This window comes from Vulpes lagopus, chromosome 8 (assembly GCF_018345385.1).
Source record: "Vulpes lagopus strain Blue_001 chromosome 8, ASM1834538v1, whole genome shotgun sequence".
Lineage (NCBI taxonomy): Eukaryota > Metazoa > Chordata > Mammalia > Carnivora > Canidae > Vulpes > Vulpes lagopus.
In genome coordinates this window covers 89,505,040-89,621,030 of record NC_054831.1, presented here as the reverse complement: position 1 = coordinate 89,621,030, position 115,991 = coordinate 89,505,040, and the positions used below count along the sequence as shown (strand labels likewise).

General features: G+C 39.4%; 1 long non-coding RNA gene and 1 pseudogene across 1 annotated transcript; both read left to right on the top strand.

Annotated features, from left to right (window-relative positions):
* The first annotated feature begins 18,168 nt into the window (after nt 1-18,168).
* LOC121497520 lies at nt 18,169-42,649 on the top strand. Its single transcript, XR_005989493.1, has 4 exons — nt 18,169-18,673; nt 19,723-19,840; nt 25,198-25,240; nt 41,145-42,649. It is a non-coding gene; the product is annotated as an uncharacterized LOC121497520 (long non-coding RNA).
* Nucleotides 42,650-63,018: 20,369 nt separating this feature from the next.
* Nucleotides 63,019-103,670, top strand: LOC121497773 (annotated as a pseudogene).
* Nucleotides 103,671-115,991: the final 12,321 nt, after the last annotated feature.

Here is a 115,991-nt window from a genome sequence, read left to right as displayed (position 1 = left end):
TACTCACCCTAATTTCTCTAATATTTACTCTTCGATAGCTATGTATTATTGGAAGATAAACAGTATTGTTTTTGCATACTTGATATTTCATATCCAATTTTAGGTCAATTTGTGTGTCTTCTGAAAGCTATTCTTGGACACTAGGAGTCTGTGGGTCAGGAACCTTCTCTGTAATTTGCACTATACAACATGGTAGCCACTAGCCTTGTGTGACTATTTAAGTTCAGATTTAAATTAAGATTATATGAAATTGAAAAGTAGATTTGTCAGTCACACTAGCCACATTTCAAGTTCTCAATAGCCATCTGTGGCTATTGGTTGTTGACTGAGTAGCACAGCACAGATATAGGTCATGCCTATCATCATAGAAAGTTCTATTGGAGGGCACCTAGTGGCTCAGTGGCTAAGTGTCTGCCTTCAGTTCAGGTCGTGATCCCAGGGTCCTGGGGTTGAGTCCCACATTGGGCTCCCTGCATGGAGCCTGCTTTTCCCTCTGCCTAGATCTGATCTCTGCCTCTGTGTCTCTCATGAATAAATAAAATCTTAAAAAATTCTATTGGACAACACTTTCCCAAGTGATCCATAAGAATTCTCCCAGCTCTAAGGATTATTTTAGTTGGAAACATTTTCTCCAACTGGCATGCCTTTCTGCTTGTGTGGAATAACTCATTCCTCAAAACTGAAAGAGTCCCTGATAAAGCAGATGGGGAGGGGGTCAGGGCATTAAAACTGTAAGTAATGATTCTCAATCCAGCAAATTAAAGGACTTCAAATCTACCCCTACCCAGGTGCTCTCTAAGGAATTCTACACCTGACATACACTCTAATCCTTGAGGTGATAACTATAATCCCTCAATTTATAAATAACATTTTATAATTTGAAAACCTGTTGATTTCAGTTGCCTTTGGTGATAGTGTTATTATTGTAACCATTGGTTGTTCATGAAATGTCCAGACTGGCATTCAGGTATGAAAATACAGAGGGCGATGTAGGAGAGCTTTTTACTTTCCTCATTGAACCCGCTTTCAATCCACATTAAGAGATCATTCAGAGGCTTCTAGTTTCTTTGATTTCCTTCTCTCTTTGCTGTTTCTTAAGGTTCTGTTTCCTTTCTAGAATCAGGGCATGGAGTCCTCTCTTCCGGTTCCTGATGAAAGGTGAAAAGTAGATCCATATGGCCTGGTCTCCTTTTATAGGATAGTTGGGTGTTTAGATATTCTTCAGAATGGAGACAAAGAAACTTCTCTTTCCTAATGTGAAAGTTTCTTATAGTATGATTTTAATAGGAATGAGGAGTACAAGGAACAAAATGAGGTAAGAAAGAGGGAAATGATCCACTGGAGTATATAGCCTCATTTTCTGATAAAGACATTGAGGCTAAGAATGGGTCAGTGTCATTCCTAAGATTGTTCAGCTAGTGAGTCTGTGCTCTGAATTTGGAGCACTTTAGCATGTCACACTAAGAACTTGGGCTAAAGAAGTCCACAGTTCCCAGACCACTTTGATGTATGACTGTGTCTGATACATTGGACTCCTTGAATTCCAGTCAGGAAACATCTTAGTCACGCTAAGTCTTATAAATTGAGAGGTGTTGTGACTCAGAACAGTCATTGATATGAATATTTGCCATGATCAATCGATGAATCAATGAATGGACCCTGGTGTTCAAAACTCAATGTCCAAGAACTCTGATAGCCCTCAAATTTATTGGCAGATCATTTCCACTATGGAACTTAAGTTTACTTTATAAGCATGAGTGCATTTGTGACAATAGAACAATGAAGTTGCAATATGATAGGATATGATGTGGATGTTGGGCAGTTAAACTTGGTTCCTTCTTAGATAAGAAACTCCCGGGGATCCCTGGGTGGCGCAGCGGTTTGGCGCCTGCCTTTGGCCCAGGGCGCGATCTTGGAGACCCGGGATCGAATCCCACATCAGGCTCCCTGCATGGAGCCTGCTTCTCCCTCTGCCTGTGTCTCTGCCTCTCTCTCTCTCTCTCTCTCCTCTGTGTGTGTGACTTCCATGAATAAATAAAAAAATTAAAAAAAAAAAAAAAAAAAAAAGATAAGAAACTCCCTTTGGCTCTTTCTCCAACCATCTTCATTAACATGCAGGATTCAAATTCATGCCTCAGTAAGATCACAAAGGATTCCTTGCCATGGATCTTTAGGTCTCTCATGAATACTCAAAACCACCTTTAAGTCTGGCATTTTGATAGCATGCTAGAATTAATGCAGCTCATTAAATATTACCTGTACCTTTGTGCATATGGTAGGAGTGAATTTTCCTATCATTCGTTGCTTTTGGACATGACCAAATGAATTAGTTTGGTCAGTGGAATGCTACTAGAAGAGACCGGAGCCACTTGCCAACAGAAGCCATAAGAGCCAGTATACAATATGTGTGGGCGGAGCAAGTTCCCATTGTTTGGGACAAAGCCTAAATTTGAAAAGTTGATAGACATGTAGTAGGGTAGGAAGCTGTCAGGAGGAAAGGCTACAGCTGATGCAAAAATCAGGCCGAAGGGATATGGTGAGGAATAACTGATGCATCATCTGCACAATGTGTACCCACCATATTTGACCTAGCCATTCTTGGGCAACATGGAGGGCTCCAACTGGTCCTGAATACATTCTGCAGTGGACGTACTAGTACATATCTACTTGCCTGTCCCTCTCTCTCTCTCCCTCTTCTATCTCTCTCATCTTTTCATGTTTCCATCATCGGGAGTGGAGCTGCCGGTGGATGTTGACCAAGACTGCCTGATCATCCCCCTCAGCTTTACAAAATTTGGAGAAGTTTCTACCTGATTATAGGCCCCTGACTTTTCTCAGTATACTTACTTCAGAAAGCTTGCAGTTGTAATGTAAATATTCTATAACCCAGAAATGTACTTAAGAAACTTTGAAATGTCATCAAGGAAGGAGAGAGTTTCTATAACCCAGTCTCTGTGGGGAGGGTAGGAGCCTAACTCAGACGTCCTGATCACATGAACCTCCTGTAAATGTCCTCCAGTAGTTTTCTGTTAGCTCGTCTCAGCATTTAAACATTCTCCTGCCTTTTTGTTTCAGCAGAGCTGAGTTCAGTCTCTCTCCCCTACTGCAATAGTTTTAAAGCCTTCCTTAACATTTTTAAGGAGTGTCCAGTGAAGTTTTTCTTTAACAGTGTACATATATTTATTTTGATTAAGGAGTGCCAGATTGTTATATGGAATGGCTATACTGGTTTATATTTCCACATATATATCTGTTAGCAAGGCATCGGAATGCCTATATCCCCATATTTCTACCAACCCTTAGGCTTACTTGGAATTCTAATATTGGAATGCCTGGGTGGCTCAGCAGTTAAGTGCATCTGCCTTCAGCTCAGGGTGTGATCCTGGAGTTCTGGGATCGAGTCCCACATCCGGCTCCCTGGATGGAGCCTGCTTCTCCCTCTATGTCTCGGTCTCTCTCTTATATAAATAAAATCTTAAAAATAATTACTCAGAAATACATAGTATAGGTTAAGATTTTATTTATTTTAGAGATAGAACAAGCACAAGCATGGGGAGGGGCAGAGGGAGAAGATGACTCTTCACTGACCAGGGTGCCCGATGGGAGGCTCCATCTCAGGATTCTGGGTTTATGACCTGAACCCAAGGCAGACACTTAACTGACTGAGCCGCCCAGATGCCCCATAAAATAGGTTTAAAGTACCTAAGCCAAGTGGAGAAAAATGCAGATATAAAAATAAAAACATGAAAGAGATAGAATACTTATTTTAAAGTCACACATGGCTAAGGAAGACCACATAGTGTTTAACTCCATTCACACAAAATCAAAATGACGTAAACTATTAGTGATTGTCAGAGAGGAGGAAGGAGAAATGAAGAGGGACCACTACAGATATGGGGGTTCTTTTGAGAGTGATAAAAATGTTCTAGAAGTAGACACTGGTGAGGATTGTAAATTTATGAACACCCTTAAAACGACTGAATTTTACACTTGAAAACAGTGGGGATTTCTTGCTATAGGAGTTGTATTACAATGAAGAACATATTTAAAAAGTAACTGAATGAAAAAAAAAAAAAAAAAGTAACTGAATGAAGAAGTGGAACATATATGCATACATAATTTAAAAAATCAAGAAAAGGGATAAAAGGATGCACAGAACATGGTTCACAGTTGAGGAAGGAACTAGGGGCAAGGACAGGAAGAACTTCTTCCCCTCTAGTTCTATGTCATTTGAATCATCAGATGGGAATAATTCACAAATGTTTTAATTAGTTTTTTAATTTAATATAACCCACTGTGTAATAAAAAGTAAAATTTTTAAAATTCAAATCAAGTAACTAAAACATTTTCCTTAGTTAGCTCACTAGGGTATTAGGATCAACAGAAATTATACAAATAAAAGGATTTCAGGGTCATGTTTCTCCTCCTTACATCACTTGGCTTCAGAGGCTGAGTATTTTCTCTATGGCTTTAACATAATTACTACATTAGGGATGGCTGGGTGGCTCAGGGCATGATCCCGGGTCCTGGGATCGAGTCCCATGTCGGGTTCCCAGCATGGAGTCTGCTTCTCCCTCTGCCTAGGTCTCTGCCTCTCTCTGTTGCTCATGAATAAAAATCTTAAAAAAAAAACTTGCTACAATAAAAATATACACACATATAGGAACTGCCAGCTGTCTAATAATCACACTAAACAGTAAGTGTAAGGAATATTGAAGTTCATGGACAGCCAAGAACCAATCTAACACTGGTGTATTTTCCTCCTTTCATCTCACCCAAAAATTAAAAGTAAAATACTCAAAATGCATGAGTGAGAAAGTGGACAAAGGCTTTCTGTGTAAGTTATCTATGATCAGCTACTTAGGAAAACCAACATAATCTAGAGACGAACTATTAGAATAAGTGAGGGAGCTTAGCAGCACTGCTGATAGATGACGGACCTATAAAGATCCATCATATTTACTCAATATCAGCAATAACCAATTAGAAAATATGAGAACAAAAATAGAAGATATTTAGGAATTAGGTTGAGCAGTAAAACACAGTATCTCTTTAGAAAGTAATTTTAAAATCTAATGAAAGACAAAGATGGTCAGATTAGACAGAAATTTCAACAATATTTTACATGTAAACTTTGCCATCACTAACTTGTAGAGTCCAAATCTCAACTTGAATACGTGTAGTTCAGTCAACTTTAAAATAGAAAGCTAAAAAGCTGGCAACCAGATGCGAAGACACACCAGAAAGCCATAATAATAAAATAAACCAATAGAGCAGAATAAATACCTTAGAAACCCTTGTGTGTATATGAATACCTCCTATGTGACAAAATGCAAGTAAATGAAAGAAGGGTTGTTTAAGAGAAGGTATTGGGAAAATTTGTTCACTAGATGGAGAAAAATAAAACTATAAAAACATCATAACAATATATAAATAGGGAGTCTCTGGCTAGGCTTGAGATACAAAAGCAACAGAAGTATAGTGTTAGCTGAAAAAAAATGTGAGCTTCTTAGAATAAATAAAATAAAAATATACACAAGGAGTCAGGGTGGCTCAGTCGGTGGAGCAGGGGACACTGGATCTTGGGGTCACGAGTTTGAGCCCTAAGTTATGTGTAGAGATAAACTTAAAACAAAACAAAACAAAACAAAAAAAAACAAAAAAACAAACCAACTACCATGAGGGAAAGGAGAGATAAGGCGATTGATTTGGTTGCATCACCTCCCCGGGGAGGCTGAGAACAAAGATTGCACCTAAATCAGATTCAACGCCACAATTTTACCAAAGTACACAGATAACTGGAAGAACAAACAAAACCACAGACGACTCCAGGCTTCGGCTGTACTGCTAGGTCAACAACACTAGCTCCCCAGCAAGCAACTGCGGAAAGTGACAGAAACCCAGGAAAATCGGGGGAGAAGAGAGAAGGGAGTACTAGCCCTCTACACGAGGGCAGGCAGACTGAAGGGCAGGCACAGGCCCCTCTGCACAAGCAGGGGACACGTCTAACACACAGGAAAACTTACCCCGGAAGCTCCTCTTGGATGCTGCAAAACTAAAGACCTCTATGCCAACCTGCCCCAACTGAAGAGTTTATTATAAAGAGGCCCTCACCGGGTTCAGCTGTGGACATGCAACAGATGTTCTCAGTAGCACATAGCTCTCTCAAGCTGCTTGTTTAAAAACGGCTTCAGCTGTGGAAAGGGTGGGTGGGAGGGAGGGAGGAACTCTGACTGCCTGGGTTCTAGCCCCAGGGTCAACCAAAGGTCATGTCTGGATGCCCTTCTCCAACAGGGTGTAGTTGCCTACTATTGAATCAAAAGCACCCCCGGAGAGAGAAAGTGCATACTAACTGTGACAAAATTTAATAAGGAAAACTCTAGAAAAGAGAGTTAAAGGTATGCATGACCCAAGGTGGCAGCCTCCGAAAGGTAAACATTTGAAGGGAGAAGAAATATTTTATAGAGTCTGGGTTGGTGAAGAAAAAAGGAAGCATGTGAAGGAAATTTGATATCCTACAAGACAAATACACAACGTTTTTTAAAGATTTTATTTATTTATTCATTAGACACACACACACACACACAGAGAGAGAGAGAGAGAGGCAGAGACACAGGCAGAGGGAGAAGCAGGCTCCATGCAGGGAGCCTGATGTGGGACTTGATCCTGGGACTCCAGGATCATGCCCTGGGCTGAAGGCAAGCACTAAACCGCTGAGCCACCTAGGTATCCCCTAAAGACACATTTTTTAATTGAGGAGTATCTGGCAACTTTCCTGCTAGGACAGAGAGACGCTAGATAGATCAACAGACAGATGATAAATAGATAAATAGATACGTAGATAGATACCCTTTACAGACAGTGCATCTCCCTTCACAGACATAAGAGGAACTTTCTGAAATAAACACTTGCAGTCTTCCCAAACCTGATCCACAAAACAGACTCCAAGACAGTCTACCTCTATATGAACTTGGAAGTATAAAACTGAAACTTGAAATTGAAACATTTAAACTGGTGAAAATTCTCCCAAACCACCCCTAAGACAACAACAAAACAGAAGAAACTATATGGCACAGTCCTCTAAACCAAATCCAGTTTTTTCGAGCAAGCATGTGGGACTATGAAAAACACCTGAATCAGATTATCAACATCTAAGGAATCAGAATGAACATAAAACAGGAAGAAACACAGAAAAAGTGGATGAAACAAACTGGAAGAAAAAGAAAAAAGTCATCTTGGAAATGAAAAACTAAGTAGCAGTTTGCCCTACAAAGTTTAGAATCAAATGAACATTTGATAAGAGGAAAGAAAATAGAAAACCAACCAAGATAATAAATAAAAGATAAAAACATGAGAAAAGGTAAAAAAGAAAGTAGTTTAAATGGGAGATAAGCAAAGGATATCCAACTACACATAAAAACAAAATAATGGAGGGACATCTGGCTAGCTCAGTCAGAAGAGTGTGCAACTCTTGATTTTGGGATTGTGATTGGGAGCCCCATGTTTGGTGTAGAAATTACTTAAAAATAAAATCTAAAAAAAAGGCAAAAAAACACCCCAAAACAAAACCCAACAACAGTAGGGGCACCTAAGTGGCTCAATCAGTTAAGTGTCTGACTCTTGATTTGGGCTCAGGTCATGATCTCAGAGTTAGGAGATTTAGCCCGGCATTGGGCTCCCTGCATCAAATCACACAAACCACAGAACTGCTGTATGACATCCAAGGCTAAGTTATGAGAAACAATTGTAGTTTTCACCTTGTTCTCTCTTTTGGATCATTTGTCAGGTGAAAGCCACCTGCCATGTTTTGAGGGCACTCAAGCAGCCCCATGGAGAGGACCACATAGTGAAAAACTGTGGCCTCCCAACAGCTAGCACCAACTTGCCAGCCACACAAGTGAAACCGTCTTAGAAGCAGCAGCTTTGTCTCAGCCAACCACAGCCCCAGCCACCCCCAGCCTGACTAACCCACTCCACGAGACACCGGGAAGCCAGAATCACACAGCTAGGACACTGGATCCTGACCCATAGAAACTGTGTGAGGTAACAAATAGTTATTATCGCTTTAAGCCACCATGTTTAGAGGTAATTTGTTATGCAGCAAGAGATAACTAGTGCAACCTATACAAGAAAAACCTTAGAAACACTACTGAAAGACAAAATCAGATGTGAACAAATGGAAAGGCAGCCCTTGTTCTTGGACGGGACAGCTCAGCATCATAAAAAGATGACTCCTCCCTATGCTAATTTATACTTAAGGCAATAACCATAAAAATACCAATAAGGTTTTTTTGTTTTGTTTTTGTTTTTTTTACAAAGCTAGGTAAATTGCAACAAAAGCTCATAAGTAAAATTAACCGGCATGAATAGCTAGTTATTTCACAGCTATGAAAAGGGACGAGCCTGGTCAGGTCTATAGGGCAGCCTGGGTGGCTCAGCGGTTTGGTGCTGCCTTCAGCCCAGGGCGTGATCCTGGAGACCGGGGATCGAGTCCCACATTAGGGCTCCCTGCATGGAGCCTGCTTCTCCCTCTGCCTGTGTCTCTGCCTCTCTCTGTGTGTGTGTGTGTGTCTCTCACGAATAAATAAATAAAATCTTTAAAAATAATAAAAAATAAAAGTCTATAAATGCTTTATAATTAAAACAGTGTATTAGTACTGGCACATGAAAAAGCAGGCAGACTGTTGCAAAAGAATAGAGTAGAATGCCCAGATAAGGACCCAGGCACCTATAGAACTTTTACATATGATAAAGGTGTCTCTGAAACCCCTCGGCAAAGATGAACTTTTTTAGAAAATGGTACTTGGGGTGCGTTGGTGGCTCAGTCAGTTGGGCATCTGCCTTCAGCTCAAGTCATGATCCCAGTGTCCTAGGATTTACTTTGCTTCTCCCACCCCCAGGTCTCCCTATTTGTGCTCTCTCTCTCTCTGTTAAATATATAAATAAAATCTCAAAAAAAAAAAAAAAAAAAGAAACGAATAAAAAGAAAGTGGTACTGAGACAATTGGAGAGTCTTTTGGAAAAGATGCAATTAAATGCATTCCTCACATCATACGTAAAAATAAACTCCACATGGATCTAGAGATATAAAAGGTAAAATTTACTTATGCAAATGTACAGGTAAAAAAATAAAACCATACAAGTTCTAGAAGACAACATGGTTGAATTTATCTATTACATAAATATAAGAAAAGTTTCTAACTAAGATTTTAAATCCATTTAAAAGACTTCTTAAAAGATAAATCCAACTATATAAAAATCAAAAATTTTTCTCATGGAAAAACCACAGTTGAAGTAACATGACAAATGACAAGCTAGAGAAGAATATTTGCATCACAATACATCACAGATAAAAAGGTATTATCCTTAATATACTTGAAAATTCATAAAGGGGAAAAATGACCAAAGCCTCAATAGAACGATGAATTAAAGGCACAAACAAGTCATAAAAAAATGTACAATGGTCCTTAGTCACATGAAACTATTTTGATTTTACTCATAATAAGAGAAAAGAAAATACAATTACACTAAGATGCCATTTCTCTTCTCTCGGGTTGGCAAAAACTTTAAAAGCTTGGCACTACATTGTCCGGGCGAGACTGTGAGGCATTCTCATTGCTGGTGGGAGTGCAGATGATAGAATCCTTTTACTGGGAATTTGGCAATCTCTAACAAAGTTAGATATACCTTCCTTTTTCATTTAGAAATCCCAGTTCTAGGAATTTACCCTGAAGATACACCTCTAACAGTAAGAAAATGCATATGCATTTGGTTCCCCACTGGAACATTATTTGTAAGTCCAAATTAATGGCCATGACCTAAATGTCTCTACATAGGGGATTGGTAAAATTAATTATGATGCATATACACAATGGGGTGCTTTATAATAAAGAATAAAAAAGATCTCTATGAGCTAACATGAAGTGAGTTCAGCATATATTGATGTGACTAATGCAAAATGCAGGTATGTTTATATTCCCTTATTTTCCCATAGACACAAAGTGTCAATATAAAAGTACTAGTTACAAAGGAAAAAAAATGGTCATTGGCAGACCCATTTTAATTAAGTGACCAAGGTTAACACTGTCAGTAATGTTATAAATTGATATCATGTGCCTCCTGCCATGATGCCTTCCTGAAAATACAACATTGGCTTTGAAGTATTTCTGCAAAACAAAAAACAGAAAAACATAATCATTAAAAAAAATCACACAAACACATACTTAGGAACAATCTACAGAATAAGATGGTAAGCGTATGAAAAATAAAGAATCCGGAGAGACAGACAGAAAGAAAGGAAATAAAACGGACATGACAGGTAGAATCTTGAATGGGAGGGAGAAAATAACTATAAAACTCAGTATCAAGACAATTGGCAAAATTTAAACTTGCATAGTATAGTGGATAAGATAATAAAATTGAATCAATGATAAATTCCCTGATTCCATGCTTGTACTCTGGTTATAGCTTGTTCCTATTCTTAGGAAACAAACACTGAAATAATGAGGAGCAAAGAAATACGATGTTTGCAATTTACTAGCGAATGGCTCTTTAAAAATATATATTATGGACATATAGTGGAGGTAGAAAGAGAGGATGGCAAGTATAAGGGATAAAATATTGAAATTAGTGAGCCTGAATAAATAATATATTAGAATTCTTATGTATTAGTTTTGCAGCTCTTCTGCAAGTGTGAAGTTCAAAATCGTTTTAAACGGGCATTTCTGTTTAATAAGTCACAATATGGACAAAGTTCACAAGTGGTTGAAAGCATGGGAGAAGATGTTTGGAATGTCTAAAATTCACAAGGACTTGACTGAATGTAAAAGGAATTCATGCAAAAGAGCAAAAAACCCCCCAGTGATCTCAACAGAATAAAAGACAAAGGCTATGAACAATTTACAGTGGAAACCCCAAAAGCTACCAAACATATTTTTTTAAAAAAAGTGCTCAGAATCATTGGTAGTTTGAGAAATGCAAATTGAAAAAAACGAGATATCACTTAACTCTGTTTTATAAATATTAGAATTCTTTTGTTGTTTTTATAACGATTATTTATTTATTTATTCAGGAGAGACACAGAAAGAGAGAGGCAGAGACATAGGCAGAGGGAGAAGCAGGCTCCATGCAGGGAGCCTGATGTGGGACTCGATCCTGGAACTTCAGGATCATGCCCTGGGCTGAAGGCAGATGCTTAACCGCTGAGCCACCCAGGTGTCCCTCTGAATAATTATTTTTAAAGGCAGTATAATCTGTACAGACCAGATGCATCATTATTGATTCATGCATTCCATTGATGGATATGTCTTAGCCAGTTATTCTTTACAAGAATCTCCTACTGAGATCGGTTGGTAAGTACGGCGTGCATGTGTAAGGGCCTTATGTAGAAGGGGAATCTATAAAATGGAAATAATGCCACCTGCCTTTGAGTTATTGTGTAGATAAAACAAGATAATACCAGGGCTTTGAACAATGCCTGGCAAACTATGAAATGTTAGCTATCATTAATATTATAAAAAACTCAGTAGCCTAGAACATGTTTATAACAGTAAGTATAAAAAGTAACACAGTAAAATAGTGTACATTCCTTGGCTATAATTTTGTGAAAACTGTATCTGCTTATGAATAAAAACTGAAAGGAAATAATATATGTGTGAACAGAAGTGCTTTGCTACGATGATGGTATGATGGGTTGCCTTTTCATGTTTTCAAAATATCTTTAATGTTACAGCAGTATAATATAACATTAAAAAGAAATGTAGAGAAAGATGAAGTAGTCCTGACTTGCCCTTGAAGATGAGAAAGATTCCTAAGCATCCTGAGACTGGGGCCCCCAACATGGCTTTGCAAAGAGTGAGTCAAGACCATCCATTCATTCAGTACCTATTGATTGAGAGCTCACTGTGTATGAGGTAGTATTCGATGTAAACAATGGGGGAAGTTTTTGAATTTTACATCATTCTGAGACTTAAAGCAACAAATAAATAAGAAAGAAAAACTCAAGGACAAATGCCATGCAGATAATTAAAGTACAACGCTTCTATGGCCGGACTTGGTGCTGGTACCCGATTGGTGTCTACTTTAGATTGGTGGTCAGGACTAGCCATCGGTCCAAGCAGCACTAACCACTCAAACTCATGATGGGTGGGTTGGGGGTGGGAAAGGCATTCATTGGTGGGCCAAGAAAAGACACAAAAATGGCAACTGGAGGTCTAATATCAGACCTCTCTTACACAAGGTTTGCTCTGTATGATCATGGAATCAGCTCAAAAAGTGTCACCCATGTTTACTCCATGGGATCAAGGGATGGAGCAGCTTTTCTTTCACCGCAGCAGGACTCATGGCATCTCACAACTCGTGTATGGTTTTCTGGCCATACATGGAGGCAGCTGTAGACCGTGTCCTTGATGCCAGTTTGGGGAATTTTCCACAAAAGCACACAAGGATTTGTCCCACCCGACTGAGAACACTGTTTTTCTGGATGGATCTCTATTTATGCATGAGGAAACTTGGCACTGGTGAAGCGGTAGCTTATTTCTCTTTTTTGTTTGGTTTTATTTTGTGCTTCAGGAATAGAACAGATTAAGCATTACTTGCTTTTGAAGGCTCCAGCTCTCCCTACAGCTTGACTTTAAATTCTGTTCTCCCCAGGCGAGAACGTGGAAAACATCTCTGCTAGCTTTTGTTAAAAGCAATGCAAATTCAGGGAATGCTTGGGAGGGCTTTTTTAGTTTAATTTAATTTATATGTCTTTGAAAATAAGTCTTCCTGCAAAAAAATAAAAGCTTGTTGTAAAGAAAATAAAGCAAAAGAGAAAAGAAGAAAGAAAAAATGAAATTGGATGGTAATTAAAATGATGAACTAAAACTACATTAAAACTGGAAGGACCTCGAAAATAACGTTACCAGACTCCAAATACCTTATGAAGGAAGAAGCTGGAGCCCAGGGGAATGAAGCCACTTGTTCAGTGTTCTACAGCTAATAGAGTTAGGGTCCTTTTCTTTCTTGATTCATCTTGTTTTCTTGTACCGGGATTTCCACATTTTATTCACTTTGTACTGAGGAGACTTTTCAAGGTATCTCTTAATTACGAACCAGGTATATAGAGCAGGTGTCATTCAAGTGGATGGAAGCATGTGGGGAGGAGCTGCTGCCCGCCTTTTTTACCCACCTAGGATCCCCAGCACGAGAGGACCCCCCTGTGGAGCACCCCGCATTTCCTAGGGTGATGTTGGATGTATTAGGTAACCCATGCCTGATACTACTTACTCATTTACTTGTCAACAAGGGACTGAATGTTTACCATGTCCCAGGCATATTTTTGAGGTGAAAGGACAAAAGCCTTGAAGAGAACAAAGGTGTGCAGTGTACAAGCAGTCTGTCTTCTGCTTGCCTGTAATAGCTTTTCCTATTCCTTCCATGCAGTTTGTGATGCCCCTTATGACTTGAGTCAGGGACAACACATGATATAAACCATCCTGCAAGTCTTTTATTTATTTATTTTTCTTGATGTTATTTGAAAAAGTTCAGTCTTGTTTTGAAAAGATCCAACATTTCTCAGTGGTCATTCAGAGTGATTTCTCTTTAGCTGACCAAGGAAGTGTTTAACGGTTGCCCTGAGACTAATTTCTGTTTCCACTTTTATTACTGACGAGGAGCTTGTCCATTCCAAAGGCTGCCATTTCAGCATCTTTTGAACAAACCTCCTAAGGATACTATGCATCCTTAATTAAAAGAGATTAAAAAAATTTCTGATGGACAAATTCAGTAAACTATACCTCTTGTGCTCTAATGTTGCCTATTAAAAATGTGAATGTATAAAATAGAAATGACTCTCTTTCCAACATGAGTTATAAACTCAACTCCCAAGATCACCTGAGCCATCTTCCAAGTTGGCTGTGTTATTCACCTCACTTGAGCCCCTGACATGAAAGCAGGAAGGGTAGATGGAGAGGTGTTGGGGTCAAATCCTGGCCCTGCTCCTCACAGGCTCTTCACATGGGTAAGGTACTTCCTTGAGCCTCTGGTTCTTCACCTATATATTAACATAATAGGTATGAAATTGGGGTCTTTTTGTCAAAAAGAAAAATCTATCCAAGTAGTACAATGCTTCACCCACAGGCACTTAGTACAGCCTATTTCTTTCCTTGTAATTTGAAGAAGATTTTTAGGGCAGTGACTTTACTAGGCACATAAAACCTAGAGATTGTCAAAATGCAGATTCAGAATCAGGTCTGAGCATGGGGCTTGGAATTCTGCATTTGTCATAGGCCCCAGGACATGGATGGTTAATGACTTGAAGATCTGTGTTTGAATCCTGACCTGACCATGTGCTGGGGGCGGGGGTGGGGGGGGTGGGGTGGTAAATCACTTTGCCTTTCTGAGCCTCTTCTTCCCAACTGGGGTGAAGATGTTCAAGCACAAGACAAGACTGTATGTACCCTACACATCTTTGTTCTGTTCAAGGTTTTATTTCTTTCAGCTCAATACATTAAAGGTAAAGTGAAGGCTTAAAATGAGAACCTGGGTTCCAAGAGTATTGCACCATTATTGTTAGTGCAATTTTTACCTTCATGTATATTAAACTGAGCCCCAACAAGAGGGATGTGGAGAACATGATGTGCTGCTATAGTTAGAGGGAGCACATTTTTTGAATAGCCCCTAGCATAGTGCCTGGCACACAGGCGGTAAACACAGATGTTGTCTCGGAGTACACACCAGTTCATACTGGTCCTGGCTGGTGGAGAATTGGGAAGGGTTACTATGGGGAGGCCTTCTGGTCCTGGTTAGTTTGGGTGGATCCTCCCTTGAACCACCTTCTAAAAAGAAAAGCAGCTACTCCCTGTTCATCTGAATACAAAACAATTGGAAACAGTAGGATTCTAGGCTGTGGGTTTTTTAATAGGACATCTGGAACTGGAGGGTAGGATAGTTGAAGTTGTGCACTTGGTAAGGTATCTCTGTGTTGATGTAGGAACCTCATTTCAGACCGATTTCCTGCATTCCCAAGTGGTATAGTCCTGCTTTTCAGTGACTTTTTTTTTTAAGGATTTTATTTATTCATGAAAGACACAAAGAAAGAGGCAGAGGGAGAAGCAGGCTCCATGCAGGGAGCCCGATGTGGGACTTGATCCCAGGACACCAGGATCACACCCTGAGCTGAAGGCAAACACTCAACTGCTGAGCCACCCAGGCATCCCTTCAGTGACTCTTAAATCTGGCCTAACCCCCAGAAAGGCGCTAGCACCTTGGGGAGCTCAGGAGGGCTTGCACATTCCAATCCTGACATTTTCCTTCCTCCTCATCTTTGAATAGCATTTCATGACTTCACTTTCATTTTTTTTAATATAACTACAACTAATTTAAGTAATACATGCCTATGCTAGGAAAATAGAAAATATAAGTATTCCTGAAAGCTAACACTTTAAACTAACATTGTGAAGTGGTGTTTTTATTGTTTTTGTTTTTGCTTTTGTTTAAAGAGCAGTAGAGGGGTGCCTGGGTGGCTCAGTGGTTGAGCATCTGCCTTCAGCTCAGGGTGTTATCCCAGGTTTCTGGGATTAAGTCCCCCTGCATGGAGCCTGCTTCTCCCTCTGCCTGTGTCTCTGCCTCTCTCTCAATCTCTCTCTCTCTCTCTCTCTCACACACACACACAAATAGATAAAATTTTAAAGCAATAACGAGAGTGTGTGTACATGCACACACACACGTGTGCAAGTAGTAGGGGGGGGGGAAGGAAGGGAGAGAGAGAGAGAGAGAGAGAGAGAGAGAGAGAGAGAGAATGAATCTCAAGAAGGCTCCACACCCAGCTCTTGATTTCACAACCCTAAGACCATGACCTGAGCTGAAATCAACAGTTGGATACTTACTAACTGAGCCACCCAGGTGCCCTGTGAAGTAGTATTTTCAAAGATGTATATATTAGTATGTGTGTACAGCTCACAGCCAAGAATATATTTTTATATTTTTTAACGGCTGGAAAAAAGTCAGGAGAATACAATTTTGTGACCTGTAAGATTTATATAAAATTCATATTTTGTTGTCCATAAATAGTGTTTCTGGAATATACCACATTTATTTGTTGGCATATTACCTATAGCTGCTTTCTTGATTCAACAGAGTAGGTAGGACAGAGATCGTGTGGCCCAAAAAGCTTCAAATATTCATTCATTATTTAGCCCTTTACAGAAAAAGTTTTACTCCTGGTACAAAATTCTATTTTTGGTAACTTGATGATCAGTTTAATGACAAGTCTTTTTTTTTTAAGATTGATTTATTTATTCATGAGAGAGAGAGAAAGAGAGAGAGAGAGAGAGAGAGAGAGAGAGGCAGAGACACAAGCAGAGGGAAAAGCAGGCTCCTTGCAGGAAGTCGGTGCTGGACCCGATCCCAGATCCCAGGATCACGCTCTGAGCTGCAGGCAGATGCTCAACCACTGAGCCACCAAGGCATCCCTTAATGACAAGTCTTAAACATCTTTACATGTTAACAAATTCCTTTTGCCAAATAATTTTTCATTAAACTACATTTTTGTCGGATACTTTGTTTTTGTCAGTCATGAAATAGATCATCCTTACCAATTTTTATAGTAGTTTGCATATTAGAAAGCATTATTATCTCACTTAATTCTCAGAGCTGCCTAGTGAGTGAGACACAAGGAAATCTTAAAAATCCTCTGCTTGAAAGTAGCAGAAACCAACTTAAATGTCTTAAACAAGAGCAGAGAATTGAGGAGGATTGATAAAAGATTAAGGGATTTGCCATGGAACACTTTGGCAGGGCTACAGCTGGGCTTTTGCAAAGGCCTGGAAAGCGTAAGGGAATCTCATGATTCCCTTTCAGCTAGCTCTTCAGCGTGTCTTTTAAAATCTTTTTGCATAGACTGTCTTTCTCTGTTGTTAGTACAACTGGTGAACATGATGACAGCATGAAATTCTGTGTTCCTGGTCCCACCACTCTCAAGGAGCCTAATTGTTCTCTTTCAGGCCTAATTCTAAATACTATGTGGGAGAGAAATATAATTGGCCCAGAATTGGCCAGATTTTACTCCTGATCCAATCATCTGCAGTGATTATGAAACAATATGGCTCCTCTATACACGGGGGATAATTAAGAGGGTAATTGTGAATTACACAGATGCTTTAAAAGTAACCTATTTCATTATTGCTCCCATTTCACAGAGGAGGAAATGGAGTCTTATAGATACCAAATGAATACCCAAGTAGGCGAGTAATTTGCCAAATAAGTCTTTAGACTCCAATTCCAAGTGTGTTTAGAGTGCAACCTGCTACTGCTTGTTGACTGTTGTGCGCTGGAGATGTTGAAATTGTAACCTTAACCTCCTGTTTGGGCTGCAGGTCATGGTTGGCTAATTTTTCATCTCCTTGCTTGATAGATCCTTGGAAGCTGAGAATTCCCTCTGTGTTTCTAGCTGTCTAGGCTGCAGCTGGGATCTGGATGGATAGATACAGGTTTTGGAATCCTCTCCTGGTTGACCACAGTGCTCAGAGTGCTAGGTGTGACAGTGATCAGTGTGCTGATCTGGGCTGGCCCGTCATCCCTTAGTCCAATTTTGGTTTCACGTCTTTGTCTAATGCCAGCACCTCAATTTCCAAGTTTGATTAGGGATGGTTACGTTCACAGGAAGCGTGAATCCAGAAACCACTTTGACATGATGTTTCGTCTGTGAGAGCTGTAGCCACAAAACGTCAAGAACCATCCGAGGAAGATACCTCCAGTATCTTGACTTTGATTCTGGGGTACTTGTTGAATAAAACATGGCATGATTTTATGAATTATTTTTGTCTACGTTTGAGTAAATTAAATGAGTCATGTGGTTGGTACAGTGTAGCTCTGATATTGTTCTAGGAATTGGAGGCTTGCTGGAAAAATTTCTTGAAGGAGATAGGAATTCAGATGTGAAGAGAAGGTGCAGCAGGACTTTGTTGGATCAGTAACTATGGCTTTCTTCTCCCTCTCTCCCTTGGACTGTGTTCTGAACAGACCCACTTAATGTGTGGCAGAGAAGAAGTTATTCTTTTTTTTTTTTTTTTTTTTTTTTTTAGAAGAAGTTATTCTATGACTAACCCAAATTCCTCCCCCTGGTTGCAGTTACTAATTTAGGTTTAGCCAAATAAGTCAGTTCTGGACAATGCACAGTCCCAAGCCCTGGGTATGTGATAGGAACTGATGTTCTGTTTTCCAAAGATCACTTACGATAAGAATGGGGCACCTAAATGTGAGGCAGCCATTTTGGCAGAAGAGTGAAGTTTGAGCTGTTGCATATGTGGAGGACCTGTGTACCCTCTGGCACCTGCTGATGAAGCTCTCCCCATTGGAGGAAAAGCCAAGAAAAGGTGTGATGCGAAGAGTCCTTGGTGAAGATGAATCTGCAAGTTTCCTTAAATGCCCACCCTGCATGGATGGTTGAAGTCATTTAGCCTGTATTGTAACAATCTGCATTTAAAAAATGCTTCATCAGTTGCAGGTCGTATCTGTAATTATTTGCTCTGAATAAATTGTTTGCTTGATGATCTGATGTCTTCCAGAGGCTTAACACATTCGGCCAAAAGGTACTGCATGGAAAGTAAAGGAAGGATAATAAATCTTGTCCACAATTTGGACACCACTTCACGTTTGCACAGTTACTGTACATTTTTGTCAGGGTTGAAAGGTGAGTGGTTGGTTTATTTTACAGTATTTTCTGTCTTTTGATAGAAACAAATACATATTAATCTATGAAATGATTTGCATTCTTAAGCTCTACCTCAATGAATTTGTGTAAGGAAGGTGGAATTCCAGTCTGAGAAGGTTTCTCTGATTTTTTTTTTTTTTTTTGGCTAAAGTTGCCTTAGAGGTGCTCTGGAATGTGAGGAATATCCTGAATGGCATCACTGAGACCCTCTCTTCACTCTTGTGAGAGTGTGGCTTAGTAGAGGTCTGTAGCTCAGTTCTGGCCAATGAGACATGAATGAAAACTTGCTGGAGGAGGGATTGCCATGGAAGGGTTTCTTAGGTCTTTCAAGAATGGGATACCTTGATGGTATTGAACTGTTTTCCCTTTTGGCTTCTTAGAATGTGAGGCTCATATTTCCAAATTCTCACTGTTGTACTAGGTATGAGGCTTCTTTTAAAATTTTTTCATTTTTTTTTGCTGTTTAACTCAGGCCACAGGCCACAGAAAGCATCATGAAGTAAGGGAGAGTTGATCCCCCTGAGGAGGGATGGTGGGAGTATCCCCTCTCATACCCCAAATGGCAAAAAAAAAAAAAACAACAATAAAAAAACTAGGTTAGTCATAGCATCTCTTCTTCTCTGCTGCACATTAAGTGGATCTCTTCCTTGACCATTATCTGGATGTCCTGATTGGGCCCAGCTCTACCCTCAACCATAGACAAGGAGTGGTCTGTGGGACTACCAGATTTGGAGGCCTGAAGTGTGCAAAGTGGTGGTGCTTGAGTAACTACTCAGATGATGATAATTCTGTTAGCTCAACTCACCTACACACTTTTTTTGTAAGTAAATGCAATTGTGGTATGTAAAAATACTTATGAAGCATTACAGTAAGAGGAGTTAATGTATAAATCATGCTATATGTAAAAAAATTAACTGTATTCTTTTTAAATTCCTGAACTCAAGGAACTCCTTATCAAGAAAGAAATTGTACCGCACATAGTCCATTAAAATAAAAATTTACTGATCTTGTGATTTTTAATTTCTTAGGCATTGGTGTGCTCTTTCTGTTGGCATGGCGGTCACCTACTAAATGACACCTTGCGGTTTGACAGGGTATTACATCCAAGTCTTGTATCCACCATTTTGTTCAACTGATAGTCTTTAGGTGAGTTGCAGTCTTCAACTACAGAACTTCTTCTAAAATTACTAATACTGCTTAAGGTCTTCTTTGGGTTTCTGCTGAACTAAGCAATTACACTAAAATTATTTTCTAGATTTTAAAGTGTTTCCTAAGATTTTTTTATATGGCCAAATTCTGTCCTGTTAACTAAGCCATGAAAATCGTTTACTGGAATGTCATGTTTAATTAAATTGAAAATATACTTAAGGCCAAATGAGAGGTGGTGCAGTGTGAAGGTTAAGCATTCTCTGCCTCTGTCATTGAGTAACCAGGTTTATATTTGGACTTTGCTATCCTCTCTGGGGAGTGTCAGCCATAGAGTTGGAACTTCTTGCCATTGATCTGAGCCTGCAGTGGCTCCTAACTCCTGGCCTGAGGATCTGTTATACCAAACTTTTTCCGGTTTTCTCAGAACCTGACAGTGGTTAAAATTTCCACAAGTGGCCATGCAGATAACATCCCAAAGTGGAGAGTGAAAGCCTTTAGGGACCAGATGGGCATGGAGGGCTTGCTTACCTGGCTGTTAGCAGTGCCTCCAAAGGCATACCCACCCCACTGTGCCAATCAGAACACATTCTGGCAGTGGAACAAATAATGGCCTATGGGAGCAGAGTGGTTTGGTTGCTCCCATATGTGTGTGTCAGGATGGTCAGGGATCCCCAGGACCTGGAGGAGTGCATAGGTGAAGCATTGTTAGCCTTTGAGTATCCCTGGGAGCAAGTACAGTCACTTTGGGGCACTTTGAATGTCTTGGGCATCCTTGAATCAGAAGGGATACCAGCTGTGAGATCTTAGAAGTCTCAGATGTGTGAGTTACCCTTTTGTTGCTAGATTATGAAGAAATTCTGGGGATACTGGGAGGGATGTTCCTTGGAAAGCTCAAGGCAGTTGCTCTTGACTAAAATGACAGATAAATTTAACATTTTTAAATCCCTATTGCCCTGCTTATGAAAGCCAGAATATCAATCAAAGGGGTTACAGGAAAGTAAATTAATATTTTTTGAGCATGTAGTATACATAAACTGAGGCTCAGCTGTGTCACTTGAGTTGCCCAAGGTCACACAGTCAATGTGTGCAAGACTGGGGATTTAAATCTAGCTCTGTTGGTTCCAGAATCATTATAGATTAATGTTCAGGAAAGAGGGAAATCTGGTGATAGCTAGAAAACCCTCTAGATTACCATTGATGCTTAGGAAACCACCTTTAACTAACCATTAGAGTTGGGGAGTTCACATCACTCCTCTCTAATCATTTTTTTCCCTCCACTGTCAAGTGGGAATTAAATGACCACAAATAGATGTGTGGCTATGTCTGTCCACATATGTGTTTGCTCTAAAGTGAAAATGGCTTTCTACTTAGGTAGAAAACCTACAGCTTGTGAGTTGCAGAGGTTGCATATCCTACACTCTGCTTCCTGAGCTCCATATTGCATCTCCATCAAGTGAGAAACCACGTCAGGACCAATAAAGCGGGTAAAGGGGAGATAGCACTTTATAAAGCACCAATGTCTGCTTTCAGAATGTCTCAAGAGTCCAAAGAATTGATGGCTAGGTTTCCTTTGCAGAAAAGAAATTCATGAAGCAGCTGTGTTAATGAGGGCAGGGCGAGTGGGCTGCCAGAGTTGTGGACAATATGGGGCTGAGCTTAAATGACAGCTTTTGACATTTCCTGTCTTTGCATTTGGAAATCTTATAGTAAAATCCTATAGCTCTGAAATTGGTTTCTCCTTAGAAACAGTCCAGTGTCCTATGAACTGAAATGGGAGCTAAGAAGTATTTCCAAGGCTGGCCAGTTTCTTTAGGGTCGAGGAGCTGGTAACGAGTGTGCATGAGGGGGCAATGAAAAGCTTTGGTCATTGAGCTAAGCTACGTTTGATTTAGGATTTGCCATTTCTTGGGCCACTGGATGTATTGGCTGTTCTTTCAGTCTCAGTTGAGCTATTGGTAAGTTCATGACTGTATGTAGAAGGGTAATAATATAATACCCAACTTGAGTATGCTAAATATTCTGTCGTGCTCCCCATTTAGCCAAATCCCTAGCATTTCAGAGTGTAAATACTGGAACAAGGGACAAGGGTGCTGTTCCCCATATAATTTACTTGGCTTGGCCCTGCTCCTCTTGTTCCCAACACAAATGCCACTTCCTCTAAGAAGTTTTCTCAGTTTTCAGGTAATATTGAGAATTCCTATTATTCTCTAAAAACCTTCTTCACACATTCTGTACAATTTTAGTGAAAGAATTATTTATATCTGTTTTAAATCCCTATTATTCAGTGCACTGTGAGACTCCCAGAAAAGAGGGACATACTTGTTTCATCTCACTTAAAAGTGAAAGTATCAGGGTGCCTGGCTGGCTCACTCCGAGACTGTGTGACTCTTCATCTTAAGGTTGTGAGTTCAAGCTCCATGTTGGATCTAGAGATTACTGAAAAATAAAAATAAGTTTTTTTTTTTAAAAGGTGAAAATAGCATTAGTGAGGGGGAGACTCCTGATGCCAGAAGTGTAACGGTTCTGAAAGCAATGGCAATCCTGGGCACCTAGTAGGTTTGGAGTAAAATACTTTGAATGAGTGAATACTTGAGATTTCGTGGAATGTAATGGAAACCTAAATTTCGTTCAGACTTAAAATGGAGATTTCGGTGTTTGAGCTTGCAAAGGGGGCATGGATGCTATTTTTAGTTAATAATACCCGAAGTCCTGAATTTAGAGTTTTCTAATGCCTTGTAAACCACAACATCTCCATAAAGGATCTTTGCATCAGGAGAATCATGGGTCTCATATGTGAACTTAGAAGTAAAGTAAGGCTACAGATTTTTAGTGATTTTTTTTTAAATTTTGGAGTGTCAGATAACTGGCAGCTGAAATCGAAACAGCTTCAAATGTCACAAAATGTCTTCTTGTAATTCCTCTCAAGCATTAAATGTATTAAACCTTAAAGGCACAGTCTGTATTTCCCAACTCACTGTGACCGCTCTTATTCAAACGGCCTGCCATTAGGATGATTTTCCTCAAACCCTCAAATTAGTTTTTTAGATTAGATAATGGCTAAGAGCAGAGAGTCAAGAACATTCTGTAAGGGGTCAGCTGGTACCGTGACCATAAGATTTTTAGACTTTGTTGAGACTGGCAGGCCCACGACTGCTTGGACACTATGGTATCCTTTGCCTCTGGCCCAGGGCCTGGCATATACTCCGTGCTCAGTAACTCTTGGTGGAGTGATGGAATGAGTATCTGTGCTCACCAGAAATGTTTTAATCAGTTCTGGTGTATAACAAATTCTTGGTGAGGCTTTAATAAGTCCCCCCTTTTAAAAACTGTTGCTCTCTCCCTGGTTCCTTCCACTTGGCTCTACCCTTGAAGCTCTGCTTCCTTGTTTGCAGACTCAATTATCCTCTACTAACCTGCTGCAAATTTTACTTTGGTACTTTGTTTTGTTCCCTCCTTCTCCCCATCACAAGAACATAAAATACATGAAGGCAAAGGGTTTTTATGTGTTCTATTCACAGCATAGCTACTTAAAATATTTAAGTGAATAAATGAGTGACATTTCTGAATACCACAGAGGGATAATTGATGCCAGGGTATAAGACCTTAAATAAAACCACAGTTTATACGACTCCAAATTCTTTAACTTGTACAATGGATTTGTGCTATATTTCAAGTAAAATGTATTACATTGTAATATGCTAGTTTTGAAAACAGCGTCTTGTTAATAGCAAAAGCATAGATGGAAAGGTGATTTTAATTAAAAATGAAAAATGTTTAAAGTAAAAAGAATGGGATGTCTTTATTCTAGAAGAGTGAAAAAAAACAACTAATAATTGCCCTTACCACCATTGACTGAATTATTGCTAATATTTGGGGGCATACTCGGTCAAGTTTTTCTCTTGTGTGTAATATTTTCATTGTATTTAAAAACAAACCTACTTTAAACGTTAGGAAGAGCCAGTGTCAATGTTGCCCTTACTAGGTTAAAAGCTCTGTACTAAATGCCTTATTTATACTTATTTATATTGTACAACATCTGATGATGTAAGTGCTAGTATTACCTCATTTTACAGAGGAGGAAACTGAGGCACCCGGAAATTAAATAACTTGGCTGAAGCTTGTGAGTCTAGAACTGGGCCTTGAGCCAAGGCAATCGGGCTCCAGAATCCATGCTTTTAATCACAAATTTCACTCCCTCTATATACTGCTTATGACTGGATTTTTTTTTCTTCTCTCCTATCCCTGAATCAAGAACATCTTCCTAATAGTTCTGTATTCTCTTGCAATGCTACTTGTAAAGGCTAAATAGTGTTTGAGTACTTGAATTATCCAGTTCTTCTATGTAAAAAAAAAAAAGTTAGGAATTGTTTGGTTCTTTTTTTTTTTTTTTTTTTTTTGCTACTATGAATAATGTTACAAAAAAGCAACTTGAAGGTAAATGCACACCTGTATGATGGCTTACTTAGGTTTAATTTCTCCAACTGGTATACAAAGCTCAACATGAGTACATACAGTAATTTAAGGGATTTATAGGGAACAATTTTGAAAAGTATGTTTTTTTTTAATACATCTGGAGTATTAGGCAGCTGCCTCATGGGTCTCTTCAAGTGATGTGCACCTGCATTTCCTCTTACCAAATGGTTGTTTCTCCTGAAAATGGTACTTGAACCATGTACAAGTGAAAAGGTATTCCTTTTTTTTTTGTTTAAAGATTTTATTTATTCATGAGAGACACAGAGAGAGAGGCAGAGACAGAGGCAGAGGGAGAAGCAGGCTCTATGGTTTAATTAGGAGAGGCTAAGGGAGAGGCAGGCTCCATGGTTTAATTATGTCGGCAGGGAGCCCGACGTGGGACTCGATCCCAAATCCCAGGATCATGCTCTAGGCCAAAGGCAGACACTCAACTGCAGCCATCCAGGTTTCCCTGAAAAGGTGTTCCTTAATGGAGGTATTATGTGACTGTGAGAAGAGCTCTGAGTGATAATGGAGAATTCAGAATGAAAATTGGTAATTCAGGTAAAGACTGAATGAGTAAAGTAAACCATATTTGTATACTTAATGCTCCACGCAGACTAGAGTGTTATTTCAAGCCAAATGGGAAGAATTTGCTTTATGGAGACACAGAGCTAATTAATCTATGTCAAATTATTTTTTAAATACTTGTCTTCTGGATAATTCAAACTCACTGTTGCAGGAATTAATCTATCTCTCCTTATCCATTTGTAACTGTTGACCTGACAAGCGTTTCCTTTTTTTCCCCTTGGTAGTATAAAGTGTTTATGGTGCAAAATTAACATCATTAGACAAAATGTCATGCTTTGGGTGAAAACACTGAACATTTTTACCTCTTACAGTGTCAACCCAAACTCCTGTGATTGATGCATGGTGCAGTTCGGGGTAAGTCTCCAGCTGGTCCAGCACTCCCTTTGCTGATAAACACATAGAGCATGGTTACACCTGAGGCCTGGGGGTCTGTGCACATATGTCCCTATCTGTGTGTATGTGTATATACAAACTTGCAGAATTGGCTGGACAAGAGTGTGCATAAACATTTTTACCTCAACAGCTAGAACTTTCAAAAACATTTCCAATCACTGTAAAATTTATTTGCTACTTAAGCATTTATTGAGCACACCGTGTGTCCATACTATAGTAAATGCTGGAATACAAGGATAAAAGACAAAGTCAGAGTTCATGGTATTCTGGAAACATTAGCCAGGTAAAGAAGGAATTGGAGACCATGTTACGTTGTCACGAATAATAATAATATAGCATTATCATGCATCTGGGAAGGAGAGATTTAGAGCAAATAGCACAGAGCAGGCCTCACTGATATCAGGCCTTGATGAATGCTCATCGGGTAGCCAGGGTGGGAAAGGGTATTTTGGACAGAGAAGAAAATATTTAAAGACACAGTTACAAAATAGCGTGAGGTATCAGGAAATTTCAGTCCCCAAGAACTCCTGCAGTCCCAGGAACCTGAGCTCCTGTAGCAGCCGTCCATATTCTGCTTATCCTTGGTCTCCAGAAAGGGACCACTGAATATGTGCAGCCATTGGTCATCTTTGTGTTAAGATTTTAGTACAATGGGAGAAAACTCTGAGTTGGAGATCAATTCTGAGGCTGCTTGGAATTCTATTAGGATTGCTTCATTTGGGGTTAGTCTTGGCTCTGTTTCCCACTTTTCTGAGTGCAGATATTCCCAGAAAGACCTTTATATAGCCTCTGGATCCATCACCAACTGTGCCTGGATCTGTGCCAGCTACTGTGCGGTTTGCACTACATAGTAGTTATGTGCTACATGTTTGTTGCTTGGAGTATTGGATGGTTATAAACAGGAGAGCTAGTACTTGAAGGAACTTTCAAGTCTTCTTGGAGAAATGAGTTAGGAACATGCAAAGGACTCTACTTACAATAAAGAATATGAGTAACTGTTACATGTAAAAGAGATTTAACAAGGTTAGTATAAATTCCAAAAGAAAAGTTAACCCATGCTTCATTAGGATAGACAGGAATACCATGGAGCATCCTTAAATGGGTAGGAATGCTGGATTCTATATGTAGAAAATGGTATACAGTTTAAGTGGGAAGTCTTCAGACGAGGGGCAAGACGGCGGAAGAGTAGGGTCCCCAAATCACCTGTCCCCATCAAATTACCTAGATAACCTTCAAATCATCCTGAAAATCTACGAATTCGGCGTGAGATTTAAAGAGAGAACAGCTGGAATGCTACAGTGAGAAGAGTTCGCACTTCTATCAAGGTAGGAAGACGGGGAAAAAGAAATAAAGAAACAAAAGGCCTCCAAGGGGGAGGGGCCCCGCAAGTAGCCGGGATGAGGCCGGGGCGAGTGTCCCCAGGACAGGAGAGCCCCGTCCCGGAGAAGCAGGAGCTGCACCAACCTTCCCGGGTGGAAAGGCCTCCCAGGGAGTTAGAGCAGGACCCAGGAGGGCGGGGATGCCCTCGGGCTCCCTGGGACACTAACAGGCACCTGCGCCCCAGGAGAGTGCGCCGAGCTCCCTAAGGGCTGCAGCGCGCACGGCGGGACCCGGAGCAGCTCGGAGGGGCTCGGGCGGCGGCTCCGCGGAGGGGGCTGCGGGCCGGGAGCACGAATCCAACAGCGCAGGCCCCAGAGCACTGGGCTACAGGGACACAGCCCAGGATCCGGCCTCCCCCGGGACAGGCAGAGGCCGGGAGGGCCCAGGACAGCAAGGACGCTCCTGTCCCGAGTTGAGCAGATCAGCGGCCCCGCCCCGGAGCCTCCAGGCCCTGCAGATGGAGAGCCCCGGAGTTACTGCAGGAGCTGACTCCAGGGCTCCAGAGCTGCCCCCGCCACTGCTTGTTCCTCCTGGGGCCTCAAGGGGTAAACAACCCCCACTGAGCCCTGCACCAGGCAGGGGCAGAGCAGCTCCCCCAAGTGCTAACACCTGAAAATCAGCACAACAGGCCCCTCCCCCAGAAGACCAGCTAGAGGCACCAGTTCCAGGGGAAGTCAAGGGACTTAAAGTATACAGAATCAGAAGATACTCCCACGTGGGGTTTTTTTTTTCTTTTGGATTTGTTGCTTCCCCCACCCCCTTTTTCCCCTTTCTTTCGTTTTCTTTCTTTTTTCTTCTCTTTTTTCCTTTTTATTTCTTCCTTTTTTCTTTTTTCTTTCTCTCTTTTCTTTCCTTCCCTCTCTCCTCTCTTTTTCTCCTTTTCACAATACAACTTGTTTTTGGCCACTCTGCACTGAGCAAAATGACTAGAAGGAAAACCTCACCTCAAAAGAAAGAATCAGAAACAGTCCTCTCTCCCACAGAGTTACAAAATCTGAATTACAATTCAATGTCAGAAAGCCAATTCAGAAGCACTATTATACAGCTACTGGTGGCTCTAGAAAAAAACATAAAGAACTCAAGAGACTTCATGACTGCAGAATTTAGATCCAATCAGGCAGCAGTTAAAAATCAATTGAATGAGATGCAATCCAAACTACAAGTCCTAAGGACAAAGGTTAACGAGGTGGAAGAACGAGTGAGTGACATAGAAGACAAGTTGATGGCAAAGAGAGAAACTGAGGAAAAAAGAGACAAAGACCATGAAGATAGTTTAAGGGAAATAAAGGACAGCCTGAGGAAGAAAAACCTACGTTTAATTGGGGTTCCCGAGGGCGCCAAAAGGGACAGAGGGCCAGAATAAGTATTTGAACAAATCCTAGCTGAAAACTTTCCTAATCTGGGAAGGGAAACAGGCATTCAGATCCAGGAAATAGAGAGAGCCCCCCTTAAAATCAATACAAACCGTTCAACACCTCGACATTTAATAGTTAAGTTTGCAAATTCCAAAGATAAAGTGAAGATCCTTAAAGCAGCAAGAGAAAAAAAGTCCCTGACTTTTATGGGGAGGAGTATTAGGGTAACAGCAGACCTCTCCACAGAGACCTGGCAGGCCAGAAAGGGCTGGCAGGACATATTCAGGGTTCTAAATCAGAAGAACATGCAACCAAGAATACTTTATCCAGCAAGGCTCTCATTCAAAATGGAAGGAGAGATAAAGAGCTTCCAAGACAGGCAGGAACTGAAAGGATATGTGACCTCCAAACCAGCTCTGCAAGAAATTTTAAGGGGGACTCTTAAAATTCCCCTTTAAGAAGAAGTTCAGTGGAACAATCCACAAAAACAAGGACTGAATAGATATCATGGTGACACTAAACTCATACCTTTCAATAGTAACTCTGAATGTGAATGGCCTTAATGACCCCATCAAAAGGTGCAGGGTTTCAGACTGGATAAAAAAGCAGGACCCATCTATTTGCTGTCTACAAGAGACTCATTTTAGACAGAAGGAAACATAGCCTGAAAATAAAAGGTTGGAGAACCATTTACCATTCAAATGGTCCTCAAAAGAAAGCAGGGGTAGCCATCCTTATATCAGATAAACTAAACTTTACCCCGAAGACGGTAGTGAGAGATGAAGAGGGACACTATATCATATTAAGTATGATATCCTCATACTCATACTCCTCATTAAAGAGATCCTTTAAGAGGATCTATCCAACAAGAGGACTTAACAATCCTCAATATATATGCCCCGTGTGGGGGCTGCAAAATATATCAATCAATTAATAACTAAAGTGAAGAAATACTTAGATAATAATACACTTATACTTGATGACTTCAATCTAGCTCTTTCTACTCGATAGGTCTTCTAAGCACAACATCTCCAAAGAAACGAGAGCTTTAAATGATACACTGGATCAGATGGATTTCACAGATATTTACAGAACTTTACATCCAAACTCAACTGAATACACATTCTTCTCAAGTGCACATGGAACTTTCTCCAGAATAGACCACATACTGGGTCACAAATCGGGTCTGAACTGATACCAAAAGACTGGGATTGTCCCCTGCATATTCTCAGACCATAATGCCTTGAAATTACAACTAAATCTCAACAGGAAGTTTGGAAGGACCTCAAACATGTGTAAGTTAAGGACCAACCTGCTCAAAGATGAAAGGGTCAAGCAGGAAATTAAGGAAGAATTAAAAAGATTCATGGAAACTAATGAGAATGAAGATACAACTGTTCAAAATCTTTGGGATGCAGCAAAAGCAGTCCTAAGGGGGAAATACATCGCAATACAATCATCCATTCAAAAACTGGAAAGAACTCAAATACAAAACCTAACCTTACACATACAGGAGCTAGAGAAAAAACAGCAAATAGATCCTACACCCAGCAGAAGAAGAAGAGAGTTAATAAAGATTCAAGCAGAACTCAATGAAATCAAGACCAGAAGAACTGTGGAACAGATCAACAGAACCAGGAGTTGGTTCTTTGAAAGAATTAATAAGATAGATAAACCATTAGCCAACCTTATTAAAAAGAAGTGAGAGAAGACTCAAATTAATAAAATCATGAATGAGAAAGGAGAGATCACTACCAACACCGAGGAAATACAAATGATTTTAAAAACATATTATGAGCAGCTATATGCCAATAAATTAGGCAATCTAGAAGAAATGGACGCATTCCTGGAAAGCCACAAACTACCAAAACTGGAACAGGAAGAAATAGAAAACCTGAACAGGCCAATAACCAGGGAGGAAATTGAAGCAGTCATCAAAAACCTCCCAAGACACAAGAGTCCAGGGCCAGATGGCTTCCCAGGGGAATTCTATCAAATGTTTAAAGAAGAAACCATACCTATTCTACTAAAGCTGTTTGGAAAGATAGAAAGAGATGGAGTACTTCCAAATTCGTTCTATGAGGCCAGCATCACCTTAATTCCAAAACCAGACAAAGACCCCACCAAAAAGGAGAATTACAGACCAATATCCCTGATGAACATGGATGCAAAAATTTTCAACAAGATACTAGCCAATAGGATACAACAACACATTAAGAAAATTATTCACCACGACCAAGTAGGATTTATCCCCGGGACACAAGGCTGGTTCATCATGCGTAAAACAATCAATGTGATTCATCATATCAGCAAGAGAAAAACCAAGAACCATATGATCCTCTCATTAGATGCAGAGAAAGCATTTGACAAAATACAGCATCCATTCCTGATCAAAACTCTTCAGAGTGTAGGGATAGAGGGAACATTCCTCGACATCTTAAAAGCCATCTATGAAAAGCCCACAGCAAATATCATTCTCACTGGGGAAGCACTGGGAGCCTTTCCCCTAAGATCAGGAACAAGACAGGGATGTCCACTCTCACCACTGCTATTCAACATAGTACTGGAAGTCCTCGCCTCAGCAATCAGACAACAAAAAGACATTAAAGGCATTCAAATTGGCAAAGAAGAAGTCAAACTCTCCCTCTTCGCCGATGACATGATACTCTACATAGAAAACCCAAAAGCCTCCACCCCAAGATTGCTAGAACTCATACAGCAATTTGGTAGTGTGGCAGGATACAAAATCAATGCCCAGAAATCAGTGGCATTTCTATACACTAACAATGAGACTGAAGAAAGAGAAATTAAGGAGTCAATCCCATTTACAATTGCACCCAAAAGCATAAGATACCTAGGAATAAACCTAACCAACGAGGTAAAGGATCTATAACCTAAAAACTATAGAACACTTCTGAAAGAAATTGAGGAAGACTCAAAGAGATGGAAAAATATTCCATGCTCATGGATTGGCAGAATTAATATTGTGAAAATGTCAATGTTACCCAGGGCAATTTACACGTTTAATGCAATCCCTATCAAAATACCATGGACTTTCTTCAGAGAGTTAGAACATATTACTTTAAGATTTGTATGGAATCAGAAAAGACCCCGAATAGCCAGGGGAATTTTAAAAAAGAAAACCATAGCTGGGGGCATCACAATGCCAGATTTCAGGTTGTACTACAAAGCTGTGGTCATCAAGACAGTGTGGTACTGGCACAAGAACAGACACATAGATCAATGGAACAGAATAGAGAATCCAGAAGTGGACCCTGAACTTTATGGTCAACTAATATTCGATAAAGGAGGAAAGACTATCCACTGGAAGAAAGCCAGTCTCTTGAATAAATGGTGCTGGAAAAATTGGACATCCACATGCAGAAGAATGAAACTGGACCACTCTCTTTCACCATACACAAAGATAAACTCAAAATGGAAGAGAGATCTAAATGTGAGACAAGATTCCATCAAAATCCTAGAGGAGAACACAGGCAACACCCTTTTTGAATTTGGCCACAGTAACTTCTTGCAAGATACATCCAAGAAGGCAAAAGAAACAAAAGCAAAAATGAACTTTTGGGACTTCATCAAGATAAGAAGCTTTTGCTTCTTAGCTTTTGCTTCAAGATAAGAAGCTTTTGCTTCTTAGCTTTTGCTTTAAGATAAGAAGCTTTTTGCACAGCAAAGGACAACAAAACTAAAAGACAACCTACAGAATGGGAGAAGATATTTGCAAATGATGTATCAGATAAAGGGCTAGTTTCCAAGATCTATAAAGAACTTCTTAGACTCAACACCAAGGAAACAAACAATCCAATCATGAAATGGGCAAAAGACATGAAGAGAAATCTCACAGATTTCTTCACAGATCTCACAGATTTTTTTTTTTTTTTTTTTTAGGTTCCTGTTAACTACTGATCTTTACTCTTTACTTTTATCAACAGTTACCTTGTTTTTTAAGTCAAAGTGTTTTGACCTCTGCCCCTTAGCAAGGCAAAAGCCTTCTTGAGGAGGAAAGGGTGGCATTTTAAAGGGGCTTCCAGAGCATGGTAGAGGAGACTCCTACAGTGACATTCTGAGCTGATGTTCGACACAACTGTGCCAGAGTTTCATCAACAAGATTTGTTTTGGTTTCAACACCTCCAACGAGACAGATTCCAGATCCTTCACACCCCAGGCTGCAGCTGACCAACGTTCCACAGGATGCCAACATGCTGGAAATAGGTTTTACCTGTATTTGATGTCAAATACTGTGGAATCCTCATCCTCATCATCCTCCTCATTCAATGGGGCCATTTCCACTCGCTCAGCTGGAGTAGTGATGATGTCATACTTACGGGTCTTCTTCAACCTCTTTCCCGACCTGAAGACGCGCAGCAGCAGGCAGGCGATGAGCAGCGCGGTGAAGGCGCACGCCACGACCACATGGCCAACATGCACATGAGAAAATGCTCTGCATCACCTGCCATCAGGGAAATACAAATCAAAACCACAATGAAATACCACCTCACACCAGGGAGAATGGGGAAAATTAACAAGGCAGGAAACAACAAATGTTGGAGAGGATGTGGAGAAAAGGGAACCCTGTTGCACTGTTGGTGGGAATGTGAACTGGTGCAGCCACTCTGGAAAACTGTGTGGAGGTTCCTCAAAGAGTTAAAAATAGACCTGCCCTATGACCCAGCAATTGCACTGTTGGGGATTTACCCCAAAGATTCAGATGCAATGAATTGCCGGGACACCTGCACCCCGATGTTTCTAGCAGCAATGTCCACAATAGCCAAACTGTGGAAGGAGCCTCGGTGTCCACTGAAAGATGAATAGATAAAGAAGATGTGGTCTATGTATACAATGGAATATTACTCAGCCATTAGAAATGACTAATACCCACCATCTGCTTTGACGTGGATGGAACTGGAGGGTATTATGCTGAGTGAAGTAAGTCAATCGGAGAGGGACAAACATTATATGTTCTCATTCATTTGGGGAATATAAATAATAGTGAAAGGGAATAGAGGGGAAGGGAGAAGAAATGTGTGGGAAATATCAGAAAGGGAGACAGAACAAAAAGACTCCTAACTCTGGGAAATGAACTAGGGGTGGTAGAAGGGGAGGAGGGCGGGGGGTGGGGGTGAATGGGTGACGGGCACTGAGGGGGGCACTTGATAGGATGAGCACTGGGTGTTATTCTGTATGTTGAATACCAATTTATTCTGTAAATTGAATACCAATAAAAAATAAATTTATTAAAAAAAAAGTAGTAAGTTTTCAAATAGGACATTGATGAACTACAATTATGTCAGGAGGGTCAAGCCAGATAGAGCACTGTCTCTTTGACTACTTTCTTAGGATAAATGTATGAGCATCTGATTACTGGGGCAAAGATACTGAGCCCTTTTATACCATTAATACATAGTGGAATGCGCTTTCCAAATAGCTATGCCAATATACTCAGTTGCAGTACATAAATGCATGTGGTTTATCATAATTTTGCTAGAGTTGTTACCATCATTTTTAAAGGTTTTTTTTTTTTAAGATTATTTATTTATTTGAGAGAGAGAGGGGGAGAAGCAGACTGACAACTGAGGAGGGAGCCCAATGCACAACCCCATCCTAGGACCCTGGGATCCTGAGCTGAGCCAAAGGCAGATGCTCAACTGACCAAGCCACCCAGGTGCCCCAAAAGTTGTTTTTTAAGGGAGCAATTTAAGAAGGTCTCATTCTCCTTGTAATTTGTGTTTCTTTGTTTACTAGTGAAGTTAAACAATTCTCACTTTGTTTAATAGTATTGTTTTGTATTGTATGAAGACATTTTCCTGCTGGTACTGTGATCCAGAAGGAGGACAGGAAAAGATTATTTTGCAAATGGAGAAAGAGTGGAGAGACAGATGGAAAACACTGGGTCACATTAGTTATGTTGCGTTTTATTTTATTTTTGGTAGCAAGTGAGAGGAAACCTCACTTGAAAAAGCTTAAATAAAAAAAAGGACATTTAGTGGTTTACCTAATTGAAAATTCCAGACAGTATATTTGGCTTCAGTTGTAGCTCAGGACTCCATTAAGGTCACCAGGATCCATTTCTGGGTTCTGGGCTTTGCGTTTTGATGTTGTAGTCCTATATTCAAATAGGCTTTCCACCAGTGGTGGTTATGTGGCTGCCGCAGATCCCAGCTTCAGATGGCAGGGCGTGTTTCTCCATTTCCCTGAGCTAGACTGGATCCCCTGAACCTCCTGAAGCACTCACACCAGGAGAATGTGGTATTCTGATGGGCTCAGGCCTGTGGCAAGTGCTCCTCTGTTAGGCCGAATTGGTATTTCATGCTAAGTGATGTCAGAGAAGATGTGGATTCCCAGAGGTGAATGGAAGTTAAAGGATTCCACCTGTATGACAGAGCCATTGTTGGGGAAAGATGGAGTTTCAGGAGAGCATCTGCAGTGGGGGTTATAGGTGAAATTCAAGGGCCCCAGGATAAACTTCTGTGGCAGTGTGTGGCCTCCAGCTGAGCCTGATGAACCTGAACCCTTCCAGTGCGTGAGAGTAGGGCCGCCATGATTCTCCCAATGCCCAGACTCTTCCCTAGTATTTTAGCTCTCCAGGATGTGTTTAATTTCCTTCTTTTGCTCCCCTTTCCTTGGAAACAGAAGCCTACAGAACTTGGAGGTGGCAGTCTATAAGCTATGGTCCCTTAGCAGTGGGTGTGCCTATATTCTCAGCTTGGTGATAGTGGGGCTGGGACTCTACTGACCACATTTCTCACATGGCTACTTGGGAGACTCCTCTAGTGGGGGAGAGGGGCCAAGAAGGTATGAAGCTGGAGGGAGAAGAAGACCCTCGCTCTTACCTATTGGTGTAATACAGCAGCGTTTCTTCACTTTGCCAGTAACAGTTCTAGGGAGCAGCAGTTGGTTCCAGTCTGTTGGCCTAACACTGCCTCTGCCTGTGTCATGGTGGCCTCTTGGAAACCTCTTCTCCTGTCAGCCAGCTTTTCTTTGGAAGTCTAAATAAATCCCTCCTCTGCTGAATCTTCTCACCTTGTGACTTCGCAGCATCCTCTCCTCAGAGAGTTGGATTGGAACTCTACAGTGCCCCTCCACTCAGCTCACACATTTTGGTAGTGCCAACTTCCCTTTGCTTCTGCGCCCTTGAAATGGTAACTGCTTCTGGCAGTTACTACATTGATAACTCCATGTCTCCTTTTGGTCTTTGTTTTTCCAACATTTTACTAATAATTGTTTCATGAAGTTTCATGGAAAGATGTTAAAATAACTGGTGCTGTTTGTTTCCTGAGTAGACCCTGGACAGAAGTAGTCCCAGTCTACCTGCATAGTCTAACCATCGTTCATAGTAAGCCTGAAGAAAATCATGCTGATGGAGAATTAATACTGGCTTCCCATTGCTCTTAAGATAACGTCTGAGTGCTCAGGCTCTGCCTGAATTTATAGATGCTTCTCTTGCTGTGCCTGGCTTGCCCCTCCAGTTCTTGGCACATAGAACTCTTTTAGGTTCTTCTGGTGTTCCCTTGCCTATCACCTTCAGACCATTGAATGGACCATTCTTTCTGCCAAGGACACTGAGAACTTCCTTCTTTCTTCTGGATAACTCTCTCCTGTCTTTCAGATGCCAGCAGAGGTGTCATTTTCCTTGCAAAGGCTTTTTATTGACTTCTCCCCCATTTCCATATATCCTGTACTTTATCCCTGCAGGCATTCCTTTAACTGTTAAATTGCCCATCTTCCCCACTGGGTTGTAGGCTTCTTACAAGCAGTACCTGGAATTTCATATGTAGCATAATGAATATTTGTCCAGGACTTCCTTAGAAAAATCTCAGTGCTTGCTTTTTACTTTCTTGGAGCAAGGACAAAAATACAGCTACCATTGCTGCTGACGCAAGTCGTGCCCTACGTGATTACCAAGGGTTTCATCTCCTAGTCAAAGGACAAGCTAATGTTGTGAAAATTGCCAAAGTGGGACTCAAGGGCAACAAACAAGATGCCTTAAAGACCCGAGATGTCTCTGAGGCTGCCATGTGTCACTCTAGTGATGGAGGTGAACAGGGATCAGCTATTGATTCACCAGGTTAAAAGCCTTCCCATCACCCTCAGCCGCTGAAGGCGTTGTGTCAAAGATAAGCAGCAGAGGAAAATGAAGCCTTGTCAAGTCTTCACACATACGGTTTCCGGATGCTGCTGAGAGGCATTGGATCAGAGGGGAAGACTGAATGTGCCTGCTTTCCTGGGGCTGCGCCATGTGATGAAGAAACAGAACCTGTGGAGCTGAAACTTTGTTCTAATCTCAGTTTTGTCAGTGGCATTAGGGACCTGGGTGAGATGGGGTGATGATTAATTTGTAAAATGGAGCTGATAGCCTCTCTTTGACTTGATTTATTGCATTGAGGAGAACTAAAAGAAATAACTGATTGCAAAGTCCTGTGCACAGAATCAGGAAATCTTGGTAGTATGTGGGAAATGGTTGGATTGGCAGAGCTGATCCCATTCATTCATCTGTTCAAAGACATCACTGAAGGTTTCTTGAATGCTAGTGATACATAAGAAGATACATTTAATAGTCTTTATTTCCTGGAGTTTTCACTAGGAGGAAAAGATGTAAAAAGATAACAAATGAACAGAAGAAATGACATTATTGTCAGTTGCCTTGACATTGTTCTTTATAGCAGGTTTTTCCCCCCCTGATCGAGGATTCTAGTCCAGGATCACGCTTTGAGTTTGGTTGTCATGTCTCTTTAGTTGTCTTTTCTTTAGAATAGTTTCTTGGCCTTTCCTTGACTTACATGGCATTGACATTTTGAAGAGTCTGGGCCAATTGTTTTGTAGGAGGTCTCCCAGTTCAGGTTTGTCTGATTATTTTCTGACAATGTGCTTTTTAGGACCATGCAGCCAGCAAATGGCACAGTTAAGACTGACCTCATGTCTTGTACACATGCCTTTTAAATCTGCTGGGAGGCCCAGAGATCACAGGACCCTGTGGCCCCAACCCCAGAAGAGCCGTCCTGGTGACACAGCCAGCTTATGAAATAACAGCAGCTCTGAAATGGTAATAACCAGTGAGGATACCGCCTTCCCAGTTAAACCTGGCTATTTGCTTGGTTGTCATTTAGTACCTCCAGGTCTGAGTGACAATTTAAAAAAAAAAATTCAGTTATTTTATTACTTCATTTTGTCTTCATCTCAAGGTGACAATTTGTCCTGTTTTAATAGAGCAGACGGGAAAAACATTAGGAAAATTAGACCAAATGTGGTTAAAATGCCATGAGACAATTTCAGTTCTATTATGATGTTTTTCAAAACTGTAGGACATTGAACAAAATGCACTAAAATTAAAAAAAAACTTTTATTTGGAAAATTCTTTTTAAAAGCTGAACAATTGATGCAGCTAATCTATAATTTACCCAAATATTGGGTACTTTATTATATTGGCATGCTAGGAGTTAGCTCACTAAATTTTCTCAAAGAAATGAGGGAGACAAAGAAGCAAGTAATTGGTGTTCTGAGCCCATGTTCTACTTTCCATTTCATGAATTGGACCTCAAGTACATTTAAAAATTTGTCTAGATGTTATTAAAAAAAATGTCCAAACCAGCCCTAAATGAACTCTGCCATTTCTCAGCCTTTTCACTTCTAGTTGAGCCTTATTTATTTATTTTTCTTTTGTCCTTAGAGCAGATGAAGAGGATATCTCTAGGCATGTCTGGAGGAAGACCCTCCCCACATTTAGCTCTTGTTGCCACAGCATCAGCGTGTGGTAAGGAGTGAGCCATGAGGGAAAATATTCCAGGTATTTCTGTCCCACTGGTGAACAGTGATGAGGATGTGTGGGCTGTTTATACCATAAACATTTATTCAAAACCACCTATGGAACACACCATTAAATGCAGACGCCATGCTGGGTACTGGATTTAACAAATGAATAACTCAGTCATGGCTCCCACCCTCAGAGAAATTAGTCCTAACTAGGTATGTGGGGCATTCGTGATGTGACTGTGTAGGCTAACCACAGGATGCTAGAGGGTGCAAAATCAGGCTTGGAGGGAGGTAGACTGGGCAGGCTTAAATGTGTATTTGGCTCGTTGACTGCTACGTTTATCTCATGGAAAAAAACAGAGGCAGATAAGAGTTAGTTTGGCTTGCTCAAAAGTTAGGTGTCTTCATGCTGTCCATTCACTTTGAACTTGGAAAATTAATGACCAAGGTCATTAATTCAAAGAATGGTGATAACAGGGACATGGGTGATGAGAGAAATCAAATAGTTTTTCTGGATTCTTCCTCAGAAAAGTCCAGAGGAGATTGCTCAGAATTCTGAGACAGAAGTTGTCGGGGAGAGGGGTGCGGGTGTGCAGGATTCCTTCCCCTTATGAGCAAGTGGCTTTCCATCTTTCTCCATATGCTGAGTCTCTTGCCTTTTCTAGTGATGATTATGTGTATTTATTATAGATAATTGTTGTCTGGTCTCTGTCTTTCTTTATTGTTTGGTTAATATATATATAACTTCCATCTGTACGCTCAGTTTTTCACAACTTGTGAAATGGATCTGAGATCGTAAGGATTGTAGTTGCTTTGTAGTAACTGGTGATGGTAGAAAGAAATGGTGAGGCAGCTTCCAGTGTGATGTTTATCTTCCCAATTCTTACTGTTGCTGAGAAGGCTTCTGAGAAGTGCTGTCCAAGTGGAGACTTGAGGCATGATGACAGGAAATGTGTTCTAGATAGCAGGCAGAACTTGGAAAGACCTGGAGACCAGAGAGCACATTCTGGATGACTTCAGAGACACTGAAGGAACAGGGCACAAGTGAGAGATGGGGTTGGAAAGGGCTGTAAAGCTTTGGAAGCATTCCATCTAACACTTCCATCTCTTAGGGACCATGGGGAGTTATGGAAGGCATATGGGGATGTAAAGTGCTAGAATCAGATTTACATGACAGAAAGAACACTCTGGCAGCTGGAGGGTGAAAGTACTAGTGGGGCAAAACTGGGAGCAGAGAGACCAATTGGGACACCTGGACGAGGCGGCCAAAGGATGACAACTATGTGGGAAGGGAGACCAATATTTTGGGATGAATTGGATGTGGAGAATGAGGGGGAGGAGGAATCAAAGATGAACAGCCCAACCTTGTACCTCAGGCTTGCTCTTAGACTTTGAAGCTTCCCTGTGTCCTCAGTTCTTGCTAATATGATGACCTCAAAGATTGGCACTGACCTCAGGCCCCATGAGTACCTGTTTGTGCCCTGGTGGCACCGACAGTCCTCATGGCTACGGTCTGTCCTCTACATGTTGTTGCTGCTTACCACCTGGGCCCAGGCTTGGTCCTCCAGCACTTGCTCTGTCCTGGGTGTACAGTCACCAGGTATCACGGTGCTTCAGAGCACAGGCTCTGTGATCTGGTTTCACATCCTGGCTCTGCAGTTACTTTTTTAGAGTGACCTTTGGTTACTCACTGAATCCTACTTGTTAAAATAGCAGAGCTCTTGAGGCCAGGAGGATGAGCTGAAGGCTTACACGAGAGACACAATATGGCGCACAGACAGCACAGAATAAAGGCTGACCAAAGAGAAGGAGACAAGTAAGAACTATTACTAGGGAAGGTGATGTGGTTTATTTAGTTCTACAGTCTTCACTCTGACACCACACAGTTGGAAAGCAAAATGGCCATTTGGGTTCAGAGGAAAAGGAAGAATGTGAATGAGGCATGCTGAGAGTCCTCCTTGACCACGTGAAAGTTCTGACTCTAGAACCCTGGACTGGAACCAGAGCCAGACATGGGCCTCCTGCAGGGAGGCTTAGCCCTTTTCACAGTGGTTTCCTTCTCTCTGCTTAATTTTCTTCTTCTTGTCTGTGTCTTCCAATACCAGTCTTGTTAGCTCTCCTCCCTCCCATGCAACTGTTGTCTCTCTGCCTCTTTTCACTAGGTAGCTTCTCAAAGCTTTAGAAGCCTTCAAAAGGCTCACTAGAAGTTTCTAAAAGCTTCTAAAGAGCAGAAGAAGCTTCTATAGGCTGGCTGTAGAAGTTGACATTGGCTGAGGAGTGTTTTGCTTCTGGGAATGAAACCTCTAAGAAACGTTGGATCATTCTGCCTGAAAAACTGGCATATCCCTGAGTAAAATTCACCCATCATTGTAATCATAACAGTAACAATACCTGTTGGCATCAGTTCTCTCTATTGGTTCTATACAGTCAGCATTTATTGTGACCGCTAGTGGCTAAGCAGCATCTTTTCTGATCCATTAGCTTCCATGGTTAGCCGGTGGTTACGAGTTGACTTGTCTACCATTCAAATTAATACCTTGTAGCCCTAACCCCTAGTACCTCTGAATGTAACTGTGTTTGGAAATAGGACCTGTAAAGAGGTGATTAAGTTAAAGCAAGGCCTCTAGAATGGGCTCTAATCCAATATGACTGGTGTCCGTCTAGGAAGAGGAAATGTGGATACAAAGACTCCAGGGATATGTGTGTACACAGAAGCGACCACCATTTTCTCACTGTGGTCATCTGCAGGTCAAGGAGCAAAGCCTCGGCAGAAACCAGCCCTGCCAATGCCTTGGTGTTGGACTTTACAAGCTCCAGAGCTGTGAGGAAATAAATTTCTGTTGTTGAAGCCACCTAGTCTGTGGTATTTCCATGACAGCCTTAGCAAACTCCTATACTAGTGTGATCTATTTTAGACTCTCATGTCTGAAAATAACAATTGTACTGTAGAAGTGCTGTACACTCTAGAGGTAATGTGATAACACCGTGATATCTTTAGGTTTTATCTAGCTTTATTGTTCCCATTTTTGCAAATGAGGGAACTGAAACTTGGAGAGGGAAATGACCCTCCTAAAGTCTAAGTCACAGAACTAGAAGGGGAACAGGATTGGATCTAAATAGAAGTCTTTGGACACCTGTGCCTGGGTTCCTAAACACTGTCCTATACCGCCAAAAAAAAAATGCTGGTCCAAAAAAAAAAAAAATAAATAAAAATGCTGCTCTTCTCTGTTCTCCTTCCCCCCAAAATAAATAATGCCCCTTATTTTTCTCTGTGGCTCTCTGTTTCTTTATTCCAGAGCACTAGCTATGGTTAGTAATTATAAATTTAATTCTCTGATCATTTTTTCAATTTCTACCTTCTCTTCTAGGCTCATAATGTAGCTCTGTTCTTATAATCACAGAAGATGGCATTGGTATTGGAACGAACCTCTTGCTTTCTCTGCCAGATGACAGGCAGCCAGCTCTTTGCATATGGTGAAATGATCAACCTCCGTGGGCATTGGCAAGTAACCGGAACTACTGCTGGGCTCTTCAATTTATACCTTAATACTGTCCACATGTGGCTTCAGGAGTGGCATGCATCCCTTAACCTTCCCACATGGTGAACACCAGCGTCTACACTGCTTGCCTCTGCTATCATGAAGGGCCCTGCCTAAGCCCATGTTCTGGGACTTGTTTTTCCATTTTGTAATGTGCTTTAAGGCAGGAAGCTGTGAGCCACCTGATGCCACATGGTAGCTTTGCTTTTCCTGACTTTCCACTCTTTTAACACATTGTGGGTGAAGTGGTAGCTGCCTATTTTAGGAATAATGGAGTCTAAAAAAATGTAGCCCAGTCTATTATACCAGATTGTGGCTCTTCAATGAACAAGATCACAGCAGACACTTTTTTAGGGGTCAGACTGTGTTAATCACCTACTTCAGCCAATGTAATGTTATGATGAGAGTCGGTGTTATTTTCACAGTGATATTTCCCATCAGAGGTGACAATACCGTGTGCGTTCTCCCATAATCCAAACTGATAGAAAAATTCTATATACTTCCAAGGTCCGAATTTCATAAAGAGGGATTTTTTTTCTTGATGGGGCTTTTTATTTTTAGTTTCCCTTCTCTGTCCTCTACTTGCTTTTTTTTTTTTTTTAGCATCATTTAATACTTTCAAAAAGAATGAATAGTAGTCTACTTTTTTGTATTCTAGACACAACCCCTGCATAATTCTATTGAATTCTTTGTTGGTCTTTTTTCCCCCCCAAGTTATGGTTTTAAAAATAATCTAGAACTAATTTGCCTAATGAATATGCAATTATTTCGAGAGTCTTTTGAAGTTTTTGAAAACCTTCAGTCAGCATCTTTCTGGGACATGGTGATGAATGTAGCATCAGGCACTTAGAAGCCGTCTCTAATTTGGCATGAGCAGGTATAATTTTTGCACATTTCAAAGCTGGGCACAACACAGTCACTTAGTCTGTACTTACTACCGTGGTTAGCTCATATTTTCTACGTAGCCTAGTTCCCTCTGCTGGTAGACTGGACGAATCCTTGCTGCTGGGGCGCTTGTGGGGTTAAAATAGAAATCAGGTGGGACAGTGATGACAATATGCAGGAGGGAAGGTGGAGCCATTGGGTACAGTCACTGCTTGGGCCAGGACTCGCTAGTAATGCCTCCTATTGGTAGTGTGCTTATCTCTCATACTATGCCCTCCCTACATCTTAGTGGTCACTCAGCCATAGTCCAAGAGCAAGGGGATCTTAGCTCTGTTACAGAGGTAAGGAAAATCAAGGTTGGAGAGGTTAAGAAAACTTTCCAGGATCACGCAGGAAGTAGGTGCAGAGCCTGTGTTTGTTTGTTTGTTTGTTTGTTTTTAAGATTTTATTTATTTATTCATGAGAGACACAGAGAGAGGCAGAGACACAGGCAGAGGGAGAAACAGGCTCCACACAGGGAGCCCGATGTGGGACTCGATCCTGGGAGTTGGGGATCACGCCCGGAGCCTAAGGCAGATGCTCAACCGCTGAGCCACGCGGGCGTCCCCAGAGGCGTCCCCTGTGTTCTTCAACATGTTTTCTGGGTGAGGCACTATGCCATGCAATTTGGGAAATAAGGACATGAGCTTGATCCAGATCCAACTCAATGTTTATTATCTTCTGGTAGAAAGAGGACAAAACAGCATGATAGGTAGCCAAGAAGATTCAGAAAAGAGACAAGATAGAGGGCTGTGTCATGGAAGCAGGAGCAAAGGAAAGGGAGAAAAATTTTAGCCCAGTAGAGATAAAATCTGTCCTCTGAGGGGGACTCATGTGCAGAAGTGTTTGCTCATACCTCCCTCTTTGCTGCCTACCGTGCGCATTGTGTTTTGGAAAATGGCTCCTGGACAGAATTTTTCAGTAATTGTTTTTGACCTGGGAAACCAGTTTCCTCCTGTGTACTTTTTCTTTTTTTCAGTACCTCAGTAAAGAAGCCAGCTGGGCTTTCTCCAGTGCTGAAGGAGGCAAAAGCTTCCCAACCCCAACTGTGGGATTCATTAGCCTCTGCTGTCAAATTGCTGTGATCATGAGCGTGTGAAAGACACAGTGCCTTCCCAGTCCTAGCCAGGGCACAGGCCGTCCTAGTCCCCCACAAAAGTGCACAGGCCTTACTGTCGAGTGCCGGAACATGACATCTTGTGAACTGTTGCCTTCTGATGGAATTGCTTTTGTTTGCTTCATCAAATGGAACAAAGTGATTTCTCCCATGTTCAGTCTGTGTTATACACTTTTTTTTCTTGCCCCCTGTGAATATCAGTGCTTTTCCAGTTGCCGGTAACAGAAACGGTCTAACTAGCTTAAGCAGACCAATGAGAATTTATATTAACAATCTAAGGGACTAGACCCAGGAACAGAAAAATCAACAGAAGCCAAGGCAGTTACCCTCTTGGTAATTCTGTCTCTTGTAGGTTACATGGAGTTGTGTTTCTGGTTGTTTCTTCATATATGTTTACCTTTCCCCCCTCCCAGCCAGTTGGTTGTTATCATCTATTCGTGGCGGAAGAAGGCATTTCGTAATTCCCAAGTGTCCATCTTCTCAGTTTGAGATACCAAAAGAAGCTACCAGGTTGGGTCTTATCACCCGTGGTGGTGGGGTCATGTGATATGGACATTATTTCAGGCCTTCACTTTCCCCAGCCCCAATGGGTGGGGTGGATTTGGCAGAAAAAGAATTAGTCAAGGAACAGGCAGTCACAAGGTAATTGCATATTTATATGTAAGTAATGTTACCTAATTTTATATTTGCTGAGGAGTCAATATGGCATAAAAACTGTCCGTAGTAGGGCAATGCCTATGTATGTTCATTACTTCCTTTTTGGGGGAACAGTGGAGTTCCCTTGAGCTGTACAAAGACTAGAATTGATGAAGATATTCCTAGAAATCAGGCAGAAATGCACTGCTGAGAGAGAAGGCGGAGATGTTTTGAATTAATTAGGTTAGTTTATAATATTCATATGTACAAGATAATTGCTTAGGCATTCCCATCAAAGTTTGAAGATTTGAGTAGTTCTAACTGGCATTGGGGACCTAAAATTACTTTTTTGTCTCATGCCTCTTCTGCAGGGAATTCTCTGTGATGTCCCAAGGCAAAGGTGATCTTTCCTTCCTCCAAATTTCTGAGAGACTTTGTCTTTCTTGATTCCCTGTACTTGTGTGTCTGCTCTTAACTGCCTGATAGATTGTTGCTCGCTGAGAACAGTATCTGTCTTATTTTATGGTCTCTAAGGTTATAGTGCCTCATACATAGTGGATTCCTAAATCCTACATCCTAAATATGTCAGTGACTCATAGCAAACCAGACCAACTGATAATTCAAAACTCCTCGAGTCAGATTCTTCAACTGGCCAATTAATTAATTAATGAAATAAAAATACTAGTACCAACAATGTGCCTAGTACTGTGCCTACTAGTATGTAAGTGGCTTTATACTGTATTCGCTAAGACCTTAGGAAAGGTCTTAATGTGAGTCTCAGGGGCTCATCCTCAAACGGTAAGAGAAGAGGAGTAATGACACTTTGCTTGTGGGATGACTATCAAGGCAGGAAATATACTTAGGATTCACCAAGCACACAGTAATCTTGTTTTGTGGTGAGTTTAATTGTAGTTACTACTTACTGTGGTTGGTATGAATTGTCTTGCATAATTCTCAAGTGCCAGAAAAGTCACCTTTTATTATTTCTCTGAGTGATACTGCTTTTTCTGATCTATGCATTTTTCTAGGGAGATCATCCATTTCAGTTGTATTCTAGAGGGTTCTTACCCTTCTAAGGGTGTGAAAAAGTCTCTGTAGATTCTCTGCATTTGGGAAAAGCTCTCTAGGCCTCTACCTATTTTGCTCACCACTGCTGAACTTGCTCAAGCCCTTCTTGGTCCATGAAGGTGAGAACTTCTGCATCTTTTTGGCTTATTTTAGGTTTGAAGATGTCTGGCCATGGTTCCCAGGGCTACAACTTAGGTTCTCTATTTCCCTTGGCTGAGAAGTCTTCCAGTTTGTTGGTTTGACCATTCTCTCTGCCCATCCCCAAGTATAAAAGCCTAAGGCAAGGCAGGAAAGTGTTTTTGAGGAATTTGGCAACTTTTGCTTTAGTTTCTGAAGACAAAAATTGTAGTCATCCTTTAATGCAAAAAAAAAAATCTAAGCTCTTTCCTTCTTGATGTTTGTGAGAGAAAATGGCATTCACTCTTCACATCTTCCTACAGCAATCAAATAAAAATTAATGCCTCAAAAGATTATCCAGTGCCATTCTTCCCAATTCTCATCATGCTGAAGTCTGACCAGTCATCCTTTTATTCTTGAATATAGAACTTGCCTCAGAATGTTGTGTTTGCAGTTTCCTTTACTTGGAACATTGTCTCCACCGGTTCATAATTGAGTTCTTTCTCATTATGTAGAATCTTAGATGAAATGTTAATATCTTCACAGGAATCTTCCAGAATACCCTTTCTGAAGTAGAGATCACTGCAAATAACAGCCAATTACATCACTGTATCATGTTATCTTCAAAGAAGTCATCATCACTTTGACTTATGTTACTAGCTGTCTCTTTTGTGCTAGGGTGTAGTTTCTCCAAGGGCAAGGAGAATGTACCATGTCTTATGTACCATGGTTTCTTCAGCACAATGCCTGGCCAATATCAGGTACTTAGGAAATAGTTGTTGAATGAAAGAATTATCCTCCCAATGGTGAAGCTAATGGCAGTGAAGAAGTTGATGAAAGAGATATGACATAGTTTAAATCATCTACAAACAAGTACTTTCTTAATATTGAAGAAATAATTTGAGAATAAACCCAAGGGTTGAGAGGAGAATCTTGGAGAGGTGGGGTGGCATGTATATACACACACACACACATACACATATACACCTAAATAAAAGTTCTTAAGTTCTCTAAGTTTTCAGGCTTATATTAATAACATTAAAGGTAGATATAAGATCTTCATGTTTATCAAAAGGGGATATGGATGTTAAAAACTTGGAATATTGGTTTAAATTTTAGTGCCAGAGTAAGTTTTGTGCTAACTCCATGAGAATTACTGGCAACTTGATAAAAATAGAGGTTGAAGAACACCACCCACAGAGTTTCTGATTCAGTAGAGCTTCCGGGATGGGGCTCCAAAATCTGTATTTTGGAGGAAAAAAATAAGACCATTTAGGTGATTTTGCTTCTTAACCAAATCTGTGGGATGTAAGGCATAGTGACTTTAGAAAGGGGGATCTTTGTGGATGATGTCAAACTTGAGCTCCAAGGACAGAATTTTCAGAGCACTTCTCATGCTTGGTGCTTAACTGTTAATGAAACCACAGGTGGTTACCAATTTGAAAATTCATGATTCACACTTCATCCCCAGTGTCTGAAGGGAGTGGCAGTGATACTCCAGTTTTTCCTTTTTTATGGTTTCATTTTTCTATGAAAAAATTTTATTTTAAATAGAAAGGGATTCATCATGCTATTTTATATGTATTTATTATCCAGACTCAATAGTGATCAATTCACGGTTATTTTATTTCATCTGTACCTTGACTCACTACTACCCAACATGTGAATTGTTTTGAAGAAAATGAAATACAAGACTTCATTTCTGCCATAAATATTTCAATCTGTAAAAAAAGAACACTTTAAAAATCATACTTTCACTACCATCATCACATCATGATACTAACACAATTTCTTAATTTGTTTTTTGGGGGTTAGAAAATAACATTTTTAATAAAAAATTAACAAAAAACATTTTAAACTATTAGCAAAAAATTAAACATTTTTAATCAAAAGTACTAAGCAATAGCTAATAGTTTTTTTATTTGGTGATTGGTCATTTACATACAACACCTAGTGCTCCTCCTACCAAGTTACCTCCTTAATATCCATCACTCGTCAAGTGCATCCTCCTGCCTACCTCCCTCTATCAACCCTCTGTCCTTAAGAGTGTCTTATGGTTTTTTTTCTCTTTCTCTCTCTTCTCCCTCTCCCTTTTTTCCTTCACATAGGTTCATCTGTTTTGTTTCTTAAATTCCACATCTGAGTAAAATCATGTGTTATTTGTCTTTCTCTGACTTATTTTGGTTAACATAATACTCTAGCTCCATCCATGATGTTGCAAATGGCAAAATTTTACTCTTTTTGATGGCCAAGTAATATTCCACCATGTATATATGCATATACCATATTTTCTTTATCCATTCATTAAGTTGGTGGGCATTTGGGCTCTTTCCATAGTTTTGCTATTGTTGGTGATGCTGCTGTAAACATTGGCATGCATGTATCCCCTTGAAATCATACTTTTGTAGCCTTTCAGTAAATTCCTAGTAGTACAATTGCTGGATGGTAGGGTAGTTCTATTTTTAACTTCTTGAGGAACCCCCATACTGTTTTCCAGCTTGTATTTGCACCAGCAGTGCAAGAGTGTTCACCTACCTCTGCTTTCTCACCAACACCTGTTGTTTCCTTTGTTGTTAGTTTTAGCCATTCTGATAGGTGTGAGTTGGTATCTCATTGTGTTTTATTGATTTCATAATCTAAAATGTTAAGTTTCCTCTGTTGCTTCAGATATGGTTTTCACAATTGGATTGACTTCAGATCTAGATAAGGCCCATGTCTTTTCATCGATTGAGAAGTCTTTTAAGTCCGTTTTGATCTATAGTTTTCTCTGCATCTCCTTTGCAGTTCATTTGTTGAAAAATCTGGTCACTATATTTAGTAGAATTTCCCATGGTCTGAGTTTTGCTGAGTTTTTTCTGTAGTGTGATTAAAAGCATTTTTTCTGTCCCCTGTACTTTCTACAAATTGACAACCACATTTAAAGGCTTAATCAGAGTAAGACTTTTTAAAAGAGATTATCTCATAAATGATGATTTTTTTAAAAATCTGGAGGCATATGATGTCTTGTCCCACTTTGCAATGGTAGCAGCCACTAATGATAATGGCCTAGAGACAGCATTTTATTAGGGATGACAGAAATGGTGATACTCAATTTTATCATCTTCATTTACTAGTTGGGATGTTTCTATAACAAATTATTTGATTACTCAAGAAAATCAGGTTAAATGTTTTGATTTTTTTTCCTTTAATTTTTCTGTTAGAAAATAAGTTGGATCTTTGGCATCAATATTAGTCCTCCTGGGCTGCTGTAGCACAATACCATAAACTGGGTGGTTTAAATAACAGAAACTATTTTCTCAGAGTTGTTGAGGTCAAGATTCATTCCAAGATAAAGTTCCAGCAGAGTTCAGATTTTGGTGAGTCGATCCTGTTCTGCTATATGCAGGTGGTGCCTTTGGGCAGTGTACTCGCACAGCCTTTCCTTGATATTTGGAAAAGGTGTGGGGAGAGACAGAGAAAGAGAGAGAGGAAGAGAGAGAGCTCTCTGCTGTCTCTTCTTAGAAAAACATTGATCCTACCGGATCAGGACTATACCTTTATGACCTCAAAGACCCCATTTCCAAAATACAGTAACACTAAAAATTCTTCCTCAAAGACCCCATTTCCAAATACAGTAACACTGAAGGCTAGGATTTCAACGTGTGAATCTTGGGAAGACACAAATGGTATCCTCAAGAAGAGACTGATGCATTGTTTTCTTTTTGGTTTCCTTAATGTTATTATCATCCTATGTAATGAAATAGATTCTTTATGTTTTAATCTATTGCAGTTATTGCATTTAGTCCTCATTGTTCTTTTTGAGTGTAGAACTTCACTGTGTGGATGTAGCATGTTGATTTATCTTCTCAGGGTTTCAGCAAAGTTTTTCTGTAAGGACAAGATAGAAATTTACTTGTCCATTGGTTCCCTTGTCCCCCACCCCACCCCCCAGCCCCAAACCCTTCAAAAATATAAAACCACTCTTAACTTACAGGCTGTACAAAAACAGACTCGTGGATTTGACCTGATGGCTGTAGTTTGCTCACCCCTAAGTCATTTACTGATCGATAGCTATTTGGTCTGTTTGTAGACTTACACTGTAATAAATGATGCTGCAACATAATTGTGTACATCTTTGCTATTTTTGTAATTGGGATAGAGTTCTAAAGTGGTTGAAGGGTAAAGGCATATGAATTTTGCTAGATATTGCCAATTTCTTCTCCGTGAATTCATTCTACTTTAGCAATGCATGAGAATTCCTGTTTCTGGGCAACCTGGGTGGCTCAGCGGTTTAGTGCTGCCTTCAGCTCAGGTTGTGATCCTGGAGTCCTGGGATGGAGTCCCATGTCGGGCTCCCTGCATGGAGCCTGCTTCTGCCTCTGTCTCTCATGAATAAATAAATAAAATAAAATCTTTAAAAGAAAAGAGAGAGAATGCTTGTTTCTTCCAGTCTTGCAGGAATAGATTGTTGAACTTTTAAATTTTTGTCACTTTGCATGAGTGATTAAAGATAGTTTAATTTGCTTTACTCTTATTATGAGCAAAATTGAGCTTCTTTACTTTACTTTGTGAGCTGTCCATATATCTTGTTCATTTTTCTATAATTTATTGATATATTTCTTCTTTATTTTTAAAATGTGGAGCCGTTATCCTGGCAGAAAGTGACAAATGTTTTCTCCAGGTTGCCATTTTTTATTTTTAATTATGGAGTTCATGCTATACAGTTTTTTTTTTAAAGATAATGTTTTTTATATGCTATAAAGTTTTTATTTTAAAATTTTTCTGGGTCCAATTTATCTAACTTTATCAGTATTATATCTGGATTTTAAATCCTATGAAAGTGTTTTCTGCTTCCAGGTTTAGAGGAAATTCATCTCTATTTTTTCCTTTATTACTTAAATAGTATTCTTACCTTTAAATCTCTGACTCATTGTAATTTGTACTGGCATAGGGAGTGAAGAATGGATCCAGTTTCACCTTTTTCCATATTATTCACAAGTTATCCTGGGAACACTTACTAAGACATTTGTACCTTGCCAGCTCATTTGATATGCTGAATTAACTCAAATGAAAAAGTTCAATTATATAAATTAAGATATTAAATGCTAAATTTCCATATGTGATTAGGTCTATCTCTGAATTTTTTATTTGTCCCATTTGTCTTTTTGTCTATTCATAAACCAATAAAACATCCAACTTTCTTTTACAGGTTATATAAATGTTGTATCAAACTCATCTCTCCTTATTCTCCTATTTCTCATGTTTTTCATAGTTTTCCCAAATGAGCTTTATAATCAACATTACCTCCAGGAAAATAAAAACCTGATGGCATTTAATTTGAGCTCATTAAGTATAAAAATTAAATTTAGGAGGATTGACAACTTTATGATGTTGACTCTCCCTAGCCAAGAATATGGAAAGTCTTCCTATTTGCTTAACTCGACTTCTGTGTCTTTCAGAAATATTTAAATTTTTCTCCTGTGGATTTTGCTGAAGTATTATTGTTACTATGGTGATGATATTGTTATTGCTCTTAAAATGAGCTTTTCCCTTCCATTGTGTCTTCTAATAGGAATTTCGCTTATATGTACATCATTTTACTTATAACATTTCCTAATATGTTTCCTTTGAGTATGTCTCAGAGATATGTTGAATTTGCTTTGTTAGCCCACCTGAAAATATTGTATGTGTATGGTAAGCCCATTTACATTCACTGAAGTGCTTCCCCTCAGTGTCACAATTCATATGATGTGATATGATGTGATGTGTGGATACATATATACAGTATTGAACAGTGGACCTGGATTGCTTTTTCTCATTCTGTTCTTTCTTTGCTCCCCACCTCCTATCTTTTGGCATTTAGGAAGGCCTAGAATTCTGGTTTAATGGCTATTCTTAGGTGAACGCCTTTATATAATACACTTAAAGTCTTCTGTTCTGGGTAGTGTCTAATGCTTCCCTTCTAGGAACACTAATGAAATTAGCTACAGGCAGTCTTTTCCTCTCCTTCCCATCCTTTTGCCATAGGATCTATTATAATTTGATGCTCAAATGATGTCATTTTCCTTCAGCTCATATCTAGAGGGCAGTTGCATAACTTCATTTCCTTTATATTATGCTCTTTCTTTCTCTTTACATGTTGATTGGGTTTTCCTGAAAATGCAGACAGGGAAAATGACAGCATCTTTACTCCTACCTCATTCTACCTCTTCTCCCCCAGAGCCTGGAGAACTGGGTAGGTTGGAAAATGAAACTATATTTTGATAGATGAAAGGGAACCATTTTGGTCATCTTTTTAGTAACTTCTTTACCTTTATAGCAATGGAATATTCTGAAGGCATTTTCGACACTTTGAGTGTTTTAAAGCTGGAGAGATAATTAACCACTGTGGAGAGCAGTAGCCTGCTGTCGCTCCCTAGGGGAAAACAGAGAGGAGATTGTTTTTAGTTTACCCATGGGTCTGATCACCAGGACCCTGGGGTCCATCTCTTCAGAAATATCCTGTACTCAAGTTTTGCAGCAGAGTTGCCCTGACATCTATGCTCAAGAGATCCTGAAAATACACCTGATGGGATTAATATTGCAAATTAGTGCAGACTTGAAGAGTCCTTCTCCAAAGAGAGCCCTTCCCCAAATAATTCTGAACTATGTCTGTGTCATCAAGCATATGAGAGAGGGAAGGGACTCCCTTAAGCTTTACTAAATAGAATTTCCCATTACTCACATAGCCAACTGATAAAGAGCTATAAAAAACGGACTTTGGTTGTGGAGTAAAATTTGTACCTCGTCTCATGGAGTAAACTTAAAACACATGAGATAATGGGATAGAAACTTAAGTTAGCAAAACAGAAAGCTGGCTCAGGATGGAGGATACAGGAGAAATGAGAGCTATCCTCTGAAGTGCTGGAGTGCACCCACTGGTCTTTTCTTGCACGCCTACAACTTTGGGTGGGGAGACATCTTTTGAGCACATTGTTGATTTGAATGTCTCCTCTTTCCAAGTAAGTCTTCAGACTTCAGAATCTCTGCACATTCTTCCCAACTCAAAGGTGTCTGGCCTTGTGTGAGTTTTTCTGGTACCACATTTATTCTAGATTTTTGTCTTACTCTTTGCTCATAGAATCAGAGTATGGTGCTTTGTGTCCTGAACTAGAGAAAAAGCCATCCTGGAGGATGTGTTTTCCTGGGGTTTGAAGCTGTGTAGGGTACATATCCTAGAAAGGTTTCAGAATTTTAAAAAAATGGGACGTCAGTATAAAAGTTTTTATTTTCCAAAATTGGAAGAAAAATTCTGTATATCAGTTGATACATCAGATCATCTTGGAAGGATTAAAATTAGGGAAATAATGGCTGTGGGTTATATTTTCTACCAGTCCTTTTTCTTGTTTTTTTTTTTTTTTTTAATGGAATTTTCCATTACTCAGAGCCTGTTTTGAAATGAAGTAAAAGCCAATGGAATTTTTATTTGTTCTGAATTTTTGTTGCCTTTAATGAGTGAAATCAAGGCTATCTCTCTCAAGTAGTCTCTGTCCTTCTCTCCCTTCACATTTTCTATTATGTGAAGAAGAAATGAGAGAGAGACAGAGGGAGAGAGAGAGAGAGAGAGGAAGAGAGAAGTAGCTATACAGGCAGAAATGAACTCTCATCATTTGAAGTAGCTGTTTTTTTCACAGCCTTTGCAGGGAATTCTAAGCATTAGCTTCAAAAAAGCCATTCCTTATGCCAAAGCTGCTTTTAGAGTTGGCTTGTTGGGACCCTTTTGTAAACTCCAGCACTGATACTGGGAAATAATGATTTTCAAAATGGAGGAATGGTGAAATAATGGTCCAAAATTGTAGGCAGGGGCTATCCAAAATCTTACAAAGTATGAGAATTTACATTTCTTCTCTCCCTTGCTTTTAAAGATGATTTTCATCCTTTGCATTGCTTCCCCTTGCATGTCGTTCCAGACTGGCTTTTTGCATTTTGGTAATACAAAATTGGAGAAAATTGGGAGGACAAGATAGGTGAGAAGGGCCTGTTACAGGTCTGGGTGACAAATATTTTGAAGAGTAGAACAAATAGGCCAAGGAAGAAGTTAAATATGAAGGAAGTGGAGGGAAAAGAAAGTGGAAATTTAAATTATTCTTGAGCTCAGTATTTTCCACTCAAGGTATTTTAGAATGCAAGTTAATAGCTTGAGTTATTTTAAAATTAATACTTTGGTTTTTGGACTGTAGATCTTTGGTTGCAATAATATGCTAAGACTAGTCCTTATGGGTGGTGCCCCAAGGTTTACACTTGTTTCTAGTTATGATAACTTGTTTTCTGGTCTCTTACAGAACATTTCCTTAGACTCAGCCTGACATATAGGTTATATTTCACACATCTACTCTGATCTAGGGGTATAACTTCTGGAGCTCTGTGTTGAGGATTAAAAAAACTCGTGTGGTTTTCCGTGGAAGAGGACACTCTGATTAGTAAAGTCTGCATGAATGTGAGATGCCATGGACTTGTGCACAGACATTGGAAAATGTTTTGATTTGTGATGTAAAGCTAATGTGAGAGATCTGTAGAATTCTATTTACATTGCTTTTTGTTTTCAAAGTAAGTGTAATACCAAGTTTTAATAAAGGGGGGTGAATTAATTAACATAGCAAAGCCCCCCCCCAGCTTTATTGAGGTCTGATTGATGTATAATGTTGCAGAGGTTAAGGTGTATAATGTATTGATTAGATACACTTATATATAGCAAAATGATTACCAACATAGCTTCACCATTTGCTAACATGGGTATCAAATAACTTACTAACCATTTCTTTTGTGTGGTGAGAACATTTAGGATCCACTCTCTTAGCAACTTTGAAGTGTATAATATAGTATAATTAACTATTACCACTGTGCTGTCCATTGGATCCCCAGAACTTACTCCTCTTGTAACAGGAAGTTTGTACTCTGGTTCCTATCTCCCCACTTCCACATCCCTTAGTCCCTGGCAATCAACATCTTACTGTCTTATTCTGAGGCCAGCTTTTCAAGATTTCACATATAAGGGAGATAATACAGTATCTGTCTTTATCTATCAGACTTATTTCACTAACAGAAAAGTTTTAATGGAAGGGATCTGATCTAGGACTGGGCTCTGTGAAACAGAAAAACTGACCTCATTTTCACTACTCTTTTGGACCTAAAAGTTCTGTTGGAACTCTGAGCACAATATAGACTAACTGGGTTCAAAAAGCCAAGTACTTTGCCATATGAATTATTCATATTAACTACGTCCTTTGCCTGGAATCTGTACAGCAGTAGTTCTAAACCCCTTTACCTTAAGTCATCCCATCATTTTATTAGACTTTGGCTTCTTATAAAGACAGCTTTAAGAACATTTCTGTAGTTACAGGAATTTGGTTTGTTAATGCCTCTCATTTCTGGGCTAAATGTTTTGCATATATTAGCTTATTGAAAACCTATAAAAATTGTAGGTGGTCAATATCATTATCCTCATTTTCTGGGGGGGGGGGGGGCGGAAACCCAAAACTGATGCTTGGAGAGGTTATGTAACCAACCCGGGTACATATTTTAATAATAGGAAAATCATACTATCTCTATGTTGCAGAACTTGAGCTCTTAATCATATCCTGTACTGCCAATTAGTTTACTTGTTTGTTTGTTCATTATTTACAATACAGAATTAAGGATTTGAAAAAACTGTAGTTGTTTTCTAGATTCAGCCCAGGTGATACCATGCATGGATTGCAAAGATCCTGGGGCTGAGTTCAACTCCATGGAGTTCTTGCAGCCAAAGGAGACAGAGACCGGCAATCAGAAGGAAGTTGGGCCAGATGTGAATTTCAGTAGTGTAGAGGTTAAGAGAAAGAAGAATGGAACCCTTGCAATCTCTAATTTGTTTTTAAATTCAACCATTTTTTCCCCTAAGCACCTGCCATGTGCCATAGAGTGTGCCAGATACCAGAGCTATAAATCTGTAAGCACAGTATCATAAATCCCTATCATCATGGAGCTTATAGCTTCTAGGGACTGAATGTTTATGTCCTTCCCCAAATTCATATACTTGAAACTTAATCCCCAGAGTATTAGGAGGTGTGGCCCGAGGGAGGTGAATAAGTCATGAGAGTGGAGCCCTCATGAATGTGATTAGTGCTGTTATAAAAGAAACCCTAGAGAGGTCCTTTGTGCCTTTGGCCATGTGAAAACACAGTGAAAAGATGGCTGCCTCTGAAGAAGGAAGCAGGCAGGACTCACTGAACATCGATGTGCCGGTGCCTTGACCTTGGACTTGCTACCTTCCAGAACTGTGAGAACTAAATGTTTAAACTATCTTATTATAGCATCCCAAGTTGACTATGACACAGGCTAATGAGCAAGATGCAATTAATCACTTACCTCTCAGATAAATGCAAAATAAACTGGTGAGTGTTTTGAAAACAAGGTACATGGCACTCTGAGAAAGTCTCAGTGGGGTTTGGCAACATTGAGTGTCAGGGAAGGCTTCTCTGATAAAGAGACAATATACCTAGACAGGAATAATGAGTTAATTTGGTTAAAACGAGGGGGAAAAGAATTCCAAAGAGAAGAAATCAGCATACAAAATCCTATGGGAAGAGGGTATGAAAGAAACCAGTGTTACCAGAGCAGAGAAGGAAGGGAATGCTGGCTGGAGAGGCAGGCAGGGGGCAAACTATGCATGGTCTTGGGCCATATTCAGGGTTTTGGTCTTGATCCTGTGAGGTATGGATAGCCACTGCAGGATTTTAACTAGAAGAGTGGCTTGACTAGGCTAAAATTTCAATGAGATCATCTAGGCTGTCATGAGAAAGAGACTGGAGAGAAACAGAATAGAAACAACTAGTTAACTTTGGGCAATTGCAACAGGGTCTGTGTCCAAAAATGCTATCTTCCAAGATGACTAGTCAATAGGAGTTTAGTCCTTTCTGGTCTGGTAGCACTGGGATGAAGGCATCAAAACAGTAGGCTCTAAAACTATGTAAACTAGTGGCTAATGAAGAGCACTAGCTTTGGACAACACCTGTGGTCGTCTTTTATTGACATTAATCAGTTGCATGGATTATTACTGTTCATTTTTAGCCAACATCCAATCTGCTCTTTGTTTTCCTGTCCAGTATTCAAAATCCAATATTTTTCAGTGCCAATCTGCCTTTATGTGCCCAATGAAGGGCCCTCCATTCCTTTACCTAGTAATTTCCTAAGTAATTTGTTCATGACTTGTATGTGATAAATTTCCAGCCAGTGAGAAATGTAGGAAGGTTGGGGAGCATGAGGATGTGTTTCTGAGGAAAATGTCTATCTTATAAAAGAAATCTATGAAAGCGACTCTGGATAGGACACTTAGAATTGCTGTAGACTATGGGTAGTGGAACTGGGAGTAATGAAGGAGGTTTAGACTCTAATAGCACTGTTGGGCTGTTAGTCAACTGAATCCATCATCCTCAGAGCTCACACTGCCTCTGATCTTCCTGTTATGTGGGATTATAAAGTCTTTAATTTGTTTTTTTTTTTTTAATTTTTTTTTTTTAATTTTTATTTATTTATGATAGTCACAGAGAGAGAGAGAGAGGCAGAGACAAAGGCAGAGGGAGAAGCAGGCTCCATGCACCGGGAGCCTGATGTGGGATTCGATCCCGGGTCTCCAGGATCGCGCCCTGGGCCAAAGGCAAGCGCCAAACCACTGCGCCACCCAGGGATCCCAAAGTCTTTAATTTGAATATAGGCTTAAGTTTCTTCTATTTGTAGATGAAAATATCCAATTAAGCAACTTGTGGTTTGGGAAAGCTAATTTTTGTATTTGAGCCACTTTCTTAACCTGTAATGTGGATAACAGTTACACATGGTGTATTGAAATATAGTTGTGAAGATTTTGATTATTGAGTGCACCTTACGTGCTTAGGTGAGTGCCTTGCAAGTAGTTGCTCAATAAGTTGTTGCTAAGGAGATAAATAACCTTTATATTCAGGTCAGCTAGGATGAACTTGGATTATATATGGCCACATGTTTATAGGTCCTATACCAGCCAATTGTTTGGAAATAAGCAAAAAGTTATACTTTATTTTTTCCTGTTCTGACTTACCTTGACTATTAGAGTTTTGTAAGGTTATATAAGTATACCCTAGATCACCTGGATTGCTTGTTTGTTTTATTTTTCTTCCTTGATGCTTCATTTCAATACATACAAGTAGATTGGCTGTGCAGATGATTCATTTTGGTCAATAGGTTGTCAGAAAACACTAGCTGAGTGGTTACTAGAGCCAAAATCTTTGGCTATGGCTTCCCTATCTTTTGTTGAAGGATTTCACATGTATGACTGCAATGTGGGGATCACTTTGGCAGTGGGATTTTACTTACTCTGATGCTGGGAACACTAAATCAACTTTGATATTTCTTGAATGTGAAGATCAAAAGCCTAGTTCTTTCCTGAAATCCTAATAAGATTTTGGACCACTGGCAGCCCTTTACAAGCTATCTTGACACTTCCAAAATAAATCAGATGATTTAATGTCAAAACTTGATTTTGAGCATAAAACCTGAAATACTGTCCCCCTGCCCTTCCCTTTCTGTCTCTATCTGAATTCACTAGGTGATTTCTAGCCTTGTACCTTCCTTTAACTATGTTATTAAAGACCTTACCCACTGAGTGACTACGATTAGGCACTAAAGCCTGTCTGCAATTAGCATGCTTGTGACTTCAGAAAGAAAGCTAACATTTGAGTGCAAGGGATTGTGCTAAGGGATTTACATTGTGATATTACTACTGTCCTGTAACAGATGAAGATCTAGGGTCAGATCATAACTTGACGAAGTCACTAACTAGTTAGTAGGTGATAGAAGTGGAGTTTGACCCTAGGCTTTCCTCCCTCCAAAGCCACTTTACTGGAGATAAAGGATACAGCATAGAGTATTAAGAAGCATTTCCCACATGGTCAAAACATGGACTGCGACATCAGGTGTCCATGTCCAATTGATAGCTCTGCCACTTACTGACTCTGAAAACCTAGGCAGGCTACTTAGGTGCTTTGTGTCTCAGTTTCCTCACCTATATAATGGGAATAATATGAGTACTTATATCGAAGGTTTGTTGTGAGTATTAAATGAATAAATAAATATTTGAAGTACCTATAACCATTCCTGGCACAAAGCAAGTGCTAGTATATGATTGTAAATATAATGTGCTCCATGACATTAGATAGATGTGTCTGAGTTGCAATATTGCCACTTAGGAATTAATGTCATTGTGCATTTTATAATTGAAGGGGTAATACTTTTGAGCAAGTTATTTTTTCTTGATAATAAAGCCAGTATTTGGCAGGCTAGAATTTAAATGCTAGTCTTAAAAACTGGAAAACCAGTGTGTTTCCTCTATCAGGCACAGAATGGGACACTTTGGGGAGTTAGGAAAAAACCCTCACTAAAGATAATAACTGTAAGGCTAATATTCTTGCAAGCTTTTTAGACTTTGCAGGGATTACCCTTGAGTGATCAGGGATTTTCTTTGTGTAGTGAGACTTAAAAAGCAAATATGATTTCCAAAAAAAGGTCCAGGTACAATGCATACATATCTATATTCACTAGAGATTTCTCATTTCCTATTCAGTCTTTTGTCATTAACAAAAGCTTCTCTTACTCATTTTACCTCCTTTATCTTTTGTTGGTAAAATAAGAGGTTTTAAATAATTTAAGTTGGTCACATATAAGCCATTTTTAATGACTGCATCATTTTTGAATCAGTGTGCTATAAATAAATACAAAAACTGGAATAAATTTCATTAGCAAGTAAACATAATACATATCACAGAACACTTCACATAAATTCCCTTCTGTGCTTGTCAAGCAAAGACTCGAGAAATGCTTGTCTCTGCAAGCTGCACCAAGACTTCTAAATTGCTTCACAGAAGAGATATACAATAAACACAGACAATTAATAATCATGTTCCCGAGAGACTGAAATGGAGCCTCCCATATAGTCCCAAATAGTTAAGGAAAAGTGCTTGTCCTTATACTGTCCTTGAAGCTCTGCCAATGGGTACTATGAATGGGTGAGATAGACATCCCTCTTTGGGGAAGAGGGACATATAAACTCAAAGTTTATCATTGTGAGTGTACAGCTGTTAAATTTTCTCTTCCTATAATAGATGCCTCCTTTTTCTGGAAATAATACTGCCATCTTCTTTCAATGAATCCATTCTTTGCCATCATCAATCCATATAGTTCAGGTGGAATTGATTTACTCCTCCTGCTTCAGGGATGGAATGTAACCCAGACTTGAACAGTCAGCAAATTCTATCCTTTGGACCACAAGAGTTGGTCTAGGGGTAGGTATATGACCTAAGACAGGAAAATAAGACTGAATTCTGGGCCTACATACAGGGAAAACTCCCTGTATATAGACTTCGAGCTGGAGCAGCCCCCAGGTGGGAACCAACTGTTTGGAGTTAGGTCAACACAAGAATGCCTAGAAATGGAGGAATCAGCTGTAAAGATTAACTTGAGCACCTTGATCTAGTCATGTCTCAAGACCTTACCTTTGAATTTTCTGTTAACATGAGGCAATAGTGTATTCCTTTTCGAAAATAATTGGTATTTTTCCTAAGTCTTATGCCACTTTGCTTTCTACCACTTGGAATGAGAGTCCTCATTAGTAAGACAATGTAAAAAATAACATCATAGTTACAGGGACAAAAGTTCTCAGGGCATCCTGGATGGAGAGGAAGCACCTTTTTTTAAAAAATAAATATTTTATTTATTTATTTGAGATAGAACAGAAGCAGAGGAGAGACAGAAGGAGGGGGAGAAGTAGACTTCTCGCTGAGCAGGGAGTCCAATGCAGGGCTCGATCCCAAGACCCTGGGATCATGACCTGAGGTGAAGGCAGACGCTTAACCAACTGAGCCATCCAGGTGTCCCAACAAGGGACATTTGAATTATTTGGAAGTATGGGTAAAATTTCACAAGGAACATAGGGTAGGTAAAGTCATTTTGGAGAAAAGGAACAACATATGCGAAGAGGAGGGATATTTCAGGGAAAATGAGAAATTGGAGGTGATGCAGCACTGTGTTGTGGTGAGGAGAGATGAGAGATGGGCTGGAGCTGTAGTATGTAGGACATGAAACAGCACACTAAGCACTGTGGGCAATGTGAACCATGGGAGAAATGATGTGGCTAACGCGCCTGGTTGATGGTTGATGACTGTGTATGGTGGCAAAATGGAGAAATGCAGTGGAGTGTAGAGAAAGGCAGGTGGGAAAGCTGATGTGGAGGCAGTGACAACAGCTCAGAAAAGAAATAAAAAATTCACAGACTGGACTCAGGAAATATATTGCACCATTGCTATCTTTTTCCAGTCCTGCATCTGTAATAGAGATTGCTACTTGACCAGCCCCTTCCTCGGTGGTGGTTTCACAGTATTGTTCTACATGGCCTTCCTGGTGACTTGTTGGACTGCCTGTCTGGTTGAAACCTATGCACTATTTCAGACCATCTGATATAGTCCATACAGATTCTATAATGAAAATTGAATTATCTTGGGTTGATGGTGGGTTTACGTTTGGGGGTTGTGTTAGAGAGTGAAAACTCTAATTTTTTGACTCCCAGAGGTAAATGGACAAATTCTTTGCTGGGAGTGGGGAATATTGGAAGTGAAATCTCAACTTTTAAGAAAGGCTACAACTTTTCTTCTCTCAATGCAAGCAATAGCTATGGCTCAATGACCAAAACAAAGTTGATGGACTCCGTGGGGGCCACTGTGAAGCTCAAGCTACTTTAATAGGATGTGAAGCACGTGTACTTCTTTGAGGTCACAGCTTTCAGTCTGACCTGTGGCCATAAGAACCACCATCTGACAGCTCCTTGGCAGCTGCTGTGGAATGAATTATGGGTCTCTGGACCATTTCGAGTAGCATGAGTCCACTTCAGCAAAGCCGCTCTGTAGTTACTGCTGAAGAGGGAGTGCTAAACTGAAAGGCAAAGGAATAAATGCCTACAGAGCTGATCCATCTGCCTGTCAAAGAGGTTTTCCCACAGCCACCTGTGAAGCCCTTTGGGTTAAAGGCTACAGTGAGCACTTCCATTGGAGACAGGGGACTCAGGCAGTGGTGTGTGCCTTCTTTTCTTGGCTCGAAGACACAGGTTTACAAAGTAGGAACCTGAATGGCTTTGAGAGTTGGTTTAAGAGAGTTGGCCTGTCCCCCAGTTATCAGAGAGGAGCTTTTTCACCCAGATCCATCAGCCAAAGGACTTTAGAGTTACATCAAATTTACATTTTAATGAAAGAAAAGAAATTCCTCATTTGGACAGAACCAAAGGCCATATACAAAGGATTCTGGGTCTTGGATGTAGAGGTCTGAAGCTTTTTGAGAGTTTCCCTCATTTTGCTGCCTTAGTGGTCTTGTTTTTGCTTGCTCATACGGGAAGGAGAAGACACCATTATTTTAGAGAATCCAGCATTTTACGATAAAGGACAGCAGATCTATAGCAGACGAACAATTGGGGATTTCAAAAGCCTGTACAGTACCAGTGTTTTCAGAAATTCAAAGCAAACCTACTCCCAATACTGTGCAGAAAAAGAATTACCATTTATCAAGCAGTGACAGTATGCCAGCATTCTCTCTATATGATCTCATTTACATTCCTCAGTCATGTGAGATACATACCATTATTTCGTTGATTTTTTTTCAAATAAAGTAAGAGTTTAAAGAAGTAACTTACCCATGATCCACCTAGAGAAGGGATGAAACCTAGATTTAATCACACACATGGTTTCTAAGCCTGTGTTGGTTTCACTCCACTGTCATACTTTATGGTATAGCAAATGGCTTGAGTTGGAACAGATGTTCCCAACCAGGACAAAATAGAAAGACTTATAAGTCCCTAAAAACAGTGGGTATGAGTGTTCTGCTCAGCACATTACAGTCATTTCCTTAATTCATTCTGACAATAACACTATGCATTGCTTACCCATTTTACAGATGAGGAAATTTAGAGATTCCATTTAGTTGTCCAAGTCTTCAGCCAATGAATGACAGAACTGGGGTTAGGATCAATCTCTGCCATGCAGAGATTCAAAACACATCCTCTGAACCACTAAAGCAGATGTGGTACATAGAACTATGAACAGAGGTATATGAGATTATTTTAGGGGACATAGAAACAGATACTTTTAATTTATTTTTTTAGAGGCAGGGAGGGAGGGAGAGGATGTGAAGCAGGCTCCATGTACGGGACTCGATCTCATGGCCTTGAGAACTGAAAATCAAGAGTCAGATACTTAACTGACTGAGCCACCCAGTGCCCCTAAGCAAGTACCACTTGAAAGTAGTTCTTACTTAAATTAATGTAGGTGAGATTACTTTTTCTAATGGTGATTATTTCTATTTTAAGATGAATTTATTTAAATGAGAAGTGAGTTGATTTAAATAAAATATTAAGCGAATAATAACGTGACACATGGGCACAGCAAAATGTTCAAGGTGGTTCATGAAAGACTGAAATCCGGGGACCGGGAGTCACTGTGGTGTGATATGCTGCTTTTGAGCAGTAACTTGGACTCTAAGCTGGGGAGTAGTAGGGAGACACAGTGAAGTGATATGCATAGCACTGCAGAGAGTTAGGAATAGCTCAGCTTCCTGGGAGGCCTTGAAAGAACATGTATATCTTAATAGCTCCTTGCCTTGGTTTCTCAAAAGTTACATCCTGTGAGTGAGTGAGCACGTTTAGTCTGTTTCACTTTTTGCATTTTATCCAAATGTCCACAGTCAGTTTATGTCCCTATTCTTCCACAAAGCTTTCCTCTGAATCCCTACTGCCTTACTGTCTATACCACGAAACCTAGCTTTTCATGGTAATATCTGGTCATGGGCTGTTTTTCTCTGTCCCTTTTGACCAAAGATGGCAAATACATTTCAGATCATGACTTAACTCTGAAAGATGGCTTTTGGCTTTTGGAATGCTACATTGATGAAGATTCTGAGGTTGCATGTGAGATCAGTAGGAAAGGATACCATGATCTGTTAGTAATGCCTGTCATGGAGCAGGTTAGGAGAGAAGACACATGTGCGCTACATGTTGGTCACCTCTGATTCTTGGCTCTCCAACTAGATGGTGGGTCTCTGAGAAAATCATCTATGGCTTCTTCATACATTGCACTTCTCTCAACATGTAGCATGTTTACAGATCCTCCAATTCTCTTATTTCCCATGAAGACAGATTTTGGAATTCCAAGAGAATCTGAAGTGCTTATATCAAATTCCACTGTAGACTACATACGGGTATAGAACCTGCACTTAAGTTTTGAAGATAAGGTAGTTGCTTACCAAAGAACAACTGATCTTCTCTTTCTCCCTATGCTGTAATGCAGCAAGTACTAAATATAGCATTTAAGGATGGGGGTAGGGAGAACCAGGAAAGGAATGGATCAGAAAAGTAATGCCTTATGGCCAAAATGAGCTTGCACAGAACACCTGGAAGACACTTTTCCTCCATATGTGAATCTAATCCTAGCCAATCATTTTTTTCCTTGGATCTGACATCTCCTTGGTTTTTCTCTATGATTCTATTACTTGTTTCCAAAGAGCAGATGGGCAGCAGGTAGGAATGATTGGTTCATTGGTTGTCTTTGCTTGAAATTTCATCAGTACCACAGTAGGGTAAAAAGCAGTAGCTTCCAGGATTCATTCACAGTGGGATATTGATCTAGACAAGTGCCTGCGTTATACCCAGAGGTATCAAATCATAACTGAGAAAAATGATCTGCAAACAGAATCCTGTATATGCATCTAGTTTAGGCACTACTTGACAAAACTGAAGGTTCTGCTCACCTCTCCTTTGACTCTCCTCTATTTTCTTAGCTATTTTGCCATATTCACTCCACTTAGAGCAGAGCCCTCTTTCCTTGGGAACATACAATCTGTTCCTCCATAATTCTTCTTTTTAAAGTCATTTGGCATCCTGGGTCACAGTATTTTGGAGTCCTTGTTTTTGCATTGTTGACTATATACCATTTAAAATAAGTTATTCTTACCTATATAGGCTTTGTATTTTTTCTTCCAAAGAGTACTTCCCAGTATAATGAATGCTTTGTCTTTTGTTGGCTTTTTGTTTTGTTTTGTTTTGTTTTCAGGTCATTGAATCTTATTCCTGTATGGATTACAGGCAATGTTAATAGACCAGTGGAGAAGATACTTAGGGTTACAGAGATTTCACTGAATCATATGTGAAGGCATTCCTTGTTCTGTCGGATTACCTGTAGTCAGTGGCTCTCAGCCAGCCATCCTAGCATGAGCAGGTTGTTAAATGATTAATAATCATGCATGAGCTCCTTTTTCCATATAGTTAATACCATGTCTGTCAGAATGTTAAGCAGATCATATAATGCTGCACAAAGTTGGGTATGGTTTGGTGCAAAGAAAAGACAAATACCAGTATACCATGAAGCTGGTAGACTGTGTGTTGACGGAAACATGGAGAAAAACAGGTTTCGTCTGCATCTGTGAAAGGCAGAGTTAAGGAAGTAAATATTTTCACTTAAACACCTGTTGAAAGGCACTGTTCTAGAGCATTTTGTAATTATATTTCCAGAGCCTAGCTTAATACCTGGCATAGGGAAGACCCCCCGGGAACTGCTTTCTAATGTAAGGAATAAGATCAAGGTTAGCTCCTGCCATTTGCCTACAGATGAAATATAAGGCAGTCTGGAATGTTTGGTGATCCTGCATTTATTTTCTCCAAAAAGAATAAGATTTATAAAAACTTTTTTTGGTTCAGTGGTACATACACATTTGAAGGGCTATAGATGAAGGAGTTACACATCTACAAATAATAGTTTAGTTCATCACCTGTGTGTATTTCAGGAGATAATAGATTGATTTATAAGTATTTTTTCCCACTTGTATATACTTTAGGACAACTTTATTCAAATTCTTGAGCTATAGTTTTGATATTAGCATCTTTGACATTGTTCACTCTTTTGCTAATATGCCTTCTGATGATTCATGTTGTTCAAAAGAAACTTAGGCTATTGCCCAAAGATATTTCTTAGTTGAGAGTGTAACACTAAATTATGCAGAGCTCCATTGGCACCAGTCTCCCTGATGCTGGTTCTAGAATCCATTAATTCTTTATTTCAAGAGCCCTTTTGGTGTTTAGCAAGCGCTGCTGTTAGTATTGAAGCTGTTGAATGAGTACATTTTTCCCCCCTCAGGCTTCTTCCCTCAATGGTGGAATGTAACAAGAAGCTTTCTCTTGGGATTCACTTTTGGCCTCCATTTAGTCTAGAGGAACTAGAAGAAGAGCTTGGAAGCTGGTGCAGGAAGATCTGAACAGGGAAGAAAGATTTGGGAAGTGGTCCCGTCTCATACTCGATTGTGAAGACTGGAGCATGGAGCTAGAAGAGGTGAAGATGATAGACTCCAACATTTAATAATTTAAAAAATGAAACAAGTCTAGGGGAGGTTTGTGTCCCAGGATGCTTCTCTTCCTTTGGCTCTAAAGCCCACGTTCTTAACTGCATCATCTGTCCTCCATAGAAATGCATATGATTCCTGGTGTTGCTCATTATTAACTAGGAACCCTTAGGCAAGAGTCTTAGCTTCTATCAACCTAAGCTTCATTATCTTCAAAATGGAGTAATGATCCCCATGGTGATTTTGTGAGCAGAGATGAAATAATCTATGTAAAGCATTCATCACTATCTATGACACAGCAGCTCAGTATCCAGGAGCTACTACTATTATTACTGCTAGAGTTACTGCTTCATATTTTATAGGTGTTTTTCTAGGCATTAAGTGCCTTCCTGCTACGCTTCTCCAATCCCTTCCCACGTAGGCCTACTTTGATACTCAATATTTACTGAAAAATAGAAATGACTGAGAATTCAGTTAGTGTTAAATGAAGCTGTGTCAGGTCATTCACAACGACTCCCCTTCCTTTACCTTTGGAACTCTCACTCACCTTTGCAACTGTGATCAAATAACACTTGTTCCAGGAAGCTGAGCTATCTCTGCCGAACTGAGACAGTGATGGTCTGAATGCTGCAGATACTGGGTCAGGGTGAAATGGTGTGTGAGTATGTGTGTGTGTGCGTGCGTGTGTGTGTGTGGTACTTCAAACATAGAGAATAGCAGAAAGTATGAACCAAACACTGAGATTTAGTCACATGACAGTTGGACTTGAAACAAAAGAAAAATGGGGTATTTTCTTTCCTACCCTAAGTCTTTTATTTATCCTCCTCATTTGAGGAAATAACCCAGCTCCTGACAGGAGCACTAAATTAGATATTGGTAAAGGCTGGTCATTAGAGTTCCAATTAACAAATGTCTCCTTGCTGCTCTCTCAGTACATGTAATTGATAGAGGTGCTTGCAGAGTCCTGGAGACGTCAGCTTGGCATTCTCTAAAGATATGGCAACTATTATTTTCTCTTCCTAGTTGAAAAGCATAATTTAAAAACCTCTTTCTCTTTTTCTTTGAATTGCTCTATCTAGAAAAATTGATGGTACATTTACATGAGGCTGGAGACCCAGAGGTCACAGTCTAAAGTCTGCATGGGGACTTTATCTACCCAAAGTTTCAGGGGAAAGTCCAAGTGGCTGAAAAAGCAGTTTTAAAAATTAATTAATTAATTAATTATTGAAGTTTGATTTGCCAACATGTAGTATAACACCCACTGCTCATCCCATCAAGTACCCCACTCAGGGCCCGTCACCCATCACCTCCACTCCCTCCCACCTGCCTCCCCTTCCACTATCCCTTGTTTGTTTCCCAGAGTTAGGAGTCTCTCATGGTTTGTCTTCCTCTCTAATTTTTCCCACTCAGTTTCCTTCCTTTCCCTTATAATCTCTTTCACTATTTTTTAAACTCCCCGTATGAGTGAAACCATATAATGATTATCCTTCTCCGATTGGCTTACTTCACTCAGCATAATACCCTCCAGTTCCATCCACCTCGAAGCAAATGGTGGGTGTTCATCCTTTCTGATGGCTGAGTAACATCCCATTGTCTCTATAAACCACTTTTCTTTATCCATTCATCTGTCGAAGGACATTGTGGCTCCTTCCACAGTTTGGCTATTGTGGACATTGCTGCTGTGAACATTAGGGTGCAGGTGTCCTGCCGTTTCACTGCATCTGTATCTTTGGGGTAAATCCCCAGCAGTGCAATTGCTGGGTCGTAGGGCAGGTCTATTTTTAACTCTTTGAGGAACCTCCACACAGTTTTCCAGAGTGGCTGCACCAGTTCACATTCTCACCAACATTGCAAGAAGGTTCCCCTTTCTCCACATCTTCTCCAACATTTGTTGCTTACTGCCTTGTTAATTTTCACCTCCTCACTGGTGTGAGGACAAGAAAGGCTTCCTTGTGCCTCCCCTTCCTGCCATGCAGCTTCTCCCTAGACTCTTGCTCTGAGCAGGAACAATCCTTGCATCTCTTACCAGTCTACAGTTACGAATGTTCAGATTTTCCAGCAGTTAGGCCCATGCCTGCATCTGATACCCAAATGCTTAGCTTACACTTGTTGAGCACTTACTATGGGCAAAGCACCATGGTAGTTTGTGTGGGCCTTGGCTTAAAACAAAATTGTCTTTCTAGTGCAGTGAGAAAAATGGATGCAAAAGGTCCAAAAGGATGAAATGGGAATGAGGAGGTTTCTTTCTTCTTTCCATCCTCTCTTTCTTTCTTTCTTTCTTTCTTTCTTTCTTTCTTTCTTTCTTTCTTTCTTTTTCTTTCTTTCTTCTTTTTTTCTTTCTTTCTTTCTTTCTTTCTTTTCTTTCTTCTTTCTTTCCTTTCCTCCTCCTTATTTTTATTTTATTTTATTTTATTTTTTTTTAAAGATTTATTTATTTATTTATTTATCATAGACAGAGAGAGAGAGAGAGAGAGAGAGAGGCAGAGACAAAGGAGGAGGGAGAAGCAGGCTCCATGCCGGGAGCCTGACATGGGATTCGATCCCGGGACTCCAGGATCGCGCCCTGGGCCAAAGGCAGGCGCCAAACCGCTGAGCCACCCAGGGATCCCCCCTCCTCCTTATTTTTAATGGATAAATTTGACCCATATATCTTGCATTTATACAATACTGCACTGTAATACTTGGATACATTTGCATACTACAGGATGACTGCTACTGTAATGATGTTTATCATAATACATACTTAGAGTGCGATGTTATGGCCTATATGTTGCTGTGGTTTCAGTATCTATGTTACTGAGGTTTCTTTTTTTTTTTTTATGATAGTCACAGAGAGAGAGAGAGAGAGGCAGAGACACAGGCTGAGGGAGAAGCAGGCTCCATGCACCGGGAGCCAGACGTGGGACTCGATCCCGGGTCTCCAGGATCGCGCCCTGGGCCAAAGGCAGGCACCAAACCACTGCGCCACCCAGGGATCCCCTGAGGTTTCTAACTGTGGACCAATGTTAAGAGGAACCAGCTGCAAAGTTCCAGATGGCACTGAGGTATTGGCACTGTCGGTGAGCACCCCATGTAGTCCAGGGAATAACAATATGTTACTACCAGTTGGAAAGTGCACAGGCCCTGAGCCCCCCACCTCCTCCGTGGTGAGGCCCTTTCCCTAACACCAGCCTATCTCCTATCTGACTCCAATTTTCTTCCTCCTCTCTGGGCACGGTTCAACGTGCAGAGCTCTTCCTGCCTCAAAACCTGATGTGTCTGCTTCCAACTGCGCATCTTTACAATCTCAGCTTATGTACCACATCTTCATGGAGACTTTTCTGGAACACACCGTGAAAGTAACTCCTCGTAGTCTTTTTATTCCTGTACCGAGTTTTATTTCCTCTTTAGTACTTAATTAGGGGCTGGATCTGTGCAGGGACTGGGTGGTGGTGTGAGGCCACCCCTGGATCACTTTATCTGTCTGCCCGGGGTTTTGTTTTCACTCTCCTTTATTTTAGCATTTTTTCTGCACAGTCCTTAAAATTGTCCCATCAGTATCTTACAATCAATGGAGCCTCTTTAGAGCTTGTACTCAGGAGTGTTTTCTTTCGATTTCTTTCCATAGCTCGTGGTCTTTGCTAGGGATGTTGTTTTGTATACTCTGGCTTGTGGCCTTAGTGCTAGCACATTGGCACATGGCGGGTACTCAATAAATGTTAACTGAATTTTCTGGTGCCTTTGGCATGTGGTAGGACTTCTTTAAGCATCAGTTGATCAACCTGTTGCATATGAGAGAGAGAATAACGGTGCCTCTTTTACTTGGATGTTGTGAGGAGGTGGAAGGAAAAACGATGTAGGGTATGTGGCATAACATAGGTGTTAGGGTGGAAATTTCATGAACAAAAAGGGCATTCTTTGAGCCTTTGCTTCTTTTTTTGGATAAGCAACTTTCAGTGCTCTGTTCCTGAGAGTTAACATTCAAGGAGTCAAGAGTTAGTGCTTGATGTATCTGGCAGCACTTAAGGGCTCTTTTTTTTTTTTTTTTTTTTTTTTTTTTTTAGCTAATGTACCTTTGATGAGGTCAGAGGGTAGAATCCTTGACTAGTTGTCAGGTCTGAGTTTGTCCTCTTATTTAATTCAATTAAGTAAGAAAGAAAGCTATCTCTATACCCAACGTGATGCTCGAACTCACGATTCCAAGATCAAGAATTGCGGAGTCTACTGACTGAGCCAGCTAGGCACCTCTGTCATTTTATTTTAATTTGAAAACTTCGCTCTTCCATACTAATTTTTTTCCTTTTTTAACAAAATTTACATCAGCTCCATTTTAAGGGGAAGAATAACATAGTTATGCACCAGAATCCCTAAGCTAAGACTGAATCCTTATACACATGCTGGGAATTCTCTTGGGTTAGCTATTGAAACTATTGGAACTCTTTGCTTTGGACAGATCCAGCAGTAAACTTCTGAATAGCAAGGGAAAGACTAATCTTTTATTCCTACAAATGATTGAACTAGTATTTATCGAATACCTACTATGGGTCAGGCCCTGTACTAGGTGCTTATGTCTGTGTTCTAATGAATCCTCAAACTTGTGAGGCAGTTAGAGTAGTGCTATTACCTTGTATTATACATGAGGAGACTAACAACAGAGAGTTTGTGTCATTTTCCTGGGCTATCACAACAAATAAGTTAAAATCAAGGCATGATAGATTTAGAGTTCTGTACTTCTTCCTGTGAAGACCCTCTGTGTCAATGTAAAAGTTTCTTTCTGTTGGCTGTTGTTATATCATGTAAAGTGGCAGAATAAATTTTAAGAATGTGTCTGAGTCAGTCATGATACATATACAGGCGTGGAGATGCTCAAAATTGACCTTGGAGGCATTCTGCTTATGACTTTAGGTCATGATATTTGTGACTAAAACTCTGGATAAAGGCAATTCAAAGGGCTGGGTATTAAATTTAAAAATTCTAGTTGAAGGCATAAGAGAACTACCAAGGAAGTGAAGACTTGAAGGACAATGATCTGAGAGAGGAGAGAATTTCACAGTGTTCAGTGCTGCTTCTGTCCTCTGGGTGATTATTGATTTAGAAAAAAAGGAAAGTGGCTAAGAGCCTGAAGAACTGAAAGTAACATTCAGAATACTAATCAGGGTAAGGGATAAAAATTGGATTTCAGGGCTTGTGAAGGAAGATGGTCCCTGGTAAAATCCTAAGGATCCTATGAGTAAAAGTGGATTCGAAATAGATAAGTTTTCATGGTAACTCATGTCCAGCTTTGAATTATCCTGTGCTCTAATTGGATCAATATTATTAGGGACACTGTAGACAGATAACATCATTCAGGATATCATATATTCTCTATACTTTTCATGTACAAAATGTAATATTGAATAAAAATTTCAGGCTAAAAGTTACAAGGGGAGATTTGACCAAAACTATGGTAAACAAGAGCTAAAAACAGATAATGAAAACCAATCCATAAGAGATGCAGATATTTTATATAAAAGAACTAAAATTAGTACATCCAAGGAATTAAGAGATAACAAGGGAAATTTTGACAGCAAACTGGAAACAACAAAAAATCTAATAGAACAAATAAACAGAATAAATTAAATGAAGAATTATGTGGATAGGTTAAATAGCAGCTTAAACACAGCTGATGAGAGAATTAGTGAACAGGAGGATTGCAAAGAGGCAATGCCCAGACCTAGGCATGGAGAAAGAGAAAGAGAAAAAAAAGAGTTAAACCAAGGCCAAGGAGAAAATACTAAAAACAGAAAAGCAAAATTATCTTCAAAGAATCAACAATAAAATTAACAACTTTTTTTTTAAAAGATTTATTTATTTATTCATGAGCAAGATAGGCAGAGAGAGAGAGACAGAGACATAGGCAGAGGGAGAATCAGGCTCTCCATAAGGAGCCTGATGTGGGACTTGATCCCAGACCCCGGGATCATGCCCTGACCTGAAGGTAGACGCTCAACTGCTGAGCCACCCAGGCATCCCAACAACTGTGTTTTTGACATAAACAATGGAAATTCAATTGTAGTCACCTTCCCTTACCAAAGATAACCATTATCCTGAAGATGAAGTTTTATTATTTTCATGATTGAAAACTTTTGTCATATATCCATAGGTCTACTAACAAAATAAAGCATTGTTTGAGTACTTAAAAACATTACTTAGTGTTTAATTCTATAGATTCTATTTAAGTGCACTTAAAAAAATCTAACATATTTTGGGATGCATTCATGTTGATATAGTGCCATGCAAGAGTTTCAGGATATACTTGTAAGTGGACTTACTGAACTAAAAGGTATTCACATATTCTTTGCAACACTAGTTAAAAAAAATGCACTCTACTAGTTATACCCAATTTCTTATCAAAATGGGTGGTGAAACAATTTTTACTTTCCTCAGTAGTATATGAAAGTCCTCATTTCACTACATCATAACCAACACTTGGTATTGTTGAGTTTACATTTTTTTGGTTATTAATATATGTGACATGGCATTCATTATTTTAATTTATATTTCTCTTATTACTTAATGAATTTTATATTTAACTTATTTGTGGTGGCTTATTTTTTTTAGAAGAACTGTTGCATTTTAAATAGTCAAATTTATGTCTTATGACTTGTACTTATAGACATTACTGAAGCAATTTTGTACTAACCCAATATCATAAAGATATTCTATATTTCTTCACATTTAAAAATTTTTCATCTTTTACATTTTTGGGCTTACACACATCAGGAACTGGCATAAAATATGATTATAGTTTATTTTATAATATTGATATCCACCATTTGAACAAGCCATCTTTCCTTCTTGATTAGTAATGCCATATGTCATGTTGTCATATATCTAATTACCTTTTGTCTGTTTCTTGAATCCATTCTATTCTACTGATTATTTTTCATGTGCACTTACCACTCTGCCTTAATTACTATAGTTATGTTGTCTGGATGATGAATCCCCCAATTTGTACTTGAAAGTTGTTTTGAGCACTCTGGCCTTTTCCTATCCAAGTGAATTTTGATGAATCTTGAAAAATGTACCCCTTTTTATCCTGTGATTTCCAATTTTTGATATAGATATGAATTCAAAAAACATTTGTGTACTAATAAAACCAAACCAAACCAAAACAAAAAAACCCCAAAAAACAAAAAGAAACCTCAATGTGAGTGCAGTGATAAAGGCCAACACAGACCTTGAGGTTAAGAGATAGTAGAGGGTGGTGGACACCATGTAAAGTCATATAGCACATGCCCTATCCAAAGAGGGCAGGTTGTTTTCAGCTTCAGCTCAGTTTTGCCCTCTGGGAATATAGACTCTGGGCCAGAGAGAAAATGAAATTCAAGAGAATCTGGAAAGCTGATTTTGTTAATATGGAATTTTCAATTAATGAATGAATGTTGATTGAATTTTTAATGAAACATTGGATGGACCAAAGAAAATATCTTTGGTCTAAAGGAAAATATCTCTGACCTTCTTGACATCAAACTCAGATAATTTTCATAATTACATTGAGTAGGAAAAAGGATAGAACACTAAGATTTGAGGTGAGGAATCTTGGAGTCATGATGAAACTTTGAAGTACCAAGTTTATGATCTTACCAGTGGATCCAGAGAACAGTCCCCTGACTCCAAAGTGATTATCCCAATGCCAGATCTCAGGATACCTGCTACAGTTCTCAGGGAGTTTGGCATGGGACATTTTAACAATAGGCCTCCATTGCATTCTACCTATGTTCATACCTCTACATCCCTATCCCCATCTTGTCCTCCTCTTTCTGTTTTTCAAGCTGTGTTCTGTTCTGTTGTTATAGGAATTAACTCATTCTCACCTAACTCTCTAGCACACTGAGTCTGTAATTTTTATACTTATGAGTCTGCATCTTAACAAAGTAACATGACCCAATGTTGTCTTCTTAGAATTTTATGTAGGTGATAATAGGTCTCTTTCCCTGAAGTGCAATTTTAAAACTATGTAAGGGACCTTTATAACTGGTCTTTCAAAGTTAGAGTTACGTGTTTTTAAAAAGACCAATCTATTTCTTGCTCATTCTGATATCTATTTGATTACTCATTGCCTTAAAGTATAGACTCTTAAATCTAAAGCACCACTTAATCCAGATTAAGACCATCATCTAAGATTTCATATACTCTCTTAGCTTGAACTGGTTTCAGTGCAACCTGGCATGAATTCCTGCACCGAGAATTGCCAGGTATTGACCAATGGCTACACACTTACTCTGATTACAGAAAAAAAAAAAAAACAAGTGAGGACAATAGATGAGGACTTTCTCTGATTTCTGAGTGCTATAAAGGATGTATGCTATTTACAACCTTACCTGATAAAAATATGATGCCAGGGATCACATCATCATAAGATACAAAGCTAGAGAAATGTTCTGTGTTCCCCTCACCTTTTTGTTGTTGTTCATAGATTCCTTCTTGTTCCAAGCAGACCTGGATAAAAGGGAATATTTACGCATTGTACTGACTCATGTCAATGGTATCTTCCTTAACTGAATAATTTATTCATGGCTCTGGGGATATAGTAACATTCCAGAAAGACAGAATTCATGTTCTCCAGGAGCTTACATTATATAGCAAGGGAAAGGGACTGAGAGTAAACATACAAATAAGATCTTTGTGGATATTGGTAAGTACTTGGAAGATTGTTCAATGAAAGAATGGCATAGAGGGGGTGTATTTGTGTGTGTGTGTGTGTGTGTGTGTGTGTGTGTGTGTGTGTATGTGACACTCAGAACAGGACTGTTAGGGTAACAGGCCTGGTTTAAATATTCCTGTAGTGTGCCCCATCATTGCATCCATAAAGCACAAGTGTCACAGTACTTCATAGAGCCCATTAGAACCAGATTTCTAATACAGTAGGCACTGTGATAATAGTGGTAATATTAATAGTCACAGTAATACCAGCAGTGGTAATACTGACAATAGTGAAGTAGATACAGAGTGCTTTCACATTTGTACCACTGCAGTGGTGCTGAGACTTTGAAAAAGTTACTTCTTGTCTCATCTGATCAAAGAGGCAGTTGGAGCCGATGACCTCTGTGGTTCCTTCCACTCTGTTTTCAAAATGAAAGAGTGTCAAATCCTCTAGTTTCTTATGTTCTGTCTCCTTATCCTGGGTTTCTCTTCTAGTTGGTTTTTCATTATTCATTTCATCTTCATAAAGTTTTCTTCTACCTGAGAAGTGTGTGATTCAGTTCAGAGAATGGCTTTCTTTGGCAGAGAGAAGTGCCAATTCTGAGGCAAGTCCTTGGGACTATTCCAAGGGGGAAAAAACCCAGTATTGAAAATATACAGACGTAATGTATGATGAGGAGGTTAGGTTCTAGAGTCTGACGGACTTGAATTTGAGTTTTGGTTCCGCATTTGCCAGATATGTGGCCCTGGACATATAGCTTGACCTTTTTTTTTCTTTTTTTTTTTTTAAAAAAAAAAAAGATCTTATTTTTTTATTTGAGAGAGAGAGAAAGAGAGAGAAAATCTGAAGCAGACTTTAAAAATTTTAACTGAGCACAGAGCCCAGCGTGGGGCTTGATGCCACAGCCTTGAGATCATGACCTGAGCTGAAACCAAGAGTTGGACACTCAACCGACTGAGCCACCCAGGGCTGCTAGCTTGATCCTTTTGAAATTTCATTCATTCACCTGTAAAAAGGAGGCAATGATGGTATCTACCTCATTAGATTTTTATGTGTATGTGAAATAATGCTTGTAAAATGTCTGTTTATGTGGTACGCACTAAAAGTTAGTTGCTATGATCATCATCTCAGTATATCTTTAGGACTGATTATCTTTTAAAGATCAGTTTTTGATCTAAACTGTATGTGAAATAATTGTACTTGGAAGGGTCTTGGATCTAGCCTCTTGTCTGAGGTTTAGTGGCCTTGATTTATACCCTATAAATGATGGGGGTTTATTCTCTCTTTGATTGTCTTCATGCCTTCAGCAGTTCACTTCCTCCTCCCATTAATGGCATAGTTTTGACAAGAAGATAGAATATTAAAATAGTGGAAATAGCCTAGGAAGGGAAAAAGAGTGATCATCTCACCTCCAAAGGAATCACTTGAATTTTAAAAAATGCAGTAGTTCAGTAATACTTCTCCAAAGGCCACTGTTTGATCACTAGCTTAATCCTTTAAGAGTATATGCCTTTAAAGTGTGAAATCTTTGCCCTCAAAAGAACCCTCAGGCAATTTTTAGTTGTTTTAACTCTGGAAGAAGATTTCTATTTCCTTTAGATATGTATCTCTGTCTTCTGGTATGTAGAGAGAGCTGTTGAATGGGTGCCTAGCAACACGGCTGGGTGGCTGAGGACAGGCTGGGCTTTGGGTTCACCCAGCAAAACACCCAAGGGTGCCTAGAAAGACAATGTAATTAAACAAGTCGGAAATAGGTCAGGACTTGAGACAAACACCCAGATGCTTGGGAAACTAGCTTTGGGATTTGAACGCCCCTGGAGTGAGAAGTTATTTGGGTTCCTGTGCCTGGGAGTTTTCCCTGTTTGGTTCAAATCACTTAGGCAGAAACAATGCAATTCTGAGCATGCATTTTAGGTGTAAGCTTGGGTAATGCTGGTTGTCGGAGTAAGATGTGAATAGAGATACATGGTAGGAGCACTAGATCAGAATGGTCACGAGTGGGGCTGCAGGATGAGGCCAACCTGTGTTCAGTCACTTCTCTACTTCTCAGGTGGGCAACCTGGATGATATTATTTCACTACTCTCAGTGTCTTTTTTCATTTCTGTATTGGGGGTAGTAATAACATATTGGGTTGTATGGATTAAACAAGATAGTGACTATTAAGTATTGAGTGCTGTGCAAGCTACTTGGAAAATAACTTGAAGGATATGATGAAATACCAGGCCCCAGCCCGTGGCTGACATCATGTTGCATTCTATGACCCTCTTTGAATTTCCCTCCGAGAGTCCCCACTCGTGGCTCAGTTGCCACTTTGTGAGGAGGCAATTATTTTATCCCAGTTATGTAGATTTGGACATACATAAGCCAGATACTAGTTTCTTGACCAGATAGAGACTAGTGTTGTTTAGTTAATGGATATCACTGATAGGGGAGGACATCTCTTCCTTGCAGACCACTGATAACCTGTGGACCATGAGCCACAGTAGATGTGTCCCTGACTCCAGGAGAAGTTTTGTGCAACTATGGGCCTGGTTCATCTTAAGTACAATGAGACTTTGGAAAGGGTAAAAACCAGGCTTGACTTGGAGGCTTATGCTGTTGAAATGCTGCAAACTTCTGGAGTCATACTACATACTCAGAATGAGCAAATACAGTGCTAGTGGAAAAAAGTCAGCTGTGGGGGCCAGACAAGCTTGAGTTCAATCTTGGATCTGCCAAGTATTCACTATGTGATCTCATAACAACTATGGAATTATAGTAGATCATAAGAAATGAATATAAAATGTTCAGGGGGCGCCTGGCTGACTCATTTCGTTAAGCATCCAGCTCTTGATTTCACCTCCGGTCATGATGTCAGAGTTGTGAGATCTAGACCTATGTCAGGCTCTGTGCTGGGCGTGGAAATTGCTTGAGATTCACTCTCTCCATCTCCCTCTCCCTCCTGCCCCTCGCTTGCATGTTCTCTCTCTCTCTAATAAAAATTAATTCAGAGCTGTATATAGGTTAGTATCTAGTAGATTTATATTACTATTATTAAAAATTATTGCAATTTCTTTTAACCCTTAAACTACATCACAGCATGCAATTATCTTGCATTAAGTGGACTAAACATTACATAACATTATAAATATTTATTGAGGACCATCTTAAGCTCTGGGATGATGACTAATCACTGTTGCTGTCCTTAGAGAATTTGTATTTCATTTGAAAAAATAGGCGTATGAATAAGGCAAAAACTCCAAAGTGCTCATCACAAGGCACAAGCATCTTGACATAAGGATAAAGAGGAGACAAATTAATTATGCCTGGGGGGTACCAAGTAAGTGTTCATGGCAGAAATGTCTTGACAGTGGGACTGTGGCTTTTGCCTTTTTTATTGAGGGGGCTGTGTGAACAAAGGCTCCAAGGTAGAACTTTGTGGGGTGTGGATGGGACAAAACAAATGGTTCAGTCTGACTGGATGCTCTAGAGTGTGTGGAGGGATATTGTAGAAGAGGTTGAGAAGAGGTTGGGTTGACTTTTTACCCTAGAAGGGTTTGAATATGCAAATATTATTTACACAGAAACGTCTTTAAAAAAATGACTTCATTCACTTGTTCTTTCCTTCCTTCACCAGCGTTTATTAATTGCTTACTCTGCTAGATACTGTTAGGGAGAAAAAGCAGTGAACTGGACAAAGCCAGTGAGTTTCCAGTTTCGTGAATAAGCAATTTCATTAGGGTGTGCTGAGTGGCCTGATAGTCAGGGAGGTCACCTCACAAGGTGACCTCGTTTGCTATTGGGGGAAAAGAGAGGGCTTTTCAGGGAAAAGGATTCTAAGCTAAGATTTGAGGGACTAGGGCATCCTGGATGGCTCAGTGGTTTAATGCCTGCCTTTGGCCGAGGGCGTGATCCTGGAGACCCCGGGGTCGAGTCCCACGTGAGGCTCCCTGCGTGGAGCCTGCTTCTCTCTCTGCCTGTGTCTCTGCCTCTCTCTGTGTCTCTCATGAGTAAGTAAATAAAATCTTAAAAAAAAAAAAAAAGGATTTGAGGGACTGAATCAAGTTAATCAGGTGAAGGGGTAGAGTAAGGATATTTTGAGTGGAAGAAACAATATGTTCTATAGCATAGAGGGGAAGCAGATTATGGTGGTTTTTGAGAATTGCAAGTTAATTTAAGATTGGTGGAGCATTGGGAAAAAGTTAAAAGTTTGGTGGTGGTAGGGTGGTGGTGTCCTAAAGAACCTTGTAAATCATGCAAGAGAAACTGTATTTTATCTATGGGGCCTAGAAAACTTTTAAACAACATTTGCTTTGCATATGGAGGCCAGAGAATGTGCACAACCCGATTACATTTGTATCTCAGCATATTAGAAAATAGGGATTGGAGGAAGCAAGGCTGGAGGCAAGAAGACCACCTTAGAGGATACTGTGGTCTTGCAGATGTATCTGTATTTATCTTTCCCAACAGTTTACCAGAATGTGGGAGGAAGGATCTTACTCTCACCTTGTGTACATGATGTATTTAGTCGCCTGAGGTGGGGTGGGGTCCTGTGGTTTATATCATGCTAGGCAATAGTTCCAGCGATTGCTGATCTCCTAGGGGAAGGAGGAACCGGATCCTATCCTCTGCTCTGGGGATGCTGGGAAGATACCTTTACAAACTTGGGGCAGTGTTTGCTGGAAGTCTCTCAAAAAATAAGTCTAGAAGTGGATGCATCACTTTGCAAGAGACCCCCATCCCCCATTTGCCTGTAGAAGTGACAAGCAGGGGAAACAGTGCCCATTTACTCTAATGAGACCCAGAGCCAGCAGCATCTGCTCCAGGGAGACACAAATAGGGCGGCTGATTTGACAGCAATTGAGTGCACTTGTGAACTTGTTCTTTGTCCCCTAGGAAATCGCAATAGCAAACGGCACAGGGTTGGAGTGTGTTGAGGCAAAGTGTGCCATCTCATAGCCTGTCTGATACCCTTGTCAAATGGAGCAGTCCTGTAGACTCATTAGAGATGGTTGGAGCTGCTTTTCTTGATCCTGTTGGCATGCAGTTTATCCTCTCTGTTGCTGGCTATTGGCTTCTGCTATGCTTGAAGACAGAAAGAGTAAAATGTGAATCAGCGTTTGCTGTTCCTGCTGAGACTCACTCAGATCTTAGAACTGGGAACTGGGGAGGGCATAAAGCACACAGGACCCAAAAAATCAGCCACTAGTCAGAGAGTGACTTCATTCTAGAACCTTTCAATACTGTACTGTGTTTTTTTTTTAATTGCTGTATAATGGATTACTACACACTTGATTTAAAACAGTCCACATTTATGATCTCAAAGTGTCTGTGGGTCAGGAGTCCAGGCAGGAGTTAACTGGACATCTGCTCAGGATCTCCCAGGGCTGAAATCCAGGTCTTTATCAGCTGTATCCTCTGTTGGGGGATCCACTAGTAAAAACCCTGCTTCCAAACTCCCTCAGGTTCTTGACAGAGTTTATTTTATTGTGCTAAAGGAATGAGTTCCCTGCTTTCTTGATGGCTGCCAAGTGGGAGCTGATCTGAGCTGTTAGAGGCCACCAGTCCTATCTTGCCACATGGCTCTCATCTCAGAGTGGCAGTTTGCCATTTCTTGGCCAGCAGCCGAATTGCTCTCTGACTTGGAGTTTCTCAGACTGCTTTATAGATCTCACCTGCTTAGGTCAGGCCCACCCAGATTAGCATCCTTTTTGATTGACTCAAAGTCAACTGATTATGTATCTTAACTCCATATGAAAAAAAAAATCCCTTCTTCCACATAAGAAAAATATAATCATGTGGTGATATCCTGTCTTATTCATGAACTTCCTCATGGGGAGGGGGGATTATATAGGATGTATATGCCAGACAGTGGAAACCCCAGGTGGGGGAGGGGTGGAGCATCTAAGAATTTTTGCTTGCCACAACTGCCTATCAACTTTTGTCCACAGGCAGGCCCCTAAACCTACGGAGACTATTTCCTAATTTGCAAAATGGGTATATCCTGTATAACCATTCACAAAATAAGTATATTCAGTCTTGTTTATCCCTGAGCAGGTATAGTCTCAAAGGATGAGGTACTTGTGGTTTGTGAATTATCAAGTGCTGCGTATACATGAAAGATTGTGTCCATGGAGACCACGTAGCTTTTTGGATGTGATTTTTAAAAATTGGTCTTGCCAGTTCTTCTTGTCCTTTTTACATAACCAACTTGAAACGTAGAAGTTTTGGAATACATAAAGCATCCACAATGGCTGAAAATGTGGAAGGTACAAAAGAGTAGGCAGTAAAATGGGAAACTTTTCTTTCTCTTTTAGTGGAAAATTGATTTTGGATCTTTAAAAAAATTGAGTGACGTGCAACATGTATTAGTTTTAGGTGTGCAGTATCTCTATATGTTATGCTGTGCTCACCACGAGTATAGGTACATCTGCTACCATACAGGGCTATATCACTGACTGTATTCCCCATGCTGTGTCTTTTATTCCTGTAAGTTTCTCCTTATGTAACTGGAAGCCTGTATCTCCCACTCCTCTTCACCCATTTTTGCCCACCCCCTTCCCTCTGGCAACCATCAGCTTCCTCTCTGTAATTAGAGGTCTGGTTCTGCTTTTTATATATTTATTCATTTATTGTTAAGATTCTGCACACAAGGGAAATAATAGGGTGTTTTTCTCAGTCTGACTTACTGCAAATACCATAATACTCCCTGCGTCCGTCCATGTGGATGCAAGTGCAGGACCTTGTCCTTTTTATGGCTATATAATATTCCATCACATACATACACGTGTATACACACCCTATCTTTTTTTCTCCACTGGTCTATTGGTGACTTGTAGGCTGCTTCTGTATCTTGATGGTTGTAAATAGTCCAGCAATAAACATAGATGTGCATATATCTTTCCAAATTAGTGTTTGCATTTTCTTTGCATAAATACCCAGTAGTGGAATTCCTGGATCACAAGGTATTTCTATTGTTAATTTTTTGAGGGATCGCCAAACTGTTTTCCAGAGACTGCACCAGTTTGCATTCCCACTAGCAGAGTGTGAGATTTCTTTTTTCTTAAAATGGGAGGATTTTTCTTAGCCCTTTTCCTAGCCGTCAATTTCCCTTGGCCTAGGCATTATGTGCCATTTCTCCCCAATTTGGGGATCGCCCTTGCTGCTACATTGCCTTTAGTTTGCTCACTGACTGTTCATTAAACCCAGCTGTGTTCAGAGAAAACCTATCATCCATCCATCTTAATCCGAAAAACAATTGGGTTTTAAAAACGTTAGGGTTTTAGTGGCTGGTGATGTGCTATGCTCTGCAGCTAGTACTATAATTAATAGAGGTTTTCAATTCAAAGGGTTTTTTTTTTCTTTAGGGAGGCCTGGGTGGCTCCATGGTTAAGCATGCCTACCTTTAGCTCAGGGTGTGATCCCAGGGTCCTGGGATCGAGTCCCACATTGGGCACCCTGCAGGGAGCCTGCTTCTCCCTCTGCCTGTCTCTGCCTCTTTCTTTTTGTGTCTCATGAATAAATAAATAAAATCTTAAAAAAATAAAGGTTTCTTTTTTAATGTCATAATTTTGAAAAGCATTATAAAAGAGCCATTTCTAAAGGGGAAGCAAGATGACTATAATCCTCTTGAGGAGGCAGTATAGAACTCAGTAACCACTCTATGCCTTGGCTTCCTCATCTAATAAATGGGGGTGCTAATATAATATGGCAGTATTTATCCCATAACATTTTTATGAGGATTGAATTTAGCTGATTACTATAAAGAATTGGGCAAAGCACCTGGCACATATTAAGTTCCCTTGTTTGTAATTATTGTAATTAACATCATCACAGAGTTGGTGTCTATATGTGCCTGTCCCAGGCTTGCCCGTTGAGTGGCTCTCTTTGCTTCTGCATTCCTAGAGGCAGGCACAATTTTCACATCACCAGTCAGGATCCAGCACTCCTCATTTGTCCTTAAGAAAAAAACCCCAAGTAATGATGAAATGTCAAGATGGCTCTTGAAAGTAAAAAGCAGTTGAAGGCACTTGCCTCTGGGCTAGCAGACAAATATAGATAGGCACATCAGAATACTCACACCTCTCCCCTCACAAAAAAGTGTCACCTTTGTGCTGTAGAATCTCTTCTTGATACTTGACAGACCTCAAGCCCAACCACAGTCCTGTTCTCTCAGAGCTCCTGGGCCAAGGGAGCAGTGTCAGGAGCCACTCCTGAACTCCACCGTCTGTGTGAGCAGGCACTTGGAGCCAAGGCCATCAAGGCCTGGCTGACCCAGCAGTTGTAGTAGATTAGATTTGAGCTCACTGATTTTTACTCCTCAGAGACCAGGGATAAATTCCAGCCAACATAGGCAAAGCAAAATTTCAAGCCGCCTTTCTTATTCATTTTCTGATTTTTCTCTTGGCTTTCTGTATGTGCTACAAGCAGTGCTGGGCTAAAGCATCCTTTATCTTACTTTCTGGGAAGGAATTCTAATCATTCTACAACCTTTGTACCTGTGGGCTGAGGTAGAAGATTTTACTGCTTTTTAATATCACTTTAATTGAGAAGCCAGATCATGACTTAAATTATGGTTCTCCTGCCTTCCATTTCCATTTTCTGCCCATAAAATGCTCAGTTAATAGCCAGAGATCATAGGTCTTCCTGAAAGAACAGGAGGAGCTGGTTGTGATAAAGAGGTTATTTCTCCAAGTTGAGGTGATCATTCAAAATCTCATTAAGAATACATTTCTTGAAAATACTTCATAGTTCCTGAGGAAGAATATTTAATAAAGAAAACACACCTCTTCATGGGTGGTGGTGGTATGAGTATAGGTAGGTTATGAGTGAGACATGAGAGGATGATATTCGTGTGCTCAGTAGAACTTCTGCAGATTGCCTGATGACCTTATAGAGACAATATATTTGTGGTAATTAGACACTTCTGTATAACGTACCATGTGCAAATAGCTTCCAAGTCGTGTGTAAAATATATCCAAGAATTTTTCAAAAGGAAAATGCCACCTTTTCTGTATCAGGGTTGATGGTTGGTTTTATTGCATCAAGGGTACACAGAATTGGAGGAATCCTAAACATTAGATCAGGGCGTATTTTTGTCATTTGTTCATCTAGGACCCATGTTTATTTAATTAGCTCTTTAAGAATAGGCACGAAGGCGCCTGCTTTGCAAATACAGGGAATTGCAAGAGGGCCAGTGTGGCTGGAAGAGCGTTAGAAGATGAAGTCCAAGAGGTGGCCTGGGGGCCCCACCTCTGCAAGACAGAGTTTAACTATGTGAGATGAACAGCCATTGGTAGGGGAAAGGAGGGCTGCTAAGAGAATTGATTTGGTATAAACCGTTCTCAAATGACCACTGTCACTGTTACTTTGAGAAGAGCCTTAGTATGGGGGAGAGGTGGTCCAGGGTTGACCTAAGGACAGCAGTTACTGGGCTATTCTTAGGATGCAGTTGAGAAAACGTAGTGGTGTGACCTGGGAAGGTTGTGTTGGCAGTGACGAGTGGTGGGTGGTTCTGGACACATTTTGCTTGAAGTTTTACTGAGTTGTTTGGAAGATGGGGAAGTCAAGACTTTGGTAGTCCTTTTAATTTTGTAATCTGTATATGGTCTTGATAGTAACTCCAAAGTATTCATTTTGAGTAACCATAGGTTACATTTCCTGCCAGTGCCAGAGACTGACAGTGCTATTCAGAATGTTTTTCCTTCAGTGCACTAATTAGCTCACTCTAAAGGTTTGCTTAACCAACCAAGAGAATTACAGTTACTTACGTTAGGTTTTCTGTACACGGTCGATTCCAGTAATTCTGATTAGAGAAACAAAAGATTTTGGGTGTTTGTTGGGACTTTTTAAAGATTTTATTTATGAGAGCGTGCATGCACAAGCAGGGGGAGGGGCACAGGAAGAGGGAGAAGCAGACTCCCCGCTGAGCAGGGAGCCCAGTGTGGGGCTTGATCCCTGAACCCTGGGATCATGACCTGAGCTGAAGGCAGATGCTTAACTGACTAAGCCACCTGGGACCCCCAGGCCTTTTTTTATGATCTTTTTTCCATCTTTGAGGAAGGCTAAGTATTATTATTATTTTTTTAAAGGTATCACATACGATATGTGATCTGTGACTCATTTATTTATTTGTGATTTAAAAATATTCCAAATTCATTTAGCCAACATATAGTAAGTACATCGTTTCTGATATGTAGTGTTCATCAGTTGCATATAACACCCAGTGCTCATCACATCACCTCATGCCCTCTGTGACTCATTTTTTAATTTGTCACTTTGTTTTTATGGTTTATCCATGATAATGTGTACAGCTAGAGTTTATTCATTTGTACTGGTGTATAATAATTGATTGTACAAATATATAACAAATAATTTATTCTTTTTTTTGGCAGTGCTCATTTGAGTTGGATGCAGATAACTGCTGTTAAAAACAATGCTGCTGTGACTATCTTTGTACATGCTTTGTGATGCATGTGGGCAAGAGTTTCTTTTGAATATGACTGGTGGTATAATTGCTAATCATAGAATACATTAAAAAGTTAATCTTTAAAAGTATTGCCAGATTATATTTCAAAAGCAGTTGTACCAATTTATACTGTTGTCAGCAGCGTTTAAGAGATAATTAAGCACTTGTCAACACTTGATTTAGTCAATATTATCAACCTTTGCTCATCTCGTGGGTATAAAATGTCACATTTTTATGCACTTCTTGATTACTAATGAGGTTGATTATTGTTGTATAATCATACGACATTTTCTTTCTTCTTTTATGGAATGCCAGTTACTAAGTCGTGCTCATTTCTCCATTGTATTGTTTATTTTTTTTTATCATTGATTTGTAGAAGCTATTTAGATAAAATAACTCATGATTTTTGTTGCAAACACCTTTTCTCAGTTTGTAGTTTGATTTTTTTCACATTCTCTTCAGTTGTCTTTTGGTGAAGAAAATTTGTTAATTTTTATGTACCCAAGTTTATATATTTCTTATATAACTCGTGCTTTTAGGGTATTGATTTTGAAATAATTTTTCACTTTGACTTTGTAAATACATTGTGTATATCTTCTAGAAGCTTAAAATTTTGCCTTTTACATCAAGACTTTAGTTCATTTTGGAATTTGTTTTTGTGTATGAAGTGAGAAAGGAATACAGTTTCATGTTTTCCTCTCCTATACCGAACCATTTATCCAGCACTATTTAATGAATAGCCCTTCCTTTCCATAATGATCTACAATGCCATGTCTATAACCTATCAGATTTTTTCAGAAACATAGATCTATATTTTGGCTCTATATAGTGTTTTCTTGGTCAATAAATTGTGCCTGTGCCACTTTGTTTCAGTTACTATGGCTTTAATTTAGGAGGTTTTAATATCTAGTTGCAGAGTTGATTTTTCTTGCTTATCCATATTCCCCACTAGCTACCTTGTTCTTTCTCAAGCGAAGTCTTGCCTGATCTCAAAGAACTTCAGATTCCATGGAAACTGTACTGAATATATAAATAAATTTGTGGAAAATTGAAATTTTTATAAAATTTAGTTTTTAAAAAAAAGGTAGTTAGAAGCTTTGATTGCTGATCCACAGAAATAAAATAGATTTTGTATATTAATTTTATATCTAGCTATTTTATTAAATTCTCCTATTTTAAGTAACATGTATATTTTGGATTTTTAAAACTGCAAATAGTTGATATAATGTTAAATTAGTTCAAGTGTACAACATATAGTGATTTAACAATTTTATACATTAAGTGTATAGTGATGTATCATCACTGTATTTACCACATTATTAGAACATTATTGACTATCTTCCCTATGCTTTACTTTTCATCCTCATGACTTAGTTTGTAATGAGAAGTTTGTATCTTTTAATACCCTTTCTCTTATTTTGCCCATCTCCCCAACTCCTCCCATCTGGCAACCATTGTTGCTGTGTTGTCTGTATTTGTAGCTCTGACTTTACTTTTGTTTTTCACTTTTTAAAAGATTCTACATAAAAGTGAAGTCATGCAATATTTGTCTTTCTCTGCCTGATTTAGTTCACTAAACATAATACCCTCTAGGTCCATCCATGTTGTTGAAAATTGCAGATCTCATCCTTTTTAATGGTTGTGTAATATTCCACTTACATATGCCTCACCTTTTTTGTTCAATTATCTATTGATGGAAACTTAGATTGCTTCCATAGTTTGGCTGTGGTAAATAATGCCACAGTAAACATAGGGGTGTATATATCTTTTTGAATTAGTGTTTTCATTTTATTCAAATAAATACTAAATAGTGGAATTCCTAGATCATAGGTTATTTTGGTTTTTAATTTTTTGAGGAACTTTCATACAGTTTTCCACAGTGGCTGTACTGATTTATATTCCTCCAACAGTGTTTGAGGGTTCCCTTTTCTCCACATTCTTGCCAACACTAGTTATTATCTTGTCTTTTTGATTTTAGACATTTTGACAAGTTTAAGGGAATAATTCATTGTGGTTTTGTTTTGCATTTCTCTCATGCTGAGTGCTGTTGAGCATCTTTCTGTGTGTTCACCATTGTATTCATCTTCAGAAAAATGTCTATTCAGGTCATCTGCCCATTTTTTAATTAGACTTTTTTTTATATTGGGCTGTGTAAGTTCTTTGTATATTTTGTGTATGAACCCCTTATTGGATATATCATTTTCAAATATATTCTCCTACTCAGTAGGTAGCATTTTTATTTTGTTGATGGTTTTCTTCATTGTGTGAAAGCTTTTTATTTTGATGTAGTCTCAAGAGTTTCTTTTTCTTTTGTTTTTTTGCCCTAGGAGGTCTTATCCTTACAATCTTTGAGTTAATTTTGGTGTTACTTTTCTTGCTTTCTTACATAGAACATATAATACACTCATTTTTTGTCATCCTTCTTTTCTAATATAAGGACACATATTTTTCTGCCATGTACCAGATTCACATAATATTAGTGGTTTTAGTCTATCCTTTATTGGTTACAATTCAGTTCTAAGTATATTCCAATGGTTATTACTCTTTATTCTTTGGATTCATGCATTAGTTGGAAGTGTGTTTAAAAAGTTAAAAATGTGTTTTTTTGTTTATATTTTTTTGCTCTTGATTTCTAATTTAATTGCACTTGGCCACATTGAATTTGATACTCATTCCTTGAGATTTGTTGATATTTACCTTTAGTCTGTATTTTATGACCTATATTTTACAGATCTCTTAGGTGTGCTTGAGAAAAATGTGTATTCTCAAATTTTTGAGTGCAAGCTTTTATGTATGCCCAGTAAATTAAAAGTGATACTTATATTTTTCAAGTATTTTTTTGTTTATTTGAATAGCTTTCTTTTTTCAAGGTTGCTATGGTAATTTGAGGTCTTTTGTAGTTTCATACAAATTTTAGGATTGTTTGTACTGGTTCTGTGAAAAAATACGGACGGTATTTTGATACATATTGCATTGAGTGTGTAGATTGTTTTGGATAGTATAGACATTTTAATAAGGACAACAGCACTCCTTAATCCCCATCACCTATTTAACCCACCCCTACCCACCTCCCCACTGGTAATGATCAGCTCTGTGTAATTAAGAATTTTTTCCCCCCTTAAGTCTGGCTAGAGATGATTAATTTAGTGATTTTTTTCTTCTTCAGAGAACCAGCTCCCAGTTTCACTGATCTGTTCTATGATATTTTTGATTTTTATATCATTTATTTCTGCTCTTACCTTTATTATTTCCTTCCTTCTCCTGGTTTTGGGTTTTATTTGCTGTTCTTTTTCTAGCTCCTTTGAGGAGGTTAGCATAAGTTTAGGTTATTTATTTGAAAAATGTTTTTGATTCTTGAAGTAGACCTATATTGCTATAATCTTCCTTCTCAGAACAGCTTTTGCTTTTGGACCACGTGTTTTCATTTTCACTTATTTCCATGTATATTTCTATTCTTTTATTTCTTGGTTGACCCATTCATTGTTTAGTGGCATGTTATTTAACCTCTATGTATTTGTGTTCTTTCTTGATTTTTTCTTGACTTCTAGTTTCATAGTGTTGTGGTCATAAAAGATGCATCATAGGACTGATTTCTAAAATTTGTTCAGGCTTGTTTTGTGGCCTAATACATAATCTGTTCTGGAGAATGTTCTATAAGCACTTGAAAATAATGTATATTTGGTTATTTTAGGTTGGAATGTTGTGTGAATATATCTGCTAAATCCATCTGGTCCAGTGTGTCACTCAAAGCCATTGTTTCCTTGTTGATTTGGTGTTTAGATAATCTGTCCATAGATGTAAATGGAAAGTGAAAGTCCCCTACTATGACTGTATTATTATTTTAGTTTCTTTATGTTTGTTATTAATTGTTTTATGCATTTGGGGACTTCCATGTTGGGGGCATAAATATTTACAATTGGCATACCTTCTTGCTGGAGTCTTCCCTTGATTATTATATGGTGTTCTTCTTTGTGTCTTATTACAGTCTTGGTTTTAAAGCCTAGTTTGTCTCCTATAATGATTGGTACTCTGGCTTTCTTTTAACATCAATTTGCAGGTAAATGTTTCTCCATCCTCTCACTTTTAATTTGTAGGTGTCTTTAGGTCCTAAATGAGTCTCTGGTAGGCAGCATGTAGATGGGTCTTGTTTTTATTTAATCTATTGTGTCACTCTATGTCATTTGATTGGAGTGTTTATTCCACTTACAAGCTAGTTACATATTTATTGGCAATTTATTTTTTGTTTTGTGTTTTTTTTTCTGAAGATTTTTTCTCATCCTTTCTTATCTTTCTCTCTTTCATTTTTTTAATAAATTAATTTTTATTGGTGTTCAATTTACCAACATACAGAATAGCACCCAGTGCTCATCCCGTCAAGTGTCCCCCTCAGTGCCCGTCACCCATTCCCCCCCACCCCCCGCCCTCCTCCCCTTCCACCACCCCTAGTTCGTTTCCCAGAGTTAGGAGTCTTTATGTTCTATCTCCCTTCCTGATATTTCCCACACATTTCTTCTCCGTTCCTTTATATTCCCTTTCACTATTATTTATATTCCCCAAATGAATGAGAACATACACTGTTTGTCCTTCTCCGATTGACTTACTGCACTCAGCATAATACCCTCCAGTTCCACCCACTTTGAAGCAAATGGTGGGTATTTGTCGTTTCTAATGGCTGAGGAATATTCCATTGTATACATAAACCACATCTTCTTTATCCATTCATCTTTCAATGGACACCGAGGCTCCTTCCACAGTTTGGCTATTGTGGACATTGCTGCTAGAAACATCGGGGTGCAGGTGTCCTGGCGTTTCATTGATCTGTATCTTTGGGGTAAATCCCCAACAGTGCAATTGCTGGGTCGTAGGGCAGGTCTATTTTTAACTCTTTGAGGAACCTCCAAACAGTTTTCCAGAGTGGCTGCACCAGTTCACATTCCCACCAACAGCAACATTTGTTGTTTCCTGCCTTGTTAATTTTCCCCATTCTCACTGGTGTGAGGTGGTATCTCATTGTGGTTGTGATTTGTATTTCCCTGATGGCAAGTGATGCAGAGCATTTTCTCATGTGCATGTTGGCCATGTCCATGTCTTCCTCTGTGAGATTTCTCTTCATGTCTTTTGCCCATTTCATGATTGGATTGTTTGTTTCTTTGGTGTTGAGTTTAATAAGTTCTTTATAGATTTTGGAAACTAGCCCTTTATCTGATATGTCATTTGCAAATATCTTCTCCCATTCTGTAGGTTGTCTTTTAGTTTTGTTGACTGTATCCTTTGCTGTGCAAAAGCTTCTTATCTTGATGAAGTCCCAACAGTTCATTTTTGCTTTTGTTTCTTTTGCCTTCGTGGATGTATCTTGCAAGAAGTTACAGTGGCCAAAATCAAAAAGGGTGTTGCCTGTGTTCTCCTCTAGGATTTTGATGGAATCTTGTCTCACATTTAGATCTCTCATCCATTTTGAGTTTATCTTTGTGTATGGTGCAAGAGAGTGTCTAGTTTCATTCTTCTCCATGTGGATGTCCAATTTTCCCAACATCATTTATTGAAGAGACTGTCTTTCTTCAAATGGATAGTCTTTCCTCCTTTATCGAATATTAGTTGACCATAAAGTTCAGGGTCCACTTCTGGATTCTCTATTCTGTTCCATTGATCTATGTGTCTGTTTTTGTGCCAGTACCACACTGTCTTGATGACCACAGCTTTGTAGTACAGCCTGAAATCTGGCATTGTGATGCCCCCAGCTATGGTTTTCTTTTTTAAAATTCCCCTGGCTATTCGGGGTCTTTTCTGATTCCACACAAATCTTAAAATAATTTGTTCTAACTCTCTGAAGAAAGTCCATGGTATTTTGATAGGGATTGCACTAAACGTGTAGATTGCCCTGGGTAACATTGACATTTTCACAATATTAATTCTGCCAATCCATGAGCATGGAATATTTTTCCATCTCTTTGTGTCTTCCTCAGTTTCTTTCAGAAGTGTTCTATAGTTTTTAGGGTTTAGATCCTTTACCTCTTTGGTTAGGTTTATTCCTAGGTATCTTATGCTTTTGGGTGCAAATGTAAATGGGATTGACTCCTTAATTTCTCTTTCTTCAGTCTCATTGTTAGTGTATAGAAATGCCACTGATGTCTGGGCATTGATTTTGTATCCTGCCACACTACCAAATTGCTGTATGAGTTCTAGCAATCTTGGGGTGGAGGCTTTTGGGTTTTCTATGTAGAGTATCATGTCATCGGCGAAGAGGGAGAGTTTGACTTCTTCTTTGCCAATTTGAATGCCTTTAATATCTTTTTGTTGTCTGATTGCTGAGGTGAGGACTTCCAGTACTATGTTGAATAGCAGTGGTGAGAGTGGACATCCCTGTCTTGTTCCTGATCTTAGGGGAAGGCTCCCAGTGCTTCCCCATTGAGAATGATATTTGCTGTGGGCTTTTCGTAGATGGCTTTTAAGATGTCGAGGAAAGTTCCCTCTATCCCAACACTCTGAAGTGTTTTGATCAGGAATGGATGCTGTATTTTGTCAAATGCTTTCTCTGCATCTAATGAGAGGATCATATGGTTCTTGATTTTTCTCTTGCTGATATGATGAATCACATTGATTGTTTTACGAGTGTTGAACCAGCCTTGTGTCCCGGGGATAAATCCTACTTGGTCATGGTGAATAATTTTCTTAATGTGTTGTTGGATCCTATTGGCTAGTATCTTGTTGAGAATTTTTGCATCCATGTTCATCAGGGATATTGGTCTGTAATTCTCCTTTTTGGTGGGGTCTTTGTCTGGTTTCGGAATTAAGGTGATGCTGGCCTCATAGAACGAATTTGGAAGTACTCCATCTCTTTCTATCTTTCTGAACAGCTTTAGTAGAATAGGTATGATTTCTTCTTTAAACGTTGATAGAATTCTCCTGGGAAGCCATCTGGCCCTGGACTCTTGTGTCTTGGGAGGTTTTTGATGACTGCATCAATTTCCTCCCTGATTATTGGCCTGTTCAGGTTTTCTATTTCTTCTTGTTCCAGTTTTGGTAGTATGTGGCTTTCCAGGAATGCGTCCATTTCTTCTAGATTGCCTAATTTATTGGCGTAGAGCTGTTCATAATATGTTTTTAAAATCATTTGTATTTCCTTGGTGTTGGTAGTGATCTCTCCTTTCTCATTCATGATTTTATTAATTTGAGTCTTCTCTCTTTTCTTTTTAATAAGGTTGGCTAATGGTTTATCTATCTTATTAATTCTTTCAAAGAACCAACTCCTGGTTCTGTTGGTCTGTTTCACAGTTCTTTTGGTCTTGATTTCATTGAGTTCTGCTCGAATTTTAATTAACTCTCTTCTTCTGCTGGGCGTGGGGTCCATTTGCTGCTTTTTCTCTAGCTCCTTTATGTGTAAGGTGAGCTTTTGTATTTGAGTTCTTTCCAGTTTTTGAATGGATGATTGTATTGCGATGTATTTTCCCCTCAGGACTGCTTTTGCTGCATCCAAAGATTTTGAACGGTTGTATCTTCATTCTCATTAGTTTCCATGAATCTTCTTAATTCTTCCTTAATTTCCTGGTTGACCTTTTCATCTTTTAGCAGGATGGTCCTTAACCTCCACGTGTTTGTGGTCCTTCCAAACTTCTTGTTGTGGTTTAGTTCTAATTTCAAGGCATTATGGTCTGAGAATATACAGAGGAGTATCCCGATCTTTTGTTATCAGTTCAGAACCGATTTGTGATCCAGTATGTGGTCTATTCTGGAGAAAGTTCCATGTGCACTTGAGAAGAATGTGTATTTAGTTGAGTTTGGATGTAAAGTTCTGTAGATATCTGTGAAATCCATCTGGTCCAGTGTATCATTTAAAGCTCTCGTTTCTTTGGAGATGCTGTGCTTAGAAGACCTATCGAGGGTAAAAAGAGCTAGATTGAAGTCACCAAGTATAAGTGTATTATTATCTAAGTATTTCTTCAGTTTGGTTATCAATTGGTTTAAATATTTGGCAGATCCCACATTCGGGGCATATATATTGAGGATTGTTAAGTACTCTTGTTGGATAGATCCTTTGAGTATGAGATAGTGTCCCTCTTCATCTCTCACTATAGTCTTCGGGGTAAATTTTAATTTATCTGATATGAGGATGGCTACCCCTGCTTTCTTTTGAGGACCATTTAAATGGTAAATGGTTCTCCAACCTTTTATTTTCAGGTTGTAGGTGTCCTTCTGTCTAAAATGAGTCTCTTGTAGACAACAAATAGATGGGTCCTGCTTTTTTATCCAGTCTGAAACCCTGCACCTTTTGATGGGGTCATTAAGCCCGTTCATGTTCAGAGTTACTATTGAGAGATATGAGTTTAAATTTTTTTTTTAATTTTTATTTATTTATGATAGTCACAGAGAGATAGAGAGAGAGGCAGAGACACAGGCAGAGGGAGAAGCAGGCTCCATGCACCGGGAGCCTGACGTGGGATTCGATCCCGGGTCTCCAGGATCGCGCCCTGGGCCAAAGGCAGGCGCCAAACCGCTGCGCCACCCAGGGATCCCAAGAGATATGAGTTTAGTGTCACCATGATATCTATTCAGTCCTTGTTTTTGTGGATTGTTCCACTGATGTTCTTCTTAAAGGGGAATTTAAGAGTCCCCCTTAAAATTTCTTGCAGAGCTGGTTTGGAGGTCACATATTCTTTCAGTTCCTGCCTGTCTTGGAAGCTCTTTATCTCTCCTTCCATTTTGAATGAGAGCCTTGCTGGATAAAGTATTCTTGGTTGCATGTTCTTCTCATTTAGAACCCTGAATATATCATGCCAGCCCTTTCTGGCCTGCCAGGTCTCTGTGGAATGGTCTGCTGTTACCCTAATACTCCTCCCCATAAATCAGGGACTTTTTTTCTCTTGCTGCTTTAAGGATCTTCTCCTTATTTGGAATTTGCAAGCTTCGCTATTAAATGTCAAGGTGTTGAACGGTTTGTATTGATTTTAAGGGGGGCTCTCTCTATTTCCTGGATCTGAATGCCTGTTTCCCTTCCCAGATTAGGAAAGTTTTCAGCTAGGATTTGTTCAAATACATCTTCTGGCCCTCTGGCCCTTTTGGCGCCAACGGGAACCCCAAGTAAACATAGGTTTTTCTTCCTCAGGCTGTCATTTATTTCCCTTAATCTGTCTTCATGGTCTCTTAATTGTCTGTCTCTTTTTTCCTCAGTTTCCCTCTTTGCCATCAACTTGTCTTCTATGTCACTCACTCGTTCTTCCACCTCGTTAAGCCTCGTCGTTAGGACTTCTAGCTTGGATTGCATCTCATTTAATTGATTTTTAATTTCTGCCTGATTGGATCTAAATTCTACAGTCATGAAGTTTCTTGAGTCCCTTATGCTTTTTTCTAGAGCCACCAGTAGCTGTATAATAGTGCTTCTGAATTGGCTTTCTGACATTGAATTGTAATCCAGATTTTGTAACTCTGTGGGAGAGAGGACTGTTTCTGATTCTTTCTTTTGAGGTGAGGTTTACCTCACCTAGTCATTTTGCTCAGTGCAGAGTGGCCAAAAACAAGTTGTATCGGGAAAAGGAGAAGAAGAAAGAGAGAGAAGGAAAGAGAAGAGAAAAAGAAAAAAGAGAAAGAAGAAAAAAAGGGAAAAAATAATAAAAAGAGAAAGAAAAAGAAAGGTGAAAAAAAGAAAAAAAAAGGGGCGTGGGGGAAGCAATCAGAAATCAAAAAGAAAGAAAGAAAAAAAAAACCACAAAACAAAACAAAAACAAAAAACACGTGGGAGTATCTTCTGATTCTGTATACTCTAAGTCCCTTGACTTCCCCTGGACCTGGTCCGTCTCGCTGGTCTTCTGGGGGAGGGGCCTGCTGTGCTGATTCTCAGGTGTTAGCACTTGGGGGAGCTGCTCTGCCCCTGCCTGGTGCAGGGCTCAGTGGGGGTTGTTTACCCCGTGAGGCCCCAGGAGGAACAACCCCAGTGGCGGGGCCAGCTCTGCAGCCCTGGAGTCAGCCCCCACAGTAACTCCGGAGCTCTCTGTCTGCAGGGCCTGGAGGCTCCGGGGCAGGGCCGCTGATCTGCTCAGCTCGGGGCAGGAGCGTCCTTGCTGTCCTGGGCCCTCCTGGCCTCTGCCTGTCCCGGGGGAGGCCGGATCCTGGGCTGTGTCCCGGCGCCCTGTGCTCCGGGGCCTGCGCTGTTGGATTCGCGCTCCCGGCTGAGCCGGGGCGCCCACTCCGCGGAGCCGCCCCCGAGCCCCTCCGAGCTGCTCCGGGTCCCACCTTGCGCGCTGCAGCCCTTACGGAGCTCGGCGCGCTCTCCCGGGGTGCAGGTGCCTGTTAGTGTCCCAGAGAGCCCAAGGGCATCCCCGCCCTCCTGGGTCCTGCTCTAACTCCCTGCGAGGCCTTTCCACCCGGGAAGGTTGGTGCAGCTCCTGCTCCTCCGGGACGGGGCTCTCCTGTCCTGGGACACTCGCCCCGGCCTCAGCCCGGCTCCTCGCGGGCCCCTCCCCCTTGGAGGCCTTTTGTTTCTTTATTTCTTTTTCCCCGTCTCCCTACCTTGATAGAAGCACGAACTCTTCTCACTGTAGCATTCCAGCTGGTCTCTCTTTAAATCTCAGGCCGAATTCGTAGAATTTCAGGATGATTTGCAGGTTATCTAGGTAACCTGTGGGGACAGGTGATTTGGGGACCCTACTCTTCCGCCGTCTTGCCCCTCCTCCCTCTTTCTCTCTTTCATGATTTGCTATTTGTGTGGTTTGCCTCAAGGGAACCCAAAGTTAGAGAGCCAAGGTCAGTCTCTCAGATATCTTGGCGGATCTGCAAACTTTCACAGTATAAAAGTGGACCTCATTACTGGAGTCACTTGTCTGGATGCCTGGAGTCTTTTTCTTAAATAAAAAAAAAATTATTTATTTATTCCTGAGAGACACACAGAGAGAAGCAGAGACATAGGCAGAGGGAGAAGCAGGCTCCCTTGTAGGGAGCCTGATCTGGGACTCAATCCAAGGACCCCATCAAGGTGCCCTTAGATGCCTGACTTCTATTGAATCTCATTTCAGTAATCACTTGATCTCTGGTTAACTCCTGGATATTATTTGGAAGTTCTTCTTAAACATACTTTATTAATTTTTAAAAATTGTCTTCAGTGGGAAGGCTACTCCAAATTACTGAGCACCGATTAGCAGATACGGCAGCATCATCTCTTACCTCCTCATTTTTTTGGTATCATTTTTTTATTCCTTTCTTTGGGGTTCTCATTAGATATGTTTTAAACCTTCTCACTCTATCCTGAATATCTTCTAAGTTCTCCACCATAGTTTCTATTTCTTTTTCTTTCTGTATTGTAATTTTAGCTGGTTATTTAGTTCGATCTTGTGGTATTTTCCTTCTTCCATCCCATTTCTAATCTGCTGTAAGAGCATTCTAAATGTCATTTCAAATAATATTTTTCATTCTTTTTCAAAAATATTCTTCATACTTGTTTTTTCATGTTCAATATTTATTTTGGTAGACGTTTTGCACACAGTGATTTTATATTTTGATTCTGGCATGTGAGGTTGGTGGTGGTCTGTTTTTTGTTGTTTTTTCTAGTGGTTTATTTCCTTATGTGTTGGTTGATTTTTTTTTTATTGTAAACCATATTTGGTCATCATTAATCTGGGGCAAAGTTGGGAGTCTAAATTGAGAGTTTCTTTCTCAAGGAGGAAATTATTTTTTATTCTCCTGAAAGTCAGGGTGTGCTATTGGGCAATGATTTTATTGCCAGTCCAAGTGAGTCAATATGTGTCTCAGATTCAATTTCTCTACCTTGTGTCTGGGACAAAGCTTAGATTCTACATCACAGTTCTGAGATAGATTCTACATCACAGTTCTGAGATAGATTCTTGTCCTCAGTGTAGCCCATGTTGGGTAACTACATGGGATGTAGTTACCGCTCAGCATTCTGATACCAGCACACGGTTTACTCCTTACTTGTAATTTTTCTTAATTTCTAAAACCCCAGCTGTGCAATAAAAATTAGATTTTATCCAGTTGTAGTTATTCTGTCATGCACAAAACCTTCAGAATACTTAATGTAGCATATTGGAAGAAGCAGAAACTTCGTTCTAAAATTTTAATTTGACATTGAGAGTCCATTATCAAAATAAAATTCATTGGATGAAAATGTTGACTTTGCAAATGATTTAGAAAGCTAAACTTAAATTCAGATTCATTTTCTCCCAGTTATTTAGACCTGGTCTTTGTAAGTATTTAAAAAACGTCACAGATGATACTGGGGGAAAAATGTCACAGACAACAACATGTGGAGTATGGTTCTTTGTAAACTCCTAAATTTGTTCACAGTAGGGCTGCATTCCATTGGTACTCTATTTTTATTTAAACTCTTTTTTGAGTACAGTTCACACACGTTGTCAAATTAGTTTCAGGTGTTCACACAGTGATTCAACATCTCCATGTGTTACATTGTGCTCACCAGAAGTGTAGCTACTATCTGTCACCATGCAATGCAATTAGAATATGTTGACTGTATTCCCTATGCTGTAATTTTTGTTCCCATGATGTCCTCTCTTTTAAAAAATTTATTACTAGATCAGTAGATTTTAAACCTACTACATATTGAAAATACCGAGGAGGACTCCCAAACAAATTCCTTAAGCCTAATCCATAGCAGCTCAAATTCTTAGGTGATGGTGAACTGGAAAAGTGAGGCACAGGAAATTGCCTTTTTTTTAAAAAAAAATTTTTTTTAGGATTTATTTATTTAGAGAAAGAGTGAGAGAGTGTATGCAAGCGGGGGTTGGTGGAGGGCACAGAGGGAGATGGAGAGAATCTCAGGCAATCTCCCTGTAAGCACAGAGGCTGATCTCATGACCTTGAGATCACAACCCCAGCCAAAATCAAGAGCTGGGTGCTCAACCTATTTAGCCATCCAGGTGCCCCAGGAATTTTCATTTTGAATAAGGTAATAGGTAATTCTAATGTACAAACAAATTTAGGAGGCATAGATCTAGGAAACATCTACTTTGCTTTTGCTAGTAAAAGATATTTAAGGGTTCTTCTATCTTTGGCATCTTAAGGGTTATTCATTTATCAACTACTTCCCCCTCCTCCCACCCTTCATGTATTTACTGTGAACATGAAAAGGGCTACAAAGGACATAAGATAAATAAAACACATCTTCAAGGAGTTTATAGTCTAGATAGTAGGATTAGGCACACCTTCATGTATATTGCGTAAGGTATTTGCAATATTGTTAGACAAAGTTCAGTGCTGGAAAGGAAGCAACTATGGGAATTCCTACAGGTGTCATCAGGGCTATTGGCCAGAGGTTGAGACTTGAATAGGTATCAGAAGCCTTAAGAGATAAGAAACATAGAAAAATAGAGTCCTTAAAGGCCTTGGGTCAGTTGGAGATTTAGTGAACAAAACAAAAGAGTTTCCTTTTTGCGATTTGAGCCAGATGTTTGAATTCCCTGGAAATGTATAACAACATACTCTATCTAGGCTTTGTTAGATAGATGTAAAAAATGGCTTTCAGCCTTGAATAGCTGTATGGTAATAGAACCTTCAGGAGTGAAAAGATGCCTTCTTGCCAATAAATATTTACTACTGAGGTTTGGATTTAGGGCAACAATTACCATCTCCGTGTTGATTCTCTGCTAGTAAGTTAATGATTTCCTCACCTGTACTTGGTGTCCCATAGCTATTTTGGTTCATCATTAGTTGGAAAGAGTAACAACCTGTAGGCCGAATCAATCTTTGACATATAGTTAGAAGAGGAAAAGGACAAGGAAGGAAAATGATGTTGCCTTTGAAATGCACAGTCACAGCATACTTGCTATTATAGAATGAAGACTAATGATTCTTGTAGGTTTTAGCTTTACAGTCAGCTTTAGCAAACTCTTTCTTACCTGTTCCATGAAGAGGTTGCCTCTGTCATTTTCTATCATTTCACCCAAGTTATTTCTTTCCTTAACCACAAGTTAAAATCATACTTTATTTTTTTCTCCTTCTTTAGCTCTCTCACTAGAATGTACCTATCTGAGACAACAGATAGTGTCTGCCTAGTTCTACCTTTGCATCCCTAGAGCCTAGAAATGTTGAACACAGTGCTTGTTAAATATTTGCTGAATAAATGAAGTGCTGAAGTGCTTTAACAGTGTGGAATGCTGAGTGTCTAGTGAAACAAATCCAGATTCATGGCACATGTCCTCATTCTTTTATTTCACTTTGTAAGTAATCTCCTTTGACATTTTTTTGGGTGCCATTTAGGACACATATTTTAGTTACCTCTTTTGTTAAAGCAAAGAAGGCATCTCTTAGCTGGCTTCTGATAGTCTCTGCTTGTAACCCACCCTAAATGTGGATGCTAGACTAATTTTTCTAGAACAGTTTTTTTCTGTCATGCCCCTGTTCAAACATTCAATAACACATGATTATTTGGAGAATACTACAGAATATTCATCAGATCTCTTCCTCTACTTTAATTTCAGCTTTCTTTTCCAATGTTACTCCTCATTCTCCCTTGGTGAAATTTCTACCTCATTCATACTTACAGGCCTGTCTTCTCCAACAGCCTTGCTTCCTCCAAATATATCATGGATGATCTCACTTGATGGCATGGCTCATTCCAGCTGGTATGCTATTCATTTTTCATCCATCTGTTAAAATCCTATCAATTAAAAGACTCAACTGCCAATAAAGGCTTCCACATTAGTCTAGCCCATGGGATTATTCCTTCTTCTTTATTGTCCCAAAGCCCAAATATCCCTTTATTTTTCCCAATGACATCGTATGCTTATTATCTGATTTTCACATATAAATTTTCTTGTATATATCAAAGTATCTTATAAGTCCCCCTGTTTATATTCTTATTTCCCTACATCTTTACTCAGTTCCATTGATAGAGTAGACACTCAAAAAGCAATTGCTGAACAAATAAATAAATTAATAAATCTTGCAAGAACAGTATATCTATATCTGGTATGTTGGATAACACTGGTCTCTTTTGATAGTGATCGGTTGATATTGGATACTTTTTTTTTTTATACTGGATACTTTGAGCACAGAGTTGAGCATTCTTGGCTCAGCAAGAACAATATCACAATTCCTATATTTGCCCAGGAGAGGTAGAGGAAGTGGCATATTGTATGCAGTAAGTTCATTTGAAGTGCATAAAATTGACTTGTTTGTAGGTAGAAAATGGTTAGATATTGGAATGTTAATATTACTTAACCTAATACTTCCTGATCTTAATTTTTATATTATTTCAAACTTACTCTCTTTTACCTTGTGAAAATCTTGAAACTCTTGTCAGAATTTATGTCAATGAATTAGTTCACTTATAAGTCTATGATCAAATAGTCAGCATATATCCAGATCATTTAGGTTGTGTAGCTATGGTTAGACATGGCTTGAAATCTATAGATGGATAAGACTGACTACCTACTGCCTTTTCTAAGGAGAGTAAATGAAAATAAATATTCTGGTACTAAATGGTAGTGTTATCATATTCTATTGCTAATACACAGGCTAATTTGTGCATTTATTTAAATGTTATGTATAAGACCTGTAAACTAATAATATGTCATGGATTTCCTTAGAACTAGGAATCTTTGAACAAAAATTAAGTTAATTTTCATATCAGTATTGGGGTTTGTAATAGTAACAGTTTCTAATTATGTTCAGCAAGGTTAACTCTACTAATGTGCTTATGTTTTCTGCTATGTAGTATTATTTGACCATATGGAGTCCTTAATTTGTGTTTAGAGTTTGCTATCCATCTTCTCAATGGTCTACAGAACATCCACAAATAACTAATCACTGAGGGAAGAAGTGTTGGGGTTCAAACCAGGACAAGGCAGTGATGAATGGCTTCCCTCATATGAAATATTTTGCTTCTGCTGCTCAAGTTATACTTAGGATGTGCAAGCAAATCCATAAGTTGTTCAGCACATTATAATCTACATTTTCTTTGAATCTCCACCTTGGAAACTTCTCTAAAGTTGGGAATTTATATCAAGTGCAAAATCTGATACTGAGATTCTGGATGCCTAGAGGTCCTTTACTGAGAAGAAATCTGTCATGTTGTCTAGAGGAGGTGCCCTGCATTTTGTGAGCTTTATGTCAGTAAGGCTAGTAACTTATTGTAGGGAGGTAAGCATGATTTTAGAGTTTGAACAGAATCAAAAACAAGAACTTAGTTTTCAAATTAGAACAGTTGGGTTTCTAAGTTAGAACAAGACTCTTCCAATATTTCAGCTGATTTTTGGGCTGGTGGAACCACCCCTCAACTGTGGTTCTAACGCCCTCCAGGATAAATGCCAAACCTAATTAGTATATCCTTACACTTCCTGTCTGTAAAACAGAGATAAAGCTGTATTGCCTTTTTCATCGTACTTTTTCATCGTACTACCTCTCTTCAGGTAAACTTAACTGAAGAGGAAAGTCAGAGCCACCTAAATAAAATAAGTAATTAAGTAATTTTGATGGAGGGAAGTCCATTTGTAATCTTTCTTTATATTTTAATGTGATTTGTCCTCCCTTTTCCCTCCTTCCATATCTTTATTCCCTCTTTTCTCCTCTTTTTCGTCCTCAGAACCAAATTAGACTTTTCAATATAGGCTAAAATAAACGGTGTTTGGAAAAGGTAACTGTCCGTTGCATTTAGCTGAATTAATGTTTCAGGTATATGGAAAACCCAGGGTGCTATGATGGAAATAACTTGAGAAAGCATATGTGTGAGGCTTAGGAAATTGGTGGGGGGAATAAAAAAAACTTATATAGACATTACTTTATCTTGAAAAAGGAACACAAGCTCGTTGAACGTGGCGCCAGATCTGCAGACAGCTGTTCTCTCCACGAGCTGAGCCTGGCCCACACAGAAGCAACTACGTCTAAGGGACCTGCAGTCGGGATCTATCTTGGCACCACCTACTCTTGCGTGGGTGTCTTCCAGCAGGGAAAGTGGAAATAATTCCCAATGATCAGGGAAACAGAACCACCCCAAGTTATGTTGCCTTCACTGACACTGAATGATTGATTGGTGGTGCTGCGAAGAATCAAGTTGCGATGAACCCCACCAACACGGTTTTCAATGCCAAGGGCCTGATTGGAAGTAGATTTGATGATGATGTTGTCCAATCTGATGTGAAGCATTGGTCCTTCATGGTGGTGAATGATGCTGTCAGGCCTAAGGTCCAAGTAGAATACAAGGTGGAGACAAAAAGTTTCTATCCAGAGGAGGTGTCCTCTATGGTTCTGACAAAGATGAAGGAAATTGCAGAGGTCTACCTTGGGAAGACTGTTACCAATGCAGTTGTCACGGTACCTGCATACTTCAATGACTCTCAGTGTCAGGCTACTGAAGATGCTGGAACTATTGCCGGTCTTAACATACTTCAAATCATCAATGAGCCAACTGCTGCTGCTATTGCATCTGGCTTAGACAAGAAAGTTGGAGCTGAAATGAACGTGTTGATCTTTGATTTAGGAGGTGGCACTTTTGATGTGTCAATCCTTACTATTGAAGATGGGATCTTTGAGGTCAAGTCCATAGCTAGAGACACCCACTTAGGTGGAGAAGACTTTGAAAACCAAATGGTCAACCATTTTATTGCAGAATTCAAGCGCAAACACAAGAAGGATATCAGTGAAAACAAGAGGGCAGTCCTGCTGTCTCTGTACTGTGTGCAAATGGGCTAAGCACCTTTTCTTCCAGCACCCAGGCCAGTATTGAGATTGATTCTCTGAACAAAGGAATTGACTTCTATACCTCTAGTACTCATGCCTGGTTTGAAGAATTAAATGCTGACCTGTTCCGTGGCACCCTGGACCCTGTAGAGAAAGCTCTTTGGCATGTCAAGCTGAACAAGTCTCAGATCCATGATATTGTCCTCGTGGGTGGTTCTATTTGTATCCCCAAGATTCAGAAACTTCTGCAAGATTTCTTCAATGGAAAGGAACTGAATAAGAGTATCAACCCTGATGAGGCTGTTGCTTATGGTGTAGCTGTCCAGGCAGCCATTCTTTCTGGTGACAAATCTGAAAATGTTCAAGATTGGAAAGCTCTTTGGCATGTCAAGCTGAACAAGTCTCAGATCCATGATATTGTCCTCGTGGGTGGTTCTACTCGTATCCCCAAGATTCAGAAACTTCTGCAAGATTTCTTCAATGGAAAGGAACTGAATAAGAGTATCAACCCTGATGAGGCTGTTGCTTATGGTGTAGCTGTCCAGGCAGCCATTCTTTCTGGTGACAAATCTGAAAATGTTCAAGATTGCTATTGGATGTTACCCCACTTTCTCTTGGTATTGAAACTGCTGGAGGAATCATGACTGTGCTCATCAAGCACAATACTACCATTCCTACCAAACAGACACAAACCTTTACTACCTACTCTGACAACCAGCCTGGTGTGCTTATTCAGCTCTATGAAGGTGAGTGTGCTATGACCAAGGATAACAACCCTACTTGGCACGTTTGAACTCACAGGCATACCTCCTGCTCCTCGTGGCATTCCTCAGATTGAAGTCACTTTTGATATTGATGCTAATGTTATCCTCAAAGTGTCTGCCATGGATAAGAGCACAGGAAAAGAGAACAAGATTACCATCACTAATGAAAAGGGCCGCTTGAGCAAGGAGGACATTGAGCACATAGTCCAGAAAGCTGAGAAGTACAAAGTGGAAGATGAGAAGCGGAGAGACGAGGTGTCTTCCAATAATTCACTTGAATCTTATGAATTCAACATGAAAACAACTGTTGAAGATGAAAAACCTCAGGGCAAAATCAATGACGAAGACAAACAGAAGATTCTTGACAAGTGCAATGAAATCATCAACTGGCTCGATAAGAACCAGACTGCAGAGAAGGAAGAATTTGAACATCAGCAGAAAGAGCTGGAGAAAGTCTGCAACCCCAACATTATGAAGCTATACCAGAGTGCAGGAAGCAAGCCAGGAGGAATGCCTGGAGGCCTTCCGGTTGGTGGAGCTCCTCTCTCTGGTGGTGCCTCCTCTGGGCCTACCAATGGAGAGATTGATTAAGCCAACCTGATGACAGGTCTAGCATTGTTCCACACATTTGAAGGACCCAAATTTGTAGCAAATTCCATGGTAGTTTTAAAGTCAAGCTGCTCTAGTAAATATACTGGGCATTCTTGATACTTGAATATGGAATATGTGCACAGGGAAAGGAAATAAACATTGCACTTTTAAGCATTGTATTGTTAAGTGGAAAATGCAATGTCTTAAATAAAACTGTATTTAAAATTGGCACCCCCCCCCAAAAAAAAAAGAAAAAGGAACACAAGATTGATGCCAGTGTTCTGCAGAGGATAGAAACACTAGATGAAAGAGATTTACAATCTACTCTAGAGGGACTGGGACAGTAACATGTAAAACCTGGAGATCTAAGAAATCCAAAGTCTTCTTGTTAGATTCTGAACTCATCAAGGACCAAGATGTGTCATGTATTATAATACTTGCTTCTGTTCCAGAGTCTGGCACATTAAGAGTGGTGAAAGGTTTTTAACTTAATGAATGGATGGATGAATTAGGGATCTGGCCAAGATGATGCTCTGGCAGCCTCTGCAATATGATTTCTGTTATGTATGATGATTTTCTGCTCTTGGATTTGCTGCTTCCATCCTGCAACTCACAGTTACCTCTTCATTTTGAAGATGAAGGCTTGAAGGACTGCTTTCTCTCCTGGTGTCACTGTCAATTAACCTGTCATAGCAAGGCTGTGTCCAAGGAATAAATGGTGTAGGGTGACAGTGATGTGCCATTTACTGACTGTGATTTTGAGTTTGGGGTGTGTGTGTGTGTGTGTCTATTATGACTCTAAAATTTTACTCCTTGCTAAAATGTTTATTGTTTAAAAAATTGAAAATAAGCAAAACTTTAAATTACTCATAATCCTATCACCCAGAGACAATCAACCTTAATATTTTGAGTCCTATTCTTACAGGATTCTTATTCATTTACTCCTATTCTTCCTATTCATATAAGTGTAAGAATATATATGAATATATTAACATATATACACTGAAATGATTATATACATAAATTTAAATGATTATATCAGTATGAGTGAACATGTTACAGAATAATTCCTTCATAGTCTTTTTAAAAGTAGGCACAGTTCTTCAATGGAAATTGGGATCAGGAAAATAATCAAATGTAAACCACATTGCTATAATTAGTAGGAAAAGGGTTAATGTTATTTATTACTAAAACATCACAGACTAGATACAGACTCAAAATCAAATCTAGAATACTACATAGCAATTGATATAGATGCAAAAAGATAAGCTCACTGTTGGCAAGGATATGGGGAAATGGGAATACCCATATTCAGTTTGTGGGACTAGTGCTACTTTTACTTGTACAAATAATTTGTATATCAAATTTTGATTATGAAAAACTTAAAATATACAGAGATGTAGAAAAAATATATTAGTAAGCTTCTTTGTATCTTCATCACCCAGTTTGAAAAATGAAAAAGTCAAAAAATTTTAGTTCCTCTATACCCTACTCATTAGTCAACAATGTCCATTATTTTAAAGCAAATATAATATGCAATTTGATTCCCTAATATTATATCTAAAAGGCAAGGATTGCTTAAAAAAACACAACACCATTATCAAATCTAGAAAATTTAATGGTAATTTCTTAATATCCTTAATGTTCAAGTTTCTCAGGTTCTCATTTTGTTTTCTAGTTTGTTTGAGTCAGGCTCCAAATAAGGTCATAGGTTGTGATTAGATGACCTGTCTCAAGTCTCCCCCCGCCCCCCGCCCTCTTTTTCAAGTCTCTTTTAATCAGTTCATTTGCCATCTCTCTCTCTCTCTCTCTCTCTTTTTTTCCTTACAGGTTTTTGGTTTCAGGAAACCAGATTTTTTTTTTTCTGAAAGGTTCCCATATTTTGAATTTTGCTGATTTCATCTCAAGTTCTTGCTTACATATTTGATTTCTTTGAGGTATATACAGTTCCTACGGTAAGGGCAAAAGAGATACTTTTCTCCTACCTTTTCTCTTTATCCTTGAATTTTTTTTCTTTTTAATTAATTTTCAGTCTAATGAGTGGTTCCATAGCATCTTAAAGTGGCCAGTGATTTTTTTTTAATTATCATTATAATTTCATGGATTGATACTACTGTTTGAACTAATTATACTTAATGGTTCTTATTGCATTTATGATCCAAATTGCCCCAATTTTGGCCAGTGGTATCTTTACCTGTTGAATTATGGGTACTTTTGAAATGACACTAAGTCTTTCACAGATTTCCTGATGACAAGATATTCCAAGCTCATTTTAAAATTTTCTACCACAGATCTGTATTTACCATTTCTCTAAGGAGCCCTGCTTTCTTAAAATGGGCAGTGGTCTTTGGAGACCACAATTTAGATACTGGGGATGCCTAGTTCATTCTTCTTTTTTTTTAATACACAGAACTAGGAATATTATTTTTTTAGATGAAATATATCATGAATTACACTGATAACTTCTAATTCATATTCATGACTACAGACTTTTTAGGTTATTTATCAATCTTATATCTGTTTCCTTTGTCCATTGCTCAACTTCTGAGCTCTCAAGAACATCAATATAATCACTTTCTACTTAATCATTAATAATAATCTAAAAATAACCATTCCAACAACTATTGCCGATAACATGATTACTAAAAATAATTTACGTCTTCAACTCTTTCTTAACATATATCACACTTGGAAGTTACACTCCAACCCATGGTTTTTATGAGTCACTTGGAACAGTCATTTCCTCTGTTGTTAGGCCATAACTCCAGACATAATCAGCTTCATTTGTTTCATTATGCTTTCAGTGTTCATAGGCTGTATTTTTAGATTGAATTTTATAATTATCCAAGTTCATTTTTTTGATGTCAAACTTATAAAATTCAGATAAGTCTAGCTTCAGTTCTTCTCTCTTAACTTTGTTTATTACTTCTTAGGAGAACCAATTTAAAAAACTTTATGGTTTCATTTTTTAATTAAAAAAACTAACTAGGTACATTTGTCTTTGCTTTTTTTGCACTTTGAATTTTTTAAAAGATTTTATTTATTTATTCATGAGAGACTCAGAGAGAGAGGAGAGACACAGGCAGAGGGAGAAGCAGGCTCCCTGCAGGGAACCCGATGTGGGACTCGATCCCAGGACTCCAAGACCATGCCCTGAGCCGAAGGCAGGTGCTAAACTGCTGAGCCACCCAGGAATCCCTGCACTTTGAATTTTATTGTGGCATTCATTCCATATTAGTATATATGGGTATTCCCCCTTCTTTTTACACAGCTGTGTACTCCTCCATATTGATTTTAGGAAGTCCTCTTTTTTTTTTTTTTTAAATTTTTATTTATTTATGATAGTCACACACACAGAGAGAGAGGCAGAGACATAGGCAGAGGGAAAAGCAGGCTCCATGCACCGGGAGCCCGATGTGGGATTCGATCCTGGGTCTCCAGGATCGCGCCCTGGGCCAAAGGCAGGCACCAAACCGCTGCGCCACCCAGGGATCCCAGGAAGTCCTCTTTTGATGGGTAGTATGATTTCCAGGTTTTTGTTATTACAAATAATGCTACATTTAATATATATGAAATATGAGCCACTTTGGGGCTGACTTAAATGTATATTTCTCCAGATGGAATTGTTGCATCTTGAGAAATTTTCCTCTCTGAGCACATGTGGCATGTAGAAAGTAGGATGGGGTAGGGGAAAGGTGTGTGTATCAGGCAATGAGATTAGCACAGTAGATCTAGACCATAGCACAGTGGTACTCAATACCAAATGGCCTTTAATGTCAAGCTGAGGAAGTTCGGCTTTTATTTTAGAGGCAAAGGAAACTGAGGGAAGGTTTTGAGTATGGGAGTAAAATGCTCATATGAGCAGTAATAAGGTGAGTCTGTGGCTTTACCCAAATGACTGGTAAGGAACTGGCTTCCTAGGTGGGTCCTTTACTTAGTAGGCTCTGTATGTTGAGCTTCTCTTTCACAGAGGCTTTGATTTAGTATGTGGTATTTGTGATTTTTCTGTGGAAAACAATTCTCAAAAGCTTTTGAGTAATCAGTGAGGCCCAGCACTTTGTCAGCTAAAGTGCCCTGAAATCAATGCCACGGTGTTGCCTTGATCATACTAATTTCTTTTCACCATTCAAATTACATACTTATTACTCTCCACAGTCCACTTCACCTGGAAATTGCAGAATTTCTACTTTCTCCTTAGAACTATGAAATGGTCTCTTCTCCAATGTAGGAAAATAATTGAAATTTTCCTTTATTGTTTTCATCACTATATTTTGGTACAGATAATCATTTATACGTTTTTTTTTTCTTTTTTGAACAGAACCAGTGCTAGCTGTGATGTTATGGTCAAATCAGTGTAGGTCTCAAATTCATATTTGGAAAAGCAGCAAATTGATCATTTCAGATTTAGGAATCCATGTTTCTACAAGCTCGAGCATCATGTATTTTCCTATAATCTTATGAGTCTCATGAACAATACTGATCATTGAACAAAACAGCATCAGTTCTTCTCTAATGTATTCATGGTTTAATTTAATGTCAGTGTTTTCCTCAGGATGTGAGTACTAAGTGGGATAAGGGTGAAGCAAGAAATCTGGAAAAACTGATTCTAAAGATTTGTGGACTAATAAAGGTAATTTTGGAAAAAGAATAGAATGAAGAAAATTTGCCCCCAAAAAGTAAGATGATTTCTTAGAGTTGCAATTACTTAGGAAGTCTGATACAAATTTAAATGTAGACTAACCTATTGATGAAATTCTTGAAACCCTTTATTCTTTCAGTAGATGTTTGCTGATTATCTACCATTTTCTAGGTTCCAAGAATATCGAAGTGACCAAAATGGGCAAGGTCACAGCTTTCTTAAGGCTTCCATACTAGTGGGGGAAATAATAAATAAGCAAACACATAAATAAATAAACAAATATCATGATAAGTACTATGAGAAAATGAAGTAGTGTGATAGGGAATACTTGCATACCTGAGGGGTAATTTTCACTGGGTAAGAATAAATACTTGATAATCTTTAGAGTTTTAGAGACTTATTAAGTGCAATTCAAAACTCCCTCCATAAGCCTAGTACTTAGTTTATTTATAGTATATATAAGAATTTCGTGTATATTAAGGAACACACCTTAAACAACGAGGAGCTGATGGTCCATTTAAACAGTGGTGTTAGACAGCTCTGTATATTACAAGTAGATGAAAAATTTTAACATAAAAAATGAAACCATGAAATGTTAGAAAGGAATATGGATAAGTATGTATGTGATCTTGGGGTGGGGAAGAACTTCATAAAAGCAGTCAAGGAAATCACAAAGGAAAACAATAGAAAACACCTGCAGTAAATGTGACAATGCACATAAAGCTCACAAAATAAACCAAGAGTATCCTAACATTTCAACTAATACAACAGTAAGTGACATGGGTAAGTGATTCACATAGGAATATATACACACTCTTTGAACTTAGACTGCAAAAAGAGTCAGCCTTGGTAGAAAGACATTTTATAGATAACAAGAGGAGTCATGTGGTTTTTATGATGGTGGCCAAGAAAAAAAAAGATGATATCCAGTGATTCTGATGGCGGGTTGGCATTCACATATTGAAGTACTTTTCATGTCAGTGGTACCCCTTCAAACTGTAATCTTTACATTTTGAGAATGTGTATCAAAAAATTAAGATTTAAGTTCACCTTTGAAGTAATTTGACATCTGTTACTCCCTTTTCAAAGGGAGTAATACAAGGTGAGATAAAGATGTAAATGCAAGAATATTGGCCAACCCATGGTTTAAAGCAGAATAAGACAGGTAGCAACCTAAATCCTCAACAGTAGGGGAAAGGTACAACAGGAAGATTATGCAACCATGAAAATGGATCTTTTGTTGATATTTAAAGGATGGGGAAATACTTGTGATATGATGATAGGCATAAAAGCAGAATTCTAAACTCTGCAGTAGGTATTTCATGCAAAAAAAAAATGTCAGTTTTGTGTTTAGACAGCCATCCACAGCTCATTGCCTTTGGCTCTCTTTCTCCCTCTTTCTGGAAGAAAATGTAACCAATAGTTGACTTGGTAATGAACTGAAGGTAAGGTTGTAGATAGATTTTATTATTTTCTGTATTTTCCACATGTTTTATAAAGAACACGTTACATTTCTAATTAGGAAAAAATTGCTGTTACCTCAAAAAATCACTGGCATCCCTTGAAACACAGGTATGCAGGCTTGAAACTGTCTGTGTTGGATATTTACAACAGGACTCTTTTTCCTCTCTATATCTGCCTCTTGCTGGGCCAGCCTTGTGTGGAAGGATGGGAAAGAGTCATTATTATTACTTTATAGAGAACCCAGGAGTTCCATATAGGGCAAAGGAATGAAAATGAATAAGAGAAAATACTTCAGAAGAGTATGAGTCAGGACTGGTCACTGGCCATGTGGCCACTGGCCAAGTCAGTTCATTTTAAAAATACATCTACCTTAATTCCCTGAATTGTTTCGATGCCACCTTATTGCATTAAACTCCTATCAGAGATTAACTTGAGATAATAACTTCTTATGTCTGAGTAAAGAATGATAAGATATGGGTAGAATAAGGGTCTGGCAAATACTCCATACTTTAGTATGATTTAGGACAAAAGCGGTTGGATTGAAAATATTGGAGAGAAAAGGAGTTTTGCTCATGGGAAGGGAAAGGCAGGGCTTTTTAGCATATGGTGCTCTTTGTTAGGTAGGAGCCTATCTGGAGTTGAGCTGTGGGAGAGGATCTTTCACCTTCATGAATAATCTATGATTCTGGGTAACTGGGCAGAGGGTGGTATGAAGTAGCAATTAGGATCTTAGGTTGTAGGTTCAGACAGACCTGGGTTCACATTCTGGATCAGTGACTGAATTATTTGGATAGTTTTTTTTAATACCTCTAAGCTTCACTGTCTTTACTTCTATCATGGGAAAAATACCCACTCCATAGAATAAAGTAGAGTAAGTACCTGCTTCACACGGTAAGATAGAGTAAATAAGGTAATGTCTGGCACATCGCAGCATTCAATAAATGCTAGTGATGTTGATAATGACATCATTAATGGGGATTGGTAGAGTCATTCCAAAGGAAGGGAAACATACCAAACACTGGTGGGGTGATGGAGGGAAAACAATTTTCTTCTTTCTCTTCTGGGCAGTTGGAAGCTTCTTGTATGTACGTAAAACCCAGAAACCAGATAAGAATGTTGGTAGAAAACATTTCTACCTCTCTCTTAAGTTGGTGGCTGCTGGTATGGCAGAAATGAAGTTTTCCTTGTTACTCATTTGCTATCATACTTCAAAGTAAATGGCTCACTGGTACCCCAGTGACCTGAAAAAATTAACTTATCTTCAAAGCTTGTTGTCATCCAAGGAGAATCTGAGTTAGTTACTAGGGAACCAAGGAAATGGAAATGACATTTTACTGTTAGGTTGCACCTGAATAAGGAGTTTGTGATTGGGCTGTTTGTGAAGTTTGCCCAGTGTACCTCATTATAATGTCATAGAAGCCCAACAGGGATAGCTAAAAAAATTGAGTATGAAGTATTAGGCTTTCTCTAAGTGATACTGAAAAGCAAAATTTTTGTATTTATGCTTCTATGTAAACATCATTAAGACTAGGTTCTGTATTGCCCTGAAAGATACATTTTAGTATCTCCTGCAAAATTAGAGCTGAATTTTATGAGTCTTTTCATGGGTAAATGCTCTGTCAGCAGATGTTAACTGAAGATACATGAAGAGGAGAAAGTCAAGTTGACATTGGCCTTTCATGCTTGCTGATGGTATAAAAACTTCCCAGCCACCAGAGCCCAAAGGCTGGAGGTAAACTGCATTGCTCCAAAGAACAATGTAAATCTCTGTGTTCTTCAAGCTTGGATAGAATGGTTTTCAAAAAAAAAAACCCATCATGCATCAAGTAGTAAGCTGTTAAGTAGGCCTTTCCCAGCTCCATGCCATCAGGGCCAGGCCAACTTAAACTGCCATGTGTAGTGCTCTTTGCTAGTGATAATGAATGATGATGTAGCTGGATCTCTGTTTCCCAGTGTCCCTACCTCCATGCTCTATCTGCATTTTATTGACCACAGTTACCCAGGTGTGGGTAATGACTCACCAGTCATTGATAGCATTGGTCTCATGGCAGGCCAGATCACACTCTAGGACTATTAGTCTTTTATAATAACAAGTGACTTTCACTGAATAGCGTATTTTATGTTTAGTTCCTCCTTTCTTTCTTTGTCATGGTTTCCTTGAGATTAGAGACAGCAAGAATTATTGAAACACTGGATAGTGCTTCAGAAGGTTATGGTTGCAGCCATGGGTTCTATAATCATCTGTATCTTTGAACTTGAGCATATTATTTAAATTCTCTGGGCTGGGATTTGTCATCAGTAATGTCATGGGGTTGGATGTAATATTCTTACCTTCTTTTACTAAAATGCAGTGAATTTGATCTATCATATGCTCAGTGGTATGTGATACATAGGGACTTAGAAGGGATGGAAGAGAAGCATAAAACACAGTCCATGCTCATGAGTTGTATATATTCTCCTAAAGGGAAGGAGGGAATAATTAAATGACAAAATGAGCTGTTTTGGGATTATAATGAATGGTTAGCAGTTGAGTGGTCAGTGGATATGAAACTTTGTGTTAGACATTCATTTAAGGTCTCTTCAGATGATGCTATTAATGAATATGGAGTAGTCATGGTAGGGCTGGGACAAACCATTCTAATGGGAGAAGTTATGCACAGAAAGAATTTATACAGGTGGAGATATAGAGGGTGGGCATGCAGGACACAGTGACAAAATCTGTTCTTGGCAAAGAAATCAGGAGCAGAGATGATATTGGATAAACACATTGAGTTTGGCTTCTGTCTGGCATTTTTCACTATGTCTTTGCTTATAAGAAATCTGTTTTGTGGGTCAAATCTCATTTTTCCCTTCTCCTACTTCAACAGTTCTAAGGAAGGGTTATCAAGAGTCTGCAATGACATACTCAGAAGCTCTAGATGAGCATGGCAACTCTTTAGGTCCCAAGAGCACAGATGATGTATTGTGTGATCACAGTGGTGATTCATGGACTCACAACCTTTCATTTATGATGATACTTGGTGGGTGGGTGGGGGGTAGTTCACACTGAGTTCACTACTCAGTCTTGACTGTATTCCTAGCTGCTGTGCTGGCATTCTCCCCATCCTTTTCCATAGAAAAAAAGCATATCAGACTGCAAGTAAGGACAAGTGGTAATGCTTACGAACTACATTAGTTCACGCCATTTTTGTATTCCCTTACAAATTTGGGTAATATAACCATTTTTTAGTTAATAACAATGATAGATCTCATTTTTTCGAGTGTTTAGTGTGTGCTAGGTATTATGCTAAGCATTTGAGGAAGATTATATCATTTAAGCATTGTAATAATCTCATAGGGTGGGGAGAGTTACGCTCATCTTTTCCATGTGCCTGATATTGTATCAAGTGTTTTAAATATATCACCTTATTTAATTCTAATCATGGCATTGTAAAATGTTTACTATTGTTATCACCATTTTATAGACAGTGAAATGGACTGAGGAAGAAAAAGACTTGTACAAGCAAATGTTTTCCTGGTAGTAAGTAAGAGTTGCAATCCAAACTAAGTTTCTCTAACTTGAGAGACTGTGCTCTTATGCACAATAATATGACTAAAAGATCATGTGGAACACTTGATCATAACCTGAAAGTATGACTGACCCTGCAGTTGAGGAACACTGACATGGAGAATTGTGTCCTGTGATTTTAAGTTGCACTGAATGTTTCTAATTTGAAATCAGGTAATTGGAGGAGAAAAATAACTGGTAACACTAGAACCCTCCAGCCTTGCTGAGCAACAGCATTTGCTATTTAGAATAATGACTAGAATAATGATATTTTCCCCTGATGATGTGGTGTGTGACTGGTCCTCAATTTATTTTGTGCAGAACACAGGTGATGCACTCAGATTTGCTGGGAGCTCATAGGTTGATGTAAAATGATGGGATGATCACTCTCATGTGACTTTCAGGCTCCTCCATCTGGTTAGGGACCCTGAATGAGTAATGTATCTTTTGATTAAACACTTTTATCCTAAATGTTGGGGCATGATGTTCACATGGATGGAATTAGGATTTCAACACCTACCAATGTGTGGACTGTGGGAGGAGAAGGATGGGACATGGCAGGCACCAAGTATCCATTGTGCAATAGAGGGAGTTATAAAATGGATGTCAGGTAATTAAAAAAAACGTAGGAGGCTTGTCTGACTACATGAACACAAACCTGTACCTGTGAATGGAAATGGTATCATTCTTCCCAATTCCCTGCCTAAAAGCAGTACCAATTTGGGACAAAACTGACCTGTTCTTCTATGTTAAGTATCAAATAAATATTAATATAGTACCTATACTATGCAAGACATCATGCTCAGCACTAGGAAAACAGGAAGAAGATGTGAAGAGATTCCTGGTGACTTTCAGCTACTGGTATGGCCTAGATAAATGTGTGATGACATTGACCATGTATGCTGGTTCTTCTGAAAGGAACAGGACAGAATGTTAGGACAGCACTTAATGGGAAATAGAAATGAGAGTCAGGGAAAGCAGCCTCAGGAAGGAATATCTCCATTCAGCCTGAAACTTGAGTAGGAATTGACCAAGCAAAGGAGAGTTGGGTTGGGTAAGAGGCAGAGCAGAGAGGTGTCTTGTGTTGTCATGGTGGTGGAGGTTGTTGCGTAAGAAGGCAGAGGGGGAATACGAGGGACAAGAAAGGGAACAGTAGAGATAGGCAGGGTCCACATGATAGAGGGCTTTGTCATTGTGAAGAATATTGGGGGTTTATTCTAAGAGCAATAAGGATCATTGAAATGTTTCAAGCAGGCATTTTGTAAAGCAAATTTCAGCTGGTGGTAGAACATGGCAATGCTGATAATTAGCTCCATCCATTCAACTCCAAAATGAATTATCTTTGGTTGGATTTCCTGGATTGTCTGCCTGAATTAGCTTCCTCCTTCAATTGCAGAAGATCCCATGTTTCAGATGTCACCTGGGTCCATGGGGCATTTTTGAACATAGGGACCTGACTAGTTGAGATGATAGGAATGTGACAAGAGCAAGCCTGAGGACTTGGTCCCCTCATGGTCTGGGTATTTTCCTTTGGTAACACAGCAGTTTTACAGATGCATTCTGTATTCTAAACAGAGGATGGATGAGTGTGGAATGGCTCAACTAAGCACCAGACCAGCAGGGATTAGTGGCATAGTTTGTGGCCTGAAAAGTGTAGCTTAGGCCTATGAGTCGTGTTTTAGGGAGTTGTGTGTAGATATTAGCAATCCAGAATAGGAGTCAAGCCAGACTGACTTCTTGTCTGAATGTCTTGCATTAACCTTTATAGACCAGTGGACAGTGGAATAGGCATCACTCAGCTTTTAAATAAACCAGTATAGTGTTGACCTTAAGATTAGGGGGTTGGCTGTTTATCTTATAGCTCTTCTCCTGACCGAAGGTTTTGTAATTTGGCCTTCTTGTTCTCTGTTTGTTTCTGGTTATCAGTAGTCTATTGTGACATCGTGCAAAAATGTGAAGTCTTGCTACTTACATGAGTTAAGACACCACAAGCTGCTATAACAGATTCTTGGAGTACGGCAGTCTTGATCTGAACTTTACCAGTCTCAAAATGACTCTGGGCCTACCACAAAATATTTGGGAATGACCCATACACTCAATTCTATAGAGGAATAGGGATAGTTACCATTTGGAAAAATTATTCTCTCAACTTAGTCAATTATTAATCATATAACAAAAGTCTCTTTTATAGAGGGCCCTCTTCTAGGTGCAAGGTAGAATTAGATAGAAACCAGGTGAAGTTCTGCCTTAAAACCCAGAGGAGAAAGGGAGAGAAAAATCAAGACAGAGAGAATGTGTTGTTACAACGTGAAAGATTTTCCCTTGAGTATGGATGAGTGGTTAAGTGTCATGAAACTTGGTCAGCACACCTCCATAGACAAAGGAAAATTTGATTCTGCTTCTTTCCTGTATGCTTCTGTATGAGATGTGAAGAGGTTCTTTCTTACTAATTTAGCATCAAGAGATAGGTGAGTCCGTGGCTCACTATAACCAGTGTCCATTGACAGCTCTATTTGCTTTTCCTGATTTTAAATGGATGCAGACCATATGGTTAAATTATATATTCAATACACCCAATACTTGACTCCCCTTGTTATGACTTGACAGTATCCTTAAACTTCAGTGGACCAAAAAATCCAATTGCACAATTATTGCTCTGACCAAGAGCAAT